The 129,063-nt window shown below is 37.3% G+C and overlaps 1 protein-coding gene across 1 annotated transcript; it reads left to right on the top strand.

The window, feature by feature from the left end:
• The first annotated feature begins 21,966 nt into the window (after nucleotides 1-21,966).
• Nucleotides 21,967-93,768, top strand: LOC131044440 (uncharacterized). The gene is made up of 3 exons (XM_057977763.2): nucleotides 21,967-22,351; nucleotides 59,634-59,736; nucleotides 92,535-93,768. Exons 1-3 carry the CDS (start codon nucleotides 22,121-22,123, stop codon nucleotides 93,584-93,586), a joined length of 1,386 nt encoding a protein of 461 aa, XP_057833746.2. The 5' UTR covers nucleotides 21,967-22,120; the 3' UTR covers nucleotides 93,587-93,768.
• Nucleotides 93,769-129,063: the final 35,295 nt, after the last annotated feature.

Here is a 129,063-nt window from a genome sequence, read left to right as displayed (position 1 = left end):
GGTAGTTGTAGCATAAATCAAACTACCAACAAGTTTCCTATAGATAGTTGCATCAACCAATGTTGAAGGGTCATTTGAAGAGAGCTTAAGATTTTGCTCCATAGGAGTACTAAGGGGTTTACAATCAGCCATGCTAGCCAAACTTATGTAAAATTTCACCAATATATTTTTGTTGGGTGATAAAAATAAAATGAGGTGTTTGAGTTACCTCAATACCCAAATAGTAATGAAGATAGCCCAAATCAGTCATATCAAAACCTTGCTTCAGTTGTTCTTTCACATTTTGAATATTATTCTCATCAGGACTAGTGATAAATAAATCATCCACATAAATAGGAAGATAGACAATAATCTTATCAAGTTTTTTAACAAAAAGTGTGGCATCATCAAATTCAAAATGTTGGAAATTCAACTTTAAGAGATACTCAATAAGTTTTTCATACCAGGCTCGAGGAGCTTGTTTCAAACCATATAATGATTTGACAAACTTGCATGCCTGATGTTCTTTTCCATTGACTGCATACCCATCTGGTTAAGTCATATAAACTGATTCTTTGATATCACCGTTTAAGAATGTTGTTTTAACATCCATTTGGTGAATTTTCCACCCATATTGAGCTGCAAGGGCCAACAAAGCATGAATGGTGGTCCATTTTGCTGTAGGTGCAAAGGTTTCATCATAATCTATGCCCTCCTTTTGAGCATAACCTTTGGCAACAAGTCGGGCTTTGTGTTTGTCAAGTGTACCATCTGCTTTATATTTATTCCTAAAAATCCACTTGCAGCCAATAGGTTTACAACCAAGTGGAGGATCAACCAACTGCCATGTGCCATTTTTCAAAAGAGCATCATACTCATCTTGCCTAGCTTTCCTCCATACTGTAATATTTTTGGCTTCATTATAGGATGATGGTTCGGAGTCAATTATGAGATTGAGTTCACCAATGGTCTCCAAGTTATCTGCACTATTGGTTTGAGCTTGGAGCCTTGCTTTGTAAGAGTTTCTTGTACCTTGTTTTACCTATTTCATCAGGTCTTAAATCTTTCAATGTTTGTTGGACTTGTTTTGCCCACTTATGAGAAGACTTTGGTTGCACAAAAGATGTGACCATTTCATTACTAGATGTTGTAGTAGTGGTTAATAATTCAGAGAGTTCAAGCTCATCATGATGGGCTTCTTCTTGGTCATTTATTGATGGAGCAACATGAATTAGATCACTTGGAGATATAGATTCTATATGTGAAATCTCACAAGAGTTTTCTATCAAAGGAGAAAAATTTGTAATTGTATCAAGCTGTTTGAATTTATATTCATCATTTTCAGCAATGTTGGAGGTTTCAACAAATACAACATCACATGTAATAAAGAAAGTTTTTTTGTCTTCATCATACAACCGATATGCTTTGGAAGATTCTAAATAACCAAGAAAAATACACTTAATATTGTGATGTTGTAACTTACTTCTTTTGTCCTTGGGAATTAAAGCATAGCAAGTGGAACAAAAAATGTGAAGATGTCGAACACAAGGAAGATATCCAAACCACACTTCATATGGAATAGATTGGTGTAATGTAGATGATGGAGAACTATTACGAAGATAAACTGCAATTCTTGCTGCTTCAGCCCAAAAATGTAATTTGATTCCTTTAAAATATAACATTGCACGAACCATATTCATGATAGTTATATTCATTCGTTCAACAACACCATTTTGTTGAGGAGTACCTAGAACAGTAAGATGATGTTGGATCCCATTTTGACATAGGTAGTCCTCAAAAATTAGAGAAGTAAATTTTCCACCATTATCTGTTCGAAGAGTACCAATTTTCTTTGTGCTCTCCAACTGGAGTGAGGAAAAAAATTTCTATGTTCCTTGGCAAGAATACATGCTTCATATTTTTCAATTGTTTTAGTCAAAACAGGTAAGCCATCAACACCATTCTTTTGCAAGATATGAATGTTATCATAACCAATATGCCCAAGTCTTGCATGCCATAAAAGAACAGGAGATAGACTACCTTGTTCAATAAGATATGCAATTTTTTTAGAAAAAGAAGTGCCATTTAGTTTTAATAATCTCCCATCCTCACATCCAGTGAATACAACTTGATTATTTGATTGTTTTCTAACAACAACTTGCCCATCTTTTAACAGAATAGAGTAGCCTTGTTGTCGAATCAATACTAGTGATAACAAATTGTGTTGCAATTTAGGAATAAACAATACATCATGAAGCACAAAGTTTGGAAGATTAGGCAACTTAAATTGAATAGTTCCTTTTTCAATAGGTTTGAGACTTGATTTATCAGCTAAATAAATTAGACCACATGCAGTTTCATGAAATTTCTCAAAGTAATCACGTCGGAATGTCATATGTTGTGTGGCTCCAGTATCTAAGATCCAAGAATCATACCATGAGGAATTAGATGCAAAGTCAAAAACAGAAAGCACATATTGATCACCATCACTATCACAAGCAAATAGCAGTGCTCCTGGAATTTTATCATCTGAATGTTTATCATCATTATAAACTTTTGTTTTATCTTTTTGCTTAAAAGTATTTTCTTTAAAACTTTCTATCTTATCCCATGACAACTTGCATTCATGTGTTTCATGACTTCCTTTTCTACCACATCTTTTACAATATAAATGTTGCCTATCATTTTGATTATCATTTTTCCTCCATTGACCTCTACCTTTGCCTCTATTATTATAACCTCCTCTTGAAGAGCTCTTATTTAGAGGTTTTTCTTGGTGAGCAAAACAAACATTTTCATTAGTATTATCTATTTTCCTTCCAAAAGCTTATTCACGTTTAGCCAACTTTTCAACCAATAAATCAAAAGTAATGGTTTTCAATTGGTTACTTGCTTGAAGGGACTCTAGATAAGTAGAATGTATTGGAAGGAGTGCCTTAATAAAAGCAATGAGATAAATATCAACTTTCCCACCAGCAGCATTAACATTTTGTTTTATGGCTCTAATTTCAGAAGCCAAACTCATAACATCACCATTTTTTAATTCAAGATTGAACAATTTTAATTATAACTGAATAAATTCTAATTCTGAATGAGAATCAAATAAAGTTTTTAAATTGTCAAGGGCTTCCCAAACAAATTTGCATCCTTGTATATGACGATATACATCTCCATTAACTGAAGCTCTTATCAAAGCCAAGGCTTTTGAATTTTTATAATTCCAAATTTCTTTTTCTTTAACATCTATTGGTTCTGTAGGTTAGATATCTCCATCACATATTTTATACCATAAATCATTAAAAATTAATGTATTTTCCACTATTCTATGCCATTCCAACCAAGTATCTTTTCCAGTTAATATTTCCCCAATCAATGAAACAATAGACTACATTGTAAATTGAAAATAAATGTATATAGAATTTGCACAGTTTGCAAATTTATAGGATTGCTCAAAATCTTTTGCCAAACTTTACCAAATATAACAAGATAAAATTCTTTTACAAATAAATAAATTGATTTCACCTGAATCAATTTTTGTTTCCGTATTTTGATTCTGTAGAAAGCTGCAATCTTCAAATGCTTCACATAAAAATATACTCTAAACTCCAAAGCTCTGATACCACTGTTAGCCCACGCAGAAAATAACAATCTAGAATCTCCGTTAGCGCCATTTTGACCTTGATCTTTACATGCAGGAAGAGAAAGGGATTAAAAAATATCCTCACTGAAAACAAAGACAAAAGAATTAGGTGTCTCAACTCAATTTTTTATTTGTCTATGAAATGCCAAATTTCTTATTTATTGGGAAACTCGGACGATCGTGATCTGGCGTTATCTGATTTGCTATGGATTGAGCTTCAACTCAATGGGTATGATTGCAAAAGCATCCCTTCATGGATTCCTTTGTAAAACTTGCAGTGTTTAAAAATCATTGGAGGACATGTTCAGAGATTGTGGCAGAAAGATGGCTAGGTGTATTGCTTTTCTTCATCTAAAACTAAGTATATGTTAATAGCATTCTAAACTAGTGGTTTTCTTAACAATTCTCGCCATTTTAGGTAACTGTTCGATTTCAGATACCTTCCCACTTGAAAGAGCTGCTACTTTATGGAACCTCATCCGCAAAGTTTCCATTTGAACTAAGAAAACTACATAATTTGGAAAAATTGGTCTTTCAAGGAAGCTGGACTAGAATTTTCGTCATTGATGGGAGGGTTTTATCAGAATCGCTTGGAAAACTTGGTAATCTTTGAAGTTTGGTTTTAGTAAACTACAAATTAAAAGGGGACCTGCTTTTAAGCAGTGTTCAATATCCAGCAGGTGAGTTACCAAAGCCATATGCACTAAGCCTGGAAGAGCGGTGTAAATTTGGCATCCAAGGTCCTCGTTAGTGAAAATAGTTATCCCAGCCTTGAATATTTTGTCCTTGATTCTGTGGACAATTTATGTAAAGTGCATTTATCACTTGTAAATTCATTGACTAGTCTCAAGTTCAAAAATTGTACAAGATTGAAAAGTGTATCATGGAACTTGGAACAAGCAAAGCTTGGACAATTGATCATAACTAATTGTCTGCAGCTCAAAAGGTTACCAAGACAACTTCTGAGTTTCCTCAACTCCATTCAAGTTGACTGTTAAATTCTCCATGCCAAGGAACTCCATTCAAGTTGACTGTTCAATACTTGTCCATGGAAAGAAAGACATCAAAGCAATAGGATAACTCTTTCAAATGGAAATGTCGAGAAATACAAGACTTATTGTGTAAAGCTATAAAAGCCATTCAACATGCTATCTGTCATCATGAATGCCTACACTTTCTTTTTCTTATTGACAATAAGAGTGTTGGATATATGTTAGTATGCTTTTATGTTTCAATTTTTTATTTATACATTAAATTATTTATGTCTATATTTTGCATGATTCTAGTTCGTGCATAATTTTTATTTTTTTTAAAGATGTATCTACTTTTATGCAAATTAACACACGAAATAAGAGAGATTCATTATTGTATTGAAAGTTTAGTTTTTATAATAGTACAAATTAATTCTATTAGTTTTTATTGAAAGAGTTTTTTTAAGTGAAAATAGGATATATTGTTTTTTAATTTTTATTTATTTTATTACTGTTCTTGGAATAATAAGGTTTACATTAATAAAGCCACATTAGTGATTTGTAGTTTGTTATTGCTATTAAATAATTAGTCCTACTCTTATATAAGGTGGTAGTTTGGGAAATTCTATTTGAAAGGCTTTATAAAATACATATTGTAATATACTCTAAATGAAATCAATAATATAATCTTTTTTCTTTCTTTTTCCTTTAACTATATAAATGTGAATGCTCTTGATTTTTCAATATGATATTGGAGCATTAGCAAAGAGGTCCTAGGGGTATTGAGAATGGATTTGTGAAAACTTAGAATGAATCATTCGTGCAATGTGAAAATTAGCTTCTATTAGGCATCTAGCTAAGTTACTAATTAGAATCCCCAATTTCATGAATTTTGAGCTCATTTTTTTAATTTTGAAGTATAGCTTTTAAATTCAATCATGTTGAAGAAGTTTTTGATCAATTTCTTACATTTTTCTAAGGCTCATCTTTGTCTTCTAAATGGGAGTCAAAACTAAATAATAATTATAATAATAATCAAGTGAAAAATAAATGATCCTAGAGAATTAATCAAATCCTTTGACATGAAAAATGATTTAAGCACTACAAATATTTGCAAGGCCATTTGAATCAATGGCTGAGGAGGACTAATGGATCCAAATAATTTGAAAGAACAACATCATGAATTTAAGAAGAGTGACAGTGGTATGTTCATTTTATTCGAATACTTTAGGTTAATACACTAATTTGATTTCTCAAAGGGATGTTAGGGATGAGAAATCCCATTCACTTAGGCTATGTTGTAACAAAAATGTGTTTTTCTTTACATGATAGAAAAATTTCACCAATTGCTAGAAGGGTTTTTCCTACATAATCATATAGGCTTTATTTTTATAATTTTTGTTTGAGAATGCTCAATTGTTGCAAAAAGCTTCAAATGTTAGTGTATGGAATTGGGAGCATTGAAAATTCTAAGAGATCATACTAGTAATGATCTATTGTACTTTCATTGAAGAGGCGCTGGGTAGATCAAATAGAGGTGTTTCATAGTCAACATGCCTACTATATTTTTCATGCCCCAATATAAGGCATTTCTCTATCAGAAAGTAAGTAAAGTAGAGGGTTAATTACTATTAAACAAGATTATTTCCTTTGGTGATAGTTTTAATAGCTATATTGAGAATTTGTCTATCTCAAAAGCCTTATCCGTATGTTTAGGGCCACTATAAAGCATTTCAATGTGTTTGAAATATTGATCATTTTCAATAATTTATTTATAGTATTTAAAAAGATGACTTGGAATTTCTTTTAATTGGATTGTTTATTAGATTTTAAGAATTTGAAGGATAAAAATAAGTCTTCATTATTGGAGGCTTCTAGATGATTTTTATCATCTCGAGCCACCTCCTCACTCAAAGATGGTCCTTTTTATGAGAAGCGTATTTCTTTTTCATTTTTTTGATGTTGACAAAATTGAAGAATGTATGTATTGTGAAGTTAAATTTTTGAAGACAAGAAGGGATCTAATGAACTCAATTTGGGTTTTTGCCCAAATAGTTTAGGATTTTGTAGATCAACGTAATTATACTCTGAACAAAGGTTCACAAGATTACTTGATAGAGCATTGAAGATGTTGCTTAATATGGATTATTGTTGAATAATTTATTGGATTTGTGATTCAATAATTTAGAGAGGTGTTAATTCAAGAACTCAAGATTTCAACTCAAGAGCGACACCCTTCTAAGAGTTATGAGAGAGCTTGATGGAGTTACACTTGGCTTAGGAATTTTTTTTTTCAAATCGAAAGCTTCTAAATAATATGTATTTGTTTGTTTCTATCAACATGTTTTTGTTGTATAAAATATAAACGTTAAGGAGAGTGTTGAAATATTAAATTTTACATAAATAAAGTCACCTTAGTGACTTGAAATCTATTATTATTAAATAATTAGTTTTTGATTATAGAACAAACATATTTTGAAGGGACCTGAAACCCTTTATTAAATAATTAGTTTTTGAATAAGGGAAAACAGGTTTTAAGGGGACCAGAAACCCCATACAACAGGTTTTGAAGGGATCTGAAACCCAATAGATTTTATTGGGATCTAGAACAAAGCAGGTTGCACAAAGATATTAACCATGAAACCCACAGCCAAAAAACCAGCACAACTGACTCTACAGCTTCCAACAAAAGCAAAACAAAGCTGCTAAAAAGAATAGACATAGAAAACCAGTAGGCCTACCAAAAAAAGAAAGGGTAGAAACCCCAAAGAGACAAGCTGCCTGAGAAACTATAGGAAACCCAAAACAAACAGAGCACAACTACCCACAAGGGTTAAGACAACCCCCTCACTTAGGATTTCTCTTTGGGACCCTTCATGTGGGATAGAAGGGTCATTTCAAAAGAAGGCGAGGACCTCTTAGACCGTTTACCTTGAACCGTTATCCAACCATCTTCAACTTTTGCAGCCTCCTCTTACATTCCTATAAATTTATAGTTTTAGAAGTTATATTTAGAAGGCTCATTATAAAATCATATAGTAATAAATTAACTTTCTAATAATTAACACAACATTAATATCTTAAAATCATTAAGATATTTTTTTACAATATATAAATATTAATTTCAAACTATTTCATTCTACAATTACATGTATATAGTTGTTAAATCAAAAGATTTAGAAGACAGAAAAAAAAATCAATTAACTTAATATGGACACAATACACATAAAATCATGTCAATATAAAGAAATAGTCAAAACTAACTAAGTCTAACATTTAGTTTGAGAACAATGGGAGTAAAGTTGATTTAGGTGGAAGTTCTTCATGAACTTCAATAAATTGAACTTGTAATAATTTTGTGGCTTGCCAAGTGACAAATAATTCTTAACCCATGCAACTAAAAGTCTTGAACTTGTACCAATTGGAACATTTGATAACTAAAACAATATAGTGAGGAAAACAAAGACATTTTTGTACAAGTCATAGGTAGAGTATTAATAATTTCATTGCACATATCATTTCGTATATAATCTCATACATAATACATTTATATAGTGAATCTTTTGTTCTTATGAAACATTTATTAATATAAGATTTTACTTGTATTGTATAAATTACATAAACAACAAGTTATTTTATAAGTATGTCTTATGATTTGTTTGGGAATTAAATTGTTGATTTATATAAATTGATAGAAATGTAGAAGTTATCAATTTAATAGTAATTCACTAGAATCTTTTTCTATCAAGATATCTTTAATTTTCAATATCTAAAATTAAAAAACTTCTCACCATACTTCACTATCACAAATCTTTTTTTTTTTTTTTGAAAAAGGGGTAAAGATTTATTCAGAAATCAAAGAATTACAAAGAACGGGCCTTAGGACCACCAAGACAACAACAAAAACTAAAAGGATCCTAAAAGAACCACCAACACCACCACTACAAAGTCCAGTGACCATAGCATAGATCCGACCATCGGATTTCCAATGATAGTACCTTTTCATAAAGCCCTAAAAAAGATGACATTGCACACCAAAAACCAAGTTCATCTGGAGCCTCAAAGGGCCTAAAAAATTACAATGAAAATGAACCAAACATAAAAGGGAAATTGATCCGACACCACTGGGTGCTCTTACATCATCTTGTTTTCTAGCATTAACCTGCCTAAAGTTTCAAGATAATCAGGAGGTAGACCATCGCTTCCACTAAAATCTCAACCATTAACATGCTCTGAAGCCCACTTGGCCAAACAATCAACCACTCTATTCCACTCCTTGGGAATATGACAAAAGAAGACAAATTCCAATGTATTACATAGTTGTAAAATATGTCTGACCACAGAAGCTAATTGCCAACTCACATCATTCAAATTTTGTTTATTCAACATGTCCACTAGAATCTAAGAATCTGACTCACAAATAATCTTCCTTCATCCTAAAGAACATCCTCGCTCAACATAAATCTTAATAGCTAGGGCCTCCATAAGATTGTTAGAGTTCTGCCCAATATAAATAGAGAAGAAAAAAACTACACAAACATCATCACCTCTACCTATACCTCCAATACCTACATGTCTAGGATTCCCATGGGAAGAGCCATCTATATTAATTTTTAAGATTCTCAAAGGAGGGGGAATCCACCTTCCATCTCTACTTATCTGTTGCTTTGCATGTCGAGATCTATTTCTAGCAGTGCAGTCTATTTTAATGTTTTCCAATTGCATATTTCTTACAATAGAATAATCACTCGGATCAACATTTTTAGACAAATTGCACTTAGCCGAGATTGACAGTTAAGGACTCCCTATATGTGAATCACAAAAGACCCTCCAGTTCCTTTCCAACCACAAATTCCAGATAATAAGGGTTGGCCCAATAGCCCAAGCCACTTGAAGAAAAGAGGTATTTGTTGGGGGTCTACCCAAGCTATCCCAAAATTCAATTAAGGAGGTAGCATGAAAAAAGGATCTTGCCTAGCCTCCCACCACTTGTACCAAATCTCCCTAGAGAAAGGGCATAGAAAAAACAAGTGGGAGCAGTCTTCCTCATTATACATACAAAGATAACATATAGATGGTCCCTGGAAGCCTCTCTTATAAAGATTCTCCCACGTGAGGCATTTACTCTGAGCAACTAGCCACAAAAAGAAATTACATTTTGGCCTAGAGAAGCTATTCCAAACCTTCTTCCACAAAGGAACGTCCATCAGGCCATGCAATTGCCTATCAAGTTGAGCATAACCTTCAGCAACAAAAAACTTGCCTTTTGGATTAGGACCCCAAGCCAAAATATCTCTCTCCTTGAGGGAACTACATAGCCTACCCGCCAAGATATTAACCAACACCACACGATCTTTATCCAAACCACCCAAGGGTCATTCAAGAGGATCCTTCAGACAAGTCACCTCAACCTGTCCAATGCGCCTAACTGTTTTAAAATTCTCCACCTTAACCCATCCAACATCAATGAAAATGTTGCAAAGAGGCTGAAGCTGTCGATAACTAGACATAATAGGAGGGTGACCATCCCAAGAGTCCTACAAAAAAAGAGTTTTAGAGCCTCTATTACAAATACAGAAAAGGCCATCTTTAATAAGTTGAGCACCTTTTTTAAGAATATCCCATATACAAGAGCCCCTTCCCAGTAAACTAAGACGAGGCACCTCATGATCATTACCACCAGGGAGATACTTGTGGGTTAGAACCTTGGCCCAGTCCTAATCCTGACTGTTACACCACCTCCAATACAACTTAACTGCCAAGGCCTTGCTAACCAAAGCAATAGATCTGAGGCCAAGAGCCCCAACATGTCTCGGTCTACAAACAGAGTACCATTTAACTAAAGTCCACTTAGAAGAAATAAAACTACCAGACCAAATAAATTGATAGGAAAGAGCATCGAACTCTCTCACAAAGCTGGAGAGGGGAGCCTGCATAAAACACCTATAAATGGGAAGCGCTTGCACCACAATCTTCAGAAGAATCACTCTTCGAGTAGAGGATAACCACCTGCAAGTCCAATGATTAACCTTACAATGAAATTTATCCAAAATTCCTTGCCAAAAATCTTCGCACTGAACCCCCAAATCTAAAGGAATCCTGAGGTACAACAAAGGAAGGGACCCCATCTAAAATCTGAGGATCTTGGCAATCCTATTCTGAATAAGCCGAGAGGTGTTAAATAAATATATGGATGATTTATCTTCATTAATTTTTTGACTCGAGGCTTTGCAATAGATATCCAAAGCTCTCCTGAAATTCACTGCCTCATTGATTCCAGCCCTGCCCATCAAACCTGTGTCATCCACAGACTGAAGATGAGAGTAGGGAGGTAGAGTGTTACTCCAACTCCAACCCTGAATAAGACCATGTCTCGCCTAGGAAGTGAGAAATTTGCCAAGACCTTCAACTATGAGAATAAATAAATAGGGAGATAAAGGGTCCCCTTGTCGAAGTCCCCGCAAAGCGCTAAACAATTTTTAGGGTTCCCCATTAATAAGAACCAAGAAAGAGGTAGAAGTCAGACAACTACGAACCCAATTCACCCACTCTTCTCCAAAACCATTGAAAGCCAAAAGGATCTTCTGTAAGAAATTCCAACTCACCCTATCATAAGCTTTGTCCATGTCAAGTTTAATAAACATAGCCTTCTCCTTAGAGGAAGCCATCGAATGAATAGCCTCCATTGCTATCACAACTCCATCAAGGATCTGTCTTCCATCAATGAAACCACCTTGCTCCTTAGAAACCAAAATGTGGAGGAAAGGTTTGAGTCGTTCAACAATCAATTTAGTGATTATCTTGTAGACAACATTACATAAAGCAATCGACCTGTATTGATCCAAGCTATTAGCCCCCTCCTCCTTAGGAATGAGAGCCAAGAAGGTAGAATTCATAGATTTGAGCATTTGTTTATTTCTATGAGATTCTTGAACCACATCTAGAGGATCATAAGCCAAAATTCTTGAAAAAACTCAATAGGAAACCCGTCAGGGCCAGGAGCCTTGCCTTTTTTCATTTGAAACACAACCCCCTCAAGTTTAGACAACAAAATGGGGTGCAAGAGAGCATCATTTATTTCAACAGAGACAAGAGGGGGAATACAGTTCAAGATGGCCCTCTCTTCCACCATAGCTTCAAGATCCTCTTTGGTAAACATATTGGAAAAAAAACTGACAACTTCTGTAGTAATTTCTTCTTTAGATGAAAGATGAACCCCTTCTGAAGAAATGAGAGAGGTAATAGAGTTACCATACCTTTGAGCCTTAACAGAATTATTAAAAAAAGCAGTGTTTCTATCACCTTCTTGGAGCCAATCCACACAAGACTTTTGTTTCCAGAAAATATCCTCACGCAACTCCCACTCTTCTAAGTCCTTTAGAGCAAGGGACTCAGCCATACTGAGCTCCACAGTCATCCCTTGATCCCTAATTTGATGCGTAACCTCATCCAGGTTGGATTGAGCTGCCATCTTGTGTCTATGCAGGTTCCCAAAATATTGTTTATTCCACCTCTTCAGCCTATATTTTACATGTTTTAATATCTTCCCAAAGGAGTACATAGCCCGCCCATGGGTAGGCACCCCTTCATACTACCAATCAACCATAAGATCCCTCAATGACTGGTCACGAAGCCACATCAATTGAAATTTCAAAGAGGGATTTTTGGAGGTTCTAAAAGATGTAATAGAAATCTCAATAGGCCAATGATCAGAACCCCTCCAATCAAGAATTTCTGAACTGGTAGACCACCTACCATTCACCCAATGACAGGAAACCAAAAATCTATCAAGCCTTTTAGAGATAGCCTCAAAACCACTCCTCCTATTATTCTATGTAAAGAAACCACTAATTAGCTTCACATCAATGAGATTCAAGAGACCAATAATATCTCTAAGTAAATTTGAGGAAGGATCAAGCTTGAATAACCCACCTCGCTTTTCCTCCAAACTAGTAACGACATTAAAATCTCCAGCCAAAATCTAGGGGAGAAAAGGATCCTGAGCCCAGACAAGATTGATGTGAACCCATATATGAGACTTACCCACAAGATCAATAGGAGCATAAATATTAGAGAAGAGGCATCTTTCTCCAGTCTCAAAGCTAGAAGCGACCATAGAAATGGAAGACCTGCTAGAAAACCACCACAAAGGGGAAACTTTCCTTGGGTTCTAGAAGCAAGCAACCCCCCCTGAATTTCCATGAGAGATCACTCCCTGCCAAAGGCCCTGGGGCCAGACACGCAAAGCACAACTGGCCAAACCATCCACTGAAATCTTGGTTTCCTGAATAAAAACAACATAAGAAGACTTAGAGGACCAATTAATCTGTGAATAACCTTTTGTATAGAGATGTTGTTCAACCCCCTTACATTCCATGAGAGCACAATCATTTATGTGGTTGAGAGAAGTGGGAATAAATGGGCTTCATAGACCCCGACTCAACCAAAGTATTAATGATAAGTTTAACCTTTTCCTGATCCATTTTTTATCCACTCCTTAAAGGTTTGTCTAAAGAACCCTTTTTGAGGGACTTTTGCTGCAAGCCTAAAATAGGTGGGGCTTTGTTACTCTTGATTGAACCTAAGGCCACTATAGTGGAAGGAGGAGTAGACGCCATGACCACTGCACCTTCAGGGACCTGTGACTCACTAAGGTCTCTATTGTCCTGAACATGAGAAGACAAATCCATAATCATTTGAGCATCATGTTGATTCTCCAAAGATAGGGCCCAACCCTCTTTCTTGGAAACCCCATCCAACACCTCATGCTGAAATTGGGCACCCAAGGACATTTCAACTGGAACTCCTTCCTCTTGGACCAAATCCTCTAGAACCTCAAACCTATTTAGGGTGACATCATTTTTCCTATCCAACTAGGGTCTCTTCTTTCCCTTGTCTTTATTCCGAGGTTTGACAGGAATGAAGCCATCTTTATCAGTAGGACCATTAGGCATAGGAGCTTTCCCCTTATCTTCCCCCAGAACAGAGTGAGGAGGATTGGAAACATCCAGTTTAGAAGATTTATTTCGAGGACATCTCCACTATAAATGACCATATTCATGACAAATTCTGCATCTAAATGGCAAGGTCTCATAGTCCAATTGTTGGATCCAAGAAGATGTCCCCAAACAAATTTCCATAGAGTCTAGCAAAAGATTATTTAAATAAACTTCTACACATATAAGAGCGTAGGAAATTACCTTTTGATCTTGAGTTTGTGAAGCCAAACACACAGGTTTACCAAGAAGTAGTGAGATTGAGTGGATAATATCTTCTCTCCAGAATTCCAACGAAAGCCTCCACAATCGGATCCACACAGGCACATGAGAGGGAAGCTCCTCAATAGAATTAAAGCCAATATGCCAAGGTTTGATAAAGAGTCCCACCTGGTTGAAAAAATAAGGGCCACCCTCAAAAGCCTTGTTCTTGTCTACCAGGTTGGGAAAAATAACCATAAAATAGTTATTGGTTGCCATAAGTAGCTCCATGTCTCCTTCAAGATTCCAGACACAACGTGCCCACGACTCTAAAATAGGTATAGAGAGGCGAAGATCAATAAATTTGCATATGAGAGCATGATTGCACCAATATTCAATATCCTCTGAAATTTGTTCAGGTTGAATAACCAGAACTGGATAATCTTGGGATCTCTCCAAAAAACCATTCACCTTTTTCATACAAAAAGGCTCTTTCAAAGAAGAGACACCTGCCCTTGATTGGGAATGACCAATGTGTTCCTTTCCACATGCATGCATCAAATGAGATGGATCTGCCATATCCAGATCTCCAGAGACCATCTGAGAAGAGGATAATCCTCTATTCTCCATGGATCCAGAGAAAATACCAAAAGAATAAAAAGAAGCGGGGTAGAAAACCCAACCCCAAAAACCCCACACACCCCAACAACAACCCAGAGCAGAAGAAACAAAAAAAGGGTTGCAAAAAAAAAGCTTGCAGCAGCTCAAAAAAACCGACCTCCAATAAGCAAGAAACCCTCCCCCTGGAACGAAGTAAGCATAGCACAAGACACAGGCTAGGGCACGTCGGCCCTAGCACGACACCCATGCACACACAGAGCCATCTCTCGTCTCACCATTAGAAATCTTATTAACCTTTCCATTTTTAAAGAAAACTTGCAAAAAAACTCTAACTCCAACCAAACACCTACTTCAACAAAATAAAAATGCCATTCCTTCCTACACAAAATCAATTTAATATAAACTTTGATACCAAAGATTGAATCTAAAATTAAATACTTTTATTAGAGTATCATACAAATGTCGAAAATACTTCGAAAACCTTAATTGTGAGAGAGATGGAATCCTTTTGATAAAACTTTCACTTTTCATTCCTTGTAACTTCATAAACCTTCTCCATATTTTTCAAGAAAGTCCCTATAGAGGCTAAAGAACTATTGTATTTTATAATAAAAAATCAAAAGTTCCTCAAAACCCGTACGGTTTTTTAGGAACATTGTATTTTTTAGAAACCTGCGGGTTATGCAGAACTAGAAGTTTTGGCCTTAGTTTTGCATAACCCGTACGGGTTATGCAGAACTAGGAACCAAATAGGAAGTGGAGAGAGAGAGAGAGAGAGAGAGAGAGAGAGAGAGAGAGAGAGAGAGAGAGAGAGAGAGAGAGAGAGAGAGAGAGAGAGAGAGAGAGAGAGAGAGAGAGAGTAGGGGGTATGAAGAGAGGGATAGAATAGGATAAGGAGAGAGAGAGAGAGAGAGAGAGAGAGAGAGAGAGAGAGAGAGAGAGAGAGAGAGAGGGAGGGAGAAAAGGGCGAGAGACTCGATAGAGAGAAAAGTGTGAGGGGGAGAGAGATGAGATAGAACTCAAGGAGGATAATTAGAGCTTACAATAGACATAGACGGTGATGGGGGAAGGAAGACGAGAGAGAGAGAGAGAGGAAAAGAAGAGAGACATGCATGTATACAAACATATATACATATATCTATATAAATATATGTATATATAATTATAAATATGCATATATACATACATAAACACATATTATATATGTATGTCTATACATATGTGTAGTAAATGCTAAGTTTACAAGCATACATTATTATGTCTTCATAACCCGTACGGGTTTTGTGAAACACAAAAAATGGTTTTAGTATAGGCTATGTAGAACTCTGAATAGTACTTTTTGTTTTTCAAAACTCGTGCAGGTTATGGAGAACTGTGAATAGTACTTTTTTGTTTTTCAAAACTCGTGTGGGTTTTGGCTTGGTAAGAGGGTTGGAAAATGACCCTAAGGCTTGCAAGCCCATTTTCCCCTCATTTTTGTCCCTTTACACGTTTTTTCATCTTCCAACATGATTTCTCGACTTCGTCATCACCAAGTTTACAAATGATCAAGTGGTTATCTCTAAAATTACCACCATAATCTCACACGTCTTCTCATTTTTTTTACCATATACTTTTTTCTATTTTTGGACAACATTAGCATAGTAAACTTTAATTTTCTTTACCAGTGCCCTGACAATCCTCACAAACATATGTCTACCATCTTTTTAATAACTTTTGATATACGAGACCAAATTCAAAATAAATTACATATTATTGTTCTACACTAGATTCTATACACTTTTTTAAAAAAAAAGTTTGCATTTTCTATTATTTTGATGCAAGTTATGCCCAATGCGCTAACAGGTACCAAATTTTCAGGATGCGACCACTTCAAAAAATCATAAAAAAAACACTCAACAAAAAATCACAAAAAATACACAACTTCTAGATCTCACTCTTACCTATCATTCTACCAAAGGGTTTTGCAAAATACTAAATCTAACTATATATTTTGTGCAGTGCACGAAAACAACTATGTTATGTTTTTATGAAAAAATCAGGAATAGTTTTTCGTGCACGAGAGGTTTGACCCTCTTAATCTTATCCAATTTTTAAAAACTTTAGTAGTTTAGAAACTAGATTCAGAGCACTACAATTCTTATTATTTTCTCAACTCCTATTTTTTAGTGCATGACCTTCAAATATCTCTTTGAAGTTCAGGTTTACTTGTTTTCAGAAAAAAAAAAAAAGTTAAAGAAAAAGAAAAAGTGGCCACTTACACCCCCCTTTTTTTTCACCATCTTGGTGCACTTACCCTCCTAAAAATGTCACTCTCACGTCAAAGTTTGGTAAAAGATGCCAATCTTTCGTTTATGAGAATGTGGGGTTATTCTATGAAAAATGTTTTAGGATTTCATCACGTCATAGATAAATGTCACATTTCTTCCTCCTAGAACTGCTTAAAAAAGGTTAAAGAAATTTCTATAGGTCCCCTAGCCATCAATTGATTGGGAAAAGTTTTAAATATTTTGAGTTGCCTCTATCATTACATCAGTCCCAAAATCTAAAGAAAACACCCTCTAAAGAGAGTAATCCTAGATCTCTTAGTGATAGATCCTCAGATTCAAGAGATTCAACCAATGTTTTAGAAGAGGTAAAAATCCTTAAAACAATGTTGTAGAAGAAAACTAAAGAATCCAATAAAACTGATAGGTTGACTAACAAAAAATGAAGAAAATTGGGAAACACAAGGAATGACAGATGTGAACACCTTAAGTATAGATCATATCTCTCAAGGTACAAAAGGTGGTGTCTCCCCTATCATTGTAAAGACAAATCCTAACCTTCAACCCCAAAAATAATGGTTTTGAAATCTAAAGAAAAAGATAACATCAATAGACAATACAAAAGCTAAGGATGTGGATCCTTTAGGTATAGAATTCAACACTAAACAAATAGACTCTCAACATCCCAACAAGGAAAATATCACCATTGAAGTTCTACATGATTTTAGCAACCTTCTTGAATCCCCCTCCCTCCAGCATGAAAACCAATTAGATGATGGTCAACAATACAAATAGGAGCAAAATTTGTGGTAAGAAAGTTGACATAGGAAAAGGACTACAATAAGGAAGACCTTCTGATATGAAAACTAGGCAAAGAGAAGCAACAAAGGATATAGCATTTACAAAACAAGGTAACCTTGACAATGTGTTAAAGGTTAAGAAAACAAGAAAATGATGATTTTATCTTGGAACATCAAAGGGCTAATAGACCTCATAAATAGCATACTCTGAGATGTGCCATTTTTTACAATAAAATAGATATTCTTTTACTAAATGAATTCAAAATGTTAGAATCTATTTTTGCTAAAATTATTGAGAAACCTTGGCCTAATGCAAATCACAGTTTAGATCAATTGATGGTGCATCAGAGCGAGTAGTAACTATGCAAAACCCTCTCTCTATTAGAGGTATTATGGTTGACCAATGTAAAAATAGTTTGATAGCTGCCTTCACTATTATGTCTTCCAATGACAAATGGAACCTTGCTAGCATTTAAGCACCTAACATCAGAGTTGTCAAGAAAGCCTTATGGGATAAAATTACTTCTCTGGTGAAGTCACATCCAGATTGCCACTAGATGATGGGGAGGATTTCAATACCCCACTATTTCCTTAAGAGAAATTAGGTTCATTAGATGATTAGTCTAATAGTATGATAGATTTGGTAGAGTTTTTAAGAAATACTAGCCAATTTAGAGAATGGGTGTTCATCTTATCCAAGTTAAGTTTAATAGATTTAACATATCAGAGCCTGAAACATATAAGATTTTCAAGGTCCTATACAACAATCCCAAGCATACCTCAGAAGGGCAAGCATACGACACAAAGATTACATATACCGAACCAGACTAATGGCACAACCTTAACCAAAGATCCCATTGTTTGCAACTTGGCTATAAAACCAAGTGTAACGCCTCACCAAGAAACCCTAGAGGAATTGACTAACATTTCCCAAAAAGTGAAATAATTTTTTAATAGAACAATATAAATTTTAATAAAAATCATAATTAAATTAATTAATCTACAATTTACAGACAACTAAACAATAATCAAAATTTATGAATTAAAATGTTGTAAATACAATGGCAGAATTAAATTCTTAGACAGGTTTAAAAATCATAAATAAATTATAAATTTAAAACTTCCAACAATAATTTCTTTGAAAACACTTTTGACTAAAACTTCGGAAACCAATTTAAGGCCCATAAACGAAATTCCAATGCAATCTCAAAAAAATATCAATCTAAAATTTCTAAAACACAATCCCAGACAATCACCGATAGATCTAGAATTAAAAATTAAAATTTTATAATCACATATCCAGATTAAAATAAATCCCCAGACAACAAATAAGAATAATCAATTTAAAAAATTAATTTTAAAACCCTCAATAACATATCATAATAAAATTCTAAAATACAATATTCCTGAAGCTGATTTATTCACATAATCAAAATTTCCAGATGCAAATAGAAATTTGTTCAATTCATATCTTCCAGTAAACAAGTACTAACAAATTCAACCAATTTTCTTAAAAACAAAATTTATTTTCCTTTACAAAACTTTCAAAGAAATTTCACAGACAAGAGGGATTAAATCCCTACCTCTATTCGAAATCCTGAAAGACAAGTGCAGACGCAGAACTTTGAATCCCAAAATTCATAGCTTCACCATCGTGGCAATTCCAAGGAATCAAAAAAGCAAACCTCAAAACTTCAATTCCTCTATTCAAATCCCATTCCTTGCAAATTTCCAATCTTCTCCAATTTCTTTTTCCAGAAATTCATCATAAGGCAAGAATTCAATAATCCCCCCTCTGCAAAAAAATTCCAACATAAAAACTTCGATTCATCCTCCCAAGATTGATCTCTAATGGTTGGAATATGCTTCCAAATATCACTCTCAATGCTCTTTTAATGATGGGATCTGGTCATAACCCCATATTGTTTCTTTGGGAAACCCCCCCAAGCAAGGACCACGTCCTTTTAGATTTGAGATTATGTGGTCTCTACATCTGAATCTCAAGAACTTTGTTGACACCTGGTGGATTAGTCCTACCAATGGAACCCCCATGTTTAGAGTTCCTTATTGTTGGATTTTTCTAGAATATGAATGCACAACAATGATCTACAAATGAAACCAAATTAGCACAAATAGAAAAATCTCATTTACAATGACAGTGTAAGTAATGTACATGGAGAAACTTGCATATATAAGCAAGGATGATGAGGTGAGAAGGTAGGAGACAATGACTAACTATTCCTCCAATCATTTGACACTTATTATCACACTTGACAAGTGTGTGAGAAAGTGGCTAATGTGTATGTATTAGGTGTCTCACAAAGTGAGTATACATGTCTCAACTAGATGAAGTGAGACAAAAAAATAAGTCCCTAAGTGGATACTTAAGAAATGTGAACAAACTATTTGTAGGCATGATAACAGATTGGAGGATGATCTTTGGAGGAATATTTGAAGTGATAAAATCATAAATGGTCAACTAATTCAACAAATTGTGTACCGATATAAATGGGTCAAATTTCTAGGCTTAAAGAGAGACTCTCAAAGGTGGTCACAGAGGATCAAAACAAGTGATTGATTTCCTCTTTTTCTAAGGAAGAAATCAATAGGATAGTTTTCCAACTTCACCTAGAATTTTGGTGATGGATACCCTACCTCCTATTTTCAGAAATATTGGGGGTTAGTAGGCAAAGAGGTGACTAATGCTATTGAAGAATCAAGAGCTATAGGTAAAAAATTTAGAGAATTGAGTAAATACATTTTTAGCTCTCATCCCCCAAAAAAGAGCAAGTTGTTTCTTTAGAGGATTACAAGCCTATCTTGTTATTTAATACTGTCTATACTCTATACATTAATAAATAGTTCTCTTGAAGGTTTTTATGAAGCTTCAATAGGTATAAGATAGGGGAACCATTGTCCCCCTTCCTTTTTATTATTATGGTAGAGGCTTTAGGGAGATCCCTAAAGCAAAGACTAGAAGGCATTAAAGTAACTAGTGCCCTTCCATCAATCTACCATAAATAGCTTGTTGATGATACTCTTTTATTTAGAGTCATCAAATGATAAGAGACAATAAAATTTAAGAAAAAAAAAAATTAGGCCAAAGTGCAAATGCATACTTTATATTATTGATAAGAAATAAAATATACAAAACCAAAGGTATTCTCAGAAAGAGCCAGTTCATCTTGTAACTTAGACTAGAAATGGGTTAAGATTTTACATCATAAATATTTGGAAGACAATGAGGATGACAACATTGTTATGATCTGAAATACCCCACATGTATATATTATTTTTTAACTAGTATAGATATCTTAAATACATCTATTTAATGAAATGCTGAGAGATATCAATTGGAACTATTTTATTTACCTTAAATTTATTTTATTTCATTTTATATTAAATTTACTACATACAAAAAATATTTAAACTATTTTGTATCTATATTTTTTTATTTTTTATCTAATACAAATTATTTGATAATTGACATCTAGTTTTTAATACTTAAATTTTAAACTTCTTATCATTGTTCAAAAAAATCATTAAAAATAAAAAATTATAAAATATATATTTTTAAAGAATATTGTAATTATGAAATGGTAGTTTATTGTTAAATATCTTTATTTTTATTTTATATTTATATATCTATCTAAAACTTATCATTTTGATGAGTGTATATTTTGTTTTATATGGTGTTTAACACACTCACACTATTTCACTCCACCTCTTGGTGTCATTGTAGAATGCATATTTATATATATATATATTTTTATGATACTTTATATTATTATATTTAAATAAAAGTTACACAATTAGATAGATATAACAATTTTAATGGAACTAAAAAATACATTTCAAATATATGAATCAAAATAAAAATTATATACCAATAATAATTTAACTTTAATATATAAAAATATTTAAAAGAGCAATTAATTGATAGAGTTTTTTGAAGATTTTTAATGAAAGATGTATTTTTTAATATATCAAAATATTTTTAATTGTTAAATATCCATGTTTTCTATGGGCAAACTCCCACACCTTTCATCATATAATACTAATAGCAATTTAAATCAAAATATTATATTGCTTTTTGAAATTATGTGTTCAACTCATAATTGTACAAGAAATAATGAATCCATCACAACATTCAAAATTGAAAATGAAATAACATATAATAATAGAAATTGAGAACACAATTTTTATCTATATCACATTTTTAATGAATAAATTTTATTTGAAAATAAAAAATAAAATTTATAATAAGATTTAAGATACCCCTATATTTATAATTATTTTTTATCTAATATATGACAAAATTATCACCCTTACAAATTTTGAAGAGGCAAACTTAAAAAAACATTTTTAATTAATAAAATCTCATTAAATAGAATCTTCAATGTATCGTATAATATTTAAATAAAAAAGAACGAATTAATTCACTGTTCGTTACGTAGAAATAAACAAGTACAGAATATTTTAAGATAAACGATAGAAACCCGTGAGCAGTATAGGTGGCGTAACCAGCGAGAGGAATCCAGATACAGATTCACCACGTTCAAAATATCCCGCGGAAGAGGCGGAGAAGATGCAAACTTGTTAAAGAGGGAGGGCATTGGAAGAGCAATTGTGAGCGTAGCGAGAGATGGATATTGAACAGGCCGCGAGTAACGAGGATGCAGGTCGTGCCAGCAATGCAGATGACTGTGAAAGCTGGAGCTGCACCCCTCTGAATGCGGAGCGCCTCGGCTCATTGATGGTGGGAGAAGAGGAAGGCCTCCGCTGCAGATTTTACATTAACTCCACATATTATGTTGATCTGGCAGGGCAGCGTGTGGACAATGGCCCTTCTTTTCAGTGCCTTTGTAAACCCCAGGTGTTTACTTCCCTGCACCAAAATATATACCAGAGATGTCAAAAAGGATTAAGGAAACTTGTGTGAAGTGCTTTCTTGTGTTATTTTTTATATTATTTACGCTTATGATTTCTCTGCCACTGTAATATTCTGTTTGATTTTTCTTTAAGACATTTCAGTTTTATTGGCACGATACAATCTGAGTTGGTCAGGTGGTGGAGAATTTGTGCTTTTGAAATAGAGGTCATGAGTTCAAATCTCACAAAGGGGGTAGGGTATGTACACCTTACCGGCTTCGGCCCATTACCTATAAAAAAAACAATTGTTGATCAATTTAGGATCTATATTATAACATGACATAAGACATTTTTGAATAGAGATAAATGGAATCAAAAGGGAGTGTCCAAGTCGGTGAGTTTATTATGACGAGCTTAGGGTAGATGGAAGGAATATACTATTTTTAGCATGTGGACTCGTCTTTGGATTTGTGCATTGGATTTTTCACAAGGGATTTGAGTGCCACATTTTGAGTGGTTTTAGTTTATTGTTTCTTAATTACTTTTTTTTTACGGTTTCATGTATCATTATTAGGCACTTGAGATGGAGATTTCATAGTGAATTTTTTGTAGATTATTATGCTACCATAATTGCTCCAAATCTCTTGTTGGTGATACCCCTATAAGGGCTTAGACTCTACAAATATATTGTGATCATTGATTATTGAATAATACATTGAGTTGCTTTGGAGTGTGAAGTTTTTCTCCTAAAATGGTTTTCTTCACATTAATCATTGTATTATGGTATATTGCTTTTGGGTTTATTTCCTTGTAACTGTATGGCCAATTTGATTTTTGCACATACTTTCTTTGATAGACTAGTCTAGTAAACATATTCCACCCCTCTTCTTCCTTTCAACTACCTCTAGCAATATATTATTTTGCTTCTAGTTTTGTATAACAAATAACAAGCTACTCCCTTGTTATCGTCATATATATTTTTAGAGCTCATTAATACAAGTGACAAAGCTAACATTTTAGATGTCTCTTCTACTTTTCACAATTTTAAAAGATGTTTCCTTCAATCATATTGTACCCCATAGGTATTCTCTCTACTATGGTGGGTTTTGTTCCAATCATATTTCTAGGGTCTCACTAATAGCAAATGAGAAGCATCTATTAGCACCATGTCACTCGACACTTCATTCACATATGGACCAGTTTTGAAAGCAAAAAAGGCAAGGTTTATCCACAATTTTAAAAGATGTTTCCTTCTTTCATGTTGTACACCATAGGTATTCTCTCCACTATGGTGGGTTTTGTTCCAATCATATTTCTAGGGTCTCACTAATAGCAAATGAGAAGCATCTATTAGCACCATGTCACTCGACACTTCATTCACATATGGACCAGTTTTGAAAGTAAAAAGGCAAGGTTTATCCACATGTACATTATGATCCTTCTTCAACCAACAAATCTTATAAGAGTTAGGTCGTGGGATGCAAGCAAGCTGCAATTTATTAACCATTATTGTACTTACCAGATTGTCAATAGATCTACCATCTATGATCACCTTGTATACTTTGTCCTTACACTTGCATTTTTGTTTGAAAGATACTATTTCTCTTCCAATTAACCTTTGGGGTTTCCTTGTCTCCCTATGTCATGGTTCTTTCTAGCATGAAGTTCTCTTCCATCTCTGCTCTATCCTCCTTTGTTAGAGGTTCTTCTTCGTAGACTAACATGCCCCTTTTGGGGCTTTGAGGAATCTATTGCCTTATGGGTTTCTTTATGAACGAAACATCTAAGGGGATTCCAATCTCCAAAAGATTGCTGCCCTCCTCCCCTACCTCTAAAGCCTCCCCTTCCTCAAAACTTAACTTTCACATTCGTGCCTTCTTCTAGCTTTTCATTCACAATGGATTTGGAGGAACTTCCTATTCCTTTGTTCTAGTTGATTTTACCCCTTTAACTCACCAATTTGATTTTCTATTTAGGCACATTCATATGCCTTGTCCATAGGAGGTACATTCACCGAGGCAATCTCATCTTGAAGTTGAAACTTAATGCCATTGACATATCTTGTGGCTGCTTGTCCTTGGTTCTCTTGTATATCTGTCCGAATATGAAACCTCATAAATTGGTTAGTATAGGCTTGCATTTACTAAACTCCTTGTATTAAATTTGAAATTATTTAAATAATTACTGGTAATTAGTAGGCAGGAATTGAGCTTGTAAATATTTCAACATCTCAAACCATAGTTTAATTTTATCCTTTCCTTGTCTTCTTCTCAACTCTGCAAGTTCTTCTACCAGAGAGCAACATAAGACTTCAATTTGGATGCTGCAAAATTTAATTTTTTACGATCATTGTCATCAATTTCGTCCATCTCAAAATATTACTCCAACTCCTAGACCCAATCTAGGAATAAATCTGGGTTGAGTTCACCTTTAATGTCTGAAATACCCACTTCCACTTTGGATCCTTGTCTTCGTGCTTCATTGAGCCTTTCCATTGTGTCTATTGCCTTGGTTCTCCCGTTCCTCTTGGGATTCATCCAGATGTAACATGTAATTTGGTTTCAACGGCTTCTAATCTCCTAAGCCATTCATCAACCTTTCTTTGAGGGCCTGCATTCCTCCTGCCCCTTCTTCCCTAGTGCATGCAGAATCCCCTATGGACCATTGCAGACTGCTTTGTGACCAAAACTGATGCAAACAACCTCTGTTGCTGCACTTAAAAACTCTAATCTAAACAGAGCAGCAAAGTCAATGTCATGAATCTAAACAAAACCGCTACTATACACAGCATAATGATTCAAACAAAACCTTCATTGATTCTCTCCTCAATAATTCTTATTACATTCTCATGGATACAAAAATCAATGCAGTCTAAAACATAGTGCAGATTGCCTACCTTCAGCAAACAGGTATTCATAAAAACAATATCAAGAATATCCCTAACAGCAATGCACACCCCCAAATAAAACGAAAACTGAAAGATAAAAATAGTAAAAACTGTAAAGGACCCACACCAGCGAATTCATCAGTTACAAACAAAATAAAAAATTATCTAAGCCAAAAGCAATGAACACAGACTGGTGAGAGCCCCAGCATTTAAAGAGCAGTAACATCATAATCAAGACCTTAGAACTAATCATAAGAGGGTAAATCACTCACACCTTGCAAATCACCAAAGAACAATATTCTCACCTCTGGACTTCCATCTCAAGGGTTTGTCCCTCCTTATTTTGTTTCAGATAAAAATTAGAAGTCCAAGCAAGCAAGGGAGTTTATCATACTCAATTGGGTGTCAGCTCTATAAGTGATGCAGCACACTTGCATTGAAATCAAGTATAGGTAGCATGTCATGCCCCAGCCAAATTGCTACCAAACGCAGCATACATAGCTGCTCATTTCCAGCGACTAGGAAATTAAAAGAGGCTCCAAAGATAATGCTAATAAGGTGGCGCTAGTTTTCATACTAGCTATTTAGAATTTAGAAGAATTAAATTAAAATTAAACTATATGAGCAGCGGTTGAATAAGAAACGTTGTGACTCCTTCAAAGGGCAGTTGTTATGTGTGAAAGGTTGTGAGAGCCTCAATGAGGAGATATAAAGGGAGATCATATCATTGTAGAGAGGGTATCAATCAACTGGGAATGAGTATCATGTGGCTTTCCAAGTAATTATTACAGCGAAAGAGGATGAAAACCCTCCAAAGAAAAATCAGGAGATTTAAGGACGAAAAACTCTTAATTTTTCCTATCAAGTTATTTGATGAAAACCCATAACTTGTCTAGTTATCAAGGACCAACATTTAAGGAAATAGCTGCAAATTGGAAGAAGAAACATATCAGAAAATCAAGATAAGATTATTTGCAGAATCATTTGAATATTATAATGAATTCATGATTTTGATTTAAGTTATATATATAAATATAAATGTAATTATCATTTTAGAATTTAAATTATTGTTTTAAGGCAGGGACCTTACGTAGCAGCTACTAGGGACCTCCAAATTTTCTCATTTATAAAATCCATGTTCACATTTCTGCAATGCTTCTCCACCATAACTCAAATTTGAGCCGCAATTTCAGTAATTTCACCTTGACAGGTCTGCAAATATATTGTGAGTATATTTCCAAGCATTATGCACATATCATTTTGTATATATAACTTGATTATTCAGAACTATTTTAATGTCATGTAGAAAGAAAGAAAGCATATGCTGTTTTCAACATCTAAGTAGGGCTGCAATGTACAACTTGATAATATACTCCAGAAATAGGATTTAAAAAATACCACTTATAAAAAGTAGTAGAAACAACTACGAAAATAAATGAGCATGTGTTTAGAAATAAAATATAATCCAAAATCTCTAACAAGTAAGAGCTATGGAAAACCACCCAGGCCACAAAAATCATTCCATACGTACAAAAGATCCACTAGTTGAAAATATTTGTGGTAGAAAGAGAACCTGTAGAATCCTCAATTACTAAGTAGTTTCAAATGCAGGAGTTGAATTGTCAGCAAAGAAGGGGCCAGGACTGGAAGGGGCCAGTGAAGATATCCTTGGAGATTTCAGGTTATTCTCCCTGCCCTCTCGTCCCAGTCAAGGTTGAAGATCTTTTAAGAAGGGTCATGGGAGTTGAAGAAACTAGTGATATGGGTGTCTATGAGGTAGAGACCAACCACTGTTATGTATCGCTGTGATTCTTGGAAATCTTTTTCCTCTTTCCAATGAAATCTCCATCTAGTGCATTGCTTGTGAGCCACTGCTTAGATTTGCAGTCAATGGATTGGATGCTGTGTCAGATCTGGTCTTCATCTACTCAAGAAAGCAGTCATTTTGACTGAAATTCAGAGGATAAGAAATAATTCTGGACCTGATGGCTGTATTATTTCTCATAATTCCATTTCACCTGCACATGTTGAATATGGCAGTCACACAGTAGGTGTCTCGAAGTACTTCGCTCTTTCTATCATAAGGAACAATCTGCGCTCTCATTCTAAATCCTGTATAATTTTGCTCAAGGGATTCAATAGATTGCTTACAATATTAATCTTTATCTTGTTCGGGAGGACAATACAAATCATCTTTAGCTTGGCCTTCAACTTACCCTTGACTCAGGGGATGACCAGGAGAGGAGACACATACTGATCAAGTATGCAGATCTACTTCAAAAACATTCCGATCAGCTTGCAACATTGAAAACATGAGATGCTGATAATGTCTAGATCTGGCTCAAGCATTTGATGTGCCAGAGATAATTGGCATTCTCTGATACTATTGATATATACATAAATATCTTTGCCATGTCTGTAGAGTGATGCTGGAGTATCTCAATATTTATTGCAGTCAATGCAAAACTAATTTTAATTTTATAGTTGCACTTTTGAATCAAGTAATTTGTAAACTAGTTTGTTGTCCAAAACAACGTTTGTAAAACTCTGTCAAACTAAAAATCCAAGGTAGGGGACTTGCGGTAAAACCATGATGTCTGGACCTCTGAGAAACCATGGTTGGACCTCTCGCGGTCTCATCCCTCTTCATCAGCCTCAAAGACCGGGGTATCGAAATTGGCCACGGTCTCAGAGCCCGGTTAATCACTGTCCTAGGTATCCTCGGCAAAATGCTACTGCGGAGTTTCAAAACCTAGATTCCTGGGCAAAAAAGGTTGCGACAGGCTCAAACTGCATTCCTATCGCAACCCATAAGAAGAGTTTTGTTTCTACCAAGCAATATCTGTCCTCCAAGCTTCAGCCTAGGCGACAAGGACAACAAAACTGCCCTTCCCCAACAACAGGGAGGCCATTCAGGGATTGGCGCACCATGGGTCCGCCTAACAGAGGTCTGCGAGCCAGGGACTCTAGAAATGCCTTTCCATCAGGGTCCACCCAAAAGAGGTTTGTGAGCAAGGACCAGAAATGGTTCAGGAAATCAATGGGAAGCAAACTTTTTGTACTTCCTTCGAAATCCCTAAGCCCTTCGCTTGTCTGCCTCAAGGAGAATGCCTTCTTTGTGAAATGGTGTGGCACTGGTGGGACAAGCAAAGACATCATGGATTGGTGGAAATCCTCTTTCCCAGAACTTATAGCAGTTAGACAAATGTAGAATGATTTCTTGTTCATAGAATGTGTGGATGCGGCACTAAAAAAAGCAATCACAAAGGGTAGTCCCTTGTTCTTTCAAGGCTCCACATTCCACTTCCTGGATTGGAAACCAGGGTTCGATCCAGCACAGTACAGATTCGAGAAAACTCCTATCTGGCTATCCCTAGTAGGCCTTCCATTTGAGTTTTGGTGTCCAGAATCACTCCTAAAGATTGGGGATGCCCTTGGATATCTGGTAGAGATTGAAGCAGATTTCTTTGAAGGTCAGAATGGGGATATAGCAAATATTTATGTTGAGATTGATTTGTCCAAAGGCTTCTACAGTGAGCTTGAGATCATTTCGGAGTTGGGCAGATAGAAGCAAAAAGTGACAAGATTGGGTAAAGCAGTTCTTGGCAAATGCTTATTGAGAAACCAAATAGTTAATAATAGCTCTTTGGTAGCGTCTCTGGGAGCCCTCAACATCCCTCTTCAGCACTCAAAACAATTCGCGAGCTCAGTTTCTCAAAAGAGGACCTTGGATCGAGAAACTGCCCTGGAATCAGAAGTCGAGATAACGGTCCAAGCACTTTCAAAGCCCTCACGCTAGCCCCTCGGTAATGTCTCTTTTCCTCCCTTGGATTCATCTGTGGTTCCAGATCCCCTTGTCCTCCATTCCCCCTCCTCTTGTCTGCGTTTAAAAAATAAGCTTGAAGGCCTGGTTTCCCCGCCTCCTAGCCAAGCTCCCTTGGAATCCCATCCCTCCCCTGGTTCTTGTCCACCTCTCATTTTACCCCCGATTGCCAAGCCTCATTCCCAAAAGGCTATTAGAAGTCTGTTCGGGCAAAATAAAAACCCAGCCTTGAACAGAGGAGCTTTTAACATCTTTTCCCAACCTTCATCTAAGGCCTCCAAAAAGAAAAGTTGCATTAGGCTCAAGAATTCCAGGGGTTCATCTCACACAGCTAAATCCACTAAATTCAAAAATATTCACCTTGAGAAAATATTGCAAGAGGAGGAGGTTATTGAAGAGGATCTTAAAGCAGACATTGAGGAGAAAGAAGAGAATTCCCTTCCAGAGGGAGAAATTTCCCCTTACTCAGACTGCCTCCCAAGCATCTTCTTAACCTCTCATCGGAAATTCCTTTCCCTTCTCTGCTATCCCCGCCGTTTGAATCAAGCATACTGGACTTGCCTTTGGATCAGGATGCTCAGAATCTTCTGTAGAACGCCATGATAGGAGAGGAGGACCAGGATGCAATATTGGACACCCCCTTGGCAATGCTCTACTCACTGATCAAGGAGAAAAGAAAGCTAGGGCTTCATTAGAACCAGGAGGGCCTGGAGAAGCCGGATTTTGGCTCATCCCCACCCAAGAAGGGTCGAAAGTCTTTCATAGTGGTCAGATCCCAAGATGGAATGGCGGAAAATCAATCCAAACTATTGGATCTTTGGAAAGTAGGGAAGGGAAATCCCCTTCCTGAACAACAATGAAAATTCTTTCTTGGAATGTTAGGGGACTCAATGCCCCTAACAAACAAAGGCTGATCAAAAGACAGATTCTTTTGGTCAGTGCAGACTTAATCCTATTACAAGAAACTAAATTGGAGGAAAAGCTAGCAGTTGCCTTTGGAAACGGGATAAGTTCCTCGTTTCAAGCTTCTCTGGAAACTACAGTAGCATCAGAAGGTGCCTCTGGAGGACTAATGATAATTTGGAAGTCTTCTCAAATTAAAGCTGAAGGTATTGCATCTAGTAAGGACTGGATGCTTGTCAAAATCACTCACTTGCAGTCGAATACTTCTTTCTTCATAATCAATGTATATGGCCCAGTGGCCCCTTCCAAAAAGAGACAGACATGGTCTTCACTAGATGGAGTATTGTCCACCTTATCTGAGAAACAAGTCTTTATTGGGGGTGACTTTAACGCTATCAGGAGTGCTCAGCAGAACTTTAACAGTTGGATTGAAAGGAATGGCCTATTGGAAATAGACTCAGGAGACACCTACACATGGACTAACAGAAGAAAAGGCTTTAGCAATATAGCAGAAAAAATAGACAGATTTTTCTGGCGAGGGGATCTTACTCTTTTTCCGTTCACTCCATACTGCAATGTTCTCCCTTGCTCAGGCTCGGATCACTACCCCATTATGCTCTCTTTACAAGGCACTCAGGGATCATCCAAGACTCCTTTTAGGTTTGAAAATATGTGGATGAAAGAGCCAAATTTCCTTATAATGATAGAAATATGGTGGAAGGAAGGATCTTTTGAGGGCTCAAAACTCTTCTGTTTCATTGCAAAGCTAAAACTAGTCAAACAAAAATTGCTTCAATGGACCTCCCAGCACTTTAAAAACATCTTCTCATCAAAAAGACTCATAGAAGAGCAATTAGCAGCTCTAAATGACAGGATTATTAGGGCTGGCATGGACCAAGAATCCTTTCAGCAGGAAAGATCCCTCTTACTAGAGTACAAGGACATCCTCTCTAAAGATGAAATCTTTTGGAAGCAAAAATCAAGAGAGAACTGGCTCAGAATGGGGGACAAAAACACTAAGTTTTTTCATAATGTAACAAAAGTCAGAAGAAGCAAGAATTGGATATCTAAACTACAAATCAGAAACAACCAAACTTCAGAGGATCCGAAGGTTATAAAGGAAGAGATCATTCTCTACTACTCCAGTCTCCTGAACAACATTGAAGGATCCCACCTTCTGGACCAAAAGAAGCTGCTGTCTGGGATCTCCAAGATTATATCAGAGGAACAGAATCAGATTTTAAATGGGAAAATAAAAATGGAAGAAGTTTTCCAAGCTCTAAATCAGCTCCCCTTTGGTAAGGCACCAGGGCCGGATGGCTTCCCTACGGACTTCTATAAGAAATGCTGGCATATCTTAGGTCAGGAACTCTCGGAAGCTTTAGAGTGCTCAAGAAGATCAGGGAAAATACTCAAAGAGGTAAATAATACTTTTATAGCACTCATCCCAAAGAAGGAGAAGGCAAAAAACCTTGGAGATTATAGGCCTATTTCCCTATGCAACACAGTCTACAAAATCCTCTCAAAAGTGATGACTAATAGACTGAAGCCCCTCATGAACAACATCATCTCAGAAGAACAGACAGGGTTTGTACCGAGCCGATCAATTCTTGATGGAGTGATTGTAGCACAAGAAGCAATTCACACTCTCCAAAGCACAAATAGGCCAGGTATGATAATAAAACTAGACATCACAAAAGCATATGATAGTGTAGATTGCCGTTTCCTTTGTAAAATCATGCAAGCCTTTGGTTTTGATAAGCAATGGATAAATTGGGTATTTGAGTGCATCTCAATGCCCAAATTCTCAATACTGGTTAATGGAAAACCAACGAGTTTTTTCTCTTCCTCAAAGGGTATTTGCAAGGGACCCCCTCTCTCCCTTCTTGTATATAATAATGGGGGAGGCTTTGGGAAGGGCCATCAAAGCTAGTCATGCCAATCAAAAGTTAGAGGGAGTCAAAATAACTAAAGACTTTGTAGCTACCCATTAGCAATTTGCAGATGACAATCTCATCTTGGCGACAGCGAATGTTAAGGAAGCCAATCACCTTAATCAGATTCTAGAGATGTATGGTAGGGCTTCAGGTCAATTAAGAAACAAGGACAAAACTAAAGTTTTCTTCTTCACAACCTCAAATTCACTACAGACCAGAATTCTGAGAATTTTAAATTGCAAAGAAGGAAGTCTCCCATGTACTTATTTGGGCATTCCAATAGACAGAGGCCTAAGGAACTCTAAACTCTAGGATCCCCTAAAAATCAAAGTTGAAAGAAGTGCAAATGCCTGGAAGGGCAAATGGTTGTCTTGGGCGGGAAGACTAGTCATGATTCAAGCAGTGATCTCGGCCTTGCCAATTTATCTATTATCTATTCTATCCTTAACATCTAGTGCCAATTCCTTCATTATCAAGAAGATGAGAAATTTCTTTTGGCAAAACACTGAAGAGAAGCATAAGATCGCTCTAATAGCCTAGGACAAAATTATTAAGCCCAGACCAATGGGCGGTTTAGGCATCAAGGACTTTAAATTACAAAACATAGCCTTGGGGGCTAAACTAGTATGGAAATTCATCAAAAACCCAAGTGCCTCTTGGGTCAGAATGCTGGCAACAAAGTATCTCCCAGATCAGAATCATCTTAACATCCTCAGAACAGGTACTTTCCCTAAAGGATCAAGAATATGGAACTTCATCATCTCTTGCAAAAATCTGATCTCAAACTCGGTTTCTTGGGATATTCATGAGGGCTCAGCAAGCCTATTCTGGGAAGACTCCTGGGGTGGTTATCCACCCCTGGCAAATCTAATTCATATCCCTGCCACTGAAAAATAGTTCAAACAGAATTGGGGCTCCAGAGTTAGAGACTATTTGGAAATGGTTGATATATCGAATCCACAAAGCTGGAAGTGGAAATCAATGGAGGGCTTGCCGATTCCAAGGGAGGATCTGGATGAACTCATAGGTCACTTAGAGGCGAGAAACATCAGCCCCAGAAGAGGAGAAGATTCTCTCATCTGGGCGCCTTCCAAAACAGGATAGTATAACTCAAAAGATGGATACAGAATTCTTGTCAGCCCTGTAGAGCACAACAATCACAATATCCCTCTGAAGATGTTTTGGAGCTCCAAAGTCATACCGAAAGCAGGCATCTTTGCATGGTTGGCAGTCCAAAAAAAAATTCTAACTACAGATAAGTTCACAAGAATGGGTTATGAAGGACCTTCAAGATGCATACTGTGTAAAGCCCAATCAGAGTCAGTGGACCATCTCCTCTTGAATTGCCCTTTTGCTTTCAAATGCTGGAGATGGCTCTGTGCAAAATTGGAGCTGATCCTAGCCTTGCCGAATGAAATCAAGCCTCTATTCCAAAGTTGGCCCTTGCATACAAAGGAGAGCTCACTGAGCCAACTTATGGAAGTGTCTCCATCATGCTTAATTTGGGAAATATAGAAAGAAAGGAACCGCAGGCTATTTGAAGGTAAAGCAAGAAATCAGGAATCAATTCTAAATTCAATAGAATCGGCAATAGTGGACTCAATCAATAGCAGAACAACCTTCTCTTTGGATCAACCTAAAGTTTTCTCTTCATGGGTGTTGGGCCCATATAAAGTTTTCATTCCATATGTGTCCTTGTTTGAAATAATGCTTACCCAATTCATTGGTCAAGAAATTTGCTTAAATTTTTGCTCATGTAATTCGGCCCTTGTTAAGTTCCACTGCGTTGAACTTGAACCTTAAACTTGAACTTGAACCTTTTTGGTTCAAGGTTCAGAGTTCAACGGGCGTTGTTTTGAATGTCTTCTCTCTTGCACGTTTTTAAGTTTTACTAGTTCTAGTCGACATTATGCATTCTTTGAACCTTGAACTTGAACCTTTTTGGTTCAAGGTTCAAGGTTCACGTTTTGTCATGTTAGTGTCCAGTTGCGGTGGTTCCGCAAGGCTCAGATTTTTATGTATAGGTTTCTTGGAAGACATGTGACTTGCCACGTGGTGACAGCGCGGACTTTTAGAACACGATAAACGGCCATCGAGCGGAGGAATATTCTTTCTCTAATGATTTGAAATCTGCCATTTATGGCAAGTATGTGTGAAGATCTGCTGTGTCAGAAGTGAAGTGACTTAATATTTAAAGCATGTTTCAACGCAATCATTTCAGAGTAAGGTCACACAAACAGGGAGTAATGAAGGCAGCTTTAGTAATGATGGGTAAGATTTTCTCGGCTCGATGGTTGTCTCGTCAGAATTATTATTTTTCTTGAGAAGATTTTGAAAAGGAGTTTTTGGAGCGGGAGGAGTAGGCTGCGATAGAGGTTTACAGAGGACAGAGGAAGGTATGTTCAACAACTTTCTAAATTGCTGCAGTTTGTTTTAAAGATCTGGGTATTTTGTTAGCTGCTTGTTTCTGTTTTCACTTTCCTTCTTCGCCTGGGATTAATTCAGGAAAACCACAAACTAAAACATGAGGCCTGTTTCGCCCAAATTGATGAGCTAATCTTCCCTTGTAAGCTCTCTACCAGAGTTAGGTGAGACAGCGTTGGTTCAACAAGATTTAGATGTCTTTCTGGAGAAAGTAAAGAATTCAACCGCAGACCCTGTGATGAGAGATGTAGCATAGAGTGGATTATTAGAAGCTGCCGCCTTTCCCACAGCTGCCCCTTGTCCTAAGTTAGTCTTAGAATGTATGAATCATTATGACAAGGGTAATAGATGCATAAAGAAAAACGATGGTGAAGTCTTGTTGTCTATTGATAGATAGACAGTAATGGCAGCCATGGGTATTCCGCACCGGGAACCCTATGAAGACTGGACTATTGGTAAATCCTACAGAGTTTTCTCTAAGAAAAAGCAGTATTATAGAACTGTGATTGCACGGAATTGGCTCCTAAAATTCCAAAACGGGGGCTCGAGGCTGCCGAGACCTCTAACTCATGAACATTTAATTCCTACAATCCGCGACTTGGTAATACTATTGAACAGGGTAAAGGGTAATTCTCACTCTTTTTACTCGGAGGACTGGATGTATTTCTTCATCCAGGTCACTCGGGATAGAAGCCGGTTCATCGATTGGGGAACTGTCATTGCTGAAAGATTACATGAAGGTCTGAGTAATTATCTGGGAATGCCCAATTTTTATATGTCATCCTATCTGTTGTATATGCTTGCCTGTGTGAGAGAATGGTCGGGGTTGTCTTATGTAAAATGGGTTCAAGGCATGAGAATTTATGAGTATCATCCTAATCTGACTTTGAAAGGACATGTAGATGATTATCTCCGTTGGAATGATGTTTTCGTTGGAAGACTGACCTTTGAATTACAGGATAATCTGCATAGAAGAATGTCTGTAGAAGCAGTTGAGCTTGTTAACATATATGGCAGTTTCTTTATACAGTTCAGCCATTTCACTTATCTAAGAGTCGGAGGATTTAAGGGTGAACCCTTTAGACTTCCCAGGTACGTTTCAGACTCTTGCATTTTGATCGAAGTTTCTAGACAGCTTGCTTATGTCGCAAAAGATTATGGTGAGGACTCCGACACAAGTGGGATTTTTCCCATTGATTTAGGCCATTATAGCTGTAGGTCAGTCTCTGATGCACTGAATCTTGAACTGGAATTTAAAAGGTTTCATTTGAAGACCTTTGTGAAAAGGGATAACTTTGATAGTAAGGGTTTCATTGCTCAGTATGTGAAGAAGATGGTACCTGATCAGCATGTTCCTCAGTTGGAGGATTATTGGGAGGGTTGCCAGGATGAATTTGAAGTACGGAGGAGTTGGTCCAGATTAACTCTGAAGCAAACTCATGAAATGAAATTGCCCATGGATACCTCGGGTGTCACCACCGATGATGAAGATATACTTGACTCAAAGTTTATGATGCGGGTCCATGATGAATCTCTTCCGGAAATTGATTGGAGCAAGAAGATGGGGGATAATATTCAGACACGCACTTTCAGTGTAATCCGTAGGACGGAAAATTGGCTTAGGAGTTGCCGATTTCATCCGACACAAGCAACCAGTTCAAAAAGCAAAAGTGGGAAGAGGAGTACTGCAAGTAAAACTTCTGTTTTGACTAATATTCCCGTTTCTGATGCAGGAAAAGGACAGGCAAGGATTAAAAAAGAGAAACTTGACATCGGGGTTGAGCTTTCTATTGCTGGTTGAGTTACCAGGTCCAGGTCCAAGAAGGGATTCAAGCCGACAGCTTCTCACCTCATTCTGGATTTGGACGCAGAGGAAACACCGAGCAAGATGACATCCCCTGTTCCTGAAGCAGACAAGGTTTCAATTGACATTGATACTATTTTTTAGGACCTAGGAACACTGCAAATCCGGTCTCATATAGACCATGCCACACCGCCACCCTTAGCATGTTTTCCACCCATGCCTTCAAAGGAATTGACTCTAGCACCAAAATGGTTAAGTGATTCAATCACCAGGAAAAGGAATGTAGTTCCGATTTCAGTATCAATGGAGGACGTTGTGAGTAAATGTCTGGGAAGGTCTACAAAGCCCAAAAAGTTAAAAACAGAGGCAATGATTGATTTTGATGAGAGCACGAAGCATTGGACAACAGACATTGCTAGACCCGAGTCCAACAAAGATGCTGCTACGGCTTCAGAAGCCGACTATGCTGTTGAACGAATTGATTTGGGGGTCGGAACCAAAGCCGTGGATGTGAAGCATCTGGAGACTTCCACTAAACAAATTATCTCCCGTACCTGGAAGGATGAGAGAGACAAGGCTGAGTTGAAACAAAGTTTAATGCAGATGGCCTAGTATATTCATGTTTTGCAGAACAACCCGTTGCCATTGTCCCAACATTCAGGTCCATTTAGTCCAAAATCACCTAGCAATCAAAAATTCTTGGATGAAGTTCAGCGAAACAGGATGATTGCTGAGGTTTTCTCAGAGTGGCTCACCTCGATCATGCATCAGGCAACTAATTACATAACGGATTTGGTCCAGATTTTCAAAGATGCCAATGAGGTTACCAAAGCATTGGACTCCAACTTGGTCTCGTGGCAGAATGAGAAATCTAAGTGGGCCGTGATTTCAAAGCAGATGTGGGATAATCAGCGTTATGGTCTAATGAACTTTCTTGCTGAAAATCAAGTGTCGGGACTAAACGAAGATGTAATGTTCATTTGCAAGGGGAATATTGAGTGGCGTAAACAAATTATTGAATGGGGTTATAATGAGTCGGCCAATCTGCGTGGCGAATTAACAGCCTTGAGGGCGACCATGCAGAATGAATTACACTGCGTGGATGTTCAATTACTTCAAGAGCACAGTGAAACTCTGGAAGACACTACGAAGATGATTAACCAGTTCGGCAGCCACATCAGACAAATCGAGATGGAGAAATCCTTGTCTGTGGAAGACTTTACGAGGATCTCTAAAGTGGAGTCGATGCTCACCAGTTGTCTCGATCACCTAGATTCCCACCGAGATAAAGTGCAGATGGTAAAGAGAAAGAAAGAGCTCTGGAAGCAGAGAGTAATTAATATCAGTTTGCCACACGTAACTGTAATCCAGGAGTTTTCAAAAGTACATAGAGAGTGGAGCGCGGCCAAGGCGGTGATGGTGTTTGTCCAAGACACCAACTCGAGTGATCACATTGGAACCGAGCAGACGACATGACTAGCACTGCTGGCAATTGTTTGCCAGCGAGCCTAGTTATTTCCTCTAAGTTTTGGTTATATAGTTAGGGTTGTTTTCTATTAACTCTTACTAGTTAATTTTACTTTGGTTAAAAAGAACTATTGCGTCTGGTGACCTATAAATATCTTATGTAATGACTTTGAAAGGGTTCACTAAGTTTTTGGAAAAGACTATCTTTAAGATTAGCTAAAAACATTTTGTGTATGCAGAAAATGGATGACCATCGGTGAATGCAAAATCTTATTAATAGCTATTTTCGGTTTCAAATCTGTGTGTTTGATTTTTGAAGTTTGATTTCTGTGTAAATCTATTTCAAAGAAGGGGCTGTTATGCTTTCTATGTGTGCAGAAAACTATTGGCTAAATTCATCTCTATAAGCTTTTTCATTTTGTTTTAGTGTTCGTATGAAGTCTGTCGGCTTTATATAAAAAGTTAGATATGGATCAGTGCTTGCATTCATTTTGTATTGACTGGTGTATGCAATTGCCTTTAAGTGCTTTCTGGTGAAAAGCATTCTATTGATTGTATGTAATTTGGAGCCGAATGAATATTTACTAGAGGGAGTTGTACCTTAATTCAGAGGTGAATCAATTAAATGATTTTCCAACTGTTTAGTAGAAAGTTTTTCTGCCTTTTTATGATCCGCAGATGTAATGGACACCCCCTGTTCGGTACTAAATTTATGTCCTTTTTACTTAGTGTAATTTTGTCAAACAGTTGGCGTGCAAGCTGACTACTGGATTTTTTGGTTCTTGATTTGCTATAGGATAAATTTGGTAAACTGATATTTATTGTAAAGCTTTCAAAGTTTATTCAATATAAAAATAACCAGACATATCAAATACCAAAAAACAAGAGGATTAATGCTGATGGTATTTATTTAATTCCAACTCCAAGCATATAAATCAGATTTGAAGAATATTACAGACCATATGATAATAAACAAATTCAAACCTGGACTCCACAAGTATAGAACCTGCTGAAAACACTGTTCATGCACTGTAGCTGCACTATTCACGGCACTGTAGCATTTTTACTATTCACGCAGCACTGTAGCAAAACACTTCACGCGGTACTGTAGCAAAAACACTGTTCATGCAGTACTGTAGCAAAACACTGTTCACGCGGTACTGTAGCAAATCACTATTCACGCGGTACTGTAGCAAAAACACTATTTTCAAATCTGCACTTTCAAACCCCTGTAAAAACATCATGCGAGAGCACCAAATGAAGCCCAATGTGTTTCCTGAATGAAAACACCATTAATCCTCCTGACTGTGTCTTTCAACAGTGAAGAGAATGCTAGCAAAGAGGGATTCCGTCCTCCAAGCCCAATAATCAGATTTCTACGAAATCCAACAGCATAACATTAATTCATCCCAGCATATCCCAAAAGAGAGCTCTCAACCTCCATTTATATCTTCTCCCTGGATGCCAACACTTCATTTCCTAAATGTGGGATAATACAATTAGAATAAAATATTATTTCCCACAATGTACCATTAAAGGGAACTTTTAATATTTTAAACATTACTTTATATTCCCAACCTTATAAAATAACGATAAAGTTAAATATTTAATTTAACTTTACACTTTATCGTTAAATATTAAAACATTGTTGATAATCCCTTTAAATCATTGTCGCCTTCAAATATTTTTACTGATAGTTATGCCAACCAAGGAAACACTAAAAATTTCAAGTCACTGCTTGGAGACTAACTTACTATAAATAGTAAGTGTCTAGAAACCCTGTCAAAGCAGCACCGATTGGCCTGAAATCGAAAACACCTAGGCCAAAACACCTCAGGATCCCATCAATGTCCTTGTTAGCCTTAGGGACCATGTCAGAATAGGCTAACGACACCCCATATCATGTTGCGCTAAAAAGGGGACATTACAGTCCGCCCCCCTTGAAATTGCTTGTCCTCAAGCAAATTCGGTCCTGAATGTTGCAATACTTGCTCATTCTCCCATGTAGCATCCTCATCTGGCAGGTCTCTCCATTTCACCAAGTATTCCTTAACGATTCTGTTCCTGAGTGTCCTTTCCCTGATATCCAGAATAGCTTCGGGTACTAACACAAGCTTCCCCTCCTCATCCAAAGGGGGTAAATCTGCAGAAGGCACTACACTCTGACCAATGGCTTTCTTAAGCCTAGACACATGAAACACATTGTGCACCCGACTGCCCTCTGGAAGCTCAAGCTCATAGGCGACTTCGCCCACTCTGCGAATCACCCTGTAGGGACCATAAAATCTAGGCTTCAACTTTTCAGCTCCGCTCTTCTTGAGTGATGACTGTCTATATGGTTGTAGCCTCAAGTAAACCATATCCCCTACCTCGAAACTGCGCTCTATTCGGTGCTGATCAGCGTACAATTTCTGTTGATTCTGGGCCTGCTGTATATTCTCCTTGAGCATTTTCAGGATGTCCTGACTATCCTGCAATAAGTTTTTGGCTTTGGGCACTCTGCTGTCCCCCAAAACTAAATCCATGAAGCTAGGTGCATCATAACCATAGAGTGCCATGAAAGGAGTCATCCTGATGGACATATGATAAGTGGTGTTATAACAATACTCTCCCATATGCAACCATCTGACCCAAGCTTTTTGTTGTGCAGTTACATAGTTCCTCAAATATCCCTCCACCCATTTATTCACAATCTCTGTTTGCCCATCTGTCTGCGGATGATAACTAGTGCTAGGTGTAAGATCTGTACCACACAACCTAAACAACTCCTGCCAAAAAACACTCATAAACTTACTATCCCGATCACTGACAATGAATCTGGGCAACCCATGTAACCTGAATATCTCTCTAAAGAAAAGATCTGCCACCTGTGCTGCTGTGTAAATGGACGGAATAGCAAAGAAGTGAGCGAACTTCGTCAAGCGGTCCACCACCACATAGATGCAATCCCTTCCCTGCACTCGTGGTAAACCAGTGATGAAGTCCATCGAAATACTTTCCCATTTCCTATCTGGAATGGGCAAGGGCTGTAATAAACCTGCAGGAAATGTGTGCTCTCCCTTATTCTGTTGACAAACCGCACACTCCCTGACATACCTCTGAACATCATCCTTGAGCCCTCTCCATGTGAACCGCTCTCGGATCTGCCTGTAGGTCTTGAAGATCCCCGGATGCCCAGCTGTGGGTGCATCATGAAATGCCTTAAGTATCACCTCTCTCAAATGTGATGACGGAATCAAATAAACCCTGTCTTGAACTCTGATCAATCCATCTATCACCTCATAGCGATCATCCTGTATAGTACCTGAAATCAATCCAGAAGCCCAAGCATCTCCGACATACTCTGCTATAATCTGATCTCTCCAATCTCCTGAAATCTCTGCCAGAGCACATAAGTGAGGTCTCCGAGATAAGGCATCAACCACCACGTTTTTCTTACCTTTGACAAACTCTATGTCAAAGTCATAAGCCTGCAATTTAGTAACCCATTTCTGTTGCCGGTCATTAAGATCACGCTGGCTCATGAAATATTTTATGCTATTGTGATCAGTTTTGATCACAAACCGTCCACCTACTAAGTATGATCGGAATTTGGCCAATGCATGCATTATGGCCAACATCTCCCTGTCATAGATAGAATAGCTCCTCTCAACACCTTGAAGCTTCCTACTCTCGAATGCAATGGGATGTTTCTCCTGCATCAATACTGCCCCTATCCCATCACCTGAAGCATCACACTGAAGTTCAAATGGCTTCGTGAAATCTGGTAGAGCTAAAACCGGACAAGATGACATCACTTGTTTGAAGTGGTCAAAACATCGCTGCGCTGCTTCTGTCCATACAAAGGCTCCCTTTTTAGTGAGGTCTGTCAAAGGTGCTGCAGTCTGTGAAAACCCCTTAACAAACCTCCTGTAAAACCCGCATAAACCAAAGAACCCCTTAAGCTGTGTGAGGTTTGTGGGAGTAGGCCAATCTACTATAGCTCTAATCTTTTCGGGATCAACCCGAACACCATCCGCACTAATAATATGCCCAAGGTATAGTAATTCTGTCATACCAAACTCACACTTAGACTCTTTGGCATACAAAGACTCTCTCTCTAGGATAGATAATACCTCCTCCAAATGCTGTGAATGTTCCTCCCAGGTCTTACTGAAGACCAAGATGTCATCAAAGAAGATCAAGACAAATCTCCTCAACTGCTCCCTGAATACCTGGTTCATACAACTCTGAAATGTAGCGGGTGCATTGGTTAGTCCAAATGGCATAACCATAAACTCAAAGTGGCCATAGTGACATCGGAAGGCTGTTTTCTCAATGTCCTCTGCTCTCATCTTGATCTGATGGTATCCAGATCGCAAATCAATTTTGGTGAAGAAGCATGCCCCATGCAACTCATCAATCAACTCATCAATCCTAGGAATGGGATACCTGTTTTTAATTGTTTTCTTATTCAATGCCCTGTAATCGATGCACATGCGCATCGTCCCATCCTTCTTCTTTACCAAAACTACAGCTGAAGCAAAAGGGCTTTTGCTAGGCCTGATGTGCCCCATTTCCAACAACTCCTTAATTGCCTTCTCTATCTCATCTTTATGTTTCTTAGGATGACGATAAGGAGTGATCATCACTGGTTTGGCTCCCTCCTCGAGCTCAATAACATGCTCTGCACCCCTGTTAGGAGGAACCTCGTGAGGAATATCACTGAATACCTTGGCATGCCTGTCAAGAATCTCCTGTATATCTGGTGGATAACTCTTCACCCGAGGCTCCGGTGAAATTGGCATAACTAAGCACTCTGTCGCCCACTCTATGTCATTATGTCGAAAAAGTTTCTCCATTCTCCTCAAAGAGACTACCCTGCAACTCCCATCTGAAAGTCCCCTGAGTACAACAGTCCTACCCTCATGCTGAAACCTCATTTCCAACTTCGCTAGGTTGAAAGTGAACTCAACCAGCGATGCCATCCATGTCATACCGAGGATGACGTCGTAATCTCCCATGTCCACAACATAGAAATCATCCTTCAACTCATAACCATCTCCAAATCTAATGTGAAGATTTGAAACCTTTTGAGTACATAATAGCTTTTGGCCATTAGCCACCATGACTCTAAAACCATCATGCTCCTCTGTCTGTAAACCTCTCCTGGCTACCAACTGTGTATCTATAAAGTTATGTGTAGCCCCAGTGTCAATGAGAGATATCACTTTCTGCCCCTGGATAGTGCCCCTGACCTTAAATGTGATTGCCTTTTGGGCCCCTGTCAAGCGTGCCAACGATCTATCATCCTTAGGAATGCTGCTCTCCTCTATCGTGTTACCCTCATCTGGATCGGAGTGCTGATCCTCCCCCTCTGACTCTGACTCCTCTGCTGAAAAATACTCCATTTGATTTGCCTTAGCCTTGAGAGGGCATTTATGAGATAAGTCCCAAGGCTCTCTACACTGGAAGCACAATTTCTTCTTTCGAAGTTCATTCAAGGTTTCACTGTCTAGTCCTTTTGATCCTTCTTTGGGTTTGTTATACTCTTTCTAAAATGGTTTTTTGTCTTTGTCCTTGCGGTAGGAAGAATCTGTTGAATGGTATTTTCCTTTGTATACCGAAGGGGCTAAATCTCGTGCCTTTTTAGTTGCTTCTGCTAAGGTGAGTGGATCATGTCCCTTCACCCAACCACGTAACGGATCAGCAAGCCCATCACAAAATAACACCACCAATCTCCTAGGGGAGATATCAGTAACAAGTACAGACAAACGCTGAAACTCGGCGATGTAAACATCCACTGAACCTGACTGTTTTAACTGTGCTAGCTCCTTGAAATGTAACTCGGGATCCCTAGTGTCAAATCTCTCAATCAATCTTTTTGTGAATTCCTCATAGGATGTAATCTGATTATGCCCTAGAGTCACCATGCCATGATGCCACCATTCATGCGCAACACCGTCCAAATGCATAGCCGCATACTTGATAGCCTCATCCTCAGGCATAGGATTTAGCTGCAAGTATGTATCTACCTTCTGCACCCAAGCTCGTGCAGTCATCTTCCCTGAAGCATCATAATAAGGCAAGGAAAGTTTTCCAACTTTCTTCCTCAGCTCAAAATTCTGATTCCTCCCTCCTGCTCTAGGCATATGTCTCATCCTCAAGTCCATATAATCTCTGAGGGAAATATCTGCCTGAAACTCGGGTCCACTGGCCTCCCAGTCCCTCCTGAACTGACCCTGTAACTCAGTAATCTGCGGTTCGTTCACTGGTTGAACCGGATCCCTAGGTGGAAAGGTGGGTAGAAGAGGTCTCGAGCTCGCTGTTCGAGCTGGGTGTGCAATGTGTCTAAAGTTATCCGCCTCAATCCCATTGTTGCCATGTCCATCATTACCATTAATGTTATTCTCAGGGCCATTGTTGTTGCCTCGGCCTCCATTATTATCATTGCCCCTATTGTTATCGTTTCCCCCATTGTTATTGTTTCCATTGTTGGCCTCACCTGGATTAATATTAACGCCCATCTGTCTAGCCATAAGCTGCAACATCATGTCCATTCGCCTATTCTGCTCCTGTTGCATACGCTGCCCTTGCTCTAACGTACCCAACAACTGTCTGAACATTACCTCCCCCTGATCTGGAACGATATTCCTCTCATCTCGGTCACCCATACTGCTGTCCTGATCGAAGAATATTTCCTCTATGTCTGTATGACTGGATTCTATGTCCACCTGCACGAATGAACTAGACTGCTCACTCTGACTATCCGGGTTTCTATTTTGTCTGGCCCTGGTATTGCGAAAATTATAATGCCCCTGTCGCATGCTCAATCATACATTCTGGACCTGTTTTATTTCTGCAATATGTTTTGGTGAAAGTTTCCCACAAGATGGCAGAATCTTCTGCTCTGATACCACTATAATGGACACCCCCTGTTCGGTACTAAATTTATGTCCTTTTTACTTAGTGTAATTTTGTCAAACAGTTGGCGTGCAAGCTGACTACTGGATTTTTTGGTTCTTGATTTGCAATAGGATAAATTTGGTAAACTGATATTTATTGTAAAGCTTTCAAAGTTTATTCAATATAAAAATAACCAGACATATCAAATACCAAAAAACAAGAGGATTAATGCTGATGGTATTTATTTAATTCCAACTCCAAGCATACAAATCAGATTTGAAGAATATTACAGACCATATGATAATAAACAAATTCAAACCTGGACTCCACAAGTATAGAACCTGCTGAAAACACTGTTCATGCACTGTAGCTGCACTATTCACGGCACTGTAGCATTTTTACTATTCACGCAGCACTGTAGCAAAACACTATTCACGCGGTACTGTAGCAAAAACACTGTTCATGCGGTACTGTAGCAAAAACACTGTTCACGCGGTACTGTAGCAAATCACTATTCATGCGGTACTGTAGCAAAAACACTATTCACGCGGTACTGTAGCAAAAACACTATTTTCAAATCTGCACTTTCAAACCCCTGTAAAAACATCATGCGAGAGCACCAAATGAAGCCCAATGTGTTTCCTGAATGAAAACACCATTAATCCTCCTGACTGTGTCTTTCAACAGTGAAGAGAATGCTAGCAAAGAGGGATTCCGTCCTCCAAGCCCAATAATCAGATTTCTACGAAATCCAACAGCATAACATTAATTCATCCCAGCATATCCCAAAAGAGAGCTCTCAACCTCCATTTATATCTTCTCCCTGGATGCCAACACTTCATTTCCTAAATGTGGGATAATACAATTAGAATAAAATATTATTTCCCACAATGTACCATTAAAGGGAACTTTTAATATTTTAAACATTACTTTATATTCCCAACCTTATAAAATAACGATAAAGTTAAATATTTAATTTAACTTTACACTTTATCGTTAAATATTAAAACATTGTTGATAATCCCTTTAAATCATTGTCGCCTTCAAATATTTTTACTGATAGTTATGCCAACCAGGGAAACACTAAAAATTTCAAGTCACTGCTTGGAGACTAACTTACTATAAATAGTAAGTGTCTAGAAACCCTGTCAAAGCAGCACCGATTGGCCTGAAATCGAAAACACCTAGGCCAAAACACCTCAGGATCCCATCAATGTCCTTGTTAGCCTTAGGGACCATGTCAGAATAGGCTAACGACACCCCATATCATGTTGCGCTAAAAAGGGGACATTACCGCAGAGCTTAAAGATTAAAAAAGTAAGAAAAGACAAATCTGTTTACCAACAGATTTTGGCGACTTTGCTAGGGGAGCGAAGAGAACAATTAGTTTTAAAACTAGATCGTCATTATAGTGTATTCTGTTCTTCATAAATGGTATTGTCTCTTGAAGGGTTTTTGCCTGTGTTGCAACCAAATCTAAACTGGGTACAAGAGGAACAAAGTAACATTACCTCAGAGCTGGATACTCTAGCCTGGAGGCATAGAAGAAGTCGAGCAGAATATGATAGAATAAGTGCTCTTCGTAGCGAGATAGAAAGACAATCGGATCAGCCTGTGTTAGTCATTGAAAGAATAGTAGTCCCTAGGGTTTTTTTTTATCCACGTCCCTGATAATTAATTCCAGATTCCCAGACGTTTGTTGCCCTGATCGTTCCACACTGGACTCCAGACCGTATACTAGATCCCAGAGGAGAGGGGGGGTTTTTGATCCCATCTTTGAAGAGTTGCAGAATCTAAATTTCCAATCCACCTTCTCGCCCCAATGAAGAGCAAGGAGTAGACCTCCATCTCTTTTGCCGTCATCACCTGCGTCTCCAGTTTGTCAAGCATTGGTCCTACATGGTGTTGCCATACCCATTTCATTTAATCCAACTCCCCTTAATATTATACTTCCAATGGCGGCCAATAACCCGTGGGGGGTAGCTGTAGGCCTGTTGAACCTAGGTTTGAACCTTAACCCCTTGCCAAAAGCTGCCAGAGATCATTTGCCCAAATTTAGTGGAGATGGGATGGTCACTGTAGATGAGCATTTGAATGCTTTCAGTGTAGCTTGTGGAGTAATAGCGGTTCAACATGAAGATGTGGCTATCAGGTTGTTTATCCAGACATTGACAGGAGTAGCGGCTGATTGGTTTTATCATTTGCCAAATAGTGTGATAACGACCTAGCAGGATTTGAAGACAAGATTCGAAGCTAGATTCAAGGTAGTTGAAGATGGACAGTCCCTTTTGGCTCAGTTATCCCAGTTGAAAAAGGAACTTCCTGAATCCATGAGGGACTTCGTAGCAAGATTTGATAAGATTCTACACAAGATTCCGGTTAACCAAAAACCTTCAGATGATAATCTCAAATGTTTTTTTATTAATTCAATGCCCTCTAAAATAAGTTTCTTGATTTGTAGGCAAAGGGTTGCTGATTTGAATGCCGCTAAAACTCTTGCAGTTGAATTAGAGGACGATTTGATCACTGCGGGCAAATGGAAACGAGAGGTACAAACATCCAATGCTCAACCCACTACTTCCTCAGATCCTGTTATTCAACGGTTAATGAATGATGTAATTGCCCTAAAGAGGCAGACTCCTAAAGCAAGTACTTCCTATTCCCAACTATATCAAGATGTTCCTAGGAGATATCCTAATCAACAGGGAGGAGGTGGAGGAAGACAATTACAATTACCCCCTGTTCAGCAAAGACTTGCTATTGAAGCACCACCACTCAAGGCAAATTCTTGTGTGTTTCATTTAACTGATGAACATGATGGTTCTTCGTGCCCAGAGATGGTTCGTTTTTCTCAAATGATCAGTAAAGGAGAAACAATCTTAGAAGCAGATGAAGTAGGTTCCCAAAGTATGCTCGGCGACTCTGAAATTCATTATATGGAATATGTCTCCGACTCAGAAAGGGGAGGAAACATGTTGGTCTCTTTGGAAGATTCCTCATATGCAATTCTTACAAGAACTCAATAGAATTTGAAATCTCAGGGTGTTGTAACACCCGTACACAATACTGAGAAAGGAAAAGAAATCTTGACCCGTCATGGAGGTATGTCAAAAATGGTTCTAGGAGTTGCTCCTTCAAGTTCTGATTCTTTTACTAACCCTTTTGATATCATTGAGTTTTGCAAGACATCTTGTGTTCAGATTTCTCCGGCTGAGTATTTGAAATTAAACCCGAAAGAACTAGATAGATTGGTTGAATTTGTCAAAGGGGATGATGCCCATGCCTTAGCAAGTGAAACCCAGACACCCATGACTATTGATTCTCCGGCACATGCTAATGTCAGTCCTTCTCTAGTAACTCCTGAGGGCTCATCAAAGTCTGTTCCTCTACAAGATGATCTGCTTGAACCCAATCTTGAAAATAAACCAGAACCTTTCTATGTGTCCTTATATATTAACGGGCATAAGTTGAGTAATTGCATAATTGACTCGGGAGCATCCGACAATATCATGCCTTCAGCTGTAGCAAAAGCTTTAGGTTTAACCCTAACAAAGACTTTTGTCAAATGTTACTCCATGCACTCCAAGCAAGTTCCTTTATTAGGGCAAATTAAAGATGCACAGGTTGCCTTGGTAGCACATCCTGCTAAGAGAATCAAGTTGACAATCCTAGTGGTTGACATTCATGCTAGCTATGGTATGTTGTTGAGTTGCACTTTTTGTAAAGACATGGGAGGGGAAATTAAGATGGACTGGTCTCAAGCAGTGATCACAGTTGGAAAACAGAGAGTCCTTTTGCACCCTGAAACGAAGGCTAAGTACATAGTCTTTCCCTTTGATGATCCGAAAGCTCAAATTTTGTATCAAGATTGTGGCTTTGGTAATTACATGATATCAACTAACCCTCAGGATGAGAGTATGTTACTGGATGCAGGTAAATCAAATGAACTCTGGTCTATGGAATTTGATGGGAGTTGTTCAGCTTTTGGATCTGGGGCTGGGGTTGTTTTGATACCTCCTCGTGGAAAGGTCATTCCTTATTCTTTCAAGGTGGAATTCCAGAACACGAATAATACGACCGAATATGAGGCCTTGCTATTAGATCTGGCTGAAGCAAAGAGGTTGCAGATCAAAATGTTGAAGGTGAGAGGTGACGCAGAGCTTATTGTTAAGCAGGTAAGGGGCTTATTTGCGGTCAAAAATGAGAGATTGAGACACTATAGGAATCGTGTTAGGGACGAGATTGAAGCCTTCGATGCTTTTTCAATTGAAGCCATTCCTAGAGAATTTAATTCGAGGGCAGATTCTTTGGCGGTTTCTGCAGCCTTGTTGGTTCCACACCCAGAATTCACAACCGACACTTACAGGGTTGAACTAGTGTATAGACCTAGTGTGCCATATAATTCTGAATCCTGGCAAGTGTTTGAAAATGATAAACAGATTCAGAACTTTTTGCAATGTGCTGATATTTTTACATCCTTGTTTTATGAGGGATTAGAGATGAGTTGTAAAGAGTTTTCTCCTGATACGCTAGAAGAAGTACATGATGGGATGTTGCAGTTAAAAGTAAATAAAATTCCAAAAGGTTTAGTTTCTCTTGAACGCCTTTTCGACAGGAAAGATGGATATGTTAGGCAAAGAGATAAGGAAACTCCTGTGGTTCAAAGCTCTGGAGAATATGAGCAAATTAACATTGGTACCAATGAGGATCCTAAATTTGTTAATTTGGGAAAATGTTGTTCTGAAGTAGAAAGAAAGAAGTTCATTGATTTATTGGTTGAGTTTAAAGATGTTTTTGCATGTAGGTATGATGATTTAAAGAACTTTAGGGATGGTAAGTTTCAACATCAAATTCCTTTGAAACCAGGGGTGAACCCATTTCGGCAGAAGTTAAGGAATTTTAATCCAAAAGTAGTAGAAGCGATTTTTCATGAGGTTGACAAGATGTTGAAGGCTCGAATTATTTATCCTCTACATCATTCTACTGGGATTGCGAACATAGTTCCTGTTCGGAAGAAAAAATGGCGAGATACGAATCTGTGTTGATTTTAGAAACTTAAATCAAGCAAGTCTGAAAGATAATTATCCTTTGCCTGCCATGGATCATATTTTACAAACTGTTTCCGGGTCGGAGATGATGTCTATGTTGGACGGTTTATTTGGGTATAATCAGATTAGCGTCGCAGAGCAGGATCCACACAAGACAACCTTTATAACCCCCTGGGGTACCTTTGCTTATAATGGGATGCCTTTCGGGTTGATTAACGCAGGAGCAACTTTTCAAAGAGCGATGGATCTTTCCTTTGGACATTTGAGGGATAAGATTATTGTGGTGTATTTAGATGATTTAACTGTTTTCTCCAGAAAAAGGAAGCATCATGTGCGGGATTTGAGAAAGGTTCTAGTGAGATGTAGAGAGCATGGGGTATCCTTAAACCCTAAAAAATCCGTTTTTGGTGTCACGGAAGGGAAACTTCTGGGACATATCGTTTCGCAAGGAGGAGTAAAAGTTGATCCACAGAGGGTAAAGGCGATACAACAGCTTAGTCTCCCCTCAAATAGAAACGGAGTGAGGTCCTTCTTTGGACAGGTGAACTTCTTAAAACGTTTTATTCTTGATTTTGCTGAAACTACCAAGTACATTGTGAATATGATGAGTGAGAAAGTAGCCTTTAAGTGGAATGAAGCTGGCAGAAAAGCTTTCGAAGAGATTAAGAAGGCAATCGCACATGCGCCTACCCTGGTAAACCTAGACTTTAATAAGGACTTTATTATTTATTGCTATGCATCAGAACATACTATGTCTGGGATTTTGGTGCAAAAAGGTAAAGATAATGAGGAGGTGCCGATTTCCTTTATGAGTATTCCCCTGAAGAAACATGAGTTGAAGTACTCACAGATAGAGAAGCAGGCTTATGCAGTGGTAAAAGCCGTGAAGCAGTTCAGGTATTACATACTCCACTCACATGCGATTGTTTTTGTTCCCAATTCTGTCGTAAAGGCTGTTTTAACTCAACAAGATGTTGACATCAACAATAGAGCATCTTGGGTCTCCAAGATACAAGAATTCAATTTAGATATCAAGCCCACTAAACTGGTCAGAGGACAAGGCCTCTGTAGATTGATGGTAGAGAATGAGTCCAAAGAGGAGGATAGTTTACCTTTAACCCTGTTCGTTGATCATCAGGATTCTTGGTTCACCAATGTGGCGTATTATCTTACGTATGGAGACTGTCCAGATCATCTTTCTCCTAGGGAAAAAAGGAATTTGAGGTTGAAAGCTGCAAAGTACGTTATCTCAAATAACATATTGTACAAGAAAGGTTTAGATGGCACCTTCCTCCGATGTGTGGATAAACCGCACCAAGAAGCTCTATTGAAAACTTTCCATAATGAAGCATGCGGGGGTCACTATTTCTCTATGGTTACTGCGTACAAGATCCTGAGAAACTATTACTATTGGCCGGGGATGTTCCGGGATGCATACGCCTGGGTGGCAAGGTGTGAGACCGCCTTGCCTTTGAGGCCGGTGGTAATTGAAGAACCTTTTAAGCAGTGGGGATTAGATTTTATTGGTCCTTTGAACCCCATTTCCAATGCGGGGCACACTCACATACTAACAGCAATGGATTATTTCACTAAGTGGGTGGAAGCTATCCCTGTAAAGAGAACTACCACAGAAATTGTGTGTACATTCCTTAAGGAGAATATCCTTATCAGGTTTGGAGTCCCTCAGAAAATAGTCACAGATAATGCATCAAATTTCTCTTCATCCGAGTTGAGCTTATTTTGCTATGATCACAGAATCTCTTTGGCACACGCTTCTGATTATTATCCGCAGGGTAATGGTCAGGCAGAATCAAGGAACAAGAACTTGATCAACATCATGAGGAAGTTGGTCAGTGAAAATTTCAGGGATTGGCATAAGAAGCTACATGAAGCATTATGGGCGGATCGAACTTCACCGAAACGAGCCATAGGAATGTCACCATTTGAGCTGGTATATGGTATTGGCGCACAACTCTCTCTTCCTTTAGAATTAGCGGCTTCAAAACTTCAAACGGTGATAGAGGATGCATTTTTCCAAAGCTCTCTTGAAAAACGAATCATGTACTTAACCAAGATTGAAGAAGAAAGGGAAAAGCTGGTTGACAAGATCACAGAAGATCAGATGAGGGTTAAAAAGATTTTTGATCAGAGAGCAAGGCCCAGGAAGTTCATGAAAGGGGACTTGGTGTTATTATGGGATAAAAGGAGAGAACCGAAAGGTGCTCATGGCAAATTTGAATCGCTGTGGAAGGGACCTTATGTGATTCACGAGGTAAATGGGCCCAATTCATTTAAACTTGCTTATCAGGATGGTTTTGTACTTCCCCTATCTTATAATGGGCAGGACTTAAAATTCTATCAATTGTAAATAGGCATCCCCTGTTAGTTTGTAGATATATTTTTGTTGTGCTAGTCTAGGTGTGTCCGTTTTTGTTGTAAGTTGAACCATAGTTAGTTAGGCTGCGAAACCAGAGATCTTGAGATTCATTGCTTGGTACTTCACAAGTCCCAGTCCTCATGCAGAGCCATTGTTGGGCCCATATAAAATTTTAATTCCATATGCGTCCTTGTTTGAAATAATGCTTACCCAATTCATTGGTCAAGAAATTTGCTTAAATTTTTGCTCATATAATTCGGCCCTTGTTAAGTTCCACTGCGTTGAACTTGAAACTTGAACTTGAACTTGAACCTTTTTGGTTCAAGGTTCAAAGTTCAACGGGTGTTGTTTTGAATGTCTTCTCTCCCGCGCATTTTTAAGTTTTACTAGTTCTAGTCGGCATTTTGCATTCTTTGAACCTTGAACTTGAACCTTTTTGGTTCAAGGTTCAAGGTTCACGTTTTGTCATGTTAGTGTTCTGTTGCGATGGTTCCGCAAGGCTTAGAGTTTTATGTATAAGTTTCTTGGAAGACATGTGACTTGCCACGTGGTGACGGCGCGGACTTTTAGAACACGATAAACGGCCGCCGAGCGGAGGAATATTCTTTCTCTAATGATTTGAAATCTGCCATTTATGGCAAGTATGTGTGAAGATCTGCTGTATCAGAAGTGAAGTGACTTAATATTTAAAGCATGTTTCAGCGCAATCACTTCAGAGTAAGGTCACACGAATGGGGGTAATGAAGGCAGCTTTAGTAAGGATGGGTAAGATTTTCTCGGCTTTAAAACTGAGTGGTTGTCTCGTCAGAATTATTATTTTTCTTGAGAAGATTTTGAAAAGGAGTTTTCGGAGTGGGAGTAGGCTGCGATAGAGGTTTACAGAGGACAGAGGATGCTGCAGTTTGTTTTAAAGATCTGGGTATTCTGTTAGCTGCTTGTTTCTGTTTTCACTTTCCTTCTTCGCTTGGGATTAATTTGGGAAAACCACAAACTAAAACATGAGGCCTGTTTTGCCGAAATTGATGAGCTCATCTTCCCTTGTAAGCTCTTTACCGGAGTTAGGTGATACAACGTTGGTTCAACAAGATTTAGATGTCTTTCTGGAGAGAGTAAAGAGTTCAACAACAGACCCCATGGTGAGAGATGTAGCACAGAGCAGATTATTAGAAGTTGCCGCCTTTCCCACAGCTGCCCCTTGTCCTGAGTTAGTCTTAGAATGTATGAATCATTATGACAAGGGTAATAGATGCATAAAGAAAAACGATGGTGAAGTCTTGTTGTCTATTGATAGATAGACAGTAATGGCAGCCATGGGTATTCCGCACCGGGAACCCTATGAAGACTGGACTATTGGTAAATCCTACAGAGTTTTCTCTGAGAAAAAGCAGTATTATAGAACTGTGATTGCACGGAATTGGCTCCTAAAATTCCAAAAAGGGGGCTCGAGGCTGCCGAGACCTCTAGCTCGTGAACATTTAATTCCTACAATCCGAGACTTGGTAATACTGTTGAACAGGGTAAAGGGTAATTCTCACTCTTTTTACTGGGAGGACTGGATGTATTTCTTCATCCAGGTCACTCTGGATAGAAGCCGGTTCATCGACTGGGGAACTGTCATTGCGGAAAGATTACATGAAGGTCTGAGTAATTATTTGGGAATGCCCAATTTTTATATGTCATCCTATCTGTTGTATATGCTTGCCTGTGTGAGAGAATGGTTGGGGTTGTCTCATGTAAAATGGGTTCAAGGCATGAGAATTTATGAGTATCATCCTAATCTGACTTTGAAAGGACATGTAGATGATTATCTCCGTTGGAATGATGTTTTCGCTGGAAGACTGACCTTTGAATTACAGGATAATCTGCATAGAAGAATGTCTATAGAAGCAGTTGAGCTTGTTAACATATATGGCAGTTTCTTTATACAGTTCAGCCATTTCACTTATCTAAGAGTCGGAGGATTTAAGGGTGAACCCTTTAGACTTCCCAGGTATGTTTTAGACTCCTGCATTTTGATCGAAGTTTCTAGACAGCTTGCTTATGTCACAAAAGATTATGGTGAGGACTCCGACACAAGTGGGATTTTTCCCATTGATTTAGGCCATTATAGCTGTAGGTCAGTCTCTGATGCACTGAATCTTGAATTGGAATTTAAAAGGTTTCATTTGAAGACCTTTGTGAAAAGGGATAACTTTGATAGTAAGGGTTTCATTGCTCAGTATGTGAAGAAGATGGTACCTGATCAGCATGTTCCTCAGTTGGAGGATTATTGGGAGGGTTGCCAGGATGAATTTGAAGTACGGAGAAGGAGTTGGTCCAGATTAACTCTGAAGCAAACTCATGACATGAAATTGCCCATGGATACCTCGGGTGTCACCACCGATGATGAAGATATACTTGACTCAGAGTTTATGAAGCGGGTCCATGATGAATCTCTTCTGGAAATGGATTGGAGCAAGAAGATGGGGGATAATATTCAGACACGCACTTTTAGTGTAATCCGCAGGACGGAAAATTGGCTTAGGAGTTGCCGATTTCATCTGACACGAGCAACCAGTTCAAAAAGCAAAAGTGGAAAGAGGAGTACCGCAAGTAAAACTTCTGTTTTGACTAATATTCCCGTTTTTGATGCAGGAAAAGGACAGGCAAGGATTAAAAAAGAGAAACTTGACATCGGGGTTGAGCTTTCTATTGCTGGTCGAGTTACCAGGTCGAGGTCCAAGAAGGGATTCAAGCCGCCGGCTTCTCACCTCATTCTGGATTTGGACGCAGAGGAAACACCGAGCAAGATGACATCCCCTGTTCCCGAAGCAGACAAGGTTTCAATTGACATTGATACTATTTTTCAGGACCCAGGAACACTCGAAATACGGTCTCATATAGACCATGCCACACCGCCACCCTCAGCAGGTTTTCCAGCCATGCCTTCAAAGGAACTGACTTTAGCACCAAAATGGTTAAGTGATTCAATCACCAGAAAATGGATTGTAGTTCCGATTTCAGTATCAATGGAGGACGCTGTAAGTAAATGTCTGGTAAGGTCTACAAAGCCCAAAAAGTTAAAAACAGAGGCAATGATTGATTTTGATGAGAGCATGAAGCATTGGACAACAGGCATTACTAGACCCGAGTCCAACAAAGATGCTGCTACGGCTTCAGAAGCCGACTATGCTGTTGAACGAATTGATTTGGGGGTCGGAACCAGAGCCGTGGATGTGAAGCATCTGGAGACTTCCACTAAACGAATTATCTCCCGTACCTGGAAGGATGAGAGAGACAAGGCTGAGTGGAAACAAAGTTTAATGCAGATGGCCCAACATATTCATGCTTTGCAGAACAGCCCGTTGCCATTGTCCCAACATTCAGGTCCATTTAGTCCAAAATCACCTAGCAATCAAAAATTCTTGGATGAAGTTCAGCGAGACAGGATGATTGCTGAGGTTTTCTCAGAGTGGCTCACCTCGAGCATGCATTAGGCAACTAATTACATAACGGATTTGGTCCAGATTTTCAAAGACGCCAATGAGGTTACCAAAGCATTGGACTCCGACTTGGTCTCGTGGCAGAAAGAGAAATCTAAGTGGGCCGTGATTTCAAAGTAGATGCGGGATATTCAGCGTTATGGTCTAATGAACTTTCTTGCTGAAAATCAAGTGTCGGGACTAAATGAAGATGTAATGTTCATTTGCAAGGGAAGTATTGAGTGGCGCAACCAGATTATTGAACAGGGTTATAATGCGTCGGCCAGTCTGCGTGGCGAATTAACAGCCTTGAGGGCGACCATGCAGAAGGACTTACATTGCGTGGATGTTCAATTACTTAAAGAGGACAGTGAAACTCTGGAAGACACTACGAAGATGATTAACCAGTTCGGCAGCCACATCAGACAAATCGAGATGGAGAAATCCTTGTCTATGGAAGACTTTACGAGGATCTCTAAAGTGGAGTCGATGCTCACTGTTTGTCTCGATCACCTGGATTCCCACCGAGATATAGTGCAGATGGTAAAGAGAAAGAAGGAGCTCTGGAAGCAGAGAGTAATTCATGTTAGTTTGCCACATAGAACTATAATCCAGGATTTTTCAAAAGTACATCGAGAGTGGAGCGCGACCAAGGCGGTGATGGTGTCTATGCAAGACACCAACCCGAGCGATCACACCGGAACCGAGCAGACGGCATGACTAGCGCTGCTGGCAGTTGTTTGCCAGCGAGTCTAGTTATTTCCTTTAAGTTTCGGTTATATAGTAAGGGTTGTTTTCTATTAACTCTTACGAGTTAATTTTACTCTGGTTAAAAAGAACTATTGCATCTGGTGACCTATAAATATCTTATGTAATGACTTTGAAAGGGTTCACTAAGTTTTTGGAAAAGACTATCTTTAAGATTAGCTAAAAACATTTTGTGTATGCAGAAAATGGATGACCATCGGTGAATGCAAAATCTTATTAACAGCTATTTTCGGTTTCAAATCTGTGTGTTTGATTTTTGAAGTTTGATTTCTGTGTAAATCTATTTTAAAGAAGGGGCTGTTATGCTTTCTATGTGTGCAGAAAACTATTGGCTAAATTCATCTCTATAAGCTTTTTCATTTTGTTTTAGTGTTTGTATGAAGTCTGTCGGCTTTATATAAAAAGTTAGATATGGATCAGTGCTTGCATTCATTTTGTATTGATTGGTGTATGCAATTTCCTTTAAGTGCTTTCTGGTGAAAAGCATTCTATTGATTGTATGTAATTTGGAGCCGAATGAATATTTACTAGAGGGAGCTGTACCTTAATTCAGAGGTTAATCAATTAAATGATTTTCCAACTGTTTGATAGAAAGTTTGTCTGCCTTTTTATGATCCGCAGTGCTTAAAGATTAAACAAGTAAGAAAAGACAAATTTGTTTACCAACAATGGGATAAGAAAATTAGTCAAAAATGGCAAGGAATCATTATTCCCTCATTTTCTCGCCATAAATCCAATGAAAGAAAAGATGCAATCTAGTCCCCCCCAAAGCCAGATTGGGTGAAATTGAACTTTGATGGGGCTTCCAAAGGCAATCCTGGCCCTTCCGGAATAGGCGATGTTATCATAGACCAAACAGGAGCAATTATCGGGAAAATGGCAAAACCAATCCCTCTAGACACCAATAACATAGCAGAGTTTATTGCTCTACTACTAGGCTTGAAAGACTACATCAACCATGGCCTCAAAAATGTTTCAGTGGAATGAGACTTGGAGATAGCAATTAATGCTATAAGGAAGAAGAAAACCCCCAACTGGAGGCTTCAAGCTTTATTGGAAAGAATCCTAGAAAACTTGAACAGTCTTGAACACTTTGAGGCAAAACATATCTACAGAGAAGCAAATGAAGTGGCGGATGCCTTATCAAAAACAGCAGCTCAAGGCACTTTTGTTCACTGGTGGTCTCAGTGCTTTTAGCCTAATTGTTAATCTAGAATGGGCAAGCTAACAAGACTTGCTCAGACAAGGTTCGAGATGCTGCTTGCCAGCAAATTGGCGGTTTGCAAAAATCAAATTTAAACATTTTTTACCCGCCCTCCTTTTGGTGGTTGACCCCAACGGCTACTTTCCTTTTCAAATAAAGCGTTCAGTTAAACTTGGGGCACAAGGTGGGCCTGGTTTAGCCTAGCCGTCTACACAAAAATGGGAGTCACGAACCTCCAGCTGGCGAGCGCCACCACTTAGTCCTTTGCATGAGCTGTTCGCAAGTTAATCTTTCCCTCTGCACTTGACTAGATTTGGCTTGATTTGGGCATTTAATCTTCAGCACCTTCGCGTGAGCCTTTATTGGCCTCTAATCCCCATTATTGCTTGTCGAGTCGTGCGCCCGTCTTCTTATAGAAGCGTCCTCTTTTCACTTCCTTATTTTCTTCCGGCAACCTCTGGTTTTCATCTCTGGTTTCCCTTCTCGCCTATCCTCTGTCTCGGCTACCATGTCTTCTGAGCCCCCGTTTGGTTTCATTATGAGTGTCTACCCTAGGCCTATCTCTTGCTTCGGTGCAGACACTCCTATCTCACTAAGTGCCTCTACTCGCTAGGTTTCTTTCAGAAGGATATTAGATTTGAGACTCAAACGTCTCCTTATCCATGCGGACCCTCCAGTTCTACTCACAGTCAAATTGATTCTGGGTAGCGCTCATTTGAGTAGGGATGAATACCCAAGAGATAACACCAGTATCTCCTCCAAATTCGTGGCGTCTTTGCTGGACCAGAAGCTACCCAAGCAGTTGGTTTGGAATCTCACCAGGGAACTCTTTCCAATGGAAATTCTTCAAGAATTTCAAGAAGTATTGAATAAGGCCCTCCATGACTCTGGTGCACCCAGACCAAGCGACCGAATTCTCTTTAATGCCCATGGTGAACTTATCAATTACTACCCATTCCTACTGGACCTGAAGGGTAAAGAATTGGATAGGCACAGAGCGTTTGCTAGTGCAGGACTGAGCTACCTCAAGTGGAGATTCTTAGGAGACGACCCAGAGGCTCAAGGAAAAGAGGAGGTTCTTTTCCAATTTGCAAGGCTGAATGGATTCTTGCTTACAAATGCTGCAGAAGCAGAGCCAAAACCAGAGCAGAGTTGCAGAGGTGGCTCGAGCAGAGGTCGAAGGAGCATGGGTCGTGGTCGGGGCACATCAGCAAGCAAAGGTTGAGGGCATATCTCATTTTGATTACTGGATACTCAATTATATTTGTATATTTCTATTAGGTTTTAATTTTCATGTTTAAAACTCTAGCTCTAGGCAGTTGGAAACCTGACATTATCATTAATAGTCTGTTTGCTTTTCCTAGACTATTAAACTTTTGATGGCTTAGAAAAAATGGCGAAACCATAAGCTTAAAGGTCTTCAGCTCTTGGTGGGATCTTTGTACTCTCTAAGAGCAGGTGTTTTTTGAATGTTGCAGGCCCGAAAATCTGTAGAACCCTAAAACAAACATGGACTGATGCCCAGCACAAAGAAATTCGCCCACGAACCAAAAACCCTCGAAACCCTAAAAAAGCCTTCATAAAAGCAAAATCGTTTTTTTTTAATTAAAAAACAATAAAAAAAATCTAGAAAATATTCCAGAAAGAAGGCCATGAATTCTTATTAAAAAATTCGCCAAACTTTAAAGAATCCCATCGACCCGCTTTGATACCATGAAAAATAAATTGAATGAATGATTCAATGATCGGATGATTACATTGAAAGATATACACACGTATATATAGAGGTTACAAGACGATGTTCTATAATTAGAACATAAAATTAAAGTAAAAGATTAAAGAGCTAAACGCTAAATTAAGCGTGAAAGCTAAATTAAGCTTAAAAGCTAAATAAAGCCTAAAAGCTAATTAACTAAAAAGCTAACTTAACAAGATAAATAAGTCGACAACTTAAAATAGAAGATGACCACTAAAAATAGAAGATGACCATTATAGAAGATATTAATATTATTTTAACAGTCTATAAGTTAGCAAAGCAGATATTATGATATGAGAAATATGTGATCTTTCTGATATCTCTCCATGCATTTTAAAGACACCGTTATAGGATCTTTTTGCTCATAGGAACAACTTTGTAACAAGCGCAATTGTAGCCTGCTTTCTGTCTACATAATGACATAGAATTTCAGCTATTGTAATATGATATTCTGAAGATGTTAGCTTTGAATTTTATAATGATGTCAAGAATTCACAGTTAAAATAACTATATGAGTGCTGATTACTCTCTTATGCTTGCAGAATCTTGAAAAAGAAGAAAGAGTCACTATTGTCCTGCCTACAGGTGAAGAGTTTATATGTAAGGCTGAAGTTATTTCTGATATCTGCAAGCATGAAAAGGAAGGTAATATAACTACCTTTATAATCAATTGGTACGAAAAATATTTTCTACAAAAGTTGCCAACTAGAAAATTTGTTGTCGTTGCTTTTGTCATGTGATTTTCATGACTACATGTCCAATTTAAATCGGCTGAAATGGTTTAAATAAGAAGTGTTTTTAAGAGTACTTGACTAAGAAATGAAAAATGTGTTTCTTGATATTTTGTTGATTTGAGTTAAATGGATTGATATTGGTGTCACATTCTTTACATTCATATGTTGCATCCCCATTAAAACAGTCAACCTGGTTAACGTGGGTTGTGCTTGAGACATTCTCTGGTTTTACATTATTTTACATGTTGGAAGCTCTATGGTTAAACTGCATTTGCAGAGAATTTCTGAGCAGGAAGTAGGAAGTGGAAGAAGTTTCCTTTTACGTGCGTAAGCTTTTAGCATATTGAAGACTGAATAATTTTCACCGATTGTACCTAAGCTTTAGTAGGTAGGTTTTGTGAATCTCGAGGAAAATATCTAAGAGGTATAGTAATATGTTGAGGTTGCCTATCAGCTATTAGTATTATGAAGTCCTCAAAATAGTATACAAGATAAAAAATCCCAAGTTACTTAGAAGTAAACTTTTTTTTAATAGGAAACGAATTTTAGAGAGGATATTTTGGAAGTGCTCTTTACATTCCCTATAGGGTGGAGGAAAGATGGATATTGGTTATTTAACTAGAATTTTATACGAGAAATTTCATAGAGGTATATATTGAAACACTAACTGGCTGGGATTCTTGGTTACCTGTTTATATTTGATCCATTCTTGCTAACCCAAAGCCTGTTCACAGATGCTATTTGAATCATGCTTGTCACCCTATCTAGCTTTTGCCATCTGCCGGTACAAAGTTTCTTTCTGCACCCATACATGTAAGTTGCAAGTGATGAATAACTTGAGAAAGGAAAATATTAAATAGGCATGGGTTCTCTTCACATGGGGTGTTGCAATTACATCTGTAGTCTAAAAGTGATGGATAAACACAATTTAGCATGTGCCTGAAATTATTTTGGTCAAACATAAAAACAATGCACCCCACTCAAAGCTATTTACCAACTTTCAAAATGATACTCCATTGAGGAGGATGGGATGCTAAACAATCAATCAAGTAGCTGAACTAATGACAACCCTTTATTACTAATGCTAAGGATCCAACAACTTATCGCACCTATTTATGACCTATGCTCATATAGTTATTTTAACTGTGAGGGTATGAAGGTATGAGGGTACTTTTGGGCCATTTTTAGGGCTTGACAGGGGACGGCTATAAAAAATAAGGAAATTTTAAAAAATATGGAGAGATTTCAAATATATATATATATCATAACATTGATAAAGCATTTATCATAGACATTATAGAAGCTTAATATGTAACATTAGACTTGAATTGATATTTCACACATGAGAATTGTAACATTCAAAATACTTTAACAGAAATAATACAACAACTCAATAAATTTCTACTGAAAGTTTTGCAACTAATAATCAAGTTCAACTGAAAAAGAAACATTTACTAACCTACTTAACTACCAATTAACTAATCATTTCAGCAGAAAGGTATTTAATATTCTTTTTAATTACTATAGAAAGAAAGAGAAGAGTTAAGAGATTACAAAATAACAAACTTTTGCTACTACAAATGAATACACGTGAAAAACATGGAGAGGGAGAGCTTCATTAAGGGCTTTTCTGCCCAACCACGGACATAAGTTCCCCATGCCTCTTCCTACTGGAAGGGCCCGACCCTTCACGAAGGTAGCAGACTAAGGATAGAACAATGCCATTAAGTCCTCTAAGCCTTGAGTTTAGAATCCACACTGACTAACCGGTCATACACTATGGGTACCCCCTAACTAGCAATGACACTCTAGCTAGTGGTGTATTTGACTCTTGTGAATTGACGGTCACATGCTAACTGCAGTGCCACCTTGGCCAAGTTTTCGTAACAAAGCACAATAGAGTGCAGTCAATGTTCACCACCCTTGCTCGGCATAATGAAAGGAAGTATTCTCAATCACAACATTACACAGGGTCTTACTGACCAAATATAGTCTCAATTAACCATTCATAAAAGAACAGACAACAACAACAACTACCAACACAATGGGTCTGGTATTATTAATACATCTTGTTGCAGTTACCAGTACAGACCAAATTGATATTGAACATTTAACAAGTCAGCTAGATCACAAGGACAAGGGAAACACAAATTGACCCTTGGCATTACTTCCTTATATCAATTCTGATATCATAACATTAATTAAAGAACACAGACCATCGATTCATGACCGATATCAAACAAAACTTAAACAGAATGACACATAATATGCATGCTCAAGCACTTGTGGCATTGCTACTTCCAGATCGTTCAGAATCAGCACTATGATTTGGTACGCCGAACAGAATCTCCAGATTCCACTCACACATACAAACTATGATCAGAAAATTAATGCAGCATTTACAAGTACAAATCTACATATTCATTCATTCTCCCTTAATCAAACATTAACAAGCAATAAGATTCAAAGGATCTCACTGTCATATACATAGGAAACGACATAAACATATTTTTTCCATAATCGCATCAAATAAGAATGACACAAGAAACATTATGCTATTATCGAAGAGTTTAAGACTTATGCCTGATCAATTAGAATCGGTTTGACAAAGCAGCTGAAAACTTCCTTGTATCAGCTCAGATACGAGCTGTATGCTCAACATGATGCAACTTGAAAGAAGGAAACAAACACTTTGGAGTCTTCTGCAAACTCCTTCGTCCTTCTCATACAGAGTAACCTTTGCTATCGGCTAACAGAGCTTCGACTTATATCCAACCATCCCTTTCCAATGAAATCCCAGAAAGAATGCTTTCAGAAAAGAAATGTGTAACCAAATGACAACCAATCCCCCGACTATTCATCACCCTCACTATCTATAGTCGCTGCCTAAGAAAAGGCTTCGAGCCAAGAACCTGATACAGTAAGGCAAGGTGGTAGCATCCCACATTACCAAGAACATAAACCACATAGACCTGGACCCCCTCCAACATGCTGTTGGTGGTCATAAGAAATGGAATCCGCCACCAAGGCATTACCCCCACCATCAAATGCATCCAAATAATAATTAATATATATATATATATGCATGGATGTATGTATGTATATATATGTGTGCGTGTGTGTAGCTAAACCAAGAAAACTCAATGAAAAGGAAACATGATAAACACAAAGATACTTAACCGCTCAAAAGACACATGAGGTGATAGGGTAACACAGGCTGATGTTAGTTTTAGTGATCAGATTTAAGTAAACTATGAAATTAACTTAAATGTAAACACACAAGAGACGCAAAACATAATATACCCTGGGAAAACCTCCCTCTTGGAGGAAAAACCCAGCATCAAAGATCCAGATCAAAACCCTTTAGTATGAGCAAATTACAATTACAATAAGGATCAGATCACTTATCTGATAAGACTCCCAATCTAGGGCAGTGCTTTGTTAATATGAATTCCTTTATGTGCAGACCCTAATCTGAAGATGCACAGGCAGGGTTTCGGCTGTAAGGTAGATGATTGTCACAGCTTGATATCACCCAACAAATCTGCCAATAAGTCTGCTACCTGAAGATGCACAGATCCGAACTGGAATGGAGCTTGACATGCACAATATTTAGCACATATGTGAAGGAGATCTACAGCCTAGTCTGGCATACAAATTCACCCAGCTGTTATGAAGCAATTCGTTGATTTTGTGAAGACCAATTTGCTGAAGAAGAGCAGAGAGGATATTTGCTAGGGCAGAATATTTGATTGCTAGGAATGATTGATTGAATGTACGTCTCTAATTGCCATATACAAGACGCAATCCTCTTACATAGGTCGGCCTAGCCTCATTAGGCCGACTTCTTTATATTATTTTCCTTTTGACAAGTTTGGCACCCAAATCAAGTTACATTTTCCAATTGGGCCCAACCCAATAATTTGATTACAGGTTATATAAATAATTGCATATCACACGTTTCATTTGGGGCTGGACTCAATTACAAGTTACATTATGAGTCTCCCTTACATTTAACTTAATCACAAGTTACATGGTGTGATTTTGGGCCCAGCCCAATAGTAATTTAATCGCACAAGTTATACACCAAATTTGAATTGCATTTATGCAACATTTTAATTTGAAACATAATCCGAGCTAGCTATAATTTCAACTGTTGACACCACCAAGAAGGATGGTACAAAGACTACCCAACCAAGGTGGCAACGCTCAAAGGAATACATCTTACTTCCCCAGCTCAAGGCTCAATGACAATTGTTCTTTTCCAAAGTCTGCGATCCTCTCCTTGATGATACTCTCCTTCCTTCCTGAGGGTGCTGCGGTTCCTGCATCCACTTGGTTATTTGAAAAATCAGTTAGCTACATCTTAACCATATTAACAGATTTCATAAATTATTGCAAACAAAATAACTTCGTCATTTATTTTTCATTCATAACAGAAACAAAAGCAATATCATTGATTAGCTGAACTAAAGTATAATAAACATTTTCCAAAGTCAGGAAAAAGGGATCTAACAAGAATTGGTAAACAAATTTACATTTTTTAAATGCTTTCATTGTCAATGTGCATACATATTATGAAAAACAATTAGCATGTGCAAGCATAAAAACAATGCACCCCACTCATAGCTATTTACCAACTTCCAAATGATACTCCATCGAGGAGGATGTATCGCTAAACAATCAATCAAGTAGCAAAGCTATGATAACCCTTTATTATTAATGCTATGGGTCCAACAACTTATCTCACTTATTCACGACATATCTTGCAAGTTAGTTGCATGGTTGCATGAACACATAAAGACATAAATTGATGCAGGTATTTGTTCATTCATAGTCACTATGCTTGGAGTATATATATAACTGGAACAGTAGAATGTGAGAAAACATAGGATAGAAGTCCTAGAACCAATTGACTTCATCTCATAATAGACGTAGCAGTTAAAAGACATAGGATCTAAGGAAAATATGAAGTGATGGTATTATTATCTCAATCTTCTGTTTTTATCTCCAATGGCCATTTTTTACAGGTTTTATGGAATTGGAATTTATATTGTGAAAAAAAACTGAATTGTGAAAGTGTAATAGTCTAAGATTTTTTCTGCCATCAGAAATATAAAGGATGCTCAATTAATCTTCAATGTTGTAAACCAAATGATGGTTTTATCAACTTAAATAGGTCCAGTTCAGTTCAATTCTGCCTTATTTCAAAGGTACATAAAGTCTGTTTTCGATTATCTCTTAAGAATCTGAACATTATGAGAAAACTTGGAAAGATATGTGCGATTGTGCATATTTTCGGGTGTAAATTTCAGATGTGAAACATTAATTCTGTCTGATGTTTCTTGTCACAAAAATGAGATGATAGAAACAAAAGAGTGTATGGTAAAATGCAGCTACTTGTTTTGGAGTTTGGGCATAAGCAATATAAGTTGCATATGAGAAAATCTATGCAAATAGTGGACTCTTTTGGAGCAAGAAAGAATCCAAAAATATATCTCAAACTACTTTATGATACAGCTTATTTATGAAATGATTGCACGATTTCCCGGCACAAATTTGATAGGATGATGCTATTTTGATGTCGATGGATAAAATATGGAGAGATATCTGACTAGAATATAAGAAATCAAAAGGACAAGTAAGACTCAAAAAGTTAGTTAATTTTTTTGTAACAAATGGATAAAATGAAGATCCATTATAGATTATCATCCTACAGTGAAAACCCTTGGAGTTTTGCATATTCCAAGGCCCATAGCATAGAAGCCCAAATGTATTTTTTGAAAATGGAAAGACTAATCATCCTCACCTCTACCCCAACATTCTTTTTATATAAAGTTATGAACATTTGATTTTTTATTGATTTGATCGAAAATTGAGCAGACTTTAATTCTGACAAATATGCACATAAACTCTTCAGCGGCCCTTTTATAGAGAATGTACTTCCCCCTCCTAAAAGCACTCAATTTTTTTTAAGAGGGTAAGCTAATAATAAACTAAAATTAAAAATAAAAGTCAAGGGGCATGTGAAAAGTTATGTCCATTCAAGGAAAAAGGTGTGTGAGGAAGACCAAGCAAGGAGAAGGAAGAACGTATGAATAGAATACATCTTTCATTATCTAATTATTACTCCTTTGGAGCATGGAACTGTGGTTCAATCTGACCTAAGGACGAAACCCTTTAGGGTCTGAGGATGGAATCCATCTGAAGTTCATTACTGAATTAGAGGATGATGATTCAGATCTAGGGCAATCTCACCTAAAGATTGCATGAAAGTTTCATTTGTTAGACTGTTAGAGTTGCTGCCAGTAACTAGTGTACTAAATATTAATTGTTTATTTATAGCTTGAGTGGAAATTGTCACAATCGTGTGCTTGGGGCTTGATATATATTAAATTTTCCAACAAGACCATTACAAATGGTATTAGAGTTGGATCTTGCCAACCTATGAAAGAGAGGTTAATCCTATGATGTAGAAGAAAAGCTCATTCCATATAAGTGGCAAAACAGTTGGGTATGGCAAATAGAGAAAAAATCTTTTGGGAATGGTTCTTTCAGATAACTTTGAAAAGAAGATTGATACAATGATAGACATGTTGGGTCAAATGCTCCATATGAAGCTGAATAATATGCTCCCAGAAATTAGATCAATAGCACACAATGAACGTTTGATGATAAACCTCTAAATCCCACTTTCATTCGTAGAGAGCAACAAAAGTCCAAACTGAGGGACATCAAAAGAAACCAGATTCAAAATTCACATCGCTCAGCTGATGTAGTAAATGAATAGGAATCAATATATATTTTAGATTACCTTGAAATGGCTTCTAAAGGCATTAATATTGGTCAAACAAAACAATATGTTGGCTGGGAAGATGATGAAGGTGTTTATGGCAGATCAGGCAATGAAAATATTGAGCTTGATAGTAACAAATATGGTGAGGTTGATTCTTCTTGGCCTAGAGTTGGCAACCTAAGCTTTCATATTCTTGAAGGTTGACATTTTTGGTTTGCAATGCAATAGCAATAAAGAGGTCAACAATTCACCAAATTTTTTAGTTATTGAATCTAGTGCTGGTCCCAAACAAGTGATAAAAGGGGAGTGCATTAATATTGCAGGAAGCATATTTGATAGATTTGATGATGATTTATAATCTCACAAGCCTGTTCGCAAAATGCAAGGATGATGGTAGCAAGGAAAGTGAATCAAAATTTCCCATTCAATTCAATATTCATACAGATATTGACAGCCCAATAGACAAATCTCTCTGTGTTCAGTATAAATTCTAAATTTGATGGAGGTGAGTACGTCCATATTTTAGCTAGTGGAAAGGATGGTTTTGCTTCTGAAACACATGGTGACCATTTTGAAGAGTAGTATTTTGAATATGAGAATTCAACAAATGAGATTACTAGAACAAGCTGAAATATCCTTTCTCATGCAAATGCAAACCCAGTTTATAAAAATATAGTGCCAGGAAGATAGGAATTCTCAGAAAATGTAAATTCAGTGACAATCTCAATTAACCAATCACTCTGTATAGATATTCTTTAATAGAACATCAAATGTATTACTCAGATTCAGAAATTCATGTGCAGGTCAGACCTCAACTACGGCCACATAAAGTAATACAGAAAAGGAAACAAGGAATACATTCATACCATTGACAGAATACTCAGTGATTGCAGATATAAACACATCATAAATTGTCCTTCACACTTCTCAGGTCTGAAAGCTCAAGCATATTCTGTATCTACACAATGTATAGATACTTACCTAACCTCGGCATGCACCTTCTTTCCTGATAGGACAAGTAACCAGACTGTTGCAGCTATCTGGAGTCTGGACACACACCACTAATTTCTGCTGCCAAACTACGAGCAGATATAGAGATATAACTATGCATTCATCTAAGAGATAGACATCAGCGAATTGACTGGATGCTTAGAAAGATTGCACACAGGGGTCGGTTTTGCGTCCTACCTTGCAAGGCCTCTGAGATGGGCATCCCAGCAGACCAAACGTGCTCAAGGCATTTCACAAACTCCAGCATGCAGACCCAAAAAAGCGATTCCTTTAAAAAGACAAAAAGAGCCAATAATAAGAGAATAACTGACCACAGGTCAGTCCTGACAAGAAAACCAAAAATAGATTGGATACCTGCCTAAACCAAGCAAGTCAGCCAGACCAGCAATAGGCAAGAATTTATTTGAAATGAAAGGGAAAAAAACACAACAAGAAGGTGTTATTAAACACCGTGTGGGCCCAACTGGTCTTCTAAAATGGGGTCATGACGCAAGCATTGGTTTTTATGGTGACCACCCCATGGATCTTGAGTTATCCAACGAAATGAGAGAAGAATTTTGTGATATCTCTAGAAACTCTTTGATCAGATCACTTACAGAATGTGAGAACCTCAAAAGTAGACCAAAAAGATATAAAATCATTTTAGAAAAGAACATAGCATTTAACATCATAGATAAGTGTCATGCATTTAATCCTCATCTTAATATATGGAAAGGTCACTTTTGTGCTTTGATTCCAAGAGATATCCATGAAATTGTGCAAAGGTTGGGCCAACTCAATCAGCTCTTTTCAAATTTAGTTGATGCCAAAAAAAAAAATGATCTACAAATTGATGCTTCCTTTACTTGGTTTCAAACTATGCTATTGCAAGATGCCTTTTTGTTTATTCTATTTGAAGATGAGAAAAACTATCTTAAATTACAGACCTTGCTAGTTTCTGACTCTTGGTTTTGTTGTTGATAGTTATTGGGAAATACTGATACAAGTAAATGAGTAAGAAGAATATTGGACAATGAATTGTCCTCATACTTAAACTTCAAAGGATGGTATCAACCTTGACATTAAAATACCATATTGGCAGCTTGGTTGAGGCAAGTATAGTTTGTGCTGCCTATGCCTTAAATCCTAAATGGTATGATATACAAGTGACCAATAAGGGAGTTCCATATGAGGACAGGGAGGTAATGAAGGGATTTTATATTGCAATAAAAAGATTTATGGCCGAGGTGTGGATGCTTCAATTATGAGGACTCAATGGAATAAGTTTTCATGTGGTCATGGTGACTTTTTTCCATGGAAGCATTATATGATATGTATGCAAAGAAAGACCCTTTAGAGTGGTGGTGGAACCATGGAGGTGAGACACCTGAATTGCAATCATTTTTAATAAGATTGCTCTCACAAGTAGCCAGCTTCTCATCTTATGAAAGGAATTGGAATACTTTTGGTTTTATTCATTTACTAAAGAGGAATCAATTAGGGTCAAAGAAATAAGAGAACCTAGTGTACAATCATAGGTCACTTTACCTTCTCTCTCATGTAAAGCCTAGGCGCTAGGAGGGTCCTTCAACAAAATGGGAGTAAACAAATTTCTCTCTTTTAAATGTAGTATGACTCATCTAGTGGAAAGTGACAAATGTCCCAACAGTATGAGAGATCCCTATGGAATGTTGGTGTTGAAAATAAGCTACACCCGGACCGACGATGGACTGGTCCAAGAGGGGCCAGTAGCTCAGTGGTAGAGCACTCCAGCAGCGTATGGAAGGTCCTAGGTTTGAGTCCTAGCTGGTCCATGTCTCAACATGGTATCAGAGCAAGGTCCAGGCTAGGAGCCCCAAGCACACGAGAGGTGTGGCTTAAGGGGGGGTGTTGGTGTTGAAAATGAGCCACACCCGGACCGACGATGGACTGGTCCAAGAGGGGCCAGTAGCTCAGTGGTAGAGCACTCCAGCAGCGTATGGAAGGTCCTAGGTTCGAGTCCTAGCTGGTCCATGTCTCAACATGGAATAACGATCTTCCTCTATGTTTCAGGGTGGCAACCCCCTTGTATGGTAGGAGTTTTTAGGCTTTTTGTGTACTTTATCCTGAAAGTACAAAAAGAAGGAAGGACAAAACTATAGGAAAAAAATCCTATAGGAAGACATACGAATACCAAATAAGATTTCATGACTGATGACAATCACAAAAGGGGGGTTTATCACCAAAGATGTTTTAGATATGCAACAACAATGAAAGAGAGATAACAAACCTTAACATACGAGGAGATAATTTACTTTGACGTGTTCAAATCAAGACACTAGGAAATGATTGTGTTTCAAACTTTCATCACATCAATTGTATAGATTACCAATTGTGTGCACATATATATAAAGGCATTACTAATTATACATATGAGAAATCAACAATAATAACATAGGAATACATATAGAATGTATGAACCAAAATACATTCTTCATTATCTTTTTGAAATTATACAATTCCAAAAACCCACTTATACATAGTGTAAGGAAAAAGTTTCTTTGAAATTTTTTCCAGAGTAACCCTTTGTTAGAGTTCCCCTTTACATTTGAAATAGCCTTGTATTTATAGACCACTTCTTGATAACTACCTATAACTACTTTCTAACCACCTGGTAACTACCTTTTTGAAATGCAATAATTTGAAAATAAGCTTTATTTTGGTTAGATTTACCCGATCTTTTCTAGACAAAAGGCTTATTTTCTAATCTTTCGTTATTGTAAGTGATATAAATCACTTTTACATAAAGGCAATTTGAAGCCTATAATATTAAACAGAGAACAAGATACTAGTTTTGTCAAAGTAGTAATGTGTCTTCTTGCAACCCATGAGTTACATTCTCCATAATAATGAATTTTGAGGATATGTACTCCAACTACATCTACTGAGAACCATTTTCTCTTTGGTGGACCTCAGTGAATGTTATTGTTACTATAACACTAATCAATGTTGTGATTGGAGCAACTTTCTAAACAACCTTCAATCGTTGGCAATGATTCCAACATCATTTGTTCACCAACACTTATCCCTTTAACACCAACATTCAATCTTGATGGCTGCTTGTGTTTCATCAGGAAAATGATATAAGAGAAAAATTCACATCCAAAACATCCCTAGATTGGATCTCAAGGATATGAATTTGAACATGAACACCCTTAACTATCATAGCAATGAAATGCAAATGAAACTTTGAAAGTTCTAGCAAGCTTCCAATAATCTTAAATACCGATTAAGTCTAACCCTTCATCATGAGTATACTTTGACATAGGATCATCCACACCTAATATGAACACGAAGTGTTTCCTTTTAGCCTTAAGATGAGGGCTTGGAGGAGCATAACCTGTTGATTGCATTGAGAAATTGAAAGACCCACCATTGGGATTTTATCTTTATCCTTAAATGCTTTTGCAATGACACCACTTGTAGCCATATAACCAGATTTGAAACTTCATAGAGGATTTAAACATATTATTATACTAGAAGACTTTTTGCATCTTAATTTTTTGTAGATTATTACTTTAGAAGAAGCCATCCTTGTCACAAGACCTCACTTAGTAATATCTATTGCCTCAATATAATAATCCATTTATCAATATTTCTTATATAATTGTCATCGATAGCTTTCACACATCCAAAAAGGAGTTTCCTTACAGCTCCATGTGGAATATCATATTTTGGCTCTTGCTTTTGTTCTTTTGAGACATTACTCATATAACCTTTTTTTCTATGCCTTCTCTAACATCATTTTGAGTGGCTAATGACATTCTTACTTGTTCTAAATAGATAAGGAACTTTTACCATAGTTCTCATTTTTATCATACATTAAAAGTTGATAAATGCATTTGTTTGGAATTTCCAAAGCCATTTCAATAATCCATTTTTGTGCATATTTGTAACCATCGAGTGTTGTGAGATGACATCTCTTTGGGGAATTCTGTCAAACGATTTAGGTGCTTTGTTTTTACATTTTGCATGCATGTCTAGCAAGGTAGTTGCAACTACAACATCTGACAAAAAATTCCCTTTAGTCATGCATTGATGGAGGTCGCCTCATTTGTTGTGCAAGCCTACATCTGTGAGAACAACGCTGACTTTGAATTTAACGTAGCAATCAAAACGTATTTGAAGGTTATTAACAACAGCAAACCAAACACAATTGCTAACTTTCACTCTAGTGATAGATAAATAATTCTTTTTCTTTTGTTCCACAATCATTAAGTGCCTTGAATCTGGAAACACCCTATTGCCTTCATTTGCCATGTCAATTTCTCCAACTTGCATATGCATAGTAGGGAGAATAATGGCAAAGGTTGTTGAATTTGGCTTTATGCCTGCCAAAATGCATTTGCTTGAAAGTTTCTAATGCCAATTTAACTAATTTTGAGCATTTTCCTATTCAAAAACTCCCACATTGGTGTGATTGGGCAAGATGATGTTGGAAGAAGTTGTGGAGCTTGGCTTTGTGCCTACCAATCGAATTTGCTTGAAAGTTTCTCTAGTCTTTTCAACATATCCATTTTGTACACGTTTTGCAATCATGGCAAGCATGAGATGACATATCTCAAGGCATTCCATCAAACAATTCAGCTGCTTTCTTTATGTTTCCACAATGTGCATGCATGCACAAGGTAGGTGCAACTACAAGATTTGACTACATTTCCTACTAGTGTAAAAGTGTTAAATAGGATTCACTAGTTTCTGCATGCAAACTAGACTACATTTCCTACTAGTGTAAAAGTGTAAAATAGGATTCACTAGTTTCTGCATGCAAACTAGGAATTAAACCTATTTCACAACACCACATTTGGAAGGAGAATAAACTCAATAGGCTTAACCTCAAACTTATTAGGAAAGGGAGCACAAGGTGAATTAAGTACTCCTTGGTTGAGTTGAGGGTGATTATTGAAATGATATGAATTGAATGTAAGAACTAGGGTTATTGGTGTAAAATTTGTAAATGATATTCAATTCTCAATTCAAGATGCAAGTTATATTCAAGGTTATCTTTTCTTTTAACTTTGTATTATATATTAAATATGATAAATCTGATTATCTTCTTTTATATTGCAGGTGAGAGGAGCATTTATTGATTTCAATGTCCTTCTCACAAATGCTGATTGATATTTATATGTAAGCAAGGAGGATCAAGCAATGCCTTGACCGGTCATGTCTTTTAGACATGATCGATCAAGACATTACTTGATCACACCCTTTGGCTTATTGTAGCATTTACCAATCGGTGTATACTTAACTAACCACCCGATACTTAATTGGCGTGTCTATTATATGCAAGACAACCAATATTAATCAGTATGTATTAGTTAATCTCGATAACCATCAATGTTCACGGTTTAATATATCAACCGATATTAATCGGAGTACATTGGTTAGCCCGATAATAATCGGTGATCACAGTTAATATGATAACCGATATTAATCGGAGTCAATACGTTATAATGTAAACCGATATCAGTCGGTATTCTGTGCTATGAGATTTGCAATCGATGATTATCAATAGTTAAGCATTGATCGAACTTTACAAGTAGATTGAACATATACAAATGAAGAATGATCTATCAAATGAAGGAACAATAGCTTGAAGTTTTTCATCATAGTTTATCGATAGGATAAATGATTGAATGAGAGACTTCATTTATCTCTCATTCAATCATTTATCTTACCGAAGCTATCATGCATTAACACTCCCTCTTAGCTAGGTAAGATAAATGAAAAACAATATATCAAGCATCACAATTCAAATGATGGTTAGTATTCTTTACACAATCTGACTCTTTAGAAAATCATATCACCTAATCACATGACATGAAATATCACCTAAACACGTGATACAAATGTTCATCACATCAATTTTGTGATGATAGGATATCACCTAAGCATGTGATATCAGTATTGCCTAAACATGCAATACTTAAGGATAAACATATGAGGATGATTAAATTCTCATCTTATCCAAGTTGTGGTATGTGCACTAACATCTTATACAAATGTTTTACCACAACACAATCATAGCACATCCATGACATACCAAAGATCCAACAGGATAACTGGTTTGGACATCATAAGATCGTCACCTTATAATGTCTACATACAAGTGTTCATTATCTTGAGAGATCGTCACCTCTTAGATATGAACCCAAGGGATAAAATCCAAAATGTCCTATCATGACAAAGAAGTTTACAAATTAAACATCTTATTGATATGTAAATACAGATTACAAAGCAAATTACCTTTCTATCATACCTAAACCTTTTCTGAAGTGATCAACCTTCACTCTGGAAAGAGGTTTGGTCAGAATATCTGCAGTCTGATCTCTTGTACAAACATATTCTAATTGGATCACATTCCTGTCTACCATATCTCGCACATAGTGGTATGGAATCTCAATATGCTTGGATCTGTCATGGAACACTGGATTTACTGAAAGCTTTATGCAGCTTTGATTGTCACAATGTATGATAGTAGGTTTCATAGGCTCTCCAAACAATCCCACAAGCAACTTCCTAAGCCATACTGCCTCTCAGGCAGCCATGGAAGCTGCAATGTATTCGGCTTCGGTGGAACTCTGAGCCACAAAAGACTGCTTTCTGTTGATCCAGGATATCATGGCTGAGCCTAAACTGAAGCAACACCCTGAAGTGCTTTTCCTTTCAGTCACACTTCCAGCCCAATCTGAGTCTATAAATCCGTGTAGGTCTAGATCAACTTTCTCATATTTGAGACCAAGGTTTAGAGTACCTTGTAAGTATCTCATAATGTGTTTTACTGCAATCAGGTGGATCTCCTTAGGCTCACACATAAATTGACTCAAGGCATTAACTGCATAACATATATCTGGTCTTGTATTTACAAGATACATCAGAGACCCAATCATTTGCCTATATAGAGTAGGATCTGATGGTTGTGATTCTGTTGCTGCTTCCTTAAGTTTATGAAGGTTTGTTTCCATTGGTGAGGTCATGGGTTTGCAGTTTAGCATTCCAAATCTCTTCAAAATGTCCAAGGTATATTTACCCTGGTTTAGTATAATGCCATCAGTATTCTGCCATACTTCCAACCCTAGGAAGTAATGAAGGAGTCCCAAGTCCTTCATATCAAATTCTTGAGCAAGGTCTTTCTTACATTGATCTATAAGGTGATCTTTTCCTGTGATTAACAAATCATCAACATATAAAATTAATATTAGCATATCACCTTTGTTTTGCTTATAGTAGAGATTAGGATCTGCATCATTCTTGGAGAAGCCTAATTTTGAGAGATAGGTATCAATTCTTTCATACCAGGCCCTGGGAGCCTGTTTAAGCCCATAGAAAGCTTTATTGAGTCTACACACATGTGACTCTGCATCATGAATCTCAAACCCTTCAGGTTGCTCTAGGTATACCTCTTCTGAGGTCTCACCATTAAGGAATGTTGTCTTAACATCCATCTAATGAACTTTCCATCCCTTTGATGCTGCAATGGCTAAGACTGCTCTTACTGAAGTGTATCTGGCTACAGGTGCAAATATTTCCTCATAATCAATTCCTTCCTTTTGAGAAAACCCTCTAGCTACAAATATAGCCTAATTTTTCTCAATGCTGCCATCTGCAGCGTGCTTGATTTTAAAGAGCCATTTGGAGGTGACAACAGATTTCCCAAACATCATTTTTCATAATGGATTGGTATTCTTCAGACATGGCATCGGATACATTAGTAGGTTCTGCTCTTGAGAGATTATTCAGGAGAATGACATAGTTGGTCAGTTTGTTAGGCCTTTTGCTTTCTCTGAAAGTCCCTGAAGGGGCAGCATACTTCTGAGCTTCTTCTACAGTTTTGGTGGCCCATAGTGGTCTTTTCTTGAAATTTTCTCTAGGTGGGTTTTGAGTTTCATTTTCATTTTCCTCAAGACTCTCCCTCTGAAGCTCAGGAGCAGGGTCTTCATCTATGCTAGGGGTAGGGATATAGACTTTAGGTTCTGGTGAGTTTTGGGCTCTTTTGAAGGCTAAGTCTTCTTCAAAGATTACATCTCTACTTAGTTCAATATTCTTTTGACCAGGTATATAGATCCTATAGGCCTTGGAGGTTTCACTATATCCTACAAGTATTCCCCTTTTTCCAGAAGGCTCTAATTTTAATTTTTTCTCCTTAGGTACATGAATATAGACAGGGCACCCAAATATCCTAAGGTGGCTGATATCTGGTTTTGTTTTAGTAAAGACTTCCTCAGGGGTTTTATCTTCAAGATGGGGGTGAGGGCATCTATTTTGAATATATACAGCAGTGCTAGTTGCTTCTGCCCAAATATTTACATTTAAATTTTGATCAAGAATCATAGCTTTGGCAGCTTCTATGATTGTCCTATTTTTCCTCTTAGCTACCCCATTTTGTTGAGGATTATAAGGTATTGTTAACTCCCTCTTAATCCCTGAATTTTTACAAAAATCTTTAAATAATTCTGATGTGTATTCCCCCCCATTATCAGTTCTTAGGGTTTTAATTTTATTTCCTGAGTAGTTCTCTATTAGTGATTTGAATTCTTTAAACCTATTGAGGATCTCTTCTGATTCTTTACATTTCAGAAAGTAGATCCAAGTTTTCCTAGAGTAGTTATCAACAAATATTGCATAATACAAAAATCCCCCTAAGGAAGGTACGGACATAGGTCCACATACATCAGAATGAACTAACTCTAAAATTTTACTTGTTTTCCTAGTACTATTTTGAAAAGCACCCTTAGTGTTTTTACCTAGGGCACATCCTTTGCATGCCCCTGAATGATATTGCTTTAACTTAGGTAGGCCTGTGACAAGGTTTCCCATTGATGATAAAGCTCTAAAATTCAGGTGACCTAGTCTTTTATGCCAGACTTCATTTGCATCTGTAGTTTCATGGATTAGGGCTAAGTTGGGCTCTGTGCACAGCTCATACAAGTAGCCTTGTCTTTGACCAATGGTTTTAGCTTTCTTGATGGATGAATTCTTTGGCCAAGCCAACACTCCGTTGTCCATGAAGGTCACTCTGTATCCATTATCCTCTAGTGCTGATATGGAGACTAGGTTTCTCTTGATGCCTGGAACATATAGTACTCCTTTAAGTTGTAATGATACACCTGATTTTAGTTTGATGTTGCAGGTTCCAACTCCTTTGACTGGATGTGTGGAGTCATCTCCGATAGTCACTTCCTCATCATTCTCCTCTATCATGAAGTCTAGCACTTCTCTCAATCCTGTAATGTGTCTAGATGAGCCACTATGAAAGATCCCTAAATGGGTTCTTTGCTTCCCTGGATAAGTTTTAATTAATAAACTATCTTTCAGAGCCTTTTGGTGTTCTTAGAGACTAGACAGAAGATGTAGAAAGTGTTGTTTATTTTTTGGTGGTGGGGATTGCAACCATTAACCAATAATAACATAGAATTCAACTCAAAATAAGATATCAGCTTCTAATTTTATTTATGACAACAGATTACATTCAACTAGGAGTGAAGATACATTCACCAAAACAATTAGAAACATACCACGGATCCAGTGCTGGGGTTTGTTGCTGATTTGCTATCCAGAAATGGATGCAGGCATGAGTTGAAGGTACAAGGGCAGTCCAGATGTACCAATACACTTATACTACCTCCAAATGAATTACCAATAACAAATTGGGCCAAAAACCCAATTACCAGTTGGAAATCCAAATTCTGCCAGGCAAAATTATACAATTTTAGCCTTAAATCCTCATTGTTTTGCTCACCCTGATCTCAATTCAAGCCTGATGACTGTGATTTCTTCTACACAGTCCTTGCTGATCCTAACAATGAAGTTAAGAACAATAAATGGAGTTAAAACCCTCCATTTTATTTATTATCACTCCACAGCCATCTGTAATGGTATGACCCCCTTGGGAAACAGTACAGCTGCCAAAAGAAATAAGTAATGCATTGAAATTGAATGTATTCTTGCTCAGATCTGATGTAATGACCTTGCTGCTAATGATTACTGAGTTTTCTTGTTGAAATGACCCTCAATATGCTTGAAACAAGCTTCTGATGTGTTCCACGTGCCTCCTGTAGAAGGGATTTCGTCCTCTTGAAGACCAAATCTGAGGTTTTCGTCTCAAACCTGCTTGCTGTTGTAAATTGCAGACCTGCAACTTCCAAGTTCTTCACAAAATAATAAATCATGAATCAAGAATACCTCTAAGGCTGAATACATGCATTCCTTACATTCCACGTGGGATGTACCTGCTACAAATGGTGGCCCTAAGGCTGCAAGGATCACGCCCAAGCTGAAGAATCAATTTGCCATGCTGAAACCCTTACTCTGTAGCCTGAATCCACAATGAAGAATGGCGTACTCAATCTCTATCAACTATGCACTCTGCCTAAAGAATCCAATGCCAATAACTGCTGAGGGCTACGTCTCAGCCAGTCCAGATCTTGGGGTTTGCGTCCCAGATGAAGAATCACTCACTCAGAGCAAATTCACAAAATAAGTTTGATTGTGTAAAAAGATAATGAACAATTAGGTCTTCATCTCCTTATATCTCCTTTCCTTTCCAAGCCAAACCCTAAAAGGGAGTAAAGTTGGCGCATTATGAAAAGAGTGTTATTTTCTAATTATGGCATCAACTATAGGAAAATAACACTAAATTGCAAATAAATAGGGTCAGGCATCCAAAAAAACTCCAGAAGGTGAGAATCATGTAGCAAAGTTCAAGACCTTTCCAACGAGCTATAACACAGGCATATCAACCCAGATGAAGCCAGAAACCCCTTATTCCTCCGAAATGACTAAATACATAGCCTTATTCTAATTTATTTAATCGCTAACTTAGGAAATATTTAAATATATTAAAATATCTCTAGATATCCAATAACAGGCCAAAATAACCAAACAATCATGAATATAACTTTGTCACCTATCTGTGACCGATGCCGGAAAAGCTAAGCTAACTGGCAGTCCCATCCCTAAAATCTAGGGATGCTCCTAGAAACTAGGAAACACACCCAATCTTCCTGAAACTGAAACCATAGTATGGTCCCGTGGAACCTCAAATATGGAAACTGCCACAACCTCCTAAAAGCTAGGGAATCTCCCTAAAAAGTAGGAACCTCTCTTCAAACACCTGTAACTACTCAAAAGGATCTTGCTCTGCTCCTTGGTCCCCCAGGTGGTCATTCAGTCAACTGCCAGTTCTCCCTAAAAAATAGGAGACCTCGTCCAAAGGTCTGAAACGGCTCACAGAGCCCCTGCAAAGCTCCATGACCCTCAGAATGAGTCCCCTAACCATGTCGTTGACCTACGGGAACTCGAATGGTAGGTCAACCCCTGCTCATCTCATGTCACCTAGAAAAGGGGACATTACACACTGTTGATCACTCGGGAGTTAACTTTGTTTGATGCTTGGTTTGTAAGTGTTGAATAGAGTACATACTTCTCAGAGTCTTCTTCCCTTTCTTATTTAACCTTAATTCTTCTTGGAGACAGTTTGCCTTTAGCCTATCGAATTTTGGAAATTCATCCCTTGCACTGATGCCTTGGACGAATGTTTCCCATATACTAGGCAACCCATCTAGAGCAATGAGTGTTAGTTCTTTGCTTTGGATCTCATATCCAAGAGTTGCTAGTTCATCCCTTAGGGCTGATATTCGCATGAAGTAGGCATTGACTGATTCTCCTTTGATCATGGCTATGTGATTTATTTCTCTTTTTAAAGCCAAGGTTCTACTAGCATTGGATATCTCAAATGCATCTTCAAGTGCTTTGAACATGTTGTAGGTCATTTCATGTTTCCTTATGATGGGCATAATATTATTTCTCATCCCATCAACTATGATTTTGATGGCCTTTTCATTTCCCTCTCTCCAGGTTGTCTTAGGTTTTGCAATTTCAGTTTTTACAAATGATTCGACTTTATTTTCTTTTAGAATCATCTGAATTCTGAACTTCCATGCTGAGAAGTCATCACCTCCTCCGAGTCTATCTTCAAATCTGATAGCGCTAGCCATTAGAAGAATTGTGATGTTGAATATATGCTTGTTTTGAATTTTTCACAAAATTGAACAACCTCAGGTTCGATTTAACTATAGCTTTGATACCATGTAAATGATATTCAATTCTCAATTCAAGATGCAAGTTATATTCAAGGTTATCTTTTCTTTTAACTATGCATTATATATTTAATATCATAAATCTGATTATCTTCTTTTATATTGCAGGTGAGAGGAGCATTTATTGATTTCGATGTCCTTCTCACAAATGTCGATTGATATTTATATGTAAGCAGGGAGGATCAAGCAATGCCTTGACCGGTCATGTCTTTTAGACATGATTGATCAAGACATTACTTGATCGCACCCTTTGGCTTATCGTAGCATTTACCAATCGGTGTAAACTAACCACCCGATACCAATTGGTGTATACTTAACTAACCACCCGATACTTAATCGGTGTGTCTATTATATGCAAGACAATCGATATTAATCGGTATGTATTAGTTAATCTCGATAACCATCAATGTTCACGGTTTAATATATCAACCGATATTAATCGGAGTACATTGGTTAGCTCGATAATAATCGATGATCACAGTTATATGATAACCGATATTAATCGGAGTGCATACGTTATAATGTAAACCGATATCAATCGGTATTCTGTGCTATGAGATTTGCAATCAATGATTATCGATAGTTAAGCATTGATCGAACTTTACAAGTAGATTGAACATATACAAATGAAGAATGATCTATCAAATGAAGGAACAATGCTTGAAGTTTTTCATCATAGTTTATCGATAGGATAAATGATTGAATGAGAGACTTCATTTATCTCTCATTCAATCATTTATCTTATCGAAGCTATCATGCATTAACAAAATTGACAATGATTAGCATGCATAGATAGTTTCAGAACAGATATGCAAACATTGAGCACTGATCTGGAAATGGGATGTAAAGAGGAACTTGTGGTTGAAATCTGGGCTCGGAAATCTAGGACAAAGATGCTAGGCGACCTTGTCCCAAAATCATCGGATGTAGACAATGGAAATAGTTTCGGAATCAAGATGTCACTCTGAGTATCCCCTTGGAATTTTGTCGGAAAAGCGTTGGATAAATATGCTAGGCAACCTTATCCCAGTGTTTTTGTCTCTTCGAAATCTGGTCCTATGCATCTTAGTCTACTCTTCTCAGATCTACATTTGTTATCTTTAGATCCTATCACTTGAAAACATAAGAGGGAAAAATATTGTTGGGTTGATAGGGATTTGCCTAAGTCAAACCCCGGGTTTGTAATTAACCTTGAGATGAATTGAAATGAAAATGAAAGCGTGCCTTGAAAGGGTAGAGGCTAGATCTGAATTTGAAATGCTTAATTGAAATGTTATACCTTTATGAATCTTCTTTGACTTGAAGTTTTCATGAAAATGTTGATGTTGTCATGTAAGAATTCATGGATGTCTTCATAAGAACTTGATCATGGATGCCATCTTGAATGCTTGAAATCTAAATACTTGACCTCTCCTTCACTGCTCTAATGATGCTAGATTACTTGCTCACTAGTGTAATTGGAAACTTGTGGAGAGATGTTTCAAATGAGGGGGAAGATTTTCTATTATACCTACCATCATGAAACGTATTGAAAATTATGAAGAAGGTGGACACAAGAAATAGGTTCCCGTTCAAAATTTCCCGACCTTTAGGGGGTTTGAAATTGTGCCCTTTGGTCTGGACAAGGGCACTTGGCATCGCCGTTGAGGGGGTCCATTCCATTTGGGTTCTACAAAGGTCCAAAGATCAAAGTAGGAGATGAAGATTGTAAATTTGAAACCAGTGTGAGCAAAATCAAGCATATTCAAAGCATAGAAGGCAAAAATGCCGAAGTGAGGCCCAAGTGAGTTGTAAATTGTATAAGGATACAATTTACAACACTACAGCTAACAATTGCATTTGCTAGAAAGTTTTTAAAATCTTCTTAACACAGCCATTTTTTACGAATCTTGCAATTATTATATGCCCTACATTGAATTTTTTTTTGAAATATTTGTCAAACTGTAACAACCAACCAATCTGAAAAAGAAAAATTAAATAGACTTTGCTAAACTTAGAAATTAAATACTTATTTTAATCTATGTTCAGCTGAAATTGAAGTGTAGTAACTAACATAATTGAAAATAACTAACCATTATATTAAACGGAAAACATTATTTGACTTTTCATTTAATCATCATAAAGTAGATAGAGAGATACTACGGAGTTTTCTCTTTCTGATGCCCAACAAAAGCAACAACATAAAGGGGAGGGAGAGCATCATCAAGGGCTTTTCTGCCCAACCATAGACCGAAGTCTCCCACGCTGCTTCCTACTGGAAGGGCTTAACCCATCATGAGGAAAGCAGATACAAGATGGAACAATGCCAATGAGCCTTTGAGCCTAGTGTTTAGAATCTACACATACTAATCGGTAATACACTAAGGTACCTCCTAACTTGTATGACTCCCTGGTGTAGTAGTGCATCTGACTCTTATGAATTGACAGACGCATGCAATCTGCTGCGCTACCTTGGCCAAGGTTTTCATACAGAGCACGTTGAGTGCCATCCTTGTTCACCACCCTTACGCGGCTTTCTACGAAAGGAATACATCTGACCAACAAGGTTCATTCCAAAAAGGGTAATGGATACACTAGATCAAGAGACATTCCTACATACTTCTAAGAAGGTAGACTGACAACCATCCTTCCAAGTTACGGAACAGTTAAAGACATATTTCCAGGTTTGGTCTTAGCAAAATACATTGAAGCAATCTAATACAAGAAATGGACTGCTCTGATCTATAATATTTCAAGTAAAGCATGCAACACCACAAGACTACGAAATTTGATCCAGAAACAAAGGTTTCGGTCTCCACATAAATAGTCAATTAACCACAAAGAAATACATACATTTGTCCAAGTCTGGGACATGATGCAGAGTTTTCCCAATCATACTAGGGCTTAAAATGTTGAGATAATTTGCACCTATTCCTTCTATTCTGAACTAAACAATTCATCAACATTTCATGGCTAATAGCCAAATAACAATTTCAATGCAATCTAGCAGGATATCTTTCAGATTCATAAACATTAATGAAAGAGAAAATAACAGATCTATGAATAACAGAGCAAGGCATTTTTTCTTGCCCAAACAAAAGACAGTTTTTGAATCTGCCACAAAGCTTCCACGACAAGATCACCCTCTCGGCTTCTTCCAAACACGATGTCCTCGCAGAACTCTCCACTGCTTCCTCAATCGAAACAACTTAAAGATGGTATGATAGCCACAGTGTAAGAGTTCCGCAGTATCGCCAAACAAAACAACTACAACATTAACTTCTACTCCCCATATTACCACCGAAAGCAATCCCCACGCTCAAACAGAGTACATTACTATGTTCTTTCCCTAAACATAAAAACAACCACCCGCTCGGCATCCATCGATGCCAAATTAATAACAACGTAGTGCGTAAAAGCACGTAATGGCACGGTAATCTATACACATGCGAAGAGTTCCATCCTTCTTTTTGACCAGTACTACTGATGATGCAAAAGGACTCGAACTAGGCCTGATATGCCCCATATCTAACAATTCCTTAATTGCCTTTTCTATTTCATATTTGAATGTTTTAGGATGTCTGTAAGGAGTTGTGATAACGGGTTTGGCACCTTCTTCTAATTCTATGGTATGTTCAAATCCTCTGTCAGGTGGAACTCCTGGAGGTATATCACTGAAAACCAGATTGTGTGAATCTAATACTTTTAACAAATCATCTTGATAATGTTTAGATTCAAAGCCTGATACCTTGTTGGAAATTAAACATTGTGACGACCATGCCACATCTCCATGTCTAAAAATGGCCTCCATTCTTTTAGCACTAACGATCCTGGGGCCACCGTTAGGCATACCCCAAAGCACTACTTTCTTATCATCAATCTTAAAAGAAAATTCCAATCTCTTAAAACTTTGAGTGTACTCATCTAATGTTTCCATCCATTGAATGCCCAAAACAACATTTGTATCATCCAAATCAATCACATAAAAATCATCAATAACAGTATAATTGCCAAGAGTAATACTCAATTTAGGAACTTTATGAGTACTTGACAAATTAGTTCCACCTGCTACTCTAACATCAAAACCTTCATGTTTTTTAGTTTGCAATCCACGTTTTTCCACAAGAGCTGCATCTATAAATTTTTGAGTAGAACCACTATCAAGCATGACAACCACACGCTGCCCATTCAAAACTCCTCTAACTCTGAAAATATTATAATGAGGTGTTCCTGTCATAGATGCTATTACCCCTTCTCCATGTTTAGTACCTGTCCCTGATTCTGTGTTCTGTGCTACAGGTTCTATATTAGGTTCAACATTCTCTTCATCATCACTATCTAACATAACTTCAATGTAATGAATTTTTCCCTTTCCCAAACATCTATATCCCGGCTGCCATGATTCTCTACAGCTGAAACATAGTTTTTTCCTTCTGAGTTCTTCCCTCTCTTCTTTATCTAACTTGTTTTTAGGGAAATTATCTTTATTGAGAGGTTGTTTGTCATTTTCAGGTTTAGGTGGTGGTGGTTTATTAAAAACTTTCCCTTTTGAAGATGGTTCCAATTCTCTTGCTCTTTTAATAGCTGTTTGTAAAGTAGGAGGGTTCAAGGACTTAACCCAACCTTTGAGTGAATCAGACAATCCATCTATGAATATCACAATTTTGTGTCTCTCTGAAATTTCAGTTACTAAAACTACCAATTTTTCAAATTCAGAAATGTATTGTTCAACAGTTCCAGATTGCTTAAGCTGAGTTAAATCTTTAAGATGAAGTTCAGGATCTTTAGAGTCAAATCTGTCAATAAGTTTCTCAGTGAATTCAACATATGTAATAATCTGATTATGACCCAAAGTTACTTGCCCATGGTGCCACCATTTGTGTGCTACACCATCAAGATGTAATGCTGCATATTTGATTGCTTCATCTTCCAACATAGGATTTAATTGAAAGTAGGTGTCTAGTTTCTGCACCCAAGCTCTAGCTGTTGTTTTCCTTGACCCATCAAAGTAAGGGATAGACATCTTACCTATTTTCCTCTGTAATTCACTGTTATTCCCTCGCTGTCCCCTTGGCCTATGTTTCATTCTGACATCCAAGTACTCTCTAAATGTCATGGTTGACCTAAAATCATCCCCTGATAATAACCAATCTTGGTGTATCTCATCTTGTAATTCTCTAATTGTCGGTTCGTTTTCTGGTTGCACATTTCTCACAATGAAAGTTGGCATAAAAGGTCTGGTTGTTCCTATTTTTTCCGGCTGATTATTATTGACAGAATGCTCATCTCTAACCCCATTGTCTGCTCCAACATTATGGTGTTGATTATTTCCATTATTTTGATGCTGATTAATAAATTGGGTCATTAAATTAGTCATTCTGTTGACATTGTCCTCCATATCTTGTTGACTTCTAATTAAAGCTGTTATGAGATCCCTATCGTTTTCTGGTTCCCCCATACTGTTTGTTTCAAAAATAATCTCTTCGTCAGTTTCAGTATGGCTGTCCTCAATTTCAAACTGAATAGAATAACTACTTTGTGCTAAAGGAGAGTTTTGATATCTGTTTTGTCGGACCCTAGTATTCCAAAAATTATAATTTCCTTGGTGCATACTCAACTGTGCATAGATTTTACATGAATTTTCAACTCAAGAACACCCTACAAGCTGGCAAGAATTCTAAGCTCTGATACCACTGTAAAATTCCCTAGCTAGGTCTTGATTGCAGTTATTATATAACCAGTATAAAACAGACACTTGTTTACATAACACAACCAAGGATAATGAATGTCTTTATACAACTTAAATTTGGAAACTTCCTTGTTTGTTCAACGCATAGTATCTTAAATTCTATTTTTGTAAACACAGATAACATAGCAAACTTGGACAATCATTATTCACCGACATTGATATCAGTTTATTAAATATTCCTTCAAAAGAGCAGAAAAGAGAATAACTGTTATGTTGCACCTGATGGTTGAACTGTGTCTGCCGTTGAAAGGTTACACGTACCACCAACTTGTTGTAGATACCTCCCAAACTCATCAATGAATAAGCCATAATATGATAGTCCCGGATGCAGATAATTCACCGGAGTTTATAACCATCGGGACACCCATATACATCCAATCAAACACTCTGAGTTTCTACGGTGTGCAAAATACTATCAACAGCTTTTTCGACCCTTCACGCGATGCCGACAATCTCCATTCTGCATCAAGACCGAACCATTTCCTTCGTGGTACTGCTGGCTCGACACCACACTGCGGAAATAGTAGTTCTCACAGTACAACCCATTATCGGGTTACCGAGGCATGGAAGGTGGTATTCACGAGTTTCAGAAGCGCGGAGTGGTAATGTGCCCTGACACCATATCCAAACCTCCACTCCCTCATGAAAGCATTCACAGACTTGCATGTATGAACACGCATACCCGCATCACACACCAGGGACTCTCCCGTCGAACTACACTTTGTATCATTCAAAAACGATTCTTCTCCAAACCGTGAGACCAATAGGCCAGCCAATGATTGATGAAAGGTTAGTTGCTTCGAGATGTGTAATAACACACACATAGGTATCGAATCTTCTTCTCCAGGCATTATCATTCAATCTCACGCCATGCTTTTATTCACCAAAGAAGTTGGTTTTATTTCCCATACGAACTACCTTAATAGTTAAGAATAATTACGATGTTTAACTTTATTCACCAATGCGTTAAAAATATTAATTATTTATATTAATCTATGGCTAGAATATTAATATAAAATAATTAATATTGTTTCAAATTTACTTTCCGCAATTTAATTATTAGGGAACATTATACAGGATGGGGCGCCAAATCCATGAAGGCATGCTCAAACTCAGGAATTCCTCCTCCATGGAGAATTTGCGCCCAAGGGTTCATTAAGGCGCCAAAACACACAAGGCGTGGAAGATGGAAAAAATTCAAGATTCCAGGGAATGGAGGGATCAACGCCTTGGCCAAGGAAAGGATGTTGAAATGGCTAAGTCAAGGAAAAAAATCAAGGATGAAATGATAAATTCCACCATGAAGAGTGAATTCCACGCCTAAGTTGGAAAACTGAAAATTTGTTTGAGGCATGCGAAAATCCAGATATCAAGGAAGGACATGGGAAGGATGAATTTCCTCTATGAAAGTCAAAATTCCAGACCCAGTTAGGAAGTTGAAAATTTTCTAAGGCATGGAAATAATGAAATTCCTTCACCAAGCTGAATTCCATGTTCCACGCCTAAGTTTGAAAGTCCGGGATGGAAATTTCCAAGGCAAAAGAGAATTTTGAGGGTCAAGGAGGAATGGAAATGAAGGAAATCCCCTCAGGAATAATTTTGAAAAATCTTATTTTTTGACACCAAATCACATCCAAATTTCAAAAGTTTTACAGATTTGGATTCATAGGAGAATTCTCTCCCTCCTAGATGTGGAACCCTAATTTGGAAATTTTCCTAAAAAGTAGGAGATGGTGAAAATTGATGGAAAACCTTCTTCAAGCAAGGAAAGTTGAGGACACTTCAAGAAAATTCTTCCTAAATCGAATTTTCCCTCTCCAACAATTCCAGATATGCAAGAGCGAATATACGACGGTGGGGTCCACTTGCATGGCGAGGATCTATTGAACACATGGCAGTAGAGTGGCACATTCATTATTGGAATATTTGACCAAATGGTGACCCAGTCATTGCATGTTGAATTTATGGCAGATTCCTTTTGCATGCAGCCGCCGCATGTGGAAATGATGGAGCCTTTATGAAATAATGGGGTGATTTTTGCATGGATGAATATTCAACGCATGTTGGGCGAATTTGAAGGAGGTGGTGCATTTAATGCACAATGGATGCTATTTTGGGTACTTTTGAATTAATTGTATATGGGCATGATAGGTAATTAATTGGAGATTCCCACCTTGTTGCATCTTGAGTGGAGAATCTTTTAGGGAAAACCCTAATTAGGGTTTGCATGTAATCATGGCCTGAGGCCTATATAAAGGGTGACCCCCCTCATTTGTAAGGAGGGAGATTTGTATGAAATTGTTGCGATAGCTTTTGAGATAATAACAGTGAAACATTGTTCTCTAATGGTGTCCACTTAAGTTATTTTTTTTCAGGACTTGCATGGTTTCACCTTCCTCACTTAGAGTAGAAGTAGTATAGTGCTTTGATTTCAATGGAGAATGTAATGGTGTTTGATGAATTTCCATGGTTCATACTTTTTGCATCTTGTTGATTGTAAGTTGCAATGTAAAGTTAGCCTGAACCCCTTAAATTTGCGCTAAGTTCGATTTTAGATAGTCGATTGGATTGCGCCATTTTTGGGTATTCAAATGTACTTTCTCGATTTGAAAATTCTCTAGCATCCCCAAAAGATTGCACCGGTTCTTGCGGAGTTGTAGTTGATCTTGGCGAAGCAGAGCTTGGTTTATTTGGAATTTATCTACCAGAGCACTAATCATTGTTATCACTGCCCTTAGGAGTAGATTTAGATCCTTCTAAACCCTTTCCCTTTTACTTTCAGTTCATTTTAGTCCATTTGAAGAAGAAGCATCGCAGAATTGCCATATCTGATGATGGAGTTCCAGCCACAACAAAGAAGTGAAAGAATGATGCAAACGTAAGGCCCCTTGGATTACCAGCAATCACATCAGCCAATTGAGTCACGTCTGTAGCATAAAGGAACCTTGGAGTCGACTGTTTGAACTTCTTGCAATCTTAGCATGCAATCGCACTTTGATCAAGAGAGATTGAAGTGACTGTTAGGCAACTTTATTCTGTGTTCGGCATAGTCATAAAAAACACATCAACATGTCCACCATGCCTACTCGCGGAGGGTGGAACGAGGGCTTTCACCTCAAACTTCTCCCAAAGAAGAATGCATCACCACCATGCCTACTCGCAGAGGGTGGATCCACCATACCTACTCACAGAGGGTAGAACGAAAACTATTACACAAAAGATGAGGCTTCCTTTGAAGCTGAAAGAAACTGGCTCCCTTTGAGCTTGACAAGCTCCCTCTGAAGCTAAAGATGTCAAGCTCCCTCTAACATTTCCTCCTTTTAGAAAAGGAAGTCTTCATTTGACCTTTGCTCCTCCTGAGCTATCCCTATGCCAACTTCTGTAGAGGAAGCAAGAGGAGTGGACCTGAATTTGCAATCCCGAGCAAAATGACCATACTAGTCACACTTAAAGCACTAGATGTGAGATAAGTCCTTCTTCCTTTTTGATTTAGGGGCAGGATCTGAATCTCTGTCTCTATCCCACTTCCTTCCTTTGCCTTTAACCATATGCGAAGCAAGGACTTGATTGTCTACATCATAATGATCACGCTCAATTCCTCTTGCTAGCAATCGTGACTCTTCTTGTATGCAATCTACTCTCAAACGATCGAACTTGGGAAGATCTGGTCTTGCACTAATTCCTTGAATGTAAGACTCCCAAGACGTTGGAAGGCCATTGAGAGAAAGTATGGTCAAGTCACTGTCATCAACAACCTTCCCAGTGGATGAGAGCTTCAAAGCAACTTGCAAGATGTAACACGTTTCCTTTTTGGGCCCAGCCCTATTAGACATGAATCGCTTAACCTTGTTACAATATGATAATATTTTAATTGCCACAAGGCAACATTAAAATATGATCCGAACTAGCTATCCATTTCAACATACTTATCTATTGAATCCTTTTCCATTCAACACTTTTTACATCCACATGAGAAAAACAGATATTTAACTTGTTTATCCAAACAAAAGACATAATATTATTCATAATTTCCAAAATTAGGAAGGTGGGATGTAACACAAACAGTTTATATGCCATATCTGTGCTCTCATATTTGGTGTATAATTTTGCAATGTTTCCATTCTTATGTGACTATGCTTCTTTTGAGGCACTTTGTCAAACAAACTAAGTGCTTTGTTTGTAATCCCACAACTCACCTATGCGTTTTGCTAATCATTGTAATCCATGCGATGACATTTCTTTGAGGCATTTTGTAAAACAGTTTACATGCTAGCTAATACTTCCATGCTTTAGTGTGCAGGTCTACCAAGGCGGTTGCAACTATACACTAACAATGAATGCCCAATGTTTTCCCAAAGCTTCTAATTGGCATGGTCGGAAAGAGCATTGGTGGAGATGGTGGAATTTGGCTTTATTCTTGCCAATTGCATTTGCTTGAAAGTTCATAAAGTCTTTTCAACAAATCCATTTGTGTACGAGCTGCAACTATGGCATCCATGAGACCACATTTCTTTGATGAGTTCTTGGTAACATAGTTCTCATGACTCGGCTGTGTTTCAACAATTTGCAAACCCGTCTACTGGAGTCTTTGCAACTACAATGTTTAATAGACCACCTCTTTTAAAAATGCTTTGATGCATGGTCATATGCTGCTCCAAAGCATGTAGTGTAAGCAAGAAGGTTATGGCAAGGATTATGAAGTTGGGTAGTATGCTACATTGATGTCTAGCAAGGCATTTGTAATACTGGTTTAGACTTCTCAGAAGTAGTTGTGAGAGCTAACTTCCTTTTTAAATACTCAAAAATCAAAAGATTAGAAAGTTGGGATTTGAGAGCCCTTGATCATTTGTGAGGTTAGGAAGTTAGGATTTGAGAGCACTTGAGCACTTGTGAGGTTAACAAAGTTGGGATTTGAGAGCACTTATCATGAAAGCAGAGTGTGCAGCTAAGGCCCAAATTCTAACCTAGTATGGCTGGAAAACCCATTAAATTGCTCAGAAAAAAACATTCATTTGACAAAAAAGCTATGCTTTTGAAAGAATTTCAATTATATTTGCATGCCCACTGACCAATGTTTTAATAAACCTTCGAAGCCGCAAAAGAGAAAATATCCATAATTTTTGACGGGGAAAACATTTCATCACAAAATTTTGCCAGGTTGACAAAGATACCATTATGACCAAAACCGAGAAATATTATTCCATTTCAAGTAATTAAAACCTTTGATTTAATAATTAATAATTTTTTGTGATTTGGCTGATAAAAATCAAAACTTTAATATCTCAGAATCCAAAAGGTGGGTCGATGTGAAAACTAGTTGCATTTGGAGAAATACCATCAAGAACATCCCCATAAAAGGATTCTTCACCATCCTTGGTAGATTTTCAAATTTACTTGTTTTTGTAATTTGCCACATCGTCGTGGCTGCTTCCAAGATGTCAACTTCTAATCGAGAAGTTGCAGCCTTGGTGGATGAAGTGGTTGAAGCAGAAGGCCTTAGTGATTCACCCCAATTCTACTACCAACTAAGAACTTGAGCTTGAGAGATGATTATTTGGAGCGTATCATAGCTGAGGACCTAGAAATGGATGATATAGAAGTGTATACAATAGATTTTTTATTTTTTATTTTTGTCTTTTTTATGCATATCAGCCTATTAGGCTATCAACATTACTAAATTTCAATATGCAATATCAAATATGTAGTATGAACACTTTGATTCTTTGACAATTGTGTGTTTAAAGTTAATGTTAAACTTTACCAGTACTCTTGTTTTGAAAGTTTAATGTCATGATATTTTCAGTTTTAGTGTTAATAAATAATTTTTTATTATATTACAAAAAAATTGGCATCTTGAAGTACCCAGGGGTCTCCTATTTTTCAAAATCAAACATACTGGTACCAATACCAGTCTCTTGGCAACCGTGTTGCTAATTCATTTTAGCTTGCTTGATTTCAAAATAATTCTATTTATGAATATGCCCATCTTGAAAGGAATTTTGATAAAGAATTTGTGTTAATAAATAATTTTTTATTATATTACAAAACAATTGGCATCTTGAAGTACCCAGGGGTATCCTATATTTCAAGATCAAACATGCTGGTACCAATACCAGTCTCTTGGCAACCGTGGTGCTAATTCATTTTAGCTTTGCTTGATTGCAAAATAATTCTATTTATGAATATGCCCATCTTGAAAGGAATTTTGAAGCATACCACTAAGTTGCTATACTTTTTAAGAATCTTTTGTTAACATTGAAGAAGCATTTTTCGCTGTAACAACGGCTTATTTGATTGCAGAGGTTGTCCTTGAATTACTTATTGGCTCAAATTCAGGGTTGTTATACAAGTTACTTGAATATGCTTATTATTTAAATTGAATTTGCCATTTACAACGGAACATGTTGATTGTCAGATGAACTAAGAAGCTTGTCATCTGATCAAGGAATGTTATTTTAAAAAGACTAGAAACTGATTTTGAGAAATATTCCATTCTTATGATTGATACTTGTAATTATGAAATTACTGTAGCAAGAAGAACTGTAGTTGTTGCAGTTATGATTTCTTATTTCATAGCAATGGTAGTAAAACTTAAATATAAAATTTAACAATCCCTGATCTATGATATGTGCCATAAGAATAGTTATTAATGTCAGCATATGTGTTATAGTCATGAATCATCACACAGCCTTCCCGCTGTATAGTTAATTGAAATTCTTTCTTGACTTCACAGATAAGAAATATGCTCATTTCTTTACTTGTAATGTAACCGTTTTTGATCGAGGCACTTTTTGTGTGTTGCTGATTTGTCTCTGGCGCTCCGGTTTGTGAAATAGATTTAAACTTTTGGATAGCGTTTTTGAAAGTGTAGATGCCTAACCTGAGTTCAAGATTCTCAAGAGTCAAGGCGACTTACCTTTTGTTCCAGAGATTAGAACTGTGGTTATTTCTTTAATCAAAGTGTAGCAGTATTTAGTCATAAGTTCATTTCTTTTTTGTCAAGTTTAGTATCAAGTTTGTATTTGGTTCTTACCCTATGCAATAATCATTTCCAGAGAAAGGTCTTTTCCAGCGGCTCTCATTCCTTGATCGCTTCCTTTATGTGTGGATACTGATAGACATGGTGCTGGCAGTAATTATTGGCTACTATGTTAAGGGAATAAAGAAATCTTTTCAAGTGGCAGAAATTACTTCAGTGTCTCTACCTATATGCATTGGTCTATGGGTAATGATGTACCCTGTTTTATGCAAGGTTCGGTACGAACTTATTGGGAACATGTTGAAAAGCAGGGAAATGGGCAGAAACTTATTGTTAAGTGTGGTCATGAATTGGTTTATTGGTCCAGCCCTCATGACTGGTTTAGCTTGGGCAACAATGCCTGACCTCCCAGGATATCGTGCTGGTGTCATTTTAGTAGGCATTGCAAGATGCATTGCAATGGTTCTCATCTGGAATGAACTAGCTCAAGGGGACAGTCAACTTTGTGCTGTTCTTGTGGCTGTGAATTCTGTTCTACAAATCATCTTTTTCACTCCTGTCACCCTTTTCTATCTGAAAGTAGTTTCCGAGGGGCATACGTTACATGTTAATTGGTGGGATGTTGCAAAAAGTGTACTTCTTTTCCTTGGAGTACCCCTTGTTGCAGGAGTTATTACTAGATTCTCTTTACGAAACATCTTTGGGAAGCAGTGGTACCAAGTCAAATTTATTCCTTTCATTGGACCATGGGCACTTATTGGGCTTCTATATACAATATTTGTGATGTTTTCAATTCAAGCACATCAAATAATCAGCAACATTGGTGAGGTTTTTCGTGTTGCAGTACCTCTTATACTGTACTTCGGAATAGTTTTCTTTTCCTCCTTTACTTTTTGCAGGTTTCTGAAAATCCCATATCCCCAGTCTGTCACACAATCTTTCACTGCATCAAGTAACAACTTTGAACTAGCAATAGCTGTTGCAGTTGGAAGCTTTGGTATAGATTCGGAGGAAGCCCTAGCTGCAACTATTGGACCTTTAATTGAGGTTCCAGTTTTACTTTTATTGGTACATGTCATACTCGCTTTAAGAAGACGCTGGTTTGGAGAAGCTGCTACTATGTCTTGAAGACATTTAAAATCAGGTTTTATTGCCAGAGATGCTTCTGGGACTTGTATATTTATAGCACTATAGGTCTTTTCTTTGTTAAACTTATTCTTATATCATATCTATTATCTGTACTGTGCATTTTGAGCCATCACTGTAAACGTGACTGTCTTTAATAATTTAAACTTGTAATATTTACAGCACTATTGGTCCTTATTTTGTTAGACTTATTATTCCATATGTATTACCTGTACCGTTCATTATGAGATATGAACATAAACATGAGCGTCTTAAAAAATTTAAATCTATGTAAATTTTTTGGAAATTCAATTACTTATGTGTTTCTGTTATTGGTTTTTCTTTATTTTACTTGACAATGAGAACTGGAGAGTTTCTTGTGAATTTGTGTTTGGATATGCATTTGTTAAAACTTAAAAGTAATCATAGCCACTGAGAGCTGCGGAAACACAAATCAGATTTCAGATGTTCATTTCTCATGTTACTTTTATTGTATCATTCAAAGTATGAGTTTAAACAAACAATAGCTCATTAATGTACGATTAATTGCTAATATGGTCAGTACTAGTAACTACGTAAAGGTGTCATATAGCAGAGATCAAATTCAGAGCTTGGTTTTTCCCCGTTGCAGAAGTTCCTTAAATTTTAAGCAACGACACTGCCAGTTCATGCTAGCACCTTTTTATTATTCTGGTTATGAATTACTTTCTTGTTTGTGGAATAGTCTACAGATATAGGATGGGTTTGTGTTGATTTGGTATAGTGATACACCTCCTTATACTTGTCTATTCTTATCTTTGTTTGGGCCCAAGTTGCTTTAACTTTCTGATGTTGATACTCTCTTTTATGTCTTCTCCTTCCATTCTCAGTATTCAGGTCTATTTTTCCTTTCTTTATGGTGCTACACCGTTTTTTGTCAACCTTAATGGTTGCAAGGAAACCATCCTCTTTTGTGTGCTTTTGTAGCCTATATTATTTGTATAATTCAACATTCTTCGAAGTAACACAGAACTTCGACCTATTTCCTGGTCTAAATAGTAGATGACAATCACGCAATTGGTCATGCTTACCACTGCCTCAAGTTGTACAACATTTTTGGGTTCTATAACATTTCATCAGTGAAGCTTACAAACTATTTCTATGATGATTTTCATACCCAAACATCAAGATACCATTGAAAAAAACTATTACAAACTTTCCCTAAAATTTCCTTAATACCTCATTTATCAACCACATAAATATGCTTAGTGCATTGTTCAGTCTAAAGGGCACAACAAGCCATTCATACAACCTCTTGTTGGTGATCAAAGTTGTTGTTGTTGGTTCCCAAATCCTTAAAGCTTGGTTGTTCTCTGATTGCCAAAAGTATCAAATCCATAGAAATAGATAAGTTATGTCCATGTAAGGTAACGATGGAACATTATTTTAGAGTGGTTAATCTCTCCTTCACATTGGGCTCAATTAAACTTGAGAGAGGCTTCCCTAGAGGTATCCTTAATAGAATTGTTTAGGATTGAAGATAAAAAAAAGGACAAAGTTTTATTAGTACTTAGTGTATTATTGGTCGCAAAGGATTTCATTAGACCAAAGACTAACCTATTGCACATGAGACTTATTATTAAGCTAATAAGCACATCACTACACAACTACAAGATGTGGGTATGCACAATGTGATTCTCCAAACATAAGAATATTTATGGATTGTTCAAGATGTTTTCCCTACTTAAAATAGTGAACCATGAGTGCATACAAGTTAATTTCCTACTCCTAATCTATTGTGAATGACGTTTTTTGTTTGAGTACATGGTGGATCATTACTTCTAGGACCATGCCTATTTATTTGATTATAGAGACAACATATAGAAATAAAAAAAGAATGAGTTGTGTAGATACATATAACAAAAACGATGATATCAAACAACTAAACATTCTTAGATATCTATTCCAAACTAACTAAATACATATTTAAGAGAGAAATGACCATGACAAAGCTTTCAATGAACTATAACGATATGATATTCATCAAATGCCTATTGAATCCATGCCAACAAGTGTGGCAAGAGGAAACCCTAAGCTAGATTTTTTAAAAGATCCACAAACAGAATTGTGGAGACGTTTAACTACACGAACCAATTACAATATAATGACCTTGTGATTTACAAAATATGTTTCTTAATGGACATTGGATTTGTAGGATTTGAAACCTTAGAAATTTCTTAATACTTGCAGCCACATGGAGAGAAAAATGATAGTGTTATTTTGTGGAACATACTAATATTTATAGTGCTTTATTTAGTTTCCCAGTTGCTTACATGAATTCAATTGAGAACTAGATATCATTAATGTGACATGCAAGGAAAGTTGAGATCTCGTAAAATCTAGGAGATGAATGGTCTATATCAAGCATGAGGAACATCAACATTTTGAACTTCAATAACTATATTAGTGGTGGCATGATCTCCCTCATCATCTAATTTTGAATTTACATTTGATTTTGTTTTGTCAAGATAAATAATAGTTTCTTGGTATGAAAATCCTAAATAGGTATTTGTAGGGGTCAAATCTAGTGTTAATGATATATTATGAGCTTTAAGGGAGTTGAGGAGGTGACTTGAAATAAATGGAAAATTTTAAGGTGGAGAAATATATAATAATAAGAGATGTGAGGTTTCAAATAAAAATTGGAGGTTAGAATTGGATGGAGAAATGCAGGTCATGAAGTTCATGAAACTCTACAAAATGAATGAAACAAGAAAATGGATTACATGTGGGTAAATTTGGAGGGATTCTAGAGGTGCAAAGGAATTCCTCAAAGAAGAAAGGAGGAAAGATGGGAAACTTGTGAAATTGGACATAGGATGTGTATGTAGTGAAGCAGGAAATATCTAGATCCACATTGAAATTTTGTAAGGGGAAAATATGGGAGATTGTAGGAAATATGAGGGGATCTAGATGTTAAGATATGGAAGGGGAGATCCAAGTCATCATTTAGATATTTCAAAGAGACCCGAGTAGAGGAAAATGGAAGGAGATAAAAGGCCTAACAAACCTTGTGAGGATTCTTGTGGAGGGGAAAAAGCGAGATCGAGTGATTAGGACCTAATCCCACTTTAGCCAACACATTGGGAATACGAAAGAGCCTAGGGAGATAGCTCACTTTGGCTACTTCTTGTGAGAAAGAGAGAGCCAAGGATTATCTCTTAGGGTTTCTATTCCTCTTGTTGTATGTGATGAGAAAAATTAGAGTTTGAATTGTCCACTAGACTAGGAGATGAACAAGAAGCATATATGAATTGAAATTGAACAAACTTGCAGATCTGGAACTGAGCTACTGAAAGCAGTCAAGGGGGAGGAATTTGGACGTGTACTCGATGCTTAAAACTGAGCTAAACTGACCAGGACCAGGGTGCCACCCCATTGTCCCTTATGATCTGACAGAGAGCTGCAACTGAAAGGCTGAAATCTGAAGGTGCTGAACTTGCAACCTGTCGAAAATCACCTGAAAGTGGGGGGACCAGGGTGCCACGCCCCTGTCCCAGACAGATTTGAGAAAATCTGAGACTTATGGGCAATGCCTGTGTCGTTTCCTGGGCTGAAAGTCCTTTGGGACCTACCTGTTTCTGCACTTGCAACTGAAAAGACAGGGTTTGGGGTGGCTATATAGGGTTTTGCCTCAGTCAAACCCCTGCGTTGGTGATTTCCACCCCCACAAATAGCCGATTTGTATAGTAAAATAGTGTGTGCAGGAATCTTGTGTGTGTCCAAGACCCTAAAATGAAAGCAAACAATCTAGAGCAACCCTAAAGAGTAAACCCTAATTGCTTATAATTGACAAAGTAAATGCTCTACAAAAATGATGCAAAGTGATCTAAAGCATAAATGTAAATATATAAATTGATGTAATGAAGTTCATGCAAAGACATGAAATAACATGAAACCATACCCAACCCCTAAGGGAGGGGTACAAGCCAATCGTCAGTCAATGATCTCCTATTATTCTTCAATGTCTTCAAGGCTTTTAATTGATGATGAATGCTTCATGAAATGTTGTTGAATGTTGTTGAAGACTCCACATAGGCATCTCTTTCACTACATAGAAGGCTCCTTGTGCTCCAAAAACCTTCTCTTAGATTCTTAGATAGATAGATCTTAGTTGCCTTCAAATGAAGAAAGAGATCTCTTATGTATAAAACCCTAGATCTTAATTTCGTCTTTAGGCCGACCTAACATTTGAATTTCATGCCAATGTTTTGGGGCTAAGCATTATAATATCATAGAATTATGCTTTCGAAATTTTGAGAAAAAAGCCAAGGACCATGTGTACTTTGCACATGGTTCGACCAACTTTTCACCAAATTTTCAGAGTCGTTAGATATGATGATATTAAAGCAAATCCCAAAGTTACAGTTGATTTCGAGGTGTTTTGATATGCAAAATCGGGCCTTAAAGGTCGAAATAGGACATAATTAGGGTTTATGATTTAATGATTTATTGGAGGAATAAAATAAAAAGGGGCACACTTAGGGTAAAGGGCCCAATTTTATGATGTGTGGAGTGATGAAATATGACTTTAGATTTAATTAAATTCTTAAAGGAAAATTACATTGCAAGATGCAAACACACTAAGGTGGGTGCTAAACTAAGTGTGAAATTGTACTACCCTAGTAAGGGTGTACAATTTACGACCTACATTTAGCCCACTTTAGTGGTCATAAGTCCCTACATGCATATGCAAGCTAAAGTAGAGAAAAGTAAACATTCATGAAAAATGATATATCCACAAGTTGTCGGATGAAGCCCCCAACGGTATCTGCAGTACATAATTAGGAACCGCACCCTACAAAACCACATGTTAGATAAAATCACAAAATCACGTAAATGCTTACTAAGGAAGGTGATGAAAATTCGAGGGTAGCTATATGCCCCCCTGTTTCGGCTTGCTAATTTAGTGAGTTGAAATAGGGTATCATGTTTACCACATCAAATTGTGAAAGAAGATTGATGACAAATGCTCACAAGAAGATTTGATACAAGATCAAAAGCTAATGGAGAATCATTTGTTAAGAAAGAGGACTAAACCTCAATTCCAACACAACAAAGAGTGTGATTAGAGCTCTCTGACACAAGATGAAAAATTTAAATGGAAACACATGCAAGAGATATAATCCAAAAATGCAACTCCATAAAGGAAATTGGAAAAGAAGGGAGGATTGAAATGACATCAAAGAGAGATTATTTATAACAACACTCTTCTAAAATTAGGCAAGAGATCCTCATCAGGGATACACACGTGCACAAAATAGAAGGGTTTATTATAAAAGATACCACTCAATGAAGAAAAAAAATTGATGAATGATCAAAGACTTCCATCACCAAGGAGGAGGTCCCAATTAAGGATGTGTACTTAAGATCCCCATTAGGGATGCTTGATCCAATATGAGAGAAGGAATTAAAATATGAATACACCTCTACAATCAATAAGAAATCCTTATAGAAGACGCTACTTCACAAAGGGGAAATTTTAATCTTAAGAAGGAAAGATGTTTGAAATCACTCTTGCCCCTCCATATATAGGGAGAAGAGATGAGATAGAATTAGGTTATTATGTTGCTTCAAAAAGGTATGATTGCACGTGAAATTGTACCATCATGAATGACAATGAGCCCCCAGTTAGTGAGCTACCAATGTCACATAATGATGAGCAACATAATAGCCATTAATGTTATTTACAGACATGATAGATTGAATGAGCTATTTGAATATGACATGTTAAATGCTCTACTATAAGTGAGATTAAAAACATGTATAAGATGATGAATGTTAAAAAATCTTTAGAAAGAGAGAAGTTTATAGGAGAAGAATAGGCCACTAAATCATACTTTTCTTGCACACAAGAAATATTAGGAGAGGGATAAGTGTGATTCATTAGAGCCTTATTCCTAGAAGATGGGATTTTAGAACAAGTAGAAGATAAAGTCTCATAAGTAGGATTAGAAATCTCTTGAGGAGATTCATAAAGAGATTTGTTCATCATCAAGATTTCCTTATGAGGGGGATGAGTGTTGAAAGAAGTAGAAGATGATTTAATTGAGGTGAGGTCATCATCACTACTAAATATAGCATTCACATTGAGAGATGATCTTTTAGATGCTTTGGTGGGCTTAGAAGGATTATATCCAAGTCCAAATGAAGCTTCATGTGTGTTATGTTCTAAAGGAACTTTAATTCCTTGTTCATTTGTGCCACAACCATTGCCACTATAGCCACTCTTAGCTAAAATGTGAAAACCAGGACCATAAAGGGATGCCAAATCAAAAAGAGATGGTGATGCCTCATAGGTCTCGATGCTATATGAAGTAGAGGAAGGATTTGAAGAATTATTTGAATTAGAAGCAGCCACAAAGTGGTTACTTAGTTGTTTAGACAAAGTGGGTTGCTCTTTAGGTTCCTCCTTAGATTTCTCCTTCTCAGTCTTAAATTATTTCCGAGATACTCTATACTCTCCTACAAAAGTAGGGTTAAAGTCTAGAGATCCCCAATCATCATATGAGAGCATTGCTTTGGGAGAAAAGGTATCCTTGGGAGGAGATTCTAATTGAGTAGAAGAATAAGGAGCACTAGAAGGAACAAGATCATTAAAGGAAACAAATGTATTTGAAGAACTAGGAGGATTTGGAGAAGAATGGGAAGTAGTTGAACAAGAAGATCTATATTTTAATGGTTCTTCAGGTTTGTCAACTAACAAGGTATATGTCTTATTGTTATAAATGAACTTGACTTGCCTATGAAAAGTTGAGGGGACAACTTGCATGCTATGAATCCATGGTCTCCCTAATAGAAGGTTATATGTCAAATTACCAGGCAAGACATGAATAGGTGTAGGTAACCTCACGAGACCTACCTTAACAGGCAAGGTTATGACACCTAAACATTGTTTAGCAACATTATCAAAGCCTCGAATAGAAAGAGAAGCGGGTTTGATGAGAGAACGATCCACATTAATCTTATCCAATAAGTCCACACCACAATCATTAAAGCCAGACCCATTTTTCACAAGGGTTCGTCTTATAGCACTATCGTTGATAATAACCACAATCATAAGAGGATCATATTGATATTGGATTTCATGAGAAGGTAACTCTCTTGTGTGAATACAATTCGAGCTTTGGGTTTGTTTGTAGGATCAATCAAGGAAGCCATGTTATTAGGTGTCACTGCAGGTGGGACATCTAATTTTTTCAAAGCATCTTGTAACGTCCCATGATAAGCAAGTGAAGTTTGAACCAAATCCCAAATATAAATCTTGGCAGGAGTAGCTTTAAGTTGTTCAATGAGATCATACTCCTTACTAAGAGTCTATGATATATGAGGTTCTTGTGGAAGAGTAGGTTGAGAGGGAGGGAGTGAAGTTGGGATAACTGGAAGAGGATTAGGTTTCCTATTGTTTCTTTTGTTGTAGGTATAAGCAACCGTATGATAACTCTCTTCAGTGATTTTCTTAGCATACTCATAAGGGATCTTAGTAGGATAACCTCCTTGCACAGTAATAACAGGTTTCTTAGGAGTGCAAAAAGAATCATTAGCATAACAACCTTGAACCACTAAGATAGGCTTACGTTGAGAATTTTGAGAAGGACAAGCACCTTGAACTAAGAAGAGGGGTTTATTAAATGTTTCATTCACATGTATCAAATTGATTGAAGATGGTTTAGGAATATCAAAGGTGTCCTTATGAATTTTAGAATAAGAAAGGATGAGATTGTTGGAAGAATTGTTGATGGTCTCTTCTTGCACTAAAATGTTAGCATGGATAACGTCAATTTTAGGAGGTAGACTAGGAGTAGGCATTGATGTTTTAGAAGGAAGAGTATTAGTAGGAAAGGTCATATCATCCTTTATCATCAAAGGATCTACATGGGGAATAGACTCTCTAGAAGAAGGATCAACATCACTCTCTAAAGTTTCACCTTTGAGAGGGAGATCTTTGAAAGAGATGTTAACAATCTCTTCTTGAACTAAGGTATCCTTATGAGTAGAACCAAGTTGGGGAGAAGGAGATGCCTTATCTTTAGAGGAAAAATGATTGAGATTCATGGAAGGTGAGATTATATCAAGGGGGTTACTCTCATAGGGTAGAGAATAATCAACACCTTCTTCTAATGGTTCATCCCAAATAGTGAGGTCTTTGAAAAAATTATTAGAAATATCATGCACAAAGATGTCCTTATTGTTATTGCCAATTTTGGGAGAAGGGATAACATTGTTCATTAATTCTTCATCCTTAGGAGGGAGAGCATCACTACATATGTTTAAATTATCCTCTTGCCTCAAAATGTGCTCAATACGATCCCTAGGGGAGAGAGCATTAAGAAAATTGATTATGATTTCATCTTGTTTTTCTAAGGAATCTTTATTAGTAAGACAAGCTTCAGGCCAAGGAGAAGAATTTCTCATTAATGTGTCATCACTAGTGGGAATCTTGTTGAAGTCAAAAGAGGAAATGCCATCACTAGGAAAAGTAGGGACAATACCATATTCTTGCACAAAATGATCCTCATGAGGGGAGTATTATTTAGGAGGGAAATGAGCATCTTTCTCCCAAGATTCATGCTTAGGAAGGAGATCTTTGAAAGAAGTGCTCATAACCTCTTGTTGCACTAACATGCCCCCATTGGTAAGACCAAATTTAAGAGACAATAAGTCAATGTCCATCAATACCTTTTCACTTAGAGAGGCATCATGTAAAGATGATAAAGTAACATTAAGAAAGGTGTTTATGATAGCATCCTCTTCCTCTAAGATAGCTAGATGGGAAGGGCACATTTTAGGAGAATTGTCAAGATCACTCTTCAAATCATCATCCTTAGAGAATGGGAGAGTTTTGAAGGGGTTGGTAACAAATATTTTAGGCACTAAAATGTTGTCATAGATAGGAGGAGGTCCTTTAAGAGATGGAGAAATTGAAGCAAGGGAAACTAACCCATTATCAGATTTATGAAATGAATGCATCATGACAACAATTTTCCTCTTTCAAATGATAACATATGCAAAATAGAAGGAAATGTTCAATTTTAACATTTGAAATCACTCTAAATGTTGATTTAAAAAATCAAATTTATGAGTGAAATGTGTTGGCATGATTGGCATAACTGATGCAGACGAGGTGATGCAGTTAAAGACTGATGACTGAACTGTTAGAGGATAGAAGACTATTTATGATGAAGAGATTGAGATTTTGTGATTAGATGACTTGATAAGTTATTTGGGTTGCCATTGGTGGCAACTATTTTTAAATGATGTTAACTGATGTTTCTTGATGTTTGGTTTGTCATATAAGTGATTTAGTTTACCGGAGACAGGGTTTACCGACAACATACAAAAGGCTGTGAAATAGGACTTTAACCAGTATATGCAAAGATGTTTTACTTGAAGCAGATGATTGGTGATTTGCAGTTTGGAATGTTATCTTTTATCATGGTAATGAGTATTTGACTGGAACAACATCTTGTGATGGCTATCAGAGGACATGTTTCTAATTTCTGATGAAGTCTTGCTAGGGTTTTAGTAGGGTTTTAGAGCCAATGAATAAATCATCAAACCAGTAATGATTTTTGGTATGGCAGTGATTGAAATCAAGTCCACAAGTTGATGATGACCCAACACAAACCGTGTGAAATGTTTGAAAGATGTTTTGGTGCATTTGGAGAGTGAATTTCTTGGGAATGTGCAAAGTGCTTAGCGAAATGAGCTTAGGGTATGACTTTGTACCAAATCGACTTTTTGTGACGACTTATGTTCATTCAATGATTGATATTGATTTCTAATTTATCGTAATGATCCATATGATGATTTGTAATGAGTTGTAAATATCTGTGATGATCTACGATGTAATTTAGGGTTTAGTGGCCGACTTAGTGGAGAGCATTATTTATGTTGGCTTAGTTGATGTTTATTGTGCCAGTGATCTTAGAGAAGAGTGTGAAGCCGTACCTAAGAAGAGTGAGATCTTCCTGAGAGTTGCAGATAGTGGAGTATAACTGAATCTGATTCAACAAGCTGAGAAGTGCAAGTAACAAATCACTTTTTCACTATTGTTCTCTAACAATTACAACAGATTAAATCCCTTAACCGAGTAACTCTTGATAGGCCTTAATCTTGTAAATCCCCTAACAGGGTAGCTCTCAAAAAGAGTGGTAAATCCTCTCATGAGGTTGATCCTAATAGGTCATTAAGCTCCTAACCGGTCTGCACATCCAAATCCCTTAACAAGGTGACTCCTAACAGGGTCTTCTCCTAACAAGGTGTATTGTAAGCTCCTAACAGGGCATACTTGAAAAGAGTACAAATCTTTGTGAGTACTAACTCCCACCGTGGTTTTTCCCTATTTGGGTTTCCATGTCAAAAATATGGTGTTCATGTGTGGAATGATTTTCATGTGATGTTATTGATTATCTTTAGTTTAATCATTATTTTTGAATACACCGGTTATAGCGGTTTATCATAGATTTATCAGTGATTACTGATACTGTTTAATGAATTGGCACATGTGGTAAATGAAGTTGGATTTGTTGAAGTTAGATTTGGGTTCAAAGTTTTAAGTTGGTATTAATACTGATTCACCCCCCCTCTCAGTATTAACTGGATCCTCATAGAATTAACAATTGGTACCAGAGCCTTGGTCCTCTATGTACAAAAAACCTAACCGATTGAGGGAAATATTATGAGGAAGTCAAGATGATGAAGAAAGAGGGTGCTAAGTTCAACAAGGATAACTACAAGATTTGGAAAGACAAAATGAAGATCTCTATCAAAGGTCTTGGTGCACAATATTGGAAGCAAGCTGAAACAAAATATGTTGCTCCCACCACTACTCCCTTGACACCTGATGAAGTCAAAGAGTAGCAAGAGAACATCAAAGCCTTAGAAGCTATTGTTAGTACTTTATTTGATTCAAAATATATTGATGTTCAAGGATTGGAAACTGCAGGTGAGGTTTTGGAAAAGTTAGATATAATCTATGGAGGAGATGCGCATGTACAAAGAGCCAAAGAGGAAAGCTTGAGAGGAAAGTTTGATGACATAAGAATGCTTGAAGGAGAAAATATTATACAGTATGGTCAGAGAATCAAAGAAGTTGTTGGTGGCATAAAGAGTGTTGGAGGTAAAATGGATGATGATGCAGTAGTAAGTAAAATGCTTAGAAATATTCAACCTCAGTATGCTATAAGAGTATCTGCAATCCAAGAACTTAGATCTATTTCAAAGGATAAGGTAACTGTAGATTCATTGATTGGTAAGTTTACAACTTTTGAGTTGACTAGTTTTGACAATAGTGTGACAAAATTTACTGAATTTGCCTTTAAAGATTCTGTTACAGGTTCATTTGCTAGAAAAGGAAAATATATATGTCAAAATCATGAGTGTAGGTCAAGTCATGGAAATAACTCAGGAAATGAAGACAATGAATATTAGGTGATGGAACTTGAGGCATTGTTAGCAAAAATATTTCCAAGAGGCACCAGTAAGCATAAAGGAAAGCTACCTTTGAAGTGTTTCTCTTTTAGTAAAATTGGTCATATTGCTGCTAATTGTCCTAATGCTGACAAGAAAGAGAGATTTAGAAAATATAGAGGAAAAGACAAAAATCAATGTTATGTTGCTGTAGATGAAGGTGTGATCGATGAGGAGTCTGAAGATAAAGATGACAAGGAGGAAATTGTGTTTGTAGTCGTGAAGGAGGAGCTGACAGATGAAAAGGCACTGGTATCTCATATGGAGAATAGTGATGAATGGATTATATACAGTGGCTGCTCACACCACATGACCGGAGACAAAATTAAGTTTATATCCCTTGATGAATTTGATGGTGGTGTTGTTAGATTTGGAAATAACTCTCCCTGCATGATGAAAGGTAAAGGTTCAATTTCTCTAAATGGAAAGAGTAATGTTGATGATGTGTTTTGGGTTGATGGTCTAAAGCACAATATTTTAAGTGTTGGTCAACTCAATGATAAAGGTTATTTTCTTGAGTTTAAAAGTGGAGTTTGCATAATTCTTGGTGGTAATGGTGAACTAATTGCTACCGGAAAGCAAACTAGAGGTAACTTATTTCATTTGAATAGTAATGTTAATAATTGTTTGGTTACAAGAATGGAAGACAGTTGGTTGTGACATAAAAGATGTTGTCATGTTAATTTTGATAATTTGGTTAAGGTAAGGAAGTCAAGTGTTGTAAGAAGATTGATCCAACTTGTTAAACCAGATAGTGTGATATGCAAAGATTGTCAAATTGGTAAGATGACATCTATTTCTTTCAAGAGAAAGAATTTTACTTCTGAGAATATTTTAGATTTATTACATGCTGATCTTTGTGGCCCTATGAGAACAAAGAGTTATTACGGTGATAGGTATTTCATAATTTTCACCAATGACTATTCTAAAATGATGTGGGTGACATTTTTGAAGGAGAAATCAAAAGCATTTAGTAAATTCAAATCTTTTAAAGTTCTAGGTGAGAATGAAACTAGTAAGAACTTAAGTGTTTAAGATCAGACCGGGGAGGAGAAGTCACATCTGATGAATTTGTAAAGTATTGTGATGAATAGGGTATCAAGAGACGGATGTCAGCTTTGAGGACACCACAAGAAAATGACATAGAAGAAAGGATGAACAAAACAATAGTTGAAGCTGCTAGAACCATGCTATTACAGGGTAATGTACCTAAAATATTTTGGAGAGAAGCAATCAACATTGTTGTATACACTTTAAACCGGGTACTAGTAAAAAGATGTAACAACAAAACACCCTATGAGCTATGGTATGGAAAAACTCCTTGTGTAAATTATTTCAAAAATTTTGGGAGTCAATCTTTTATTAAGAAAGATATCCACACTGAGAAATTTGATGCAAAATCTAATGAGGGAATCTTTCTTGGTTACTCTACTAAGAGTAAGGCATACAAATGTTACAATAAGAAAACTAAGAAGATTATTGTAATTGCTAATGTGAAGGTAGATGATCTCTCTGGGAATTCAGAAGGTACCAACAGATCTGAGCTTGAAAAAGATGATGAGAAACTTGTGATTATTGAACCGGAAGCACAAAACAATGAAGAATCGACAAATGGAGAATTAGGTGCTCAACCGGTAAGTGAAGACAACGATGAAGAAAATGAAGAACAAGAAGAAAAAGATGTAGAACCAGTACCAATATTGCTTAGGTGTGTCAGATTGAACCATTCACAAGAGTAAATAATTGGTGATAAGAATGTTGGTGTGCAAACAAGGAGGAAAATAAGAGAAAACTCTTGTTTGATATCTACAATTGAACCCAAAACAGTAAAGGAAGCACTAAAAGATGATGATTGGGTGAATGCAATGAATGGAGAATTAGATCAAATTGAGAAGAATTAGACATGGTCACTTGTTCCTAGACCGGAGGATAAGAATGTAATTGGAACAAAATGGGTATTTAGGAATAAGTTGTTGAAGAAGGAAAAATTGTAAGAAACAAGGCGAGGTTAGTCTGTAAGGGTATGCACATGAAGAAGGTGAGGATTATGGAGAGACCTTTGCACCGGTTGCAAGATTATAACGAGTGAGAATGCTGCTAGCATTTGTTGCATATAAGGGATTCAAAGTTTATCAAATGGATGTCAAATCAAGCTTTTTAAATAAGATTCTAGAAGAAGAAGTCTACATTGAACAATCAGATGGATTTTCTCTATCTGATGATAAAGACATAGTATGTAAATTGCATAAAGAACTATATGGTCTAAAGCAAGCACCGAGAGCATGGTATGAGAGGTTACATGCACATCTGATCAAAATTGGATTCCAACGTACCAGTGAGGACATCAACATTTATTTGAAGACTGATGGAGACAAGATGTTGATAACAAAAGTGTTTGTAGATGACATCATTTTTCAAGGAAATGATGATATGTGCATGGATTTTGCTAATGTAATGAAAAAGGAATTTGAAATGTCTCTAATGGGTGAAATAAAGTTCTTTATTGGGTTACAGGTCCAACAATTGGATGGTGGTATCTTTATTTGTCAGAGCAAGTGTGTCAAAGAGGTGTTGAAGACATTCGGTATGGAAGACTACAAACCAGTAGGAACACCGATGGTGACAAGCTACAAGTTGTCCAAACAAGATGATTCTCCTGATTTTTATGAAAAAGAGTATAGGTCTATCATTGGCAAGTTGCACTATGGTGTTCATAGTAGGCTGAACATTGCTCATGTTGTTGGATTAGTTTCTAGATTTTAGAAAGAGCCTAAGGAGACACATTTGGTGACAGTGAAGAGAATTTTCCGGTATCTCAAAGGCACATTAGACTATGGTTTATGGTATCCCTAGAAAGGAGATTTTAATCTAGATGTCTTTACTGATGGAGATTGGGCAGGTAATGTGGATGACCGAAAAATCACAACCGGTGGAGTTTTTCTTCTTGGTGGAAGATTAGTGGCATGGATGAGCAAGAAATAAACATGTGTTTCTCAATCTACAGCTGAATCAGAATATGTTGTTGCATCCATGAATTGCACTCAGGCAATATGGATGAGACATGTGCTAGAAGGATTCAAAATAGATATGTCTGAATTAGTGACTATCTATTGTGATAATACAAGTGCAATACATATTTCTAAGAATTCCGTACTTCATGCTACTAGAACCAAGCACATTGAATTGAAGTATCATTTTCTAAGGGAAAGATTTCAAGAAAAATAGGTCAAGATGGAATATGTGAAGAGTAAAGATCAGATAGTTGATATCTTTAATAAGCCCTTACTGAAGACTACCTTTGAGTTTCTTAGAGGTAAACTAGGGGTTAGACCCCTACACCAGAAGAACTAGAATGATGGAGATGCATCAATCTATGGATATAATGTTTATTCTTCACTAAGGATTGATGAGGTGCAAGCTACTCCATAGGAGAGCAGCTCGGATATAAAGCTCTGATTTAATGATCTGATATAATGTTTAGATTTTTTTAGTAGAGATGACGATGACAAAAGCAATACTAAAGAAGATCGGTGATGGACATACACCTTTGGCATTGCTGTCAAAGGGGGAGAAGAACAATATCAGATTTGGGAGAAGAACAAGATCAAATTTGAGAGAAGAAAAGGATAAGAGAGTTGGAGAAGTATTTGTTTAGGGGGAGAAGACAAAAGAAGGATACTGACAGATGATATGATACCGACAACAAGTAGCAGTGATGGTGTTGCAATCTGATTGGTATATCTGATTGGTGTTGCCATCAATTCCAAAGGGGGAGATTGTTGGCATGATTGGCATAATTGATGCAGATGAGGTGATGCAGTTAAAGATTGATGACTGAACTGATAGAGGATAGAAGATTATTTGTGATGAAGAGATTGAGAAAAATTGTTGGCAATTGAGACTCAATTGGTTGGTTTCACTATGTTTTTAATTAAGTAAAAACAGGTTTTAAGGGACCCGAAACCCGATTACATTTGAAAGATATTCAAGAAGGAAACAAAATAAGATAGCTACAAAAGACCAGCAAAAAGACCAGCAACAGAGAAAGGGACAGCAATAGGCCAGCAAGAAATTGGCCCCAAGCCCAACATTACAAGTTAATTAAAAACTCTTCATAGTTTCCTCAGCATTCTGTACCAAGAGCATCATCGCCTTGTCCGCTTCCCTCAGGTCATTGTTTTCCTGTCCAAGCTGACTCTCTTTCATTTTGGTGTCCTTCCCAATAGTGGTCTACCTAGTTTTGCGCCTAGGGTTCTGGTGGGTGGGGCTGGAAGTTGGAGTATCTTCTAAAATTACAAGGTTCTTATCCTGATTTTTCCTTTCCAAAATGATCCACCAACGCGTTCATATTCTGGGAAGAAACTTTAAGGACCTGGAGGCTGTGGTTCATAAGTTTTTTCAAAGCCTTCTCATTACGGGCGATCCGGGTGTTGACGTTGTCTTTGTCCTCCTCCACCTGCTCTTTCAGAGTTCTAATAACATCCTCCAAATGTTTCAGGTCCCCTTTGATCAGATCTTTCTCCAACCAGTCCTCCATCTCCATTTCCTCCTCAGCTTCACTATTTTCCGTATCCTCATTCTGTTTCCCAGAGTCAGACATCTTAATCAACTTATTAATCTTATCTTCCAGCTCCCTTTGCTTACCCTGTATACTGGTGATGTTTTCGACAACCCATTTCTAGAAATTGAAGAATTCCAGAGTGCAGTTGCGGACGGTGTCCAAGATGGTGTTCGCAGAGTCCTTGCCCTGTTTAGTCTCCTCAAAGTTAGGGTTGTCATACTCCTTAGGATTCAAAGCATCATTCTCGCTTTCTGAACCCTTAGGGTTAGAGTGAGGGTTTTCAGAATTACCCCCTTCCTCCCCTTCACCATAGTTCTCATCCTTATTTTGCTCCATTTCAGTATCAGTGTCCTTATCCTTTTCCTCTTCTTCATCACAATGCACCTCCTTTTCCTCATGCTCTGTTTCAACTTTCCTTTTTTTGTGGGTAGGGGTATGGGGCTGATCCCCATTCGAGTCAGAGTCTTTACAACTCTCAGATATATGAGCATTAATGATCAAAGGATCATCCTTGTTTGCCCTAGCCTTATCCTTAAGATGGTCATATATTAGCAGAATGAGCCCCTGGTGGGCTAAAGGGTAAGAATTAGGTTTTTTAGCATGGTCTGCAAGGCTATCGTTTAGAGAGGATGCTAAATAGAAGGGCAGGGATATTTTAGCCCCATGACAGAAATGGTTCAGAATAGCGAAATGATAGTTATAAATTTTTTGTAAATCTTCCATCCATAGTCAAATACTCCATTAAAGCCCTAAGAACTTTTTGCCAGAAAGGCTTTGCCTGCTGGGGAGTGTAGTAGGAGATGTTGTCCTTCTTCGCAAGCTTGCCCTTCTCATCCTCTAACTTCGGGAAGTTTTTGAAAGCTTCAGCTGCATACTTCCGATCCCTGTAGAATTTAGTCCCCTCCATCTTGAGCCCCGTGACCTCTGCAATCATGTTTTCATCAATTTGCCAAATCTTCCCAAATAGGGTGACTTTGTTGTTACTCCAGCTTTTAGCAAAACCGTAAGACACATAATTTCTGCTTTCGTGAAGCTTTTCCATATAGTCAATGAAGCTGTGTCTGTGGAGCCTTCTCCAGACCTTTCGTTCACTCTTCCAATTCTCACATCCTGGAGGCTCGTTCCTATTTAGGTTACCGCCCATTCTGAGCTCCAAGTAAAGATACCCACTGCTGCAGTTCACAATCCACAGATAAAACTCTAAAAACTTGTTATTTCTAGAATTCCCGTGTAAGGACTCTTTCGTAGTTTTGAAATTGCTGCTTATAGCCGCACAAACCCAACTATTATTACTATAATCTTTTGCACACATATGATCTTGGATATGATGCCAAAAAACACTCATAATCTGACAGTTAATCTGCCCCCAAAATCTATCTTTGGAAATCGTTCCCCAAAAATTAATCATGAGATTAACTTGACCCATTGATGCGATCAAAGTATAATTGCTCTTTAACCTCCCTTTTGATGTGAGTTTCTCCAATGTGTTTGACATCCTTCTCCAAATTGACCCCTTCATTGGCTAGGATATCCGCAACCTTATTGCCCTCTCTAAAGGTATGAGTTATACTAATGCTAACATAGTTATTTAGAATATATTTAGAATTTTTAATTAAATTGGTAATATTCCAAGAAATAGAACTTGTACCTTTGAGGGCTTGTATGATGTTTGAAGAGTCCCCTTCGAGCCAATTTTTTTAAAATTTGAATTCCTGAGCTAGCTGGAGGCTCTTTAGCATTGCCAGAGCTTCAGCCACATGGTTATTTTGGACCCCAAAAGGAGAAGCAAAAGCAGCAATGCAAATTCCTTGAGCATTTCTAATAACTCCTCCTCCACCAGCCTTTCCAAGGTTCCCTTTAGCAACCCCATCAAAATTAACCTTTATCTAGTCATATTCAAGAAACTCCCAGACAATGTTATCTCTCCTATTCTTATTTTCCGATCTGTAGACCTTATGCATTAGGTTCCATTCAGTGAGGATGTCTCTTTCCATATCATTCATATCAGTAATAGACCATTGCTGATTATTCTTGTGAGGAATGTTGATGATCTCCTTTATAGCCCTGCAGATTTTTTCAAAGACCACCTGAGTGTTACACTTAGCTTCCCTAAATATCCTATTATTTCTTTCTTTCCAAATGCCCCAGCAAATCATGGGGAGGGTGAAAGACCAAAGGTTCTTGATGATTTGGCATTTGGTTGGAAAATTCCATTGCCAGATAATATCCTTGATCCTCTTGTTCATGACCCAATTAACTTTCCATTTTTCCCACATTTTGCACCAAATATCCCAGGTAAAGGAGCTGTGAAAAAAGAGATGATCAACTGATTCCCCCTCCTTCTGGCATAGCTCACATCTATTAGGGAATTTGAAACCTCTTCGGATTAAATTTTTAAGAGTAAGGGTACTATTACGAGAAGCAAGCCAAAAGAAAATGTTGACTTTAGGGATCAAAATGTTGTTCCAAACTTTACTCCAAATGGGATTGCTGGTTTGAGAAAAGGTGTTTTTATAGGCTGAGGCAACCGTAAATTCACCTTTAGGATCACTTTTCCAGAGGAATACATCATCATATCCTTTGTTAGGGGAAAAGGACAGCAACTCCTTCTGGAGGGAGGAAAATCCAGAATGAATGTCATCAAGCCTAACCCACTTGTCCTCCTTCCAGTAGTCACACACCATAAGCCCAAACCTCCTTTTACACTCCTCAATAATTTGACTGTTGTTTTGATCATAAAGAGCTTCATTCTTCATCCAAGGGTCTTCCCAAAACCTTATTCTATCACCTTTTCCAAGGACCCATCCAGCCCCAGCTTTTGCCACTTTTATGGATTTGGTAATGCTATTCTAGATGAAGGATCCAATAGGGATATCTTCAGAGTTAAGGACCCCTTGGATAGTTTGATTCTGAATGTATTTATCAAACCAAATTTGATTCCAATATTTCTTAGTATCATAGGCTCTCCATAATTGTTTAGCAAGAAGAGCTTTGTTAAAGGTTTTTAGAGCTTTAATCCCCAACCCCCCTTTGTTCTTTGGTCTACACACTTTGTCCCAAGAAACCAAGGGTATTCTCTTTTTTCTTCCACTCCTGACCATAAAAATCTCTTCTATATTCTTTCCATTGCTTCAACAAATTTAGTCGGGATACCAAACAGGTTGAGGGCATAAACAGGGAGATTTTGAAGAGTAACTTGAAGGAGCTGCAATTTCCCAGCCTGAGATAACATTGAGCCTTTCCATCCAGCAAGTCTTTTATTAAGTTTATCAATAAGCATATTCTAGAAGGAATTTGGGGGAGCTAACCCCAAGGGAAGACCCAGATAGGTGGAGGGGAGCATTTCCACTTTGCACCCAATAATTTTAGCAATTTTCTGTTGTCTTATGACCGGAGTATTCAAGAAGTATATAGCCGATTTGTCCCAATTGACTTGCTGACCAGTAGCCAAAGCAAAGGAGTTAAGAGCAGTTTTGAAGGCATCAACCTCCTTGACCGAAGAATATCCCATGAGGATAGTGTCATCAACAAACTGTTGATGAGTGCAAAAAACATTGGCGGAGGAAGGTTGAAGACCTTTGATAGTTTTGTTTTGTTTCAAATTGTGAATCAATCTGCTCATACTTTCAGCCAATATGGTAAAAAGGATAGGAGATATGGGGTCTCCTTGTCTGAGCCCTCTTGAAGTTTTAAAAAAATTTGTAGGAGATCCATTAATCAGAATAGAGAACATAGGAGTGGTGATCAACTCTCTGATTATTTTGGTTACCTTTTCATCAAAACCAAAAGCCCCCATGATTTTGAAGAGAACATCCCACTCCACTCTATCATAAGCCTTCGCCAAATCCAACTTTATCAAGAAACCTTCTTTTTTAGCAGCACTAGGGGAATGAATGTATCTGGTTTCGGGAATGATATATCCTGTATAAGAGCTGATCAAAACATCTGGTTTCAAGAACGATATATTCTGTATAAGAGCTGATCAAAACAACTAGTTTCAGGAATGATATATCCTGTATAAGGATGATAGAAGATAGGTTGGAAGAATGATGAAGATAGTTTAGAAGAATGATAGAAGATATGTTGGAAGAATGATGAAGATAGTTTAGAAGAATGATAGAGATATGAAAGTGAAGAAAGATTCCATGATGATGTGATAGATATGCATGCGAGGGATGCAATGATGAATGATGAATGATATTTTGAAAATGAGATGTATGATATGATATGCAACTAATTGTAAAATGATATGCAACTATTTTTTTTTTTGGTAGCATCCTCATTCTGTATTTGCCATCCGATATAGCCATATGTTGTTCGCTTTCTTTGTAGGTATCATCATTGAGCATTGATTTGTTTAGGATATGTTGAAAATTTATACAAGCACAATGGTATAATTGAACCATAATGACCTGAGAAAAATTTACATGATATTTTGATTTTGCAAGATAGCACAAGTGTCAAGGTATAATTAAACTAGGACGACCTGAGTGCATATTGCGTAAACAAACAAGAGTTAACCTTTGTCCCATACAAATTTGAAATGTCCTCAGTGATATGCCACCTGATTTCTTCATAGGACAAATTTGCATGATAAAAGACTTCACTCACAGATAGAAGACAAATAAAACATCACATTCCTTCCTTGCTTCTCTAGTCGTAAGACATCCTTGAGTCACTTAGGAGATATGATAAGCAAAAATTAACAACCATAAGTAAGCATGCATGCTATTTGGAATGTATTCTTGTCAATTAAAACATCTTGCAAATAGATCTTTGTTTAGTTGAAATTAGTTCAAGTCTGTGATGTTTAGCCTTCTCGCATTGTTGTTTGGCATTTGTTAGTTGTATTGATCCTTGTTGTCTTGCTACGTTTTTGGTCTGATGTTGAAAACCTTGAAGGCGAAATGCCCCTAGCGAGATCAAGATTTTGCCCCTTATTGTTGATACTAATTTGATATGGATATGTACACTGATCACCAAGCCATGGTGGGATATTATTTGGATAATTGTTTCAGATAAACCAAGGACAGTGACTACACTAAGTATGTCCAAGATTGATAAGCATTTGTGAATTTCTGGTGATGCCTCAGATGGGTGGATATGATATGTACAATATGATTTGTGAAACATCTATTTCCATCAATTGATAAAGATAAGGCTTACTATAACAAAACCCAGTAGTCATACTGATTGATGTCATTGTTATGATTTGGTTTATGATTGATAAGAATGTCTGGTTTCAAAGAGTGAGTACCCCATATAAGACTGATCTGTCTAGTTTTGAGTGTACCTATCCTTGTATAAGACATGTTGATGTTGATGTTGATAGGTGGATTGATTATCAAGACTTGATGATTGATAGGAATGTCTGGTTTCAAAGAGTGAGTACCCCGTATAAGACCGATCTGTCTGGTTTCGAGTGTACCTATCCCTATATAAGACATGTTTGATGTTGATGTTGATTTCAAGTAATGAATCGATTAACAAGACATGTGATAAGTTTGATTGCAAGCTTTGAGAGTTTTCCTGTTGTTGATCTGATTTGATGGATGGTCCATGTGTTCATGCTTTGATTTTTTTTTTTTGTGATTTTGAGTTTTTGGATATTTTGATTTTTTTGATTTTTTTGATATTTTGATTTTTTTTTGAGTTTGTGGATATTTTGATTTTTTTGAGTTTTTGGATATTTTGATTTTTTTGAGTTTTTGGATATTTTGATTTTTTTTGAGTTTTTGGATTAGAAGAAAGATATATTTGGTTGCCCCAATGTATATCAAGACAAGGAATGGATGAATGGATGACTGAACCATTGAGGTGGAAATAGATTTGTTGTCCATAGTTTTGATCAAGATCAAGGATGAAAAAGGGGATATGGATAGAGATAGGATATAGATAGCACTGGATGATGGAAGCAATGAATAGATAGGATAGATAGATATGAATTAGAGTGAAGCAAGATTGTAGAAAGAATTGGATGATAGAAGAAATGAATAGATAGGATAAGGGATATGGATTAGAGTGAAGCAAGATTGTAGAAATAATTGGATGATAGAAGATATGAATAGATAGGATATGGATGAGGTGAAGCAAGAATAGAAAGAATTGGATGATAGAAGATATGAATAGATAGGATAAGGGATATGGATTAGAGGACATGGGAGATATGGTAGGAAGAATAGAGTGGATGGACTTTGCCCCCAAGCATAGAGGTTTCCATTTGTAAAAAGGTGATATGTAAGATTGTCATAGTATTTAGCACCATCTGAATAAGTGTTTCTGAACTTTTCAAAGATAGAGACCCAACCCACAATTAGAACCTCTGGAAATTTCAACTGAACATTTCTAGCAACTAGGAAGCAGACTCAAAAGGGAATAAGAATCCCAAACTAGATCAAGGTACTTAGTCTTTGATTACCCATGTGTGTGCAAGTGGGTTAATTCTGGCTCATATGATCATTGTAATCTTCAGAATCCAACATGGCTAGCTACATGAGTTATCTTGACTTCAAAAGCATCCTGGATAGAGCCTCGCTGCCAGCGAGCGTCCATAGCCCCGACGAGGTTATCACTGTAATCTCACAAATATTGCTCCATTGCCAGCCAGACATCCATAGCCCCAATGGAGTTACTTGCATGTTCCCATAGCCAATCATTTTGATATTGCATTTCATTGCATTTTGCTTTTCTTGATATTCATTTTCTTGCTCATGCTTGTGATATTTCTTTTTTTTTCTCTTTATTTTTCTTGCATTGGCTTGTAAGTGATGAAACTTACATGGGTCTGATAATTATAGTGGCGCTAAAGCAAGATTTTAGATTTTTCTCTAGCCATGTCTTCAATTTAAGAGATCACAATGATTTAGAGCAATCAATTAAGTGTATGAGATATAGTAATCAAAAGATGTCAGGACCAAGATATGATAAGTGGTTCTTTTCTGGATTGAGTGTGTATCCCAACCAAAAGAAAATGTTAAAGAGGAACAACCTCGGATTCTGAAGCATTTCATGAATAGATATCTAAGAAAAGGACTGAACATGAGATTCGAGAATGGGCAAGTATGTGACAAAATGACATGAACACCTATCTCACAGATGAAAGATTTTATGCAAAGGATTGAATGAAAGGGATGGAAAGATAGAAAAGAGGTGTTGGATAATAGATAGAATGTTTGAAGATTTGTGCAAGGATAGATAGAAATGTTTTCAGGATGAGTGTTGGTACTTGAGAAGTGATGAAGAGATGGAGGAAAATTGAATTTTGGGACAGAAGGACCCTAAATAGATAGAGGAAATGATAGAAGAATAGTTTTGGAAAGATGTTTAGATAGAGGGTTGAAAGAATTTCAGATGTGCTCCTTGTTGATCTTTCTTATGGATCATTTGAGGTGATGGATTGGTGGATGGAGGGAGGTAAGGACCCAAGATGGATGAAAGGGATGGAGAGTTTGATTGTAGAATGAAAGGACCTAAGATAGACTTAGAAGAAGAAGAGTTTGACTTTGGAATGACAGGACCTAAGATAGATTTGGAGGATGAAGAGATTGACTTTGGAATGAAAGGACCTAAGATAGATTTGGAGGATGAAGAGATTGACTTTGGAATGAAAGGACCTAAGATAGATTTGGAGGATGAAGAGACTACTTGATCTTGATCTTGACTTGGAGTAGGATCATTTGAGTTTGTGCTTTCCTCTTGATTTTGAATTAGATGAGTGGAGGAGATGGAAGGGATATCATGATTTGTCTTAAGAGATGGATGTTGAATGGGACTTTTCTCTTGAGATGAAAGAGGGTCATCGTGGATGGAATACCAAAATTTTAGGGGATCATCATAAGATTCTTGACAGGTGGGATCTTGATAAAAAATGGGATTAGATTGGAGAGCCATGATATCTTGATCTTGATTTATGCTAGGACTCATTTCCTTTGACTAGGTTTCCTTTTTTTTGGTTTGATGATGAATGATCAAAGTTGATGCTTTTGATAGGTTGACGCAGAGAAATTTACTCCTTTTGATAAGGGTCTTAGGACTAGGTTGTCTCTTCTTTAACTTAGTTTTTTGATAAAGACTTGTTCGTCTCAAAATGCTAGATTGATCTTTCCGCTACGGTTTATGGTTTGATTAAAAGCAGACTTTTGACAGTATGCTCTTGTTTTCAAGGGTTCCTTATCAAATTCGCTAGATTTGTTTTGGATATAACGTTTGACGTGATGTAGGAATACCCGATGAGATTGGAATAGTTGACGATTGATGTATAAGAACTTGTTTCTCTTGATGAATTTGGAAAAACTAGGTTGTTGTTTCTTCAACGTGATGTTGCGATAAAGGTTCTTTCTTCTTAGAATAAGAGGATTAGTCATGCATGAGTAATCAATGGTTTCCTTTGATTAGTTTGGATTCAGTTGATTCTTGTTTTTGAAAATTTCAAATCTTACTTTATCAAAGTGAAGGCTTTTAGATGGCCCTTCACGACAAAGTGTGTCAAATGATATGGATTAAAAGTCTCCCGATCTGGAAACTTGATTTGACAATTTGAGAATTTTAAACAAGTGTTATTGAGATAAAAATCCGTAAGATGGTAAAGGATTCTATTGATACTGATGATGAAATTTCTGGATTATGATAGGAGAGACGTCCTCTATTGCGCGATTTGTTTAGGATTCTGACAATGTTTGTTTTGACACAAATTTAACGCAAGAAATAGTTGTAATAGTTTGTTTGTCACTCTGTTTTGATGAAAGACGATGTTGATGGAAAAAAGGCCTATAAAAAATGTTTTTGCAAATTTCAAAATTTTCCCGGTTTTGCTCTCTGTTTTTCTGTTTTGGATCACGCACTAGAACAGAGTCTACATGCGCTACTGAAATTCCTCTATGCGCTAAAAGAATAACCACACGCGCTAAAGTTTTTGGACTGTTAAAATTGTTTTTCTAGTTGTTGAAAAAGCTATGCGCTATCCTGGGTCCGGCATGCGCTATCTGTTGGACTTTATGCTCTAATGTTTGGATTCTACACTCTAATCTATTGTTTTCACGCGCTAGACTGTTGTTTTGATGCGCTAAAATGTTTCAACACTGATTTGTCTTGGAATAAAACGCTACTGTTTGGACCTGATGTGCTAACTTGATGTTTTGAATGCGCTAACAAAAGTACTCCACGCGCTAATAAGTTTCTTTTATGCGCTAAACTGCCCTGATTTTTTCTTTGGTTTGGTTTTTCTGCGATTTTTGGAATTTTTAACACTTGTGATTTTGACGGATGATTTCTTTTTGGGTACTCAAGCTTACTAAGTCGAATAGATAAAATCTTGATTATTTGGTTTGGTATTCCCCTAATCTTGTTGGATGAAAGTCTTTCCTAAAGATAGTTGAAATGTTGATAACCATCTCAAAAGATGTTTTGTTGGATTTGGAAATTTTCTCCACTTTATGATTTTTCCTTGTTTGAATTGACTTTGAGTTTGATTGTTGGATACTTTGCAAGATATTTTAACATTTGTGACAAGAATACATAGCACACATCAAGACAATGATCATCCTAATGCTAAACATTGAGTGTATATTCTTTTGAGGATGTGTTCAAATCCTCGATGTTATCACTGGTTTGATTTACAACAAAAGACACATCAGATAGACTCTTTATTCAAAGGTCATTGACAATATCATAGCCCACTAGTCTCGATACTCCGTCAGCTCAAACAGCCTTGTCACCCCCTAGAGGGCGCCCGTTTTTTTGCCTTTTGCCAGAAATTAACTCAAAGTGAATTGCTTCACAATTGAGTAGTTATCTTGGGAGATATATGGTGAGTGATCTTGGGGGTGGATTCTTCCCCACCCTTGCACTATGATATTGTCAATGTTTGGTGACTGACTTGGTTCAAAGTTTCTAATGCTATGGTTCGTAATCAGGCTTCCTGTTCGACCGTCAGTGATAAACTCCCTCAGGAGGCTTCCCAACCTTTAGAACAAAGGCTTTACGTATCTCAAGGATACTGGGGGAAGGCTAATCGCTGCGCGTAACCGTTGAAAGGGACTTTCGTCACCCTCCACTTTTGATTATAGTGGGTTGGAACACTTGGCATCAAAGTCGTTCCCCACTTAGGTCGTTCCCTTCACACCGGCCAAAGAATGGCTTTAAGATTTTTTCAACCCCTCGAGAAGGCAGGCCTACTAAAGGATTTATTGCTTGAAGTACATAAAGCTTAAGAGTGGTTTGGCTTTTTGGTCACCCAATTAAGGGGAGAGCATATACCTTCCACTTTCGAGACAAGGCACTCAAGTTGTTCTTTTTAGCCTTCAAGACAATGATTTGCTAACTTTTATTTGGAGATGTTGCTCCAACAAGCATGATGTTCTTTTTAACCCTTCATAGCAAAGTGTGTATTTTCAAAACTTTTGTAAAACAAGCCTGGTCAACAAAGTAAATCGTGATGTTTGGTCAACAAAATTAAAGTCGATAGGGGAAAAATTTCCCTCTTTGCCTTGCACAAAATGAAGATGAGGTTCTTTTACTTTGCAAAATGAAGTGAATCCTTTTAAACACCAAAGGATGGTGAGGTTCTTTTTAAAACTTTTGCCAAAGTAAAGATTGTTGGTTCTTTTTACAGCTTCCAAAATGAAGTGTTTTTCTTCTAATCTTACAAGAAAACAAATATGAAGTTTGTTGTTCTTTTTACCTTGCAATAAAGAAAAGATGAAGTTTTATTTTAAAACACCAAAAAGGAAGGCATGAAGTTCATTTTATGCATCCAAATGAAATGATGAGGTTTATTTTAACTTTTGCAAAAAGGAGAGCGAGTTCTTTTTAACCAACTTTTGTTGAAAGAAAGTAAGAAAGGAAACTTAAAGCCTCTAAACCTGCTCCTTCTCCTGCACAAAAAATATTAGAACCTGCACACAGTTAGTGATCAAATGTTAGTGTGGGCTTACACAAGCCTAAATTCTGATCTTGGTTACAAATTTTACAATTCTGATCCTGAAATGCCTTGAAATTTGACTAAATCTAAAATTTGGAAGATCTTCCAAAAACTAGATTTTGCATTACAACTCCTAGAGGTCTGAAACCCCTCTCAAACATCCTGATAATATATATGGAATATAACTTAAAGTATAAGTGACATTTCCTTCTTATACTTAAATGTTATATTCCATATATATTATGCCTCCCACAAGCCTAATTTTTGACTCTGTCATAAATTTTTGGCTCTGGCAACTCTATGCGCTAAGAAATGATGTCTATGCGCTAAGAAAAAGCACCTATGCGCTATTATGTGCCCCCAATGCGCTAAGCTATTTTTTCGATGTGCTATTCTATTTTTCTCTCGCGTTGATGCCTACAGGAAAAGATTAGTGGAAGTCATGCGCTAAAGAAAGGACTTCACGTGCCATAGAATAGACTGCACGCGTTAAACAGTGAGTTGGATGCGCTATCTAACAGACCTGATGCGCTAAACTGTTTTTCAAATGCTTTACTCTATTTTTCTTCCATGCTGAGACCTACAGAAAATAAATTAGTGGAGGCTACGCTCTAAAGAATGGACTTCACGCGCTAGAGTATGGACCCCACGCGCTAAACAGTGAACTGGATGCGCTAGGTTGTTAACCGGATGCGCTAAACAGTGAACTTAACGCGCTATTTCATTTTTTCTGCGTGCCTGCAAAAGTGGTTAAATTCAAAAACCGATTTGATATATGGGGTCTAGCCCCACGGTGGGCGCCAGAAATGTATGCGGGAAAAGTGGGCTGATAAAACTAAATATGTGAAAATATTGCTAAATACTAGTCCACACACACACACAGGACTTCTTGATGCAAGCTATGGAGTAATGAAGTATTACTCAGCTTCCCAAGGTGGGTCCCATGGTTCTCTATCCTGCAATGTCCCTCAAACCAATTTTTTTGCTCTTAGATCACTGAGCAAAATGGTTTAGGGATGGCAAATGCAAGAACGAGGGATGCTTTGATAGTTTTTAGTATGAAAGGTATGCTAAGCTATGTATGATCTTAGAAATGCAATAAACTAAATGATAAGATGACAAGATTAGTATAAATACTATCCGAACATGATATATTAGTCTATAATTGAGCTAAATGATAAAGAAATTATTCTAAACATGCATATTTAGTTCCTAATTTCAAAGATGCTAAAATGATGAGCATGAAAATGATATGAAAGCTTGAATGTATTTGAGCATAAGTGTGATACTACAAATTTTGATGGATAATTTAAAATGGAGGAATGAGAGCTCTATTTATAGCAAAAACAGGGCAATGAATGGTCAGGATTGAAAGGTTTAATCAAGGGTTGAGTTTGAAAGTTGGGGATCCATGTGCACAATTTGCACCAATGAAATGGTGACAAGTGTCAACATAGGGTTGGGTTGAGAGAAGGGGTTGGAGGCATTAAAGACCTTAGAAGACCTCATGGTTATCTAGAGGCTAAGGGTCAAGTCTAAGTTAGGCTTACCCACTGGATTAAGAGTTAATCCAAGGATAAATCTTTGTGCAAATGATTAAGAGATAATCATGGTCAAAGCATTAAAGGCCTGATGAGACCCTTGGGTTGGATGAAGGTTGAGTTAAAACAAATGTTTTAACCATGTAGGAGGGTTTGAGTTAACCATTAATGGTTATTGGAGACTTTGGGGATTAAGTGGTTGAGGGTTGAAAGCCTTCAATGGTTATCAAAGACTTTGAGCCATTTAGTGGTTGAAGGTTGAAAGCCCTTAATGGTTATCAAAGACTTTGAGGTATTTGAGAAGTGACTTCCCTTTGCTTAGGGATGTGACAAAGTTTAGAGGAGGGATTAGGTTAATTAGAAGCGATTAGAAGAGTCTAGAAGGGATTAGAAAGGGGTTTAGGATTTTGCAAGTGGATGGAGGGATAATAGGATTTAATTGAAATAAAGTAATTTAATTCAATTTGGTTGCAATTAAATAAATTAGATTTATTCAATTTAAGATAACTATTTAATTAAATTTGAATTTAATTAAAAGTGGATAGGGGGGGTTTTATTGAATAAAATGATTTATTCATTAAATGGTATAGTGAATTTAATTTAAATAAATTGAGTAATTTATTTAATTAAATAGAGGAAGGTGGATAATTTAATTAAATTGGATTTAATCAAATAGAGAAATGAACATAAAATATTCATTTAGGAATATGGTCATTTTTATACGTCTACAGTTCTCATGAACAAGAATAATTGAGTCTAGAATCTTCCTACCAGGAACAAAACCTTTCTGCACCTCAGAGATGATGAAGGGAAGCACCGCCAAAATTCTAGTGGTCATAACTTTGGATATGATTTTGTAGAAAGAGTTGCATAGGATAATTGGCCTAAAATTTTCCATAGAGTCCACCCCAGCAACTTTGGGGATTAAGGCTATAAAAGTGGAGTTAAGTTCCTTAAGGATTCTTCTAGATCCAAAGAATTCTTTGACCGCATTAACCATGTCTTCCCCCACAATATGCTAGAATTCTTGGAAGAAAAACATAGGGAAACCGTTAGGACCTGGAGATCCCCTTGAAGCGAAAAGACAACTTTTTTTATTTCTCCAGCAGACGGGATAACAGTAAGGGCCTTATTCTGAATAGGGTTAATGACCTTTGGAATAATATTAACCAAATTGAGTTGGTGGGTCTGATCAATGTCCTTGTTACTAGTAAGGAGCTGATTGAAGAATCTGACAGCTTCATCCCTAATTTCGTCCTTATTAAGTAGAGTGTTGTTTTCAACAATCAGTCTTGTGATTCTATTCGCTGCCTTGTGTTTTAGAGAAGTCATATGGAAGAATTTAGTGTTTCTGTCCCCTGCCTTCAACCATATAGCCCTAGATCTCTGCCTCCAATAGATTTCTTCCCTAGAAATAATGTTGTGGATTTTGACTAGAACATCATCTTCCATGGCTTTGGAATACTTTTTGTAGCCTTATTTCTATATTGAATTTTGTATCTGGTCCAGTTCCTCCTTTAGTTTTTTCTTTGGATCAAAGATATCACCAAAGACCACCTTGTTCCAAGTCTTAATGTTGGTTTTGATGTTTTTAAGTTTTTTGGCAACTTTATACATGACAGTTCCATTAATATCAATATTCCACCAGTTAGCAATAGATTTTTCAAGATTAGGGTGGGAGGTCCACATCTTTTTGAACCGAAAAGGGAATCTCTGATTATTCTTAAAATTCTCAGCAACAAAAGAGATGTGATAATGGTCTGACCCAATTCTATTAATAATGGAAAGGGAGCATCTATGAGACAGAATCCAATCATTAGTAAGAAGGGATCTATCAAGTCTTACCTGGATGAGATCTTCACCATCCCTTCGGTTAGACCAAGTGTAGGAAGCCCTGTTGAGACCCATATCAATGAGAGCATTGTCATTAATAAAGTCCATCAGGTCAAATCTGCTGTCTGGTTGAGCTTGACTACCTCCAAATTTTTCAATGTCTTGCAGAGGAGTATTGAAATCTCCCATCACAACCCAGCTGTTCAGAGGGAAGAAATTTCTTTTATGCTGAATTTTATTCCAGAATTTACTTCTAGCGGATTTGGAGTTAGGGGCATAGATATTAGTGATAACAAATTCCTTACCATCAAAGATGCTTTTAGATTTTACGGATAAAATATTGCCATCAACATCAATCATATCTCCAGAGGTTGTGCTTTTATTCCAAAATATAACAACCCCTCCAAAGGCTCCATTCGAGCTACTGCCTCAAGCCCCTCCATTTTTGAAAAACTTTAATTTCTCCACTTTCTCTTTACTCATTTTGGTTTCCTGAACTAGAATAATATCCAGATTTTGATCTCGAATGAGGTTCCTTAATATATCCTATTTATTGAGACCATTTAGGCCTTTGATGTTCCAAGATATTACCTTCATTTGGAAACATGAGGGCAGGATTTCTTGATAGTTCACTGCCTTCCATCAGCTATGTTTTGCTTACTCTCCTGGTCCCTATGCCATTTCATAGTTTTGCATCCCAGTGGGGATCTTGAAGCCCCAAAATCAGCCTTGGATTTGGTTCTGGTTTTTACTCCATTAAGGCCTCCTACCTTCTTGGTTTTAATTTTCTTTCCATTTCCTGTTGTGTTTTCTTCTTGTTGTTCTGCTCTAGACTCATCTTGCATGTTGCTCCATAGGTCTTCTCTTTTTTGGGATGAGGTAGTCATATTGACTTCTATATTCTGGAATAAGGCATTTAAGTTTGCTTGCGGCGACCCAAACTTGTTACTCCTTCCCAGTTTTATTTCATGTTCTTGAAACTCCTCCTCTAAATAGTGTTCATCTTTTTTTGATATAGGTTCATGAAAAGCCTCAGGATGAGAATCAGTGATATTCTCAATCTCACCATCTTCAAGTGTCTCTTCACTGATTTCATTCTCCTTCGCCTGTGTCTATAGAGCCTCAAAGGTATTGCTTGTTTTAATCTCAAACTCCCTAGTTTCATTCTTTTTATTCCCCTTCAAAGGGGGGTTCTTAGGAGGGTCAATGCTATCTGCTTGCAGGTGTTCAGATATATTCACTGAGTTTCCACTTTTTTCTTCTAACTTGTTCCAGTCTTTGTTATTATTATTTTCTTTCCATACCTGTTTGTGAATATTTGTCATCACAGGTTTTTTAGGGTTGCTGGGGAAAGCCTTAGCCCAGTGACCTGCTTTTTTGCAAGAGAAGAAAAAAAATGGGAGAGATTTGAATTCAATGGATTGTTCCCATAACCCAAGTTTGGAGTTTATGTCAATAGTTCTTGGGAGGTCCATATTCTGTGATATATTGACGTAGATGCGTGCATACACCAATCTCTTGCGAGCTGCTATCATTGGGTCTATCACAACAAGCTCCCCAAAGGAGTTAGTGATTCTTGAGAAAACATCCTCCACCCAGTATTCCAACAGAAGCCCAAGCAACGTAACCCACACCGAAGCAGATTCAAAGAAAGAATCATTGAGTTCCATGTTAGGAGACCATTTTCTAACAGAAAGAGAGGATTTGCCAAACATCCAGGGGCCACCACTTAAAGCAACTTCCATATCTTCCTCACATGAGAAAGAAAAAACAAAAAAGCCTCTAGGCAAGGCAAAGACATCAACCTATCCTTTCATTCTCCATTTTCTCTTAACAAAGGACTTAACATCCTCAATATTAGGTCGAGGTCCAACAAATTTCCCTACGAAAGAAAAAGACATTAAAGAGATGCTATGATCAATAACTATATCAGGAATCTCAATTGCAAGTTTACCTATTCTATTATCTGATATATCCTTCACAAAGGGGAAAGACGATTTACCAGTCGGTTTACTAGATGCTTGTCTTGCAAAGAGACTATTCCAGGGTTTAGGTATTCGCCCCTCCTTGATATTTTCTGAGTCAAACTTCACCGTCTTGGGGCTTGAATCTTGAGAATCTTTTAAGTTTTTGGGATCAAGAGGAGGGTCCCGTATTCATGGGTCCCCATCCTGCCTTCCATCCTTATCATCAGATGCTTGTCTTTGAGCTGCAGTGGATTCAGAACTAGAGGATCCAACATCGTTGTTCCCTCCATTTCTCTATTTCAAATTTTCCACTGCAAACGTTGTTCCCTCCATTTCTCGATCCAAGCTACCAAGCCTTATTACACAGTTGTTGTTACTAGAGTTATAGTTGTGGCATTGGTTTGACTATGTTGTCATTGATGGCAACATGGAAATTTATTCCGGTTTCATATTTTGGATTAGTTGTGTACTGGCGGGCACTTCATAGACACTTCACCGACACCGACAATGGAAACTTGAAAGGAATTCTTTGGTTACCGACAATGCAGGCTGACATGGTTTAAAATCAGGTTATCGGTATTGGAGGCCAACATATTTTGGATCCGACATTGGCAATTGATTTTGATATTCATGTATTTAGGTTATCTAGCCGACATGTATATTGATATTGTATTTGTCTTTGTAAGATGACATAAGGCATGGTAAATTGTAAAGGGTATATAGGTCAGTTGGTTAGATCATTTTGAGATATGATATGTAATATATTTATTGGAGAATAGGATGATGATATGTAATGCAAAACATATGAGAGAGATCATGTATGTGAGGATATCTTTGTAAGGGTTATTTCGGTAAAGGGTTTAAGGTTTTAGACCAGAACAAACAAAGCTTAACCGGAACTATATTCAAGCATAAAATATGCTATCTTTATAGTTCAATCATTTCTCCAGATTGTATTCTGGATTTGTATGTAGTCAGTGAGGCTCCTTTTTTGATTGAGCAGTGTGCTCTAGGGTGTAAGCCTTCTTGCAAGTGCAGGCCCCTGTATTTTATAATATCTCTTCATATGGCTAGTGGATTGATATTGTGGGTCACAAATCCCATCATGGTTTTTCCTCTTTGAGGTGTTCCACGTATAATTATGTGCATTATGGTATTCATTTATGTGATTGTCTTATTTGTTGCTTTACTTCTTTCAATTCTATATGTACCAGTATATCGATTGGTGTATGCATGTTTTAATAAGGTTAAAATTGATTATTCTGGTAGAACACTGATTCACCCCCCACTCTCAGTATTCTTAGATTCCAACAATTGGTATCAGAGCCTTGTGCCTCAGAGGAAGTTTAATAGCTTGAGGAAGATCTTGAATCCAGAATCTATGGATATGAGTTTGGAGAAGCAACTTGAGGTGGCACTTGAATATTATGATGCTGAAAAGATGAAGAACTTAAAGCTACAAGATGAATTGAATTTTGGTAAGGAATTCATTCTTGTCCTATAGGAGAGACTGACATCTGTTCAAGACAGGAGGAAGTAACTGTTGCAAAACCAGGATGATGAAGAGAAAGATGCACTTAAGGAATAGTGTCAAAAGCTGAGTCAGGAGAACATGGTTATGAGAAATGAAATGCAAGCTATATCTATGAGAATGTCTAAAGAGATTGAGGACCAAAAGAAAAAGGAAGAAAATCTTGTTGTATCTCTGAAGAACAAATTTGAAGAATGTGGTAGGTTGGTTCATAAGAATGATATGCTGAGAACTGATTTAGTACAATCCCAAAGTAATGAACAAGAGCTTGAGAGAAAAATGATAATTCTGAGAGATGATTTGACTATTGCAAGTGAGTATAAAGAAAAATTCAAGATTAGTTCAGCATAGCTAGATGAGTTATTGAAGAGACAAAAGCAGAATGGTGATTCCAGTGGACTTGGATTTGAACAAGGACAAAGTTCCAGTACTGCAAATGAAGATCAAAACCATAAGGCAGTTTAATGCTTATAAATTTAATGGTAGATGTTTTGTTTGTCATAAATTTGGTCACATGGTTAGGCAATGTAGAAATAGAGAAAATCAAAACCCTGATTCTGCTCCCGATCAATGTTCCAAATGTAATAAGTATGGTCATAGAAAAAAGACTGCAGAATGAATGTAAAATGTTATGCGTGTGGAAAATTTGGACATATGGCTAATCAGTGCAGGTCAAGCAATTATACCAATTTTAGCAAAGCATTTCAAAAGAACAATGTCACATGTTATCCATGTAATGAGGTTGGACATATTACTAAATTTTGTAGAAGTAGCAATGTACCGATTGGTAATGGAGGATCAAATGAGAAAGGGAAAGAAAAGGTTAATGAAATCCGGCAAGATCATACCCAGAGATGGGTCAGGAAGACCGAAGATCAATCTACAGATGGTATAGCATTGGTTACTTATCCGATAGAGGAGGTTACTCCTGCACTGGTTACTTATCCGATAGAGGAGGTTGCTCCTGCACAGACAGGTAGATCAACTGGTATTTGAGGAAGATGCCTTAGGGGTAGGCAAAATTCATGAAGATGTTGCATATGTCCTGAAAAGAGGTTCTAGAAGATGTTCCAGACATTGGAGATGCTTATCCGACATGCAGATGTTTGTTCGAGATCTGGTATCTTCCACCGGAAGTCATTGATGTCAATGAAAGATTAGGGTTTTTCTTGAAGGATAAAAGGTTGAATCTACTTCAATTTTTATCACCTTGCATTCAGAGCAATTAAGAGCAATTTAGAGTGATTAAGGGCGATTTAGTGCAATTAGATATCTTCTTGAGTAATTTAACCAATGATTGGAAGAGGTCTTTAGGATTTTTCACCAAAAGCAATTCCCAGGTATTTATCTTCAATCATGAAAGCGGGATCATCATTTGTACCCATATTTGTTGCAAATCCAACTGTAGTTGAGGTCAAGGACCGTCCTAGGTTGATTTTCAAGCGCTATCCGCATGTGGCTACCCTAGACGATTCGGTTGGAGCTTTTTCCCATGTCCTGAAAGGAGTCATGTATGTTGAAGATGTAAAAGCTTACATCAACTGTTATATTGAGGATTTGGGAATGACTGATATCAAGATCATGTACATGAATGAGCTAATGGGAGATTTTGGAAAGG

The sequence above is a fragment of the Cryptomeria japonica genome, chromosome 1, assembly GCF_030272615.1.
Source record: "Cryptomeria japonica chromosome 1, Sugi_1.0, whole genome shotgun sequence".
In the NCBI taxonomy this organism is placed as follows: domain Eukaryota; kingdom Viridiplantae; phylum Streptophyta; class Pinopsida; order Cupressales; family Cupressaceae; genus Cryptomeria; species Cryptomeria japonica.
This window is presented reverse-complemented; position numbering and strand designations above follow the sequence as displayed.

Excerpts from the sequence above, each read along its gene's own strand:
- LOC131044440 (XM_057977763.2), top strand. The coding sequence starts at position 22,121 with ATGGATATTGAACAGGCCGCGAGTAACGAGGATGCAGGTCGTGCCAGC. Across the intron at positions 22,352-59,633 it reads AGTGCCTTTGTAAACCCCAG|AATCTTGAAAAAGAAGAAAG; the intron begins GTGTTTACTTCC and ends TTATGCTTGCAG. Across the intron at positions 59,737-92,534 it reads CTGCAAGCATGAAAAGGAAG|AGAAAGGTCTTTTCCAGCGG; the intron begins GTAATATAACTA and ends AATCATTTCCAG.